Genomic DNA, 144,179 nt, shown 5'->3' on the forward strand with positions numbered 1-144,179 from the left:
ACCACACTGACCCCTTTGCTTCCCTGACAGCACACTTCTGCCTTGAAGCCTTTGTACTGCTCTTCCAGAGGCAAGATATTCCAAGCAGAGCATACTGCTTCAGGTCTGTGCTAAAAGTCACTTAACAAATACACAGAATGGCTAAAATGAAAAAGACTGACACAATTAAGTGTTGACAGGGATGTGAAGGAGCTTGAACTCCCATACATTGCTGACAGGAGTGTAAACTGGTTCGATCACTGTTCATCATTAATTACTAAAGCTAAATACATGCCTACTCCATGACCCAGCAATTCCACTCCTAGGCAGATACCCAAGAGAAATGAGTACATACACCTACCAGAAGACATTCACAGCAACTTTATTCATAGTAGCCCCAAACTGGAAGTAATCCAACTGTCATCAAGGGGAGAATGGATAGGAGCACCTGGGTGGCTCAGTCATATAAGTGGCTGACTCTTGATCTTGGCTCAGGTCATGATCTTGGGGTCCTGGGATCGAGCCCTGTGTTGGGCTCTGCACCCAGTGGGGAGTCTGCTTCTCTCCCTCTCCCTCTGCCCCTCCTCTGCTCATGTGCTCTCTCTCTCTATAAAATAAATAAATCTTTAAAAAGAGGAGAATGGATAAATTGTGAATATAATCATGAAATGTAATACTATATAACAATAAAGGGGACAGCTTCCTTTATATGCAACAATAAGGATTCATCTCACAGACATTATGTTGAGTGGAAGAAGCCAGACAGAAATGCATACAAACTTTAGGATTCCATTTTTTTGAAGCTCAAGAACCCGTAAAACTCATTAGTGGTGAAGAAGTCAGAACAGTAGTTTGCTCTTGGTGGGCACTGACTGGGAAGGGGCACAAGGGAACCTTCTGGGATGCTGTAAATGTTCTGTTTCTTGCCCTGGGCTGTGGTTTTATGAGTGTGTGTAAAAATTCATCAAGTTGTGCACAGCTGTATAGTTTACATACTTTAGAGCATGTATGTTTACCTTGATAATTAAAAAAAGAAAAATACCTCACACCAGTCAGAATGGCTAAAATCAACAAGTCAGGAAATGACAGATGTTGGCAAGGATGCAGAGAAACGGGAACCCTCTTACACTGTTGGTGGGAACACAAGCTGGTGCAGCCACTCTGAAAAACAGTATGGAGGGTCCTCAAAAAGTTGAAACTAGAGCTACCCTATGACCCAGCAATTGCACTACTGGGTATTTACCCCAAAGATACAAATGTAGTAATCCGAAGGGGCACCTGCACCCCAATGTTTATATCAGCCATGTCCACAATAGCCAAACTATGGAAAGAGCCCAGATGTCCACTGACAGATGAATGGATAAAGATGTGGTATATATATATACAATGAAATATTAGGCAGCCATAAAGAAATGAAATCTTGCCATTTGCAATGACATGGATGGAACTAGAGCGTATCATGCTAAGCATAATAAGTCAATCAGAGAAAGAAAATTATCATATACTCTCACTGATATGTAGAATTTAAGAAACAAGGCAGAGGATCATAGGGGAAGAGAGGAAAAAATGAAACAAGATGAAACCAGAGAGGGAGACAAACTATAAGAGAGTCAATCTCAGGAAACCACCTGAAGGTTGCTAGTGGGGAGGATGGTGGGGGGATGGGGTCACTGGGTGATGGACATTGGGGAGGGTATGTGTTGGGGGGAGTCCTAGGTGTTGTATAAGACGGATGAATCACAGGGGCGCCTGGATGGCTCAGTCGTTAAGAGTTGTTAAGTTCGGCTCAGGGCGTGATCCCAGCATCCTGGGATCGAGCCCCATATCAGGCTCCTCCACTGGGACCCTGCTTCTTCCTCTCCCACTCCCCCTGCTTGTGTTCCCTCTCTCGCTGGCTGTCTCTATCTCTGTCAAGTAAATAAATAAATAAATCTTAAAAAAAAAAAAAAAGACTGATGAATCACAGACCTGTACCCCTGAAACAAATAATACAGTATATGTTAGTAGTAAAATTTAAAAAAAAGAAAAAGAAAGCAAATTAACTTAACTAAAACAGCCTTTTCTACCTTCTCATCACTTCTCCCTCTTTTTCTATTTTTATCCATAGCACATATCACCAGCTGACATATTTTATATAATTAATGTATTGCCTTATTTATTATCCCTCTCTCCCACCAGGATGTAAGCTCCATGAGAGGGAGGACTAGGTTTCATTTACTGCTGTATCTTCAAGCTTAGAACAATGCTTGGCACATAGAAGATCTCAATAAAGACTTGTTAAATAAATGAATTGCTATATTGTAGTTTCAGCTCTGGATGTCCTTACAAATCAATTTTTGTCTGGAACATGAGATACTCTTCTTTCCCTATAATCAGCACTATGACTAATTAACAAACTGCTTACAGATTGTGAAATGGGCTTGGGGACAATGATGTCAATCTTTGGGTGGAGTTGCAAGGTTTTATTGACAAAGACGTTAGCTGAGTGACTTCTGTGCCCAAAACTAAGAAGGCAGAAGAGCAGGGGATATCGGTTCATATTTCTCACTCTCCCAAGATTGTTGAGTTGTTCAGTATTATTTTCTCAGAACCTGGAAAAGGAAGATAAATAAGCTATTGTCTCCCTAAGCAAAATTGCTTGTGCTATAGTTGAGATTTTTGACCCTGGAATCAGGTAGGAAGAATGTAGACAAGAGAAATGAAATGGGTAGAGGATTTGAGAAGTACAGGGGCATGAAAACAATGATAAGTCAAAGTGCCACCTTTTCATCTATAAGCTTAATCATAAAGGTAGGACCTGGCATGGTTGGATATAACATTTATCAAGTACTTGTTATTAAGTGTTTAGTATTTAATAGGTTTTTCTCACTTAGTCCCTGAAACAGGCATTAAGGTAGGCATTGTTAGCTTTATTATTTTATTAGAGGTCAGGAAACTGAGGTTCAAAGAGTGACAAAATTTGTTCACAGATGATGAGTGGAAGAGCTGGCATTCCTACCCAGCTCTGATTTCAGAGACAAGATCATCTTCCCACGAGGCAGTAACTCCCTCCTCTGCATGCCCATGGTTATTACTATTTGTGCCATTCATGTTTAATCACAGCATATTTCACCACTTTATTACTTATTGGATCTCATCACTCTACTGCCTGTAGGTTGAGCTCCCTATGGCACGCAACACCCTTCACAATCTGACTCCCCACGTCTTTCCCGTCTTCTCTCTTCCCATTCCAAGCCATCCTTGGTGACAGAATAATATTTGTTGAAAGCTAGTTCTTTTATTTATTTATTTATCTATCTATCTATCTATCTATCTATTTATTTATTTATTTTTTAATTATTTACTTATTTTTTTAAAAGATCTTACTTATTCGTCAGAGAGCGAGCGAGCACACGTGCACACGTGAGATTGAGAGAGAGAAGGGGAGACAAGCAGGGGGAGCAGCAGAGGCAGAGGGAGAAGCAGGCTCCTCGCTGTGCAAGGACCCTGACGTGGGACTCGATCCTCAGACGCGGGATCATCACCTGAGCCGAAGGCAGACGCTCAACTGACTGAGCCACCCAGGCGTCTCAAGAGAGGAGTGCACCATGTGAAGACAGAAATGCAGAGAAAAGACAGCTGTGTGGCTGTGGAGGCAGAGACTGGAGTTATTTATCTACAGTAGTGCCCCGTTTATCTGTGGGGGGTATGTTCCAAGACCCCCTCTGCATGCCTGAAACCACGGATAGCATTGAACCCCATAAAAACTATGTTTTTTTCCTGTATAATACATACCTATGATGAAGTTTAATTTATAAATTAGGCACAGTAGGAGATTAGCAACAAAGGCTAATAATCATATAGAACAATTATAACAATGTGATGTAATAAAAGTTACGTGAATGTGAATCTCTCTCTCAAAATACCTTATTGTACTGTACTCACGCTTCTGGTGGTGACGTGAGACGCTACCATGCTGACGTGAGGAGGCAAAGTGAGGGGAATGGCGCAGGCATGTGACGTCACGCTGGTATCTATGGACCTTCCCGGGATCCGTCAGGAGGATCACCTGCTTCCCGAAGGCGGTTGACTGCCAGTGACTGAAACCACAGAAAGTGAAACCATGGATAAGGCGGCTTATACTACTGTATAAGCAAGGAATGCCAAGGATTGCCAGCAAACAACACAGGATCAAATAAAAAAGGCAAGGAAGAATTTTCGCCTACAGTTTTCAGAGGGATCGGGGCCCTGCTAACACCTTGGTTTTGAACTCTTGGTCTTCAGACTGTGAGACAGCACATTTCTTATATTTTAAGCAGCCCACTTTGTGGTATTTTGTTATGGCAGCCCTAGGAAAGTAATACACTATTATTGGGGAATAATTAATATGAATAAGAATATATGTTCAAGGATACTTTTTGAATTATTTATTTATTTATTTAAAGTCAGTTAATTAACAAATAGTGTATTATTAGTTTCAGAGGTAGAGTTCAGTGATTTATCTGTTGCATATAAAACACAGTACCCATTGTATCACCTGCCCTCCTTAATGCCCATCACCCAGTTACCCAATCTCCCACCCACCTCCCCTTGAATTATTTATAATTATGAAAATTTAGAAGTCACCAGAATGTATAAACAATAGTGGAATCATTAAATGAAATATTTTTGTAAGGTGTCAGTAAAAATCACATTTTTTAAAATCTAGGTATATGTTTCACAATATAATAGTAAGTGAGAAAAGGCAGGAAATAACACTGTATATTCCATATGATTCAAATTTCATTTTAAAAATCATAAATAATTACATATTTATAGAAAAAACTGGTGGTAAATAGTCTTTTATTTATTTAAAGATTTTATTTATTTATTTGCCAGAGAGAGAGAGCACACGAGCATGAGCACAAGCAGGGGGAGCTGCAGGCAGAGGGAGAAGCAGGCTCCCCCCTGAGCAAGGAGCCCAACGTGGAGCTCGATGTGGAGCTTGATCCCAGGACCCCGGGATCATGACCTGAAGGCAGATGCTTAACTGACTGAGCCACCCAGGTGCCCCTGGTGGTAAATACTTTAAAGGGCTAATAGTGGTTAGATTTTTTTTCCTATAATTTTCTACGGTTATAGCAAAGTATGATGTTAGAAATGTCAGAAAGAGTAGACAGTTTGTATAAATCTGATGGTCTCCAGGATAAATATACAAAGACAAAAAAAAAAAAAAAGAAAGAAATTATATGTATGTAGTTTTACTATTTTATTATTACATGTATCCAGTTTATACTATTCATTTCTCCACACAGGTGGGAGTTGTTTTACTCTGGAAATACAGACTACTAGCCCAGAAGGTGGCAAAGACTTTCAGGCCCAAGCCTTTGTTTCTTAATGCAAAACCCAAAGTAGAGGCTATCAATTTGTCTCTTATATTTTGTTTTCTTTATATTATAGCCTATGCAGCCCAAGAGAAAGCACTTAGAAGATTCTAATGAGAACCAGAGGATCTATGTTCTCAATTGAAATGCTCAGTTATATTTAGGGATTACAAAAGTGCCTGGCAATGAGTGGAACCTCACAGGCCTGCAGGAGAGAAAAGAAGGGCCAAATGGAGACATTTACGGAAGGGGGGTTGGGGTGCCATAGCTGCAAGTGTGGTGGGCACTAGCAGGGAAGAAAGGCTGAAGCCCAAGCCGTCATCATGCAGCTGAAGGCTCTGAATAATTGCCACTAATAGAAGGTACACTCCTTCACTTCACTGCAACTTCTCTGAGGAGTGATGAAATCCAAGGCCTTTCTCTCTCTCTCCCCCCATACACACTTTTTCCTGGTGAAAGTGATCTGAAAACATTCTTTACCTACAGATTTGCATTTTTAGGAAGATAATTTACGCATGAAAGCAACATAACCTAATAAAAACTTATTCCTGGAGCACCTGGGTGGCTCAGGTTAAGCATCTGACTCTTGATTGCAGTTCAGGTTGTGATCATGCCGAGCACAGCGGGGAGTCTCTCCCTCTGTCCCTCCTCCCAGTAATTCCTAATAATCAAGCTAACCCTAAAATGACTTGTGGGGTCGTAGTAAAAATGGTCACTTTTTAAATATGGTCCCGTTTTGCATTGCCTGTGGCATTGGAAACTGGTACAGTGTTTTAGAAACATGACATGACAATAAGTATCAAGAGACCTAAGGAAAACAGAAAAAAACAAAACAAAAAAAAGAATAACAACAGTAATTTGTCTATTTGCCATGATCTATACCATGTACTTGGTATACATAATTTTGTTTAATCAATACCACAATCCCCAAAGGATCAGGAGCTTAAGCAAATCATTCAAGTCACATAGGTGGTAATGGACAGAACTGAGTTTTGCACCCAGGTTGCCTAATTCAAAATTCTGTGTTCTTACCCATTCTGTGTTGCCATATACTGTTTACATCTTTGACCCTAAGAATTGGACTCCTAGAAAGGTACCCTTAAGAAATACTTTAAAGAAAAACACTATATTGCAATGTTAGAAAAGAGAACAATTTGAAACAATATAATTGTCTAACAATAGAAGAACGGCTATAGTATGGTTTACCTTCAAAATGGATTATCACAGACTTTGAAAAGATAATGGAGACTCTAAGGATATGAAAAAAATCAGTTTTTAAAAAATTATCTGAAACAAAGTGTTTTATCACATAATCACCTTCTCAACATACTGGCCCCCGTCCAGTTTCTTTCTCTACCTGCCCCTCTTCTGCCCAGAACAGCTTTCCATTTATCCTTTGCTTCTGTTCAGCTCCACAGCATGAGCTCTTGCCACTCATACTCATGTGAACAAGGTTGACCCAAATAGAAATTGCACATTCCCAGAAGTCACTTGACCATTTCTTCTGTGCTGTGACAGTGTTGAGCTGCACATTTTATTGAAGAATTTGTCCTCTTTTTTTTTTTTTTTTACCAAACAGGGTCTTCTCCCACCCCATTATAACAGTATTCCTTTGAGCATAGCTGTAGCTTTATACACCTGTATATTGCCGTTGACCACAAGGCTTCTCAACCTCAGCATCCTTGGCCTCTTATTACTGGATGTCAGCATCATCTCCTCCCGAAAGTGTGACAACTAAACACATCTTCAGATATTGCCAAATGCTCCCAAGGGCTGGGGGGCAAAATCCTGGTTGAGAAACACTGGACTGAAGGAATGTCAGTGGCCTAAGGTGAGAGCCTGTAGTTGGCCAGTTATGCCCTAATATAACCACAAGAGGTCTCCCTAGACCTCATTATGGTTCTACTCTGGAAACTATGGGGCTATGGCCACCATCAAATAGGTTAATTGTCATGACCAGGTGGGTGGTGACCGCAAAAGGTTTACAAACAAAAGCATTGGCTCAGTCTCCCGTGCAGAAAAATTCCAAATAAATATGTAGATATTCCATCCTAGAGGACAGGAGAATAAATCCCGAAAGTGTGCTGTATGCAGTGACTTCCTGCCAAAGAATACAGTATTGAAAGGGGAGTGCGGAGTAACAACAGTGGAGAAAGCTGACAAACAGGATCTCAGCCAGGTGTTGGAAGTCAACATCAACACTGATAAATCATATTGATAGTATATCCCCTTGAAATGATGTGATAAAAATGGCATTTTACCTTCACGATCTTCCTCCCCAAGCCCCATAATCTCAGTCTGATCATGAGAAAAATATCAGACAAATTCCAGTTGAGGGGCATCCTACAAATGCTGGGCCAGAACTCCTCAAAGCTGTCAAAGTCATTAAAAACAAGAAAAGTCTGTCCTGCGGGGGCCTCCCTGCTCAGCGGGGAGTCTGCTTCTCCCTCTCCCTCTGCCACTAGCCTCCCCCCCCCTTGTGCTCTCTATCTCTCTCAAATAAATACATAAAATCTTAAAAAAAAAAAAAAAAAAAGCAAGGAAAGTCTGAGAAACTGTCACAGCCAAGAGGAGCTTGGAAACATGACAACTGAACTTCAGGTGGTGGCCTGGATGCGATTCTGGGCAGAAAAAGGACATTAGGTAAAAATTAAGGAAATCTGAATAACTGTGAACTTAAGTTAATAAAAAAGTATTGGTAGTGGCTCATTAAATTGTAACGATGTACCACACTAATATGAAATGCTAATAAAGGGGAACTGTGTGCAGTGGCAGGGTTATATGGGAACTTGGTACTCAGTTTATTTTTTCTGTAAATCTAAAACTGCTCAAAATTAAGTCTCTTAATTTTTTGAAAAGCATCTGATCAAGAGCTGTCTTGGTAAAATAAATGAGAAAGTTTTTTAATGGTGGATTTTCTACGATTCTGATTTTTAATCTAAAAGGAATCATTTGGGGACACCTGGGTGGCTCAGTTGGTTAAGTGTCTGCCTTTGGCGCAGGTCATGATCCTGGAGTGCCAGGGTGGAGGCCCGAATAGGGCTCCCTGCTCAGCGGGAAGTCTGCTCTCCCACTGCGCCTCACTCTGCTCTTATGTTCTCTGTCTCTCTCAAATAAATAAATAAATAAATAAAATCTTTAAAAAAATAAAAGGAATCACTTGGGGACTATAATTAGAAATGCCACCAACATGAACCAATCAAGCCCCTCACTTTATGCTGCAGTATCAGGTAAGAAAAGCAAAGATTGATACTGAAGACAACTTAATAGAATAAAGGAGCCCAAATACTTAAAAAAAAAATTCTTGGAGATTATTTCCATACTAACAAGTAGGTAAATGTGGCACAATTGTATAATGAGAATATCAACCATTATATCTCATCGATACCTCTTTGAGGTTGGTGCTATAGTCCAGCATTATATTCAGCTGAGGAAGATTGAGTCTCAAAGAGATTATGTATTTGCTCAAGATCATGGAGCTAGTAAGCAGCAAAACTAAAATTCAAATTTTTACATCTGACTTTAAAGTCTTTGCTTTTGACTCCTGTGCATGATTTTCTGCCTATATTTGGCAGCCGAGGCCATTAACCTTCACCGTAGAGTAAGTATTGCATAATTAAAAGAGTGCTGAGCAAAAAACAGAAGTCTGGGGCCTCAGTCAGCTCAGGATATCAATTTCTTTACCAGAAAATCGTGGATAATAATACCTGTCCTGCTTACCTCACAGGGTTATTTTAAGAGTCAAATGAAAGAATATATGAGAAAATGTCTTGCAACCTGTGAAGTGTGGCATTGTATTAACACATTTTTACTTCTGCAGCTTTTTGCAAACATGTCTGTGAGCTAATTGCAAAATGGAATGTGAGCAGATGATTGAAGGGAGCTTCAGAGCAGAAGGCTTACAAGAGAATTGTGTCAGCTTCACATCTTTCCTTTGAATGTAAGATCTCAGGTCTGTGGTCTCGTTGCAGACTGCACTTAACACCTGGGGAGCTTTCAAAGGCATCGGTGCCTAGGTTGTTCGGCCCCAGGCCAATTAAATTACAATTGCTAGGAATAGGGCACGCTCAGTGCTATGTTTAAAAGGCTCTCTCAATAATTCTAATATGCAAGAAAGGGGTGCCTGAGTGACTCAGTCAGTTAAGCGTCTGCCTTCAGCTCAGGTCATGATCCCAGGGGTCCTGGGATCGAGCCCCACATCAGGCTCCTTGCTCAGTGGAGAGCCTGCTTCTCCCTCTCCCTCTGCCCCTCCCCGTGCTTGTGCTCTCTCTGTCAAATAAATAAATAAATAAATAAAGTCTTTAAAAAAAATAATATGCAAGAAAGGCTGAGAACTGCCATCCTAATTGAACTGAAGTCAGCCCAATTCCATGGGCTTCCTGCCTAGGCTGCTCCTCACTCCTTGAAATTGCTGGAGTTGGAATATTACCATCAGGCAGTGAGGCTAAAGTAAAAGCCTGGTCAGCCAAGCTGCTCGGACAGCTGATGATATTGTCATTTGACTAAAGGAAATGGATCTATTTCAGTTTTATTCAAAGAAGGAAGAGTCCAGAGGGAGAATGCTACAGAGGTCGGCTCTGCAATTATTTAGCACTCTGCCACAATCACCAGCCCGGCTAGCAGAGAGGCTGCTCCGAAGTCTTTGCAAACTTGGCTCTGCACGTTAGTTTATCTTGGCTATCATGCTGTCTGAGGGCCCTTGTTGAGATCCTGGGCCTTGGTGCCCGGCAGACCAAAGCAACAATCAGCTTACAAATAAGCGAATTAACAGTGTTCAAAACCTGAGGCAATAGAAGAAAAAGCTGTTGAGCAAGAACAACATTAGGTGTGTTACAGAATTAATGTAATTCAGAGCTAGAAAACCCCTTTTAGAAACAGGCCCAGTTTCCTAAATGTACTGCTCTTCAGGGTCTTCGGTGAAAGAATTTAGCTTCCTGCCAACCACTGCCAAGAGAGAGTACTGAGAAGGAGAAGTCATCTGGGGGGACTGAGGGTCCTTGTCACCTAGGGTCTGGGCATCACCTTAAACCCAGGAACTTATTACGTCGTAACACTCAGAGGTGAGCAGTCTCTTGGGGATAAACCCACATTAACCAAGCTCACAAGAAGTCCAATACTGAATTACACAATGACCAGACATTAACACCGGATGGTACATTCTCTACTTGTAAGAAAGACAACATTTTGGAATCACATTTGAACCATAAGCTATACTTGAAAGTCAAGGATATAATTAAGAAATTAGTTGGGTGATCATTAAAGATGGTACCATCAAGCTATCGTAGCTGGATTCATTCCGTCTCTCTGTAAGGGTGACCCGTTAAGTAGAATGAAATACTCCAGACTCTGGCTGGGCACCTTCGGTCTGGATCACGTGGCAGAGCCCCTGACAAATTCTTGCTCTTCAGCGGTAACTTTTTCAAACCAGAGATCTCCAAACTTCTTTTCTGGTTGTGTGTTCGTAACAGGAAAAAAAAAATTGTAATCTATTTTTTCAAATGATTTGCAGATAATTTTGATTTTTTTTGGCATCATCTTCTTGTCAGACCTGACAAGAAGGTTATTGCTTTTACCGAATAACGTAGCTGACAGCTTATATGAAAGGTAAGAGAAATGTCAACCCTGCCATTTTATTGTTTGCTCGTGCTTTAATTATTAGTAATATCTTTAATTTGTGGTTTCTTTGCAGGAATTTTGTTAGGCCCTTGTCCATTTCATGAGAGTCAACTAAGTGAAAACTGAAAATTATATTAACATAATATAATCTGTAAATCCGTTGAACGGGGCTTAGTAAACTGCAAGGTGCCACACGCTATGTATGCTGAGAGGCAAACAGTGAGGTGTACTGTCAACCCTGCAGTTGTGGAATTCCCATTCTTCTCTGGGATACCTCAGTAATGAATGGGGCTATTCTTTAGACAATGTATAATACAGTGCATTCACTCAGAGCCTAGAATATTTTACAGCTTTAGATACAATAGCAATATACAGTAGTTCTTAGAACAATAGTTTTAAGTTCTAGAACAATAGTTCTAGAAATTACACCCTAATCCTTAATTGGATATGGGCACTCTTAAATCTCGATCTACCCATTTGCTGACGAGGTGAGTCTTTTGTGTAGATGTTCGATATCTTTCATCATATTTTGATTCTGCTTGTTGTTATGCCCTGAGGGAGACTATATCTCAAGTTTTAGGGGTCCCTAGGGACTCTCCTGCTCTGTAAGAACCACAAAATGAGTACGAGGGAGCCACCGTTATCATTTTACCATTAGGAGAATGGTTTTATTTAAACTCAGAAGCAAAACAGCTGAACAGAGAGTTAATTTGGTTGAAAGGATCAGGATGAACTAATTTTGTACCTCTGTCTTCAGAGATTTCACCTACCGGGCTTCTCAGAAATGGGAAGCCTTCCACAGAGTTTGAAAATTACAGCTCTAGAACATTAAAAAATTGGTTGAGTTGGAATATTGCTATAATTAGTGCTATGTTATAAGTAAAACCGCAGGAACTAGAGACAAAGGAGATCCCCTGTACAGTTTGTTTGCAATGAATTAAGAACAACAACAAAATTGTGATCCATGTTTTATCCTAAGGATATTATAGCATAGAGTTTTAAAATTTGGACTTCATAGTCAGACAGCATTGGGTTGTTCTTTTTATTTCCTCCACAGAGAATTTAATTTTATTTTTTAATAGGTAACACATACACATGATACTAAATGGTAAGGCTTCCTTCCTTCCCTGAGCTCCCCTCCCCTAATTCTCCCCAGCAGCAACCAGTTACAAACTTCCTGTGCATTTTCCTAGAGGTAGTAAAGGCGTATCAAAACATACTTGTATATATATTACATGTACATATATATTTTAAAACAAATGGTGGCGTGCTTTGTACAATTGTTCTGCACTATGCTTTTTTTTAAACTTAATTTTTGGAATTCGTTCACTCTTTATTCAATATATATTTATCGAGCACTGTGATAGATTGCAATATTGTTATCTACTTCTCATGATAGGGTTATACATCCTACTCTCTTTGACTTCGGAGGCTCTTCTAGTTAAAGAAGGTATAATATACTTCTCTCTTGACTTTGGATTTGGCCATATTTTCTTTGGCCAACGGATTGTGGGTAGAGGTGGCAGTGTGTCATTCAAAGTGGAGGCTTTAAGGGGCATCATATGTTTTCATGTACTTCTTGTACAGCAGTGGTCCCGGTTCCTAAATGAGAAGATACTAGAAGCCTGTCTAAACCTAATATGTGACCCTCAGCCTAGAGCCGTGCCCTACATATCAATGAGGGGAAAAAAAATGTTTTGGGGTCACAGCCAGAAGCAAATTAATGCTGCTATGTGCTGTGCTCAGACATTTTTCTAGGTGTTTAAGTTCATCAGGGAATCAAACAAAGATCCTCACCCTCATGGAGGATCTACATATAGACCTGCCTTTTATTTTTTTTAAGATTTAATTAATTTATTTACTTGAGAGAGAGGGAAAGCGCACCCAGGGGTGGAAAACAGAGGAAGAGAAGCAGACTCCCCACTGAGCAGGGAGCCTGACATGGGGCTGGAGCCCAGGACCCCGAGATCATGACCAGAGCCAAAGGCAGGGGCTTAACTAACTGAGCCACCCAGGTGCCCCTAGACCTGCCTCTTTTTAATGGCTGCATAGTATTCCTTTGTATAGAGGTATTGTGATTTATTTAACCAGTCCTATATTGATGGATTTAGGTCATCTCAAAGCATCAGTCTCAAAGATGAAAAGCATATTTATAATTCAAATGCATAGAAAGCATATATTCAAGTTTTATTTAACTTATAATGAAGAACCCACCTGGATGACAGAGTTGGTTTGAAAGAGAATATGAGGGATGCCTGGGTGGCTCAGTCGGTTGAGCATCTGACTCTTGATTTCAGCTCAGGTCATGATCTCAGGGTCATGAGATTGAACCCTGAGTTGGGCTCTGTGCTGGGCATGGAGCCTGCTTAAGATTCTCTCCCACTGCCCCTGCCCCCTCTCCCCGCATGCACACACACACTGTCTCTCTCTCTCTCTCTTAAAAAAAAGAAAGAAAGAAAAAAGAAAGAAAAGAAAAAGAATCTGAAAGTTGAAAATTGTAGTCAGTGGATAAAAAGAAATTCTTTTTTTAAAAAAAGATTTTTTTATTTTATTTGAGAGAGAGAGAGCAAGCAAGAGGGGCAGAGGAAAAGAATCCTCAAACAGACTTCCTGCTCAGCAGGGATCCCAAAGTGGGGCTTGATCCCAGGACCCTGAGATCATGACCTGAGCTGAAACCAAAGGTCAGATGTTTAACTGAGCCACAGGCACCCCCAAAATTGTTAATTTTTATACAAAACTGGCTAATGGCCTACAGGATAAAAATAGTTTTTGAGGTTTTCTTCTGTGGGACAAAAGAAATAATCATCCCTCATTATCAGTTTTAGAGAGTTGTAAAATGTCTGGCCTTTCATCAACTGCAAAGTTACATATTCCAGAGAGAGTTTTTGCTAATACTAACCATGCTACATATCCTTTTATATTCATTTTTGTGCACACATGTGAGTGTATCTTAAGGGTAAGTCCCTCGAAGTGAAATTTCTGAGTATATTAATTTCTACCTTTGAGAGAAGTTACCTAATTGTCCTTCATAGAAATCAGACCAATTTACCTCACTATGAACAACATATGAATGGCTGTCTCTTCATATCTTCTCCAACACAATGTGATCGAACATTTTACCACCTGCCAATCTGATAGGATAAAAATAGCACCTCATTACAATTTCAGTTTAAATTTTTTCTTGTTATGACTATGATTGAATATTTTCTTCATATCTTTACAAGTTATTTCTTTTTCCTCTACCATGAATTGTCACTTCATATATTTGCCTTCAGAAATATGAGCCCTTATCCATCACATGTGTTCCAAATTTTGTTTTCACAGTTTTATTTATTGATTTTTTGCTTTTTATTTATTTATTTTTATTTTTTAAATTAACATATAATGTAGTATTTGTTTCAGGGGTACAGGTCTGTGATTCATCAGTCTTACACAATTCATAGTACTCACCATAGCCCATACTCTCCCCAATGTCCATCACCCAGCCATGCCATCACCCAACCACTCCATCCCTCCCACCCATCTCCACCCCAGCAACCATTAGTTTGTTTCCTGAGATTAAGAGTCTCCTCTCTGGTTTTGTCTTGTTTCATTTTTTCCTCTCTTCCCCTCTGATCCTCTGCCTTGTTTCGTTTTCACAGTTTTAGACAGATTTTTAAAAAATCCTAGCTCTACTGTTTACTAGCTGTGTGACCTTGGACAAATTCATTAACATCTCTGAGCTTAAGTTTACTCATCTGTTAAATAGAGATAATAACATAGTCCTCAATCCCATATTTGGAACCCTGAGAGAGATTTTTAAATTCTACGAGCTTTCAGTATGTATACTGTATATCACATAAAACCCTAGGGAGCGTGAGCTCTTCAAGCATTAATAGTCCTACAAGAAACATATGAATATACTAGATGGGATTAATGAAGCCTATGAATGACCTCATATCAGTTGAAGTTTGCCATCAAATGAGCTGCATCAATTTCTTTTTCTTGAAAAGTGGAGCATGAGAAAATTTAGAAAACTTAAATATTAGTTTGCCGAAAGTTAAAAATTGTGCAGAAGAGAGACATCCTCAATGGTATTGTAACCAACTGGGAGATACAACCTATTGATTAGACATAGTGAGACTAGCCCACATGGGAAGGACAGGGAATGAAAAGCAGCTCAATGAGAGTGCTATTAGTACCTTGTGAAAATAAAGGAAGAAAAATATAATTGCTTGTATCCTGTCAAGTGTTTTTTTTACCCTGCAGATTTTACTTATTGAATACTACTGCTCTGTTATTGTTTCATATGAGTTCTGCCAAACTCACTTTTGATTTTCAGAGCTTTTTGGAATTTGAACTGTGCTGCAGGTATATAGAAAGGTGGGATCTTCCTTCATCAGGTTGTTGTGAAGATTGGATTAAATGAAACAATGCCCGTAACCTGTCAATACCAGCTCCTAGAACATAAATAAGAGCAAGATAAATATTATTGTTACTCTTGTGTTTAAGACAGAAGTGTTAAGCCCTTACAACTCTTGTTTCCAGGCCCATTACCTTGGCATAGGGTTTTGCTTCATGCGGTGGTTTGATGTTCAGATGAGTTTCCTTGTAAAGGTGACTGAGATATTTGAGGAGAAGAGGAGAGAAGCATTTTTATTCTTTGGAGGTGTAGAAGAAAGAAGGTGAATGGACTTTGAAGCCAGATAGATCAGGGTTCAAATTCCATAAGATCAGCTTTAAAAAAAGCGAGAGAGGGCGAGAATTGCCTATCTTCCAGGTTGTTTTGAGGATTAAATATAACTAGACAGGATAGGAACTGCTCTGTACACATTACGTACTGAAAAATGATGGTGGCTGTTTTGTTAGAGTCCGTTCAGGAGGGCTTAGGTACACCACTTACTCACTTACAGTCCAAAAAGCATTTAATCAGCCACTTTCATGACTGAAAATGAGGGACTTGGACAAGGATCAGAGAAAGCATTTATTGTACATAAAGAAACAAAGCACTGTTACCATGATCTATCCACAGGAAGATGGCAGCAGTCCCTCCTCTGTGACGTAATGTCATGGGATTTAACTTGTTGGGGGAGGAGGGGGTACAATAAAGCCTGGGAGGAGCCTCTTCCCCTCCCCACACAGGCAGAGGGGAATGTTTTCCCAGGTGATATGGTAGTGTGAGAGCCTGTAGTTTAGCCTCCAAGAACTTTCTATTGTACTGTGATTTTAAAATGCAGGTTGCCCCTCTTATTATAGAATATCCTTGAAGTTGCAGGATTAATGTTGTCATACTACAAAGTAAGAGTACTATCTGTTGATCAGTATTCTCTGAGGACAGACCCTATCCATTCCTGCTTGGATCCCTACTGGATTCAATTCAGATACAAACCTTGAGAGAGGGCCTACCTTGTGTCAGGTGCTGAAAACACAATGACATCTGATAAGGTTCCAGCCCAGGAGGGACTGGCAGAAGGATGGTAACTGATAACTCCTAATAGGGAGTGCAGAGTGTTGAGTGACATAATAGCACCATGAATAAAGTGCTGTGAGGGTATAAGGAGAAAAAATAAATTTTTCTAGGGAGGTTAAGGGAAACTCCTCCAAAGAAGTGACATTTGATCTGATCTTTGGCCTGAGTCATTCAGGAAAAGGCTGTGAGATGGAATGATGAGAGAAAAAAGCAGAGGGGGAGGGGGGGTTAAGGAGAGAATAACATTCCAAGTGAAGCAAACTGTGGGGTCAAGGGATTGAGGCAGGAGGCATATTCATTCATTTGTTCAGTTATTTATTGAACAAACAAATATCGGTTGAACGTAGGATACTCTTCTTGGCATGGGGAAAACAACAGGAAGCAAGACAGACAAGGTCCCTGATGCTGTCATGGAGTTGCACTTTAGAGCTGGATGGGACAGAGACAGAAAACAAATAAGTGAACCCGGTATCTTCAGAGAGTGATATGCGTTATGATGAAAATAAGATGGGAAAAGATATGATAGAGAGTACCCTTGGGGGGAGGTATGAAGATTGGGTAGTCAGGGGGCCTCTCTGGAGGAGGCATTTGACCTGGGAACCCAGTGGCAAGGAGGCAGCCTTCTGAGGCAAAGTGTTTCAGGTGGAGGGAACAGCAAATAAAAATACTATAACAGGCCTAGGCTTGGTGTATTTGAGGAAAAGAAAGGCAGCCACCTTGACTGGAGCAGCCTGAGCAAAAGAGCGATAGGGGAAGACCAGGGAGGTTGGCAGACCTGGTTAGTAGGGCCTTATGGGTCATCGTAAGGAGTTTGTTTTGAAAAAGTACCATTTGGTGTTGTGTAGAGAATGCATTGGAAGCAGGGAGATCAGTTGGGAGGCCGTTGCTTACTCTATGCAAGAGATGCTGGTGGCTCCAAGCAGGTGATAGCAGCAGAGACAGACGTGTTCAGAGCAAATACACATTTTTGAAGTAGAGCTGACAAGACCTGCTGACGGATTGGTGTGGCGGTGAGGGAAAGGAGGATGTAAACATACCAAATGCTACGACGTGGATGTGCAACAGTGGGAACATGGGATTAGAGAGAAGCAGCTGGAAAAGAATGGCTATTAAGGAGGCGCCTGGGTGGCACAGCAGTTAAGCGTCTGCCTTCGGCTCAGGGTGTGATCCCGGCGTTATGGGATCGAGCCCCACATCAGGCTCCTCTGCTATGAGCCTGCTTCTTCCTCTCCCACTCCCCCTGCTTGTGTTCCCTCTCTCACTGGCTGTCTCTATCTCTGTCGAATAAATAAAAAAATAATAATAATAAAATCTTTAAAAAAAAATTTAAGAATGGCTGTTAAGGCTTTGGGAATGAATGAATTTGGCCTCACACAGAGGAGACAAGTGTACAGGGCCACTAACAAAGCCAGGCCAATAAACTGTGAGGCCAGGAACCTCTCAAACTTTTACTGCAAGGGTTTTTGTTGTTGTTGTTTTGTTTTGTTTTGTTTTTCAAGAACTCTCTGGCTAAATCTGAACAAATTTATGTTTTTCCCTACATTCTCTCCATCTCGTTTTTTGCCTTACAGGAGAAATATCTGTCTGTTCTCACACACTCTCCATTGGCCCCAGCTTCTCTCCTCGGTAGATTCTTCAGAATACTCTCACCCAAGTCAAGCAGGAAGTTCTGCACATAATACTGAGTGTGTATGTACTGAGGGGCACGGAGAGGGGCTTGCTTTCAGAGAGAGACAGAAGTTGCTTCTACCACTTTGTTCCACTTTTACCTTCATGCTTAGCAAACTCACCGTCCTTGGCCCTTTTGACTGGGAGGAGGCATGATCAGGCTTATTAAATATTTTTTTGTTGTCCTTGGCGGGCTGGCTGGTTCTATTGTCGCCTGGTCCTACTGTCCTGTTCCCTTCTTCTGTCCACGGCATACACACCACAGGCCTGCAGGGGTCCTCAGATCTCCCTCTGAACCACTGCACCAGGCTTGTCCTCCTTAGCTAACGTTATCTTTTATTTAAACAGAAACAGTAGCCACCAATCTTGTTACATAACATCCTGGTATCCTAGGGTGTTAAACCAATGCAGCATCTACTGTTGGGGGGTGTTGATCTGGCAACACAAATATTCACTAGGAGAATATTGCTGAAATGTTGTAACAAGTTTGACTTCCTGGCCTGCCTTAGAATTTTGGAAGGGAAGGGACTTTAGAGATCATGCTATCTCAATCTTCTTTGTTTTCAACTGTGAAAACGAAGGCCTAGCGAGACAAAGAAATTTGCCCAGAAGGCACGTCAGGGCTAGAAATCAACTTCTTGATAATCTAAAGAGTCCACCACATTTTACTTAAAGGATTGTTAAACCTTTCTTGTTCATGATTCTTTCTTATCTGAAAAGCTTTTTTTTCCCCCTCCAGCTTTAGACTTTCCAAGTTTGTCAAATGTGAACATGTGACAGTGATCTGGTGCTCCTGCTTACACCCAAACTGCAAATTTGAGACTGATACATATGTAATGAATGAATTTGAGGTATTTTTGTTTTTACGAACATCTTACTGACATTAGGACTGGATTCACATCCAACCATGCAAAGTAACTGAACACGATACGAATGCAATGTGTAGTAACCAAATCAGATGTATCTTAAAGACAGCTGGGTATAGTTGCAGGTGAAGTTAGAGCCACCTGGGGATCTACCCCAGTTAACATTCTCAGTTTATGTGCGAACCAGTATATGGAAGGGGGTGGAATTGGCTGTACCTCCAGGCACACTCTCAGATCCTGAGAGCTGCTCAATAAAACATGGGGCTTCCTACTGCTCTCTGAGGAACTGCAGAACTTCAGTGGTGAAGTGAAAAGGCTGGGCGGCTCTGCTCTCTTCCCCTCACCCCTGCCAGCATTCTTTCTCAAACTGACCTGTTTTCCTGCGGGGAGACTGCCCCACTCCACCCACCTGGTGCCTTCCTGGATTTCCTGACTGCCTGGGCTTATTTTTTAACCTTCTTTTCCTTGAAAAACACTGATCCAGAACGTGGGCTCCTCCCCTCTGGTCACTGACCATCTTACTTTTCTAGGCTAACCATCTGCATTTCCCTTCATAAGCTCTGGAAAATCAGCAGCAATAGGGGGCTGGGCGCCTTCCAATTCCCCTACCACATCTTTCCCACTTTTAATTCGCTGAAATTACTGGCAGAACAGAGAAAAGTGGAGAAACGCCTTGTTTCTGACTAGGGCCTGGGCTGGTTTGGCATTATCTTATTCAATTCAGCTGGCCGGGGTCCTGACAACCTCTTCAGGTAACTTAGACTCTGAGTTAGAAATGGCTAAGGTGTAAGGAGGGAGTTACTGTCTTGGCCCTATCAGTCTAAGTACTATACAGCCTCCCCACTCCTAACCCTAGGTTCTAGGAATCCCAGCCTTGACCTGGGGACAAACCCCAAACGCAAATAAACGGTCTCCTCCCAGGCTCTGAAAGCCAACCATCCTCATCACTCTCTCTGTTCCTTGGGCCAGTTGCCCTGTTTACCCAGGATCCGCCGGCTCAGCCGCGGCGGGCCAGACCCAGCACTCGCTGCACTCCCCGCACCCCAGCCCGGCCAGGGCAGAGGGGTGGGGGGTGGGTGGTTGGGGAAGCGGGGGGCGGAGTTCCGTCCTTCGCTGATTGGCTTGGGGCGGATGGGCTGCGGCCGTGCCGAGCCAACCCGCGGCGTGTTGCTATGTGCTGAGGCGAGGGGATAGGCGCGGGGGCGCGTCCGTCACAGGGCAGCCCCCGGCCCCGACCCGGAGGGATGCGGAGTGGCGGCGGCGGCAGTGGCGGAGACTGTGGCTTTAAGAGCGCGCCCGGAGCCCGGGAGCCAGCCGGGCGGTCCTTCGCTGCTGCGCACCCCGGCGGAGCCGAGCCCTGCGCTGGCCGGACGGGGCAGCCTGCTGCCGGGTAAGCAAAGCTGGAGCGCGGCGCGGGCCGGGCGCGCGTGGGCGTGGGGCGCGCTGTCAGCGCGGACGCCTGGCACCCAGCGCCGGGCACCGGTCCCGTCGCCCCTCCGGCCCGGCCCCGGCGGAGCGCGCGGCGCCCTCTGCGCTGCGCCGCCGAGGCGGGGTCCGGCGTGGGGTCCCCGTGGCGGCCGCGGGCGCAGGGGGCGGGAAGCGGGCCGCCGGGGCCACGTGACCGGTTTGTTTACAAACACTGCCGGGCCCCGGCGGCTGCCTGCGGAGGGACCCGTGGTGGCGCGGGTGCCCGGGTCGGGGTCGGGGAGTTGTGCGAGGAGCCGGGCAAGTCTAGAGTGCGTGGTTTGGCGGATGGGACTTGGACACCGGGTCGCTGCTGCTTCTCAGCATAGTTTCTGCGGGCTCGGGCTCCGTGGGGGTCGGTGGGGTGTTTCGAATGCTTCCAGTCTCCGGCCGGTGACGCTGGGTCTCAGCTGGAGAGACTGGGTTCGGGGGCGCAGCCCTCGGGGCCCCCGCCTGTGGGGGACTGGCAGCCCTCGAAACTCCCAGGAGCGCTTGGCCGGCCCTGGGACGAGTAACCGCAGCCGAGTTCCTGCCTGGCAGCTTCCCGGAGCCTCCCCACAGTCCTTGCCAAGGGGGTGGGCGCCGAGTTCTCTTCTGCCCGACGGAATGTAGGGGCCTCTCCACCGAGTACCTCCCAGGAACTGGCGCAGAGGGGCAGCCCCGACCTCTCACTCCTTCGAGTTCACCCTCTTTGGCCGCTGACCTCCTCTGGGTGTCTTGACTCAAGTGGTGGCTTTTCTGCCGTTGGGGGTTGGGGTAACCACCTGTTCTTTTGGACGAAGCCCAGGAGACTGCCACCTCTGACTTCACTCTCAGCTTACAAGCACTTAAAAAGCCAAGTGAGTGAGAGTCCTCCGTTTTTCTCTGTCCCAAGCAGCAGACCCTCCCACAGTCCCACCGCCATGAACCATACACGAAACTGCTCCTGGCTTTGCTGGGGTTTTGGCTGTTTCGGCCTTCTTGTCAATTTGCTGTCTTGGAGTCTTGAGGCTCTTTTAAGTGTCCTTGCTGATGGTGCATCTAAATGCTAACAAGACATCTAGCTATTTATCTTTTCTTTGCTCTTCCTCTCTTGTTCCTTCTCTTCTGGTCCAGCAAGATGGGGTTGCTTGTCCTAGAGCGTTGGGAAGCAGGAAGTTGTCTCTTCTCTGTACCCCATTTGGTGATAGAACATGGGCAGAGCAAGGAACGTAGGGGTTTTAGAAGTGACTTGCCAGAGGTAACTCCTGTCACTGGCTCTGGGGAGGGTCTTGACCTCACATGGTTGATGCTCTTCGATACTCTCCTGGTTGTGGGAACTCCAGGCCTTGTAATCGGTGGGCTTGGATGACCACTCCCTACCTTTCCTTTGACTTCAGCATTGCCACAGGATACAAAGGTGGGCTGAATCTGCGTCTATTCCTCTTCTCGTTTCCTTAGCACTTAAACTAGGCTGTCTTGGCCCTGAAGGGGAACATTTGTAATTCCTCTGAACTGTGATATGAGTGGCTATGTAAGTCCTTTACCAAGGAGCAGGTCTAGCCTGAGGAGAGTTGTGCAAACTTCCCCTTTGGCACCATCCCTTATCCCCAGCTCATGGTGAAGGTCTCAGGCAAGAGTGGGGGCCTTGGGCTTATACCTCTCCTTAATTTATTTGCCTTATTGGTTTAGGGTTTGATAATAGAATTTCTGGGATCTGTCTTGGTATCTTACGCTTGAACCAAATAAAAAAGCTTGAAGTTAGGGGTGGAAAATGGAAAGTAAAACATCATGCACAAGAGTACTGTTTTCCTTCTTTCCTCTAGGAAACTGGTTTCAAACTTTGACATCCAAAGTAAGGAATACCTTTTACATCACTGCATTGAGGTCCACAGCTGTGATAAGTTCCAGGCAACAATTGCCCTCCTACCTGCAGTGTGCTCTCTATATAGTTTTTTCTTCTTAAGTAAACAAACAAACAAACAAACACCCCAACTACTGGTCATGGCCTTTTAATTTGATTTCTTGACCAAATGGGTCAATGGTTGATGGCCCACAGTTTAAGAAACATTGCTCTAGGGCAGAGGTCCTCAAACTTGGATGTGTGCAAAGATGACCTGAATAGTGTTCAAAAATGCAGTCTGTCAGTCCACTCTGGAGATGGTTATTCTCAGTGGGGTGCATTTTTATTAAGTGGACCATGAGCTTGTGATGCAGGTGGTCAATAAGAAACCCTGGTCTAATGGAAATTGGGGGCAATGAACAATGAAAGGCATTAACTCGATATGAAGCATGCAGAGCCTTAGTCACGTATGTGACCTACTCTGCAAACCCAAGATCACTCATCTGCTAGTCACACTAGCCTAGGCTTTGAAAAGTCCAAGTTGTTTGCTTTGAGCTGCTGTGAGGGCTTGGCCATAAGACCCCCATCCCTCCCACACCACCCTGCCCAGTCCACTTGAGGGCTGCTGTTTCAGTGTTCTGTATGGCTGGATGTTTCTAGGTGCGTGGGGTTGGGGTTGTGAGTAGTGCTGATGAGTATGCTGTACTATTCATAGATTATTACAGTCATTAAAACAGTGAAAATTCAGATAGTTTTGAGGCGGTGACATAGTTATTAGGCCTGGGGTTTTAACAATTGGCTGGCAGAAAATGTTGATATTTCAGAGCTGGGTATTCCAGGCCATGTGGCCTGGGGGAGGGCAGTCAGGCTGGTGATTTTGTTTGGGAGTATGCGGAAGTCAGGGGTTTGTCTGTCACAGTTGTTAATAAGAAGAGGCACAGGTTCCCCTAACCACCTTGCCTACCTCAGCCTTCGTTCTTTCCTGTGATGACATCTTGGCTTCTATGTGCAGGTCAGTCTTGTCAGTTACCTCTGGCTCTACCTTCAGGCACAAACATACACACACCTGATGAATCCACGTGTTAGATGTTTCCCTCTTACTGAGTCCAAACATGTTGGTAAAAGAAATTTCCTTGCATTAATCAAAGCTGCATTTAGCTTCAAATAGAACTCAATCCAAATTCAAATTCAACAATGGTCCTTCCTGCCAAAGGTATGCTTTATGTGGGAATACTAACTGTAGAATTGTTGAAATGAATAATGTTCATTTTGGTCAAGCCACTCACATTTAGGATGGTTAGTTTTGAGCCTGTAATAAAAAAGAAAGCAACAAATGGATGGCAAAGGATAGGATATCCTAGTATAGAAAAGGAGAGGGAAGAGAAGTCCAGGGGGGACTCAAATGGAGAATCAGGATCCGTTTCCTTTGTAAATTATCTCGGGCGTTTCCCTAGGGTCCATCCACAAACCACTAGGTGCTCTGACAGGTGCATTCCTTCAGCATGAAGGGGTCTAAAGCTGTGGAAGGGGAATCATTTTATTAAACTTGAGCCTCCAATTATGGAAAGCCAGGGCCTGCAGGCTAAAGGTATTTGTTAGAGTTGATAGTTTTCAATGATCTTTTCCTTAACAGAAGACGAGATTTGCATCTTTAAAGGACCACACCTATGGGGATTTCCCTGAGATTTGGGAATATAGCCCCCAGAGGGTTTAAAATAAATGAGATTATGCTATTCAGCCTGTTTAAAGTTTTCCAATGGCTTCCTATTGCATTCAGACATAATCCAGCTCCCTTCCCTGTGGGCATTGTACATCCTGTCCCCTTCCCCCAGCCTCTCTTCCCTCTTCCCCTACAGGTCTTTACCTGGTCCACTTGGCTTCGGTCTGCTCCAAGTGTGCCAGCTTTCCTCAGGTTTCTAAAACATGGAAGGTTTGTTTTGTCGTTGTTTTGTCATCCAGAATGCCATTCTCCAAATTTTTACATGATTGGCTCTCTCACTTGGGTTTCAAGAGAGCCCCTCTCAGGACAGTTATCTAGAACAGCTCCTCCCTTCCCTGCCCCTCAGCCTCTCTTAATCCCCTTAACTTTATTTTTTTCAAGGCACTTTAATACCATCTGGAAATACATTGTCTCCTTGATGGCTGGATTGGAAGCTTGGGAGCGTCTGTCTTGCCGCCTGCTGACAGTACCTGCTGACAGGACCTGGCATGGGTAGCTCTGGATACATAACCTACTGCAGAATGAATGAATGACTAAAGAGAGCCAAGGTTTTGAGACTCTTAAGAGTAGGAAGTAATACTTTTATTTCCAGGAGGAGAAGAGGAAAATGATTTTTTCTCTCCCTCTTCCTGGGGTGTGATAGTGTTCCCTTGGAATTTATTTCAGGATTTCCGCTTTTCACAATATTTTTTTCCCCTTTTATAGTTTTTAATGGGTCTCCAAAAGTTCCGTTGTCATTCTGTTCTTAATAAACAACTCTTGCCTCCCCCAGTACCTTTATTTTGTTTTCACTCTTCTGACAAATAAGCATTTCTCCCAGTAATCACATTTCATTAATACTAGGAAGCACTATAAGTAGGGCTAAGAACCTGGGCTTTGGAACCAGAAAGATCTAGATAATTAGCTCTGTGACCTTGGACAATTTGCGAAAATTCTCTAAATCTCTGTTCTTTGTACGATAGGGCTAATAATAGTTACTATCACACAGAATTGATGGGAAGACAAAATGAGAGGATGTATAGGAAACCAGGCACAGAGCCTGGCACATAAGCACTTGCTGTTAGCCTTAATGTATTTATTTTAGAGAGAGAGATGGAGAGAGTGAGTGAGTGCTGGAGGGGGAGAGGGGCAGAGGGGCAGAGGGCGAGACTCTCAAGCTGACTTCGGCCCACGCGCTCAGCCTGACTTGGGTTTCCATCTCATGACCCTGAGATCATGACCTGAGTTGAAACCAAGAGTCCCACACTTAACCGAATGAGCCACCCAGGCTCCCTGCTGTTAGCTTTTAATAATAACACAGTTAGGTTTCCCTCCTCTCTTTGGCAGGAATTCCCAACCCATTGATTTGGGAGTGTGCAGTAAGAGGGAGAAAACCACCAGAGCTTAAATTAGTGCCAGTAAATGAAGACCAAACATGTCCCTTAGATCTATCAAGACTAGAGGGGAAGTTAGGAATCATCTGATCACAAATTGCTGCCCAACTTTTGATAACACGCATGTGGAAGAAGTCATGGAAGTTTTTGGATGGACATGTTGTCTGCCTGTTCCTCTGGCCATTCTTAGTTTTATCCTTGGATTAAGCTGGGCAGTCTGAAAGCTGCATATTTGGGCCACATCACCTCAGCCCCTCCAGAATAATTTTCACTGAGATGAACTTTGGTGTCCTTCCCTTTGCTTTCACGGAGGGACACAGTCCAAAACAGCTTAATAATGCTACTACATTTCTCAAGGGTTGATGTTGCTGCAGCCTTAAACTACAATTTCACTTAGTAGTACAATTTCACTTAGTACTTTAAGTAGTTAATAGGAGAAATTTCTTTCAGGAACGAGGGCCAGAAAAAGCTTTGCCTCTCCTGAGGAACAGGCATGATATTTCTTTGTGGACGATTGGTAATGTATAACTGATCATGTTTCTCTTTTTGCTTTGGGTTCCAGGAAGCACAGAGCCAAATCTGTGGCCTGACTTTGGTAACTTTAGGTCCCCTCATCCTAATTTTTTCCTTGTAATTTCTAGTTTCTCTAATTTCAGGTTAATGATTTATAATTCTTTTTTAATTGGATCGATTCTGACTTGGGTATTAAAATCATTTCAGATTTTACATTTTAGAGATACAAACATTGAGGCTCAAGTAAGCTAAAAGGACTTTTGCTTAAGACAGAGCTAATTAAGGCAAAACAGAGACTATAAACGATACCTTTTGTTTTTCAGGCCCAGGGTTCTTTCTACTCCTGTACATTCTGGAAGAATGTCAACTCCTGAATAAAACCCCAAATAACCCATAATGTCTTGATCCTAGGCAAAGCCTACCGCCTCTCAGTGATGAGGCAAAGGAACATTCTGCCAGTGAGGTAACAACACTACCACTCACATTCCTGGTTGGGTCAGCAGCCCTGTGCTCTTCTGTTTCCTGAGCTACAGCCTTCCTCTATGGTCTTGAGAATGTGGTATGTCCAGATTTAGTGGTTTTGATCTGAAACTAGATTGCCAGCTTAGAATGAAATTAGTCCCTAGTGTCTGGAGTTCCCTTGTCTCTTTCTTGTTGGGGAGGGAAGGCTTGATATCCAGATGGCAGTGCCACTGAGGCTCAAATAGGGTCTTCTGGGCATGGACAGGAGCTGAGTTTGGTTCTACTGAAGAAAGTGGCATTATTTTATCTGATAAGAAATTTAATCATAGGGGCACCTGGGTGGCTCAGTTGTTAGGCGTCTGCCTTCGGCTCGGGGCGTGATCCTGGGATCGAGCCCCGCATCGGGCTCTGTGCTCTGCTGGGAGCCTACTTCTTCCTCTCCCACTCCGCCTGCTTGTGTTCCCTCTCCCACTGGCTGTCTCTCTGACAAATAAGTAAATCTAAAAAAAAAAAGAAAGAAATTTAATCATAGGAAATATTGACCTTCCCAATGATTTGTTTTGTTTTCCTATGCTGTTCTGGTTGTGAGTACCTGGGGCAGGAGAGGATAGGCTTGGAGCACATCCTGCCTGAGTCAGTAAAATTTTGATTCCTATTTTGAACTACAGAAGAGGAACCTCTGGCCTACGGCTGAAAATGAACCTTGGTTTCGCTTTATTTTCCTGGCTAATAGTAATTCAACAGATAATATAAGACCTTTGGGAGATAAAGATGGGTTAAGATATGGCCCCTTCCCCTAAGAGCATATACTCAGATATGAGTGATAAAGGCATATATGTCAATAACCAGAGTATAAGGTATAAAGAATTTAAAGTCATTTTGGAAATACAGAAAGAAGGGTAGGCGTTTTGGAGATGGGGCTGTGAAGAACAATGAGGATTTAAACATGCAAAAACACTCCAGGGGAAACAGTGTATGCAAAGGCACAGAGGTATGAACCTAAGAGGTAATGTATGGGGAATGTTCGGTAGGCACATGAAATGTTGGAAAGGGAACATTGGGATTTTGCTCAGGCTACTATTGCTACAGTTTACTTACTTTTTTCCCCCACATTTTATTTATTTATTTTCTTAGCATCTCTACACCCAACATGGGGCTTGAACCCATGACCCCGAGATCAAGAGTCCCATGTTGTTCTGAGTCAGCTAGGCACCCCACTATTGCTACAGTTTAGAGTAACTCCATGGAAATGGATTGTTGCTTCCATTCACAGAAGAAGTCTGTGAACAATGGTTAGTTGACATAGATAATAGGCTTTCTCAAAAAATGGGACTATCCCTAGAGATTCTCAAACCTGGCTGCCCTAAGAATTTCTATTTCAACCAAAGGCCTGCAAAATCAGAATTTTCAAGGTAGGGAATCAAATAAGAGCAAGCAAATAATAACCCTCCACCCCCGAAAATTTCCCAAGTTTTTTTTAAGGTAGCCCACCCATACATGTCTGAGGTCGGGAAATCACTGAGATAGTTGATCTCTTTAGCAGAAACCAACTCCTAAGCATCCTTGACCTTTGGCCTCCTTTCCCTCACTGTATTTTTGCCACTTCCTTTTCTTCTCTTGTTTGTATCGCCACTGCATGTGTCAGCCATTATATTTGCCTCCTGTTTATCTTTTACTACGTTGGTCTTTTGTCTGTTGAGGGACCCTCCCTAAATTGATCCATGGCCAGATGGACCATAAAGTAGGAATGAATTCTCTTTCAGTATTTGTTGTATTAATGGTATAAACATGTGTACTATGTATAAATGCAAATTAAATAGGGCTTTTGGTTAGTTTTGTTTACGTGATTCTTTTCCCCTCATCCTTAAGGAAACAAACTATCACTACATATGACTACCACCTTAAAGCTAAAAACACCTTAGCAGGAAGGAAGATATGACAGGAACTGAAAACTGGCTTTTTCGTATGGATCTGTTGTCCTACCTTCTGGTTGAGGTTATTCCCTTCCCTCATTTGTTTTCTCATATTTCTATAATTAAAAGTTGAAGCAGTGAGCCAACCCTGAGAGTTTGAAGATGTTTTAAGAGAGCTTGACATTTTTGTTTGCATTATAATTAGTTGACTTAGACTCTTCCTCTGGAAGATATTCTGCTTGTTGCTCTAAAGGGCTCAAGGACCGAGGATGCCCGTCTTCAGACTCTTCTCTGGCTCATCTGGGTTGAAGGATCCATGGGGGGTAGGGGAGGCTGTTGTCCCGGGATTCAAATTCTGCTTCTGGTACTTTCTAGTGGAGTGATCTTGGGCAAATTGTTTAACTTCTTGAACTTTTTCCTCATCTTTCAAACAAGCGTAATCATCATAATGCCTGCCTCTCTGGGTTGTTGTGAGGATTAATTGAGATAATGCATATCAAGTCCTTGGCCCCTCATGGGACCATGATAGGAAATTAATAAACTGTAGAGTCCTGGAGTCTTACGACAGTTGCTGGAGGGCCTCAGATGACTCCTCCTCCCCTCCTCCCCTCACTTCCCACATTCCTTCCACCAACCTTTCTGAGCTCTTACTGCAAGCCAGGCTTTGCCCTGGGTATGAAGGATGATTAACCAGATGTGGTCTTCGACCAGCAATGGCTCACAATCTAGTGGGAAAACTGACCCATAAACAACCAGCTTGGTGAATGGTTCTTAAATTATATGAAAAAGCTGCACTGGGCAATGTGCATGGAGCCCCTTGATGTGCCAGGCCTGAAAGGAAAAGAAGTTACAATTCTTCCTAAAATCTATCTTGCATTCCCGTAGCAGGACAAATCCAGAAATCTGCTCTAGAATCAGTCTTTCTCCCATCCTCCTCCTTTTCTTCTTCAATAGATGGCAATACTAGATGGCAGTTTAATAATTCTTAGGACAAAATACATCCATCTTCGAGCTGAGGATGCTTGGGACTTTAGACATACAGGCATCCTTTTGAAAGTCGTCTGCCCTTTTTTTCCCTCTCGAGTTGTTAAGTTCAATTTCCAAATTCCAATTGTGGAGAGGCGGGGAGCCCAGCCACAGATGTCAGAGTCTAGAGTTCTGGATTTATTTGAATTGGGAGATTAAAGTGAGGACGCCAAAGGCCTGCTGACAGCTGAGCAACAGAATTGTATTGGCAGATTGGGGCGGGATGGTTTGTAACTAGTTGGGGCCCCAGCTGTGCCCTGGGGGAGCAGCAGTTAAAGAGAAATCAAGGTCACACCGTGCCCAGGGTCCAAAGACGTTCATTTATTCAGTAAATAATATTTGATCTTTCAGAGTGTGAGATACGACAATCAGATAATCTCCCCAGTAAAATACAACTGCAGCTGTGAAGAGTGCTCTGTGGAAGAGGAACCTGGGTAGCGGGCATTGGTGGAGGCTAAGGGAAGGGTTCCCTGGTGAAGTCATTTCTGAAGGTCAGCTGCCATCTCTTACCTTGCTTTCTTTCTTTTTTTTAAAATATATTTTATTTATTTATTAGCATGAACAGGGAGGGAGAGGGAGAAGCAGACTCCCCACTGATGAGCAGGGAGCCTGATGTGGGGCTCGATCCCAGCACTCCGGGATCATAACCTGAGCTGAAGGCAGACACTTAACGAACTGAGCCACCCAGGTGTCCCCAAAATGTTGTTTTCTTGATACATGTAAATGACTGTTTTTACGTTGTGGTTCAAGTGGTGCCCTGTCTGGGGGCAGAGGGATGGACCCAGTCCCTCTCTGGGGTCCCAGATGATGAGAAAAATGTATTTGTTTTGTTTTAACCAGGATTGTCTTCTCTGAGCCTGGCTAGATAAAAAACAAAGGACCCATGCTGAGGGCAGCAGTCTCGGGGGGCTGGAGGAAAAGGGCAGATCTGGCCTTGTTTTGAACATGGAGTTGAGAGGCAGGGTCGAGGGACCCCTTTCCTTGCTGGCCTGAACCAAATCTGACAGTTCATTTTTCTCCTCCTCAGACTGCCCTGGGGGTTTTGTGGGGACCACCCTGGGAGAAAGAAGCTTCGTGGGTTAGAAGTCTGAGGGTTTCTCCAGGGGTCAGAAGTCCATGCCAGTCTGGGGAGGGTCCCTTGGGAAGCTGCCCAGTGGCACACAGATGGTGTGAAGGGCCAGGCGAGGTGAAATGGGAAATGTTTCTGCCATCAGACAGCACTCAAGTAAAGGCATTGGAGGGCCTTGTCGTGTGTCACATTGGAGCCATGGCTCCACAGTACTGAGTGTCATGCTCCCATCTGCCAGCCCAAGCGAGTTGACGTCACAGGAGTTTGCTGGCTTTTTAACTTTGTGGAGCGTTAATGGTGTGTGAGTCCCATGTAATGGCCAGATTTAGATATTTTAAATGTACTGGCAAGTGTTTAAGTAAGATTAAAAATATCAGCTTTGCAGGGCAGCACAGTTTCACTGATGGTCACTCGTTTTACTCAGTTAATTACCATTTTTTAAAAAGTATTTTATTTATTTGTCAGAGAGAGAGCACAAGCAGGGGGATCAGCAGGCAGAGGGAGAAGCAGGCTGTCCGCTGAGCAAGGAGCCCGATGTGGGACTTGATCCCAGGGTTCTGAAATCATGACCTGAGTTGAAGGCAGACGCTTAACCAACTGAGCCACGCAGGCATCCTATCAGTTAATTACCATTTATCAAGACTCTCCGGAGGGGAAAAAAGAGACTGATGTGCCTGAGACTAGGAGTCCTGGGGAAACCAAGGGGCGTTAAAGACTGGCTTTGAACTTCAGGATGCTCCCAGTCTGGGAGACAGATGTGAATAGTGTGATGGGACACCATTCGGAGAAAAGAGTTTTTTGCATGCTGGAAAAAGGGGGGCCACCACCTCTGCCTAGGGTCTGACTTGGGTATTAAGGGATGAGCAGGCATTTACCAGGCGGTGAAGATAGGTTAAGGCTTTGCAAGAGGCTGAACCAACTTGGGAAAAGGTAGTGAACAAGCTGGGTCTGCTGGGGAAACAGGTTTGGAGTGAGGTGGGAAGGTGATGGTGAAGATAAGGAGAATCAGCCCAGTTTCTTGGTGCCTCCTGAGGGGTTGGACCTTGTCCTATAGGCTGCTAGGAAACCACTGGAAGTTTTGAAACATGAGAGATGTGATCAGATTGTGTTGTATAAATAGAATTCTAGAATGTGCTGGAGAGGTAAGAGCTGAGTCAGGGAGACCAGCTTAGGAAGCCATCACGTGAGTTCAGAATGAGGGAGAGTAGGGCTCACATAGTGCTGCTGGCCGTAGCTGTGAAGATGGTTGTGGGAGACTGGATTACAGAGCCAGGACCATCGGTCCCCTAGACAGAGTATGACGTTGAAGGGAGAGAGACTAAAGGGTCTTGACTGCTTTGGCAACTGGGCCTTCAGAGAGAAAGGAACAGAATTAGCGTGAAGGTGGTAGGAGCCAGGGGAAGGGGAAAGATGGTGCTGGCTTTGGATGCGTTTGGTTTGAAGTGCCTTCCTTTAGAAAGGGATCCTTTAGAAAGGGATCCAGGCTTCAGGGGCGGGAGGCAGAGATTTAGAAGACTTGGTTGTGGTTGAGGATGTCCATGGGGAGCAGGCAGTCAGGCACATGGTAGAAGCACCTCCAAGGAGTCGGAGGAAGGAAGAGCAGCCAGGAGATGGAGGCCTAGAGGGAGCGAAGCGGGAGAGGCACCATGAGGTGCAGAAGGGAAGAGTTTAAGGGAAAAAGTAGGCTGAACCAACCACAAGAGAACTAACTGAATGCAACACCACGGCCAAATAGTGTTAACATTCAAAAGTATTAGTGTTTGGACTTGGCATGTTGGAGGCTGCCCATGTTTTTGTAACTCAAAAGCCTGGTTGTGATAAATGATATTCATGGAGCTTTGCCAGAAGGTTCTGTAGCTCTTCCATTCCTCTCAGAGCCTATATCACTGGATCCAGCCAGATCATCAGAAAGCCGTGTTCTTGGGCTGCCCTGATTTGACCCCCACATAGAGTCCCTTTTACTGAATTGCCCTGTGGTGTTAACTGTTACGCTGTGCATTTTCATGGAGGGACCTCTAAGAAACAGTCTTGCAAGAAGAGTTTTATGGTAGGAATGGTTGATCTGTGCTGAGGATCTTGTCTACTGGGTTCACTGCTCATCATCTCCTCTGCAACCACCCACAAGAGAAATGTCTCTTAGAAAATCTGTAGCTTGAACAACCAAGATTTATAGGAACTGTAAATCTTGTAACTACTGATTTTCTTTTCTGCCTTGCTTACTGGGGAGCTCAAAGCCAAATACACAGTCGAAATTCAGTAAATATCTGGCAACTTAATAGCATGCGTTTCTCTGTCCTGACTTCCTTGTGTTCTTCTCTTTTTCTTGCTGTAATTTCTTCATCTGTTTTAAAAGTATTGTTTATGTTTTTGTAAGTTACCTTAAATCCTTTTTGGAGTTGGGAGTTGTGTAAGAAAAAGAAGGAAGCCATTGATGAACTTTGGTCAAGTGTCCTTGGTAATGAATCTTCAGACAGGTTGGGCTTTTTACATTGTTTGTTTTTTTTATTGAAATTGTAGAAACAACCCAAAGTAATATCTGATCTCTTCATAGCCAGCTAGTAACAGCTACTTCTATCTGATATTTAGTGAATTACATGCAAGTGTCAGGATGTTCACCTCTTCTCTATGTGGACACGGATGCAGGCCTCATGTGGGGACCTCCCCAGGCAGAGTACTGCACTAAGGGCCATGTGGTAATATATTGCTCTGCTAACAGATGTTGCAAAGGCACCGTCCAGCAGCCATTTCTGAGTGGACTCCGCACGATTAACATGTTCTGTGACCTCGATGAAATCAAGGTCTTAACCACAGTGAAGGGTGGTGGGTGGATAGTGTGCTCTGGGGCAGGATGTGGCTGGCAGAGACGACATTACAATGTGGAATCAGGACTTTAAGAGCCGAAGGATCCTAGAGCTCATGTAGGATTATCATCTGACAGATAATCCCTGTGAAGTCAAGACTAGGCCCTGTGTCCTGGGTACAGATGAATGGCTGGCTTTGTTTATGAAAGAGAGTGGTTCCCTGACTATCCACGCTGTCTTTTATCATCATCTGGATGAATTTGAAGTGAAGTACCCCCTGGGTCCGGTGCTCTACAGTGGGTAACTATGAAATGATGACAGTGATTTTCCTGTGTGCCTTGCTCATCAGCCCTATGGTAGTTATAATAGGGGCATTTCAGTAGAGTTTTCAGTAGTGGCCCCATCCTGGGAGTAGTTGAGTCAGTGTGGGCCGCAGAGGTGACTTTTCCACTGTGCTAAGTGATGGAGTGGCCTGTTGTTTGGAATGATACAGCAGTCAGATCCCCCACTAAGCCACAAAAACCTGCTGACACCACAGTGTACCTTTAAGTGCATTAATTTAGGCCCCAACCCTCTGCCCACCAGGAGTCAGCATGGGAGACAGAACGCTGCTCATTTGGGCCTAGGAGCCATTCCCGCACTTTCTCTCCCTTGCTGGTGAGGACGATTACAGCTAATGAGGGTTATTGAATGCTAACTCAGGCGCCAGGTGCTCTGCTGAATGCTGCTCCACTTGCAGTATCTCATTTGATTCCTTTTGTCTCCTCCATGAGGTAGGCAGTGGTGTTACTCCTCTTCAGGCAACTTGCCCAGTGGTGATACAGCTAGTGAGAAAAACCGAGCCTGGACCCCAAGTTCGTCGGCCTCTAGATCCTGTAATCCCTTAGAGTGGATGACACCTCCAGCCACTCACCTGATCGTCCAGGAAAACTGGGTCTCTTGGCTCCCTGGTCTGGGTTCAGGATTCTGGTGAGATTAGGAATGGGGAAGGAGGACCTTCCTCCTGGGATAGAGGCCTTCCACAGACGTTGTGTCTTTTCTGCCTCCCAGTCCTAGAAATGGCTCATCTGGTCCTTTACCACTGCCCGCCTTTTATTGCCTCTAATCAGGACTTCTCCCTTTCCCAATACATGTATATATGTAACCTAGCCCCTACAAAGGCAAAGAATGGGCCTGGATGTCAGTGATTTGATTAACACCCAGGACTTAGAACATCTTCTGTAGCCCAGAAGAACCATAGTTCTGGGCATCTCGGCACAAGATCTGAGTGGGGGCAGTCGCGGAGAATAGTATTTCATGGGCCTTGGGGACCCAGAGTAGCTTCGCCTCCTACCTCATTATTTGGATGGGGAAGGGAGGGGCCTCAATCATGTCTGCTACCCACACGGGTGTAGGACAGGTCTAGTCAGCAGCCCCATGGGACGCAGAGGGAGTTCAGTTCAGTAATGGCTGCTACTGTATGCTGTGTGCTGTTGAGTTCAGGGAGTACAAGAATGTGGTCCCTACCCTTGGAGCTTACCTCTAGTAGAGGATACAGAGGCAGAAAAGGATAATTTTAGTTTCCATAGGATGAGAGTTAAGATAGAGGTGAGCCCAGAGGAAGGACCAATAAGCCCCATGTGGAGGTGGCATTTGAGCTGAGTCTTAATGGACAAGTTAAAGGGCCTGGTGAGGAGAGGTGGGAAGGATGCCTCAGGCTGAGGGAATGGCATCAAGGAAACTGTGCAAAGGTATATAAAGTGTGGTCTATTAGGGGGAACTAAAAGAGTTTGGTTGCCAAATTGGGGCACTTAGGAGAGTCCCTGACACATGGTAGACCCTTAAATGTCAGTTTAAAAGATGGGAGTGTAGAGGATGAGGTGGTAGAGAAGAGTCTGAAGCAGTTCGTGGGTGTCGATGGTAGATGGTTGTCAGTGGTGACACACACTCGGAACTTTATTGTGCACTTACTGTATGCCAGGTGCACATGCTGGGTATTAGCTTAGTTAATCCTCACAGAGCCTTATGAGGTTGATATTATTATTCCTATTTTCCTGTGAGGAAAGCATGGTCCAGAGAGGTTAAATAAACTTTCCCAAGGTCACACAGCTTGTATAGGATAAAACTGAGATTTGAAACCCCTGAGTAAGTTTCTAGAACCCATCTTCTAAACCACTGCCCAGTATTGCCTTTCTGAAGGCCATGAGAGTGGTCATGGTCAAATCTGCTTTTTAAGTAGGACTGGCTAAAAGGCAGAAGGTGGATTTCAGGGGGAAAAGAGGCCTGCTAGGGCTGTGTAAGTCAGAGATGGGATGTTCTTGGTACTCCCCTAGGGCCTGTGAGAGCATGGCCACTGAGGAAGCCACCTCTTAGAAGGACCTAAGTAGCAATTAGGGAAACTCTCCTATGGCTCCTCCAGTGTCGTCACCTCCTGTCTCACCTTGAGAAGTCAGATCTAGGTGTGGAGAAACGTCACCCCAATAGTACCATCTCCTGTGATGCCTGAGGACAAGCCAGAGTAGTTACACTACAAGTAGCAGTGTAACTGTCAGGCCTCCTTTTTCTTTTTCTTCCTTTTATAAGCAGCAGCATGTTTTTTTTTTTTTTTTAATTGACCACTAAGGGTAATAATAGTTGTAACGGTGGTGTGTATTGCGTGTCTGCACTGTGTATGCTCGGACAGCCTCTTGTTTGCTGCTCATAACCCTGCGTATGTTGGTATTGGTTGGGGGCACTGAGGGTCCAGTGGTTGAATAACTTGCCGAAGGTCACTGAGCTAGAAAGGGGTAGATGCGGTTTGTGATTCCACAGCCCACTTCTTTTCCAGGCAGTCTTTGTTCACACTCCACCACACACTCAACAAAAACAGCAGTGGGATGGTCCCCTCCTGTGGCTAGAGGTGTTACTTCCCCTAGTGAGTTCCACCTTCTCAGTTCCTTTTCTTTTTTTAAGATTTTATTTATTTATTTGACAGAGAGAGAGGGTACCCAAGCAAGGGGAGCGGCAGGGAGAGGGAGAAGCAGACTCCCTGCTGAGCAGGGAGCCCAGTGCAGGGCTCGATCCCAGGACCCTGGGATCATGACCTGAGCCCAACGCAGATGCATAACTGACTGAGCCACCCGGGCGCCCTCCCCTCCTCCCCCCCCCCCCCCCCCCCCCGCAGTTTCTGTGGCCCCTTGTCTCCCACCTCATTCATCCAGTTCCTTTATGGCTTACCTAGAGCATCCGTACTTCCTATCCCTCCATCCTGGGGACACGAAGTTTCTCCTTTGAGTTCCAGCTGCCATTGTGGCTCCTTGTGGAAAAGGCCTGTCAGGTGAGACAGCCAGGTTCGCTGTGTGCTCCCTGTGCTTCTGGCTCTCAAAGTGCAGTATCTGAGGCGTTTGTTTTGAATCATAATAGTTCACATCTTTGCTCTCCATGCTGATCAGCAGGAGCAGCTGGGGGTGGTAGCAGATCCCCCTTTAATTCCCACTGTGATGGATTATTGCTTCACTTAACATGGTGTTTAATTTGTACATGTGCCCTGAGGCTTTTAAATATTGAGCTCATTTGATTATTGTTGGAAATCAATTTGGACTCCACAGTACGTTGGACTCCACGAGTTGGACTCATGAAGCCCCATGGAGCCCATGGCCCCATTACAAGTACCAGAGTCCAAAGGTCAAAATGTGGTGAGTTCTGCAGCCCCATACCCTTCATTTCTTCCCTTGAAGAAAAAAACTCAGGGGCACCTGGGTGGCTCAGTTGGTTAAACATCTGACAACTTCAACTCAGGTTATGATCTCAGGGTCCACTCAGCAGGGAGCCTGCTTGTCCCTCTCCCTCTGTCTGCCCCTCCCCCTGCTCATGCTCCCACTCTCTCTCTCTCTCTCAAATAACATCTTTTTAAAAAACTTAAAAAATAAAAAATCCGTCTATTTTACCTTCCTTCCTAAGGATTGACTCAAAGAAGCAGCTTTTAAAATTTTCCCTTAGGAGGGAAGAAGACAGAGGTGATTATTTTTCAGACCAAGCTGTCATCTCTTTTCTGTGACAGCCTACTCTCTCTCTTCTCATGCACGAGGACCCTCTCTTGATAATGCTTCAGCTTGCTTTCTACTCACTCCTCTCATTGCTTCCAGCTTGCCCTGTCGTGGTTGGACAAGATGCATATTTCAACAAGCCACTTTTTCTTTCCTTTCTTCTCGGGGAATGCGTTCCATTTTGGATGCCTGTGAATTCTTGTGAAAGAGGGAGAGGAGCAGAGTGACCCTGGAACAGCAGAATCTCATGCCGGCTGGCTAGGCTCTCCTGGTTTCTCCAGCACCAAGCAGATTGGGACGTTGCTTATGGGGTCAATTCTTCTCTTGTCTTTTTAAGTTTAGAGCTTTGGGGTGTGATGAATGTATGCATGGGTGTGTGTTTGTATGTGACATGTTCACATTTAGGACAGACCATAAATGCTTCTTCCTCAGAAGGTAGCTTTGAACAAGTTTCGGAATTCAGATTTGAAGCTGAGCATAACCAGAAACCCCTGCCTGCAAACTTTTTTTTTTTTTTTGTTTCCTACAGAAGAGAAGTGAGAGAAGAAATAATTCTACTCTGGGGAAATGCATAATTTAGAAGCTGTCTGCATGTATAAGAAAACAGACTCTGTGGCTGCTCTGTAAACCCAGACTGGCAGCCAGGGCTCGTTGTTTCCTTTTCTTCCTTTAGTGTTTGTATAACACTGATGGGACCCATTCTCCGAGTGCTCCCCACTGGGCAGCGAAGGCTGTAGACTTCAGAAGCTGGCCTGGGGCAAGCTTCCAGCTCGTTTCCCTGCCTGTCTTTCCTATTCCTTACCCTGACCTACCACCCCTTCGTTTCCTGGAGATACTGTCCTTCCTGAGAGCGAGACAGGGAAAGTTCAAGGGTATTTCAGGAAACCTCAGGGAGGGTAGTTGGCCCTTTCTACCACCTGTAACAGCTCAGTGCCCTCAACACCCGATACCATTGCTCTACCATGGGCTTTGGTTTGACCACACTCACTCACTATCAGAGGATGTCCAGGGTGAGAAGGAAGGGCTCTGGACCCAAGGGGTCATGTGTCTTCCTTCCTCATCTCCTGTTATGGCCAGGCCTAACTCTGAGGCAAAGCTGGGGAAACTAATTCTCCCTTCCATATTCTTCCAAGTATTTCTGTAATGTTCAGTGTCACCTGATTTCACATCTTTAAAAAAAGCGGTGGGTGGACCAAGCAGGGAAGACACTATGCCTGGCCACATGTAGGTCTGAATCCCTTAACAGTTGGACGTCTCACGTGTAATTGGTCACCCTGCGTGGCTCAGGACCGCACATGGGACATGCAGGGTAAGAGTAGTGACCACTGTTATCCTTCAGCCTAGTGCTGGGCAGTGTTGTTGGCCACTCAGGAAGATGTACAGAGTCCCAGGGGTACAGTGACTTTCAGTGACCGCTGTGGTGGGAAGAATGTCAGAGAGGAGGACAGCATCCAGCGTCCCTTTGGAAAGATTTGGTTAGTAAGGTTTAGAGGAAAAAGAGAACTATGATTTGCAGCTTTCTCTAAACATCCAGATGGATCCCAGACATAATCCAGCAAAGAAGATCTGATTTTGTTTGTCTTCCTCCCCCGTCTCTCTAAATAATTTCATCTTCAAAGCATGATACAGGCATTAATTAACGCTGTGACTCTCCTGGGAGGTAGGCAAGTGGGAACACCACCCCTGTTACTGAAGCCCAAGGAATAGGCAGGTCCAGAAGCTTTAGGCAGGGAAGCCAGAGAAGCAGAGTGTGTATTGGACCTTGGGGCTTTGCCCTCAGACCTTTCCTTGGACATAGCCCGGAAACCACCCACTTTCTCAGTGTCCTTGATTCCCAGTAGAATAAAATTGCTGAGGCAATGGCAGGAGAGATGTTTGGTGCTGTGGGATGACTAATGGAAACTTTGAGGGTTGAGGACAAATTCTGGTAAAATTCACTGTCATTGTGAATTTTAGATGCAGGAATCTGATTATGCCATTTGTTTCATTCATTTGCTTGCTTGCTCGCTTTTCAAACAAAAAAGTACTGAGCATCTATTTCTGGGCAAGGTATGGCAAAGGAAATCATTTCTCCCAAAAGAGCTGGCTAGCTTTGAGGGCCCCTGTTGGTTGGGAACTTGATCCTTGTATCATGCTTAGTCCCAAGCAAAGAGTGGTGTGGGGTTTGTTACCTCTGTAGGTGGTGGGTTTTTTTTGTTTTGTTTTGTTTTTTGCTTTTTGTTTTTTTTAAGATTTGATTTGTGAGAGCATGAGAGAGAGCAGGAGCAGGGGTAGAGGGAGAAGCAGACTCTGATGAGAGGCTGAGCAGAGAGCCTGATGCGGAGCTTGATCCCAGGACCCAGGGTCCTGGGATCATGACCTGCCCCCAAGGCAGCTGCTTAACCGACTGAGCCACTCAGACACCCCTGTAGGTGGTGGTTTTAAGTGTTGGAAGACTCCTGGCATCCGGAGATGGATGAGAAATACATACATGACTGTTGATACAGTGACTTTGTAAAGGCTAAACTTTTTCATTTAGTCCTTCATCTTGGTTGGCTCAGAAGAAGAGGCCTGTTAGGAGTCTTCTCCCTGGGGCTATAGGTGGCCCATCCTTAATCCTGGCCTCTTCTTGGGTTCCCTAAGAATGGTGATCTTGCCAGTTTCTGAATGTTGGTGGAGGGTACCTAGGGTAACTGCTGAGAACCCTGGGTTGAGAGCCTCCAACCCTGGAAAAGAAGCAACAGTGGGATCTCCAGTAGTTTCTTTCTCATAATTGGGCATCTTGGCAATGATGGTAAGAAACAGACAAGGGGTATTTCTTCCTGTAAATGTCCTCTCTTGGGTGGCAGTTGGATTCTACTTGATTGCGGAAGCCCTGTTCCATCAGCTAATGATATTCCCCTTATCTTGGCACTGCAGGCTGCTGAGAACCAGCCCTCGACCTCTGCGTGAGGGTCCTTCCTCTGAAGACATCACCAGTGTGTGGAGCCTGCCCCACACCCACCCCCTGCCAAACCACGGCCTTTACCTGTGTCTTCCGGTGTTTCCCGTGCGACCCATCCTGTGGGAGTGCCTCGTGGGCCACTCCAGAGTTCACCCCACGCTCAGCAGCACCAATGGTGAAGATGACAAGATCCAAGACTTTCCAGGCATATCTGCCCTCCTGCCACCGGACCTACAGCTGCATTCACTGCAGAGCTCACTTGGCCAATCATGATGAACTCATTTCCAAGGTACATGTTCCCTGTAGGCCGTACTTTCCCTCCTCTGTGTGGGGGTACACTCCTGGCTCATAAGGTTGCACAGGCTACAAGCTCTCCCAAAGAGACCGGGATATTTATACTTTATTTTTTTGTCCAGGGAGGGCTAAGCTGCATGGCTGTCTCACTCAACTGAGAGATAACTTTGAGTTGGAGGGAGGGTGTACTAGTTTAATTTGTAATGTTGGAAATTAGATGTCATTCCTGTTGGAGGCTGAGGGGCTGGTGGCTTGTAGGCCCAGAGGGGGGCGGGGCTGAGGAGCGATTGGAACCTTTTACTTGGCTGGCTTAGCTCAAGTTGGAGGGTGAAAGCCATGCAGAGTGCTGCCTGCCTGGAAAAAGGACTCTAGGAAAGGCTGTAGGGGCAGGATATCTTGCAGGGGGGCTTCTTAGCTGAGATGAGAGGATATTGCCTTCCAAGCTCCCTGGGAAGGTTATAAGACTGTTGAGTTACTAAAATGGGTGGCCTTTGGGGAAGACCAAAAGTGGCTTGGTAAAGAGCTGACCCACTGGCTTCGGGGATCTTTAGGGCTTCTACATGGCGTAAAATATGGTGTGACACTTGATCATAATCAGAAGAAAGAATGGAACCCTATTTTCCCTGAAAAGCTTTAGCAACTGCTTCCTAAAGTTGGGTTGGGGGGATTGTTAATCAACAAACCCAATATTCCAGTTGTGCAGTCCAGGAACTGGCTCCTTTAGGCAGCATTTTCAGGGGAACTCCCTCCCTCCTGGTCCTAAATTCCCATGGGAGGGGAAACAGGTTTTACTAGGCTGCATGAAAAGGAGAAAGAGATCATGGGGACCTTTTACCTTTAAAAAGCATCCTTCCTCAGAACCTGGATTTCATGCCATTAAAATAAAAAAACAAACCAACCTTTATACATACCCGGACTAAATTAAAGAACTGTTAAAAAAGGTGGCATCACTTTTCCCTGCCTCTGGCTCGGTAGTCCCAGCCAGAGAGGGGTGAAAATCAGTAGTTGTGGAACAGTCCTGTCCAGCTGGCTGATCTGTCAGGAAGTGAAGGAGGCTGCTTGGACAACATGTCTGTGGTTGTGGGGCTTCTCACATCAGGACTGAGGACAGAAGTCCTCCTCCTAGGCCTATTCCAAGCTCTAGGGCTACCACAGAGCTTGAACCCTGGAGCCCTCAGGGTCTTGGCCTCTGGCCTACTTTCACTTCTTTAGGCTTCTGCTAATTACTCTCCTTTATACCATTTGTGTTCCGACCAGCCTTATATTATAGCTTCCTTCTCTGTCAACGGACTCATCTTGTCTCAGATTCTTCTTGAATCTTGTGGGAACCCCTCAAGTCTGGAATTTTGGATGTGGGGAGGCTGTGTCAGTGAGGGAAGAGAGGAGTCAGTCCCCTCTGCTTTGGAAGGGGGCCTGCAAACTTGGAGGCAAAATGTGAGCTGTCCTATTTCTGGAAATCTCCAGAGAAAATGGAAGCCAGGACATCTTTTTAATACCAGGAGGAAGTGCTGTGTATCATAAGAAATTGAGGTAACAATAAAATGTATCCTAGCACCTTCTATGTACTAAAAACTGCTACTTGACACTTTATAAATGTTATCTCACTTAACCCTCGTAAGAAGACTTCAAGGTAGGTGATGTTAATCATATTTTCTGGATGGAGAAGTTGAGACTCAGACAGGCTGTCCAAGAATGCAAATTGTAGGCTCGAAGAAGAGAGAGCAGTTTCTTTGAGCATGTTCAAGATGGGTTTCTGGAAGAGGTAGTATTGAGCTGGGCCTTGTAAGATGGACAGAGGGACCATGAGGAGCTGGTAGTGGCCTTCAGTGTTGATGTTTGAAGCCTGGTATTCAGGGCCGTGGACAATCTGGCCTTTCTGAGTGAGGTTTCTTGCCAGTTCCAAGCACTTGGAACTAAGCAGCATCCCTGAATATGCAGATGGGGGTATTTCAGGCGTCTGTGCCTCAGCCAACAGCAGCCCTTTTCCTTCACCTCTTTCCTCTCTCCCAGGAGCTTTTCTACATCCTCTTTCACCTGGGACGACGTCTCCTAGTTTTGTATCTCCCCGGTCAGAACCCGACCCATGGCCAAGAGCTCACTAAATGATCGGATAGGTGGGTGGAGCATGAGCCTTGGGAGAAGACAAGTGATGAGCAAAAAAAGTCTTTCTTGGCCTCATGTCCTCCTTCCTGCCCCTTCTGGGGCAGAAAGGCTCATTCACAAGGCCAGGCCAAAGTCAGCACAGGCTTCAGTTTCATTGGCTACAACCGGTGCACAGATGGGGTGCATTAGAGCTTGATGATTTAAAGAGTTGGGTTAAATGCCTGGCTGTGGGGAGGGAACGAGGGAGCTGTGGCTGGCACTGCACAAAGATTCCTTTATTTCACTCCACAGCCACCCCCGGCGTTAAATAATCTATAGATTCTTAGGCAGGTCTTTTTAACGGAAAGATCATTGCCCCAGCCCCCTCCTTGGAAAATGGGCCTTTCTTTTCATTTTGTTTCTCTCTTCCATTTAAGAAAGTTCAGGGAGAGAATGTTTCTCCTGTTCTCGCCTCTTGACATAATCTCCTATGCGGTTTCAAAATCTGCCCAGTGGGAGTTGGGAGCTGGGAAGCAGATAACTGGAGCAGCAGTGTAATTAAATGATACTTTGTGCTTGTAATAGAGCCTTTCATCTGGAAGCCTGACATTCCGTTGTTTGGTTTAAAAAAAAAAAAAAAAAAAGTGAGTCTGACTTCATGATGGAGAAGGCAACACAAAGGTCCAGAGAACTAAAGCTCTGAGTATATGGCTGGTAGAGAACTGGGACAGAAGCAGGACTTTGGGCTGTCATGGAAATGTGTAGCTGTAATGTTTTGAACAATTAGGGTCTCTACTGATGTGGCGGAAAGAATCTGGCACTAGCCTTTCTGCCTTCCCAGCTTGCTGTACACATCCAGAGGCCTCATTGCCTGGAATCGACTGTGCAACCTCTGAGTCTCAGTTTCTCACTCATAAAATGAGTGAAGTAATATCTGCTGCTGCGTGTCCTGCCTAGTTGCTCGCCCTTACTGTGCGCTTACTATGTGCCATCCCCATTACAGTCTGGTGAGGTAGGCATACCTTATTTGAAGGTAGGGTGAGGCGGTTTACCTCATTGGGTTTTTATGAGACCGGATGAGATCATGGGTGTGGGGGAGTGGTTGGCAAATCACAAAAGCTCCTATGCAAATATAAAGTAGTCCCTTTGCTCCTTTTGGTTTTGCTGTCCAAAGGGGGTCTGGAGATCGTGGAGGGGATTGTTCTTGCCTGATCCCAAGCAAATTTGGTCTAGCCAAGATAGTTTCACTTAAGAACCTGGAGCCCAGGAGTTGGATTTCTCAAAAGGCCGTAGAAGCAAAGTTGTGTGTGCACAAAGGTAACAGAGCATTTTCTCTGTAGGATGGGGGTAGGGGGCCTCTTGGAATTGATGACAGAGCTATCTAGGGAATGTGCTGAGACACCCTGCGTTTTCTTTCTTAGGGGTTGTTGTGGTCTAGATGCTGGAGTGTTCGCATGCGGAGGTATTTTTAAGTTGGCACGAGGAATTGCTCACATTGTTGTTTCTTGCTTAATGGTGCAAGCCCCATTATAAAAATATACTTTGGTTATAAAATAATAATAGTTTCAATTGGAACAGCTAGTTGCCCCAAGCGAGAACAATCTCATGCTTATTTCAGTGGAAACTAGCTGTTATGGAAAACTGGATCTTCACAAAGCTTTTCCACGACAATTTTCTGTCTCTGTGATCCTTCCTTTGCCTTTCTCCTGCTGACCCATCACCCTTTGAGGGCATTGTGGAATAGGCTGTTTGGGAATGGTGAATTGGATTAATCTCTCACAAACTCACTGTGGGGATGGTGGCTTCATTCCAAGACACAGTTTGCTCCAGTCTTCTGGGGCCTTGGAGGGAAGGTGGTGTGGGGGGCTGTAGAGTGGGTGCAGGGGGAAGGCAGAACTCTTTCTACCATCCAAAGCTGTATAAATTATTGCTCTGTCAAATCCTCGGGTCAGATTATCTCCTGGTGACAAATAGGCCACGGGCAACTCAGTGACTGGCCTGAGCTTCCACAGCCTCTGAGCCAGACTTCTCTATCTCATACCTCCTCACCTGTGCTCTGTGTGAGGAGCTCTGGCTGTTTCCAGGCACCGGGTGGCCTTCTGAGCCTGGGAGCTTATAGGAGGACAGTTCCTTTTGTTCCCTATCAGGCTCCATTGGGCTTACAGTAGTAGCATTTTGGTTTTCCCTGTTTGCCTAGATGTAAGATGCAGCACTGTTCTGAGAGAAGTGGCAGGGAGGAAGATGTTCTGAAGCCGTGTGTTGGTCTCACGGCTACCGAGAGGCTCACTCTGCCCGCCATTTCCCACCTCTGCGTCTGAGCACTAGTGTTCCGCACCAGTGATTCTCAAAAAGACTTGCACCCCTAACACAGTGGCTTGGAGGTAGTAGACATGGAGGGGTGCTGGTATGGAGGTCCAGAGATCTGTTCCGTCCTTTCCATTCTACTTATCTTGGATGTGTTTGTCTTAATTTACACCACCCACCAGCTTGTCATTAGTGTATAATAAATATCCTGGAAAATTGATGTAAAAAATAAATACAAGAATAAACTTTCTAAAAAGCCACTTATTCCTTTCTCTCTGAGTGTCTTGAAAATGTCATAGTGAAGTTTGGATTGTATGTCACATCAAGCGGCATAATTCACGAAGAATGTGTACAAGAAGAGGGTGTGGATCTTGAAGAGCGTTCTGAGTTTTTCTGACTTGCAAAATATATGTTGAATTCTAATTTTATGAACTGAGAGATTTTTGGTATCCAATGGATATATGACAATGATTTTTACAAAAACTATAATTCAGTGAAGTAGTCTTTCTATTCCAGTAGGAGGGGAAAAAACCTAGATTGTATGTAAACCTATAAATGTGTATATCATAAAAAGTGAAAATTTTGTTTCTAAAATAGTAGGACCTACGACTTGTACCAAGAGTGACTGAGGGGTTTTAAGAAAAACCAGCTTGAGAACAATCATGCTGGTAGGACCCACACCATTGTGGGTACCTTTGCTTTTTTTTTGCAATGTTTGTAAAACATTGTTGAGTGTTTGCTGGTTTCCTAAAGAGCATTTCTGAGGTACGACAAAGACAGAAGTGATAAATTATGGAAGAGTTCCAGAGTAAGCCAATAAGCCCCGTTTACAAACATATTCAGTCTGTGTGTGTTTGTTTTTGGTTGTTTTAGTAGCCTCCACACCCAGCATGGAGCCCAAAATGGGGCTTGAACTCAGGACCCTAAGATCAAAACCTGAGCTGAGATCAAGAGTCCGGACACTTACCCGATTAAACCACCCAGGTGCCCCCACATTCCATCAGCTTAGCTTTTGGGGAAAAAATGACATATCTAACCTAAAATTACTGACTTCTTTTCCCCAACTATCTGACCTTTGAAAGCCCTAATCTTCTAATGAAGTGTTATTTCTGAAGGAGGGCAAAGGGGTTATCTGTTGGTCCCTCAGGAAGGGGTGACAGGTGAACCAAGTCTATACAGAAAACCTGTAAACAAAGGGATATGATTAGATGACAGTGTTCCTTGATGAAAAACTATTTGGAGTGGTAAGGTGTTATACCTTCTGCTGTCTTCTCTCCGTGGGGACAGAGATTGAATTACTTCAGGGTGAGATAAGCCATAAATTAGGCTGGGATAATTTGTTTGTATGGCATGATTGTTCGAACATGGGACCACCATAACTGGATCTCAGAGGCCTCTGGCTTATGTGGATAATGGCAGTGGGCACTGTGCCTATACTTGCTGTTCTGTCTCATTGGCTCTGTTCTGTCATTGCCCATATACTAAATATGCACTCTGTGTGTGTGTGTGTGTGTGTGTGTGTGGTGTGCGCATAGCACCCTAGTAGGTATTAGACTATTACCCTCAAGGACTTTATCCTCAGGGAACTTGGACTCTAGCTGGGAGATAATAGGTTCATAAGTCATCCCTTCTTGAAGTTTGTATTTCACCTTATGTTTATCTTCAAGCAGTTATCACAGTGGAACAGTGCATGTCTCCATTAGCTTGTGAACTGCTTAAGGAGATATCATTGGTGATACCATCTTTGTTTCTCTTGCACTCCACACAGCTCCTGAAGACTGCTGTAGGTTTTCAGTGAATATACGAGTGAATGACTATTAGTACTCTAAACTGGAGAGACAGACATAGAGTGTCTTAACTTGGGGGTCCGTGGACTGGCTTCAAGGGATCCTGGAAATCGTATGTTTAATTCTGTGTGTATGTCGGTTTTTCAAGGGAGGGTTCCATAGCTTTCTTCAGGTTCCTCAAAAGGTGGTTGAATAAAACCTTAAGGTCCATCTGGGAAGACCTGGTAGAAGAAGTGACTTTGAGATGTCCCTTGAAGCAGGAACTGAGACCTGTGGAAATACAGGTAGAAATGGATCGGGCAGGGCCAGTAAAAAGAGCAGCGTGAACAACGAAGTGGAGGCAGGAAGCATGCGGGGAGCAGCCCATTCTATTGGGTTAGGTATTGAGGAGCTGTGTGAAAACAGGAGGAGTAGGTTGAAGCCAGATTTCTGGAAGAATCGAAGTCCTGAAGTTACATTGCTGGCAGTTGGGTGCCACTGAAACTTCTGAGCAATTAATGACACGACCAGAGCTTTGCTTTGAGATGGCAGATGTTGTCGCGGTGTGGCTGGGGAACTGCTGAAGAGAGACTGGAGATGGGGGAACCGGTGCATATGCATTGCTGTGGCCTGTGGGTGTTTGGGGCACATGATGGTTGTTCAGTGAAGATTTGTTGAGCATTGCTTGAGGAAGAAATACAAGCATTCTAGGGTTTAAAAAATTCTGTCATTTATAGGCACGGGAGAGGAATTGAGTTCGGGAGGTCACACTCTTTGGATGGGAGGCAGACCCATCCCATAGTCATGCCTGCTACCTGTGAAAATTAATGTAGGCAGAAGTAAAATTGCTCACCCATTTATTATCAGAGGAGCTGCTAGGGACCAAGTCTGGTGAATCATCTGTGTTTTTTGCTGCAGACTGCAGGCAGCTGGAACATGAATCTGCTCAAATGTGATCCTTTCTATGTGGTTGCTTTAAATACCAAAAGGAAATGTTGACTTGAGCTATGAGGCGTACCCTGAAAATTAACTCTGTGGTTTGCAAATGCCAGTAAGGTTCCAATCATAAGATTGGTTTGTACATTAGTGTCTTGGCATTCAGTAAGGATGCTGATGATTGCAAGCTTGTGTACTTACTCAAAATCCAAAGGAACTCTTTTCAGCAGGGTGTCTTCTCCAGGGAACAAGCAGTAGGTGCAGGACCCTCCCCCTATATTTTTATTTGAGCCCCAGCACTCGGTCTGTCTCTGGAATGGTAAAGCTGCTCCATTGCTGGTTCAGCTGTTTTGTTTTTTGGGGGCCTGAACAGAATCCACCGTCATATTCTGGTTGTTCAGTTCAATAATATTTTTTTTTATTTCAAACAGCATGCCAGGCTTTATACGGGGTGCTAGGGATAGGGAGATGAAGTCGCCGTGATTCCTGTACTTACCCTGTTATCTTTGGGGTGCGTGGGAATGTAAGGCTCACTGTGGAGGGCAGAAGACACGTTTACAGATGTGGTTGTGTTGGTGTCCTAAAAAACACAGGATGAAGAATGTACATCACTGCTTAACTACTATTTATCGAACATCTGTCATGTGCTAGGGATTCCTTATTACTCCATCACTTAACTTACAACATCCCTTCAAGGTGGGAATTAAAGTGGCTTGCCTAAGGTTATAGGTTACCAAGTAGCTGTGTGGAGTACAGATGTAAATAGGTCTATGTGCTCTTTACCATAGCTGGACAGTCATACCTAGGTAGCTCCTTTTGGCATCAACTATTTTCTTTTTTAGATTTATTTTTTTTTTATAGAGAGAGATAGTGAGCATGTGCCCGATGGGAGGGGAGGGGCAGAGAGAGAGAGGGAGAGAGAATCCAAGTAGACCCCGTGCTGAGCATGGAGCCTGGTGCAAGACTGGATCTCAGAGCATGAGATCATAACCCGAGCAGAAACCAAGAGTCAGACGCTTAACCCTCTGTGCCATCCAGGCTCCCCAGCTTCAGCTGTTTTCTGGTCTCTCAGTAATGTTGGTGATAAATCTACCCTGTCTTTCCTCCTATCATTTCCCTTGCCTGAAGAGTCCTTCTCTCTTTCTTTGTATTCACTTTCTACCCATTCCTGAAGAGTAGTTTAAGTATTTTCTAGGATGTTTTGCTGGACTATAGGATTCCCTCCCTCTCCTGAACTCCTGTGGAAGTTCACTGCCTGGTTGTTCACTTGGCAATTAATAATGACTGGCTTATAATAATAATGGTCTGTGTTATTGTGGTTACATGCACTTTTTACACGTAATTGTCTTGCTCCCTAATAAGATTCTAAATGACCTGGAGTCAAAGACTCTTCAGAATGTTCGAGCTAGAGGGGCCTTTGAACTTGGGTTTTCTACTTCAGCTCCTCATTTTACAGATTAGGAAAACGAAGCCCAGAGAAACTGAGTGCCTCTTGACTTTGTACTTTGCCACCTCCTCTCTGCCACACCACCTACTGCCGTGCACATAACTGGTGCTTGTATATGCTGGAGGCAGGCCTGGAAGAGAGGGCTGATGGGGGTAGCACGAAAGTATCAAGCTGTATGATCTTGGGCAAGACCATTCTTTTTGGCTTTCCTGTTTCTTCAACCACCCAAATGAGGCATTAGATCAGACTGTCATTAGAGTAGGTGACCTTCCACCTCTCCCATCTTCTGCTTCTCATATAGCAGCAGCAGATGATACAAGGCGGTATAACTTAGCGGTTAACAATCTAGTCTCAGAGCCAGACTACCTGGGCTCAAACCCTGACTTCCTCACTTAGTAGTTAGGCAAGGTGAGCCACCTCTCTATGTCTTTCTTAATGCCCTCATTGGGAAAATGGGAATAATATTAATACTAGATACCTATAAGATTTTTGAGGAACTTAACGGAGGTCGTCCATATATAATACTTCTCACAATTCCTGACATAATAGGGAATGCTCCGGAAAGGTTGCTGGTGGTTACCTATGCGTATTCTTTAAGCAAAACCAAAGTGGCAAACATAACCAGATGCTGGCTCCCCTCACTGTCCTGGTGCATCGGCTCCTTCCTTCTTTCCGAGTCTCAGCTATTACCTCTTAGCTATACCGTTGCCAGTGGTCTTCTGAGACCTCTAGAATCATCGAATGTCTTGTTCCTTGTAATTCCGAAGGGACCAGGAGGTCCCTGGAGATAATGAAATAATCACAGTAGCCTCAGCTCTCAGACAGTGGTGGGGTTGGGCTTCCCTGCAAGCAGCTCTGAGGCCACTCTAGAGTTTAAATGGAAAAGTCTGCCCCTGCCCCCTTCCCTTCTAGTCTGTCAGGTGGTGATTTTTCCTCCACCCCACACAGCAACCAGTCACAGAGACCTCAGACTGCTGTGAGCACAGCCCAGGCAGCCTTGGGTGTTGGTGACAAAGCCAGAGAATTGCTTGTCAGTTTGGTTCACCCTGTGATGCTTCCTGGTGGGGATGGAGTGAGGTTCTTGTGAAAGAAGCCATTTTCATTATTTTTAAAAAACAAAGTCCGAAAAGAATCTCTGATACCTTTGTTTCCAAAGCACTCAGCTAGCTCCTGAGGGGAGGGTTTGACCTGGTGACACAGAGTATTGTCTCTGAGGTCAGGGCTGTCAAGCCAAGGAGAGCTTTAGCTCTGGGCTTCCCTCCCCTCCCTTGCCTATTGCTAGTGGCTGGACTGTGACTCAGGGGCAGAGGAGGGAGGAGGGGAAGGGAGGAGGAGATGGCTCCACCAGCTGCCGCTAAAAACAACATCATCATCTAATCAGTCTGTGAACAACCTCCCCTCCAGACCACAGTGATGTCAAGAGGCAAAGCAGGTGGCACTGGCTCTCCCCTCCCCTGTGCCCCCCAACACCTTTGGGCCTTTGAAGGGACCACTTATATTGTCAAAAAGGAAAATGATGTAACTTTGGGGAAAACTCCTTTTCCTCCCTGTTAGGGCTGCTCCCACCAATAGCATGTGCTGTAACTCGAACTCTCTGACAGATACATGAGGGGACAGAAAAGTTTCTCCTTGCCGAAACAAAAGATCCCAGAGTGAAACCTCCCGCATTAGACCCTGCGGTTTGTTCCGCGATTCGTGAACTCCTCTTACCTGCTGGAGATCGGGAACACAGTGGCACACAGGTTTATGCTCTGCCCTCACCCAGCTTGTGCCCAGTACCCCTTGGTCAGTGGAAGGTCCATTTTCTGAAGAAGCAGCTGGTGGCAGTACAAGTGGGGATCCCCATCCTAAACCTGGTCCCCAAGGCTGTCCAGGGCAGCTGAGAAGCCAACTTTTCCATACTGCTTTCCGTCCAGTTTGCCTGATTTTCATGAGCTTCCTAGCTGTGCACAGCTTTTTCCCTGACTGTCACGGTCCTCCACTGCAGTGTCAGCCTGGGCTATCCCAGGCAAGTAAAAGTGCCAGCTAGGCTCTTGAAGTTCAAGGTGGCCAGTGAATTAGACCCGCTGTTCTCTGATGTGGCTTTGGAGGAATGTCTGTTCTCAGGAACAGGCCTCTAACCCTTGGGTGGTGGTTGCTTTGTTTACTTCTGAAAACTGCAGTTTTACCCTCAGCCCCTCCCCTCTAGATGCAGAATGTTCCAAATGACAGGTAGGGCTCTGGAGAGCCCTTTCAGGTTGCCCCCAGACAGATTCACCCAGGCAGCCGAAGGAGAGAGGAAACAGGAGAAACCAGACTTACTGGAGCTCCTTAAGCTCCAAGTCCCCATATTTCTTGATCCCCACTTCAGCAGGAGAAAGAAAAAGCAAAGTGTGTATCTGTGGGGGAGGAAAGCTCCTCCCTGTCTGTCTCCTCCTCTGTAAAAACAACAGGCCAGTCTGCCCTAGGCACTGTGGGGGCAGGTGCTGGGTAAATACACAAGGAAGGAAAGCCGATAAGATAAGGTCTGACAAATCTAGGTCACCAGGCTGCTGCCAGGCACCTGTGTGACTGGTCACCTTGAAACTGACAGGAGGGAGGATGGACTTCTGTTCCAGGGTGCAGACAGGCTCACTTCCCAGGCCTTCGTTTGTTCCTTACTAAACACTTGTGAGCACCACTATATCCCAGGCTACGTGCTAGGTGTTTCAGGCCCCTGTGTGTGTCTGTCAGGCAAAAATCTCCTCCTGGATCCCAGGCCTGTAACCGGTGCTAAAAAAAAGAAATGACATCATGCAAAAGCCAGTTGGTCCACTAACTTCCAGGGTGGGGGCAATCAGTCCCTTGGTAGAAGGGAGGGGCTCTTTGGAGTCTTCGTTCCCTCTGCCTTCAGCTAAATCAGGGGTCTGCAGACTTCTGTGAAGGCCGGGTAGTAAATATTTTAGGCTTTGCTGGCCATATGGTCTCAACCACCCAACTCGGCAGCCGTAGAGAATACATAAACAAACGGACATGGCTGTGTTCCAGTTAAATACTTACGAAACAGGTGAGAGTCTCAATTTGGCCCTTATGCATGATTTGCTGATTCCTAGGCTGCAAAACAGGAATGAGTGTTGTGAAGTGAATGTTGAAAAAGTGGGTTTATGTGATTTCAGGAGGATTCTAAAACGAACACGGAGGTTACAGTTGGTCTGGATGGTGTAGGAGCCGATGTGCCGTGCCTGCTCATGGACTAGCCCCGTGTGACGCTCTGGTGTCAGTTAGCTGCTCAGGCCAAACTTGGGCCTTGGCCATTGAGCACCCCCAGTTTCCCACCAGAGGTTCCAAGGTGACGAAGCCAGACGATGTGCATAGTTTCACACAGTGTCATCACTCTCATGGGAAAACCACGTGGGGCCCTGCAGACAGAGCGTCCACAGCATCATTTTAAAGCCCTGAGTGAAGGGTTAAGCCACCTCTGCTCGAGGCCTGGCTCTGCCGCTGGTGATTCAGTGTGTCATCCAGTAAGTCATGTCCCCTCTCTTGACCGTTCAGCACGTACTGAACACTACTGCGCGAAGCACTGGGGAAACAGCAGCAGACACATGAAAATGTTTGCCCGTAAGTAGCTTATGATCTAGTGGGGAAGACAGATAAATTATTATAAGATGTAGTGAAACACAGGCTTTGAGGACGTGATTGCTCAGGATGCTGTAGAGGCAAAGAGCATGATGAGTTTTTTCCTAAGTAAACAGGAAAGGGGGGGTTCATTCTGAGCAGAGGCAGAGAAATAGCCCAGAGGAGATCAAGCCTAAGGAACCACAGGAAGAGATGGAGAGGGTTGAGAGGAGGATGCAGGAGGTGAGCAGGGGTGCATTGCACAAGGCCCAGAAGGCCCGGCTAAGGAATTTAAATTTTAAATTTTTTTTAAAAAGATTATTTGTTTGTTCGTTTGTTTCTTTGTTTGTTTATTTGACGGAGAGAGAGACAGCCAGCGAGAGAGGGAACACAAGCAGGGGGAGTGGGAGAGGAAGAAGCAGGCTCCCAGCAGAGCAGGGAGCCCGATGTGGGGCTGGATCCCAGGACCCTGGGATCACGCCATGAGCCGAAGGCAGACGCTTAAAATGACGGAGCTACCCAGGTGCCCTTAAGGAATTTAGATTGATTTGTATGCTGTGGGGAGCCATGAAAAGCACTTTCAGGCAAGGGAGTGATAGCATTTGGTTGAGATTAGACTAGACTATTATAACATGGCCTGTTTCATAAAATCAACTTCTCCATCTTCTAGAAACTGTATATCCATGAGCTTTGTATGGACAGGAATGTTGATACTGTATAAAGTTAATAAACACCGATAATTAAACCAGTGCTGTCATTCATAGGCAGGCTTGATTCCTCCCTGGTGATGCCTTCAGTTAAACAGCAGCCAGATAAATCATTGGCAAACACCGAGCACCCGTAACTGAGAAGAGGGCCTTTCAGAGTTCTCTGGTCTGCTGGGCCAGGTATTCCCTTTCGCGTGACCCTCTTGGCTGGCTTCCTGAAGCTCACTGAGTCATCATTACGTGGCAGTTGCAAGCCCACATTTATGAGTTTTTCTGTTACGTTCAAGTGAGAACTGAGTTCCAGAACTCACGCGGCTTGTGGTGTAGGCATGGGGTTTGGGAACAGGGCAGAGTGAAGGGGAGATAGATGGCTTCTGCACTCTTCCTGTGTGTGAGCATACACCTGAATGTGGTGGAAACTGGCATGAGAAAATGGGGATTCTTGGGCACAGATTCCCAAATCTGACAGCACATCAGAATAACCTGGGATAAAACATGCCTCTCTTCAGGACCTACCTCCAGAAATTCCTATTCTGTAGGTCTGAGTGTGACAGGGAATGAAGGCCCTGTCTAGGGGAAGGAAACAAGCCACTTCGGGATGCAAGATTTAAGGAGGCACCCACTCTCAGGGCTGTCCAGGTGCAGGGGCAGCACCTCCGAGCAAGGCCCTTCTTAAAAATGCTGTGCTTGCTTCCTGGCTTGCCTCCCCCCTAGTCCCAGCCTCCTCAGCTACTTTGAAAGTAGCCAGGGCTTGCTGTCTACCTTCCAGCCCTTTCCACTCCCTGAAGGCACGAAGGGTGTGTGTATGTGGTTTTTGTTTTTTTTGTTTTTTTCAGGATTTATTTATTTGAGAGAAAGCCCAAGGCAAGCAGATAGCCTCCCAAGCACTGAACCAGACCCCGTAAGTGAGCCACCCAGGCACCCCACAAGGGGTGGTTTTGACTAACATTTGTTTGAAGAAGGAAAGAATTCTTTGGAGACCTTCTAATAATGATGATAATAGTCATCATTTTCCTGAGTGCTAACCAAATATTAGCACAGTGCTGGGCACTGTTTATGTGACTCGCATCTTTTGTCTCATACCTACTTGGGGAGAGATGTACCACCATTGTGACCATGCTGGGAGGAAGAAAGTGAGGCTTAGCCAAATTGAATTGATCAAGGGGACCCAGTTAGGAAATGGTAGAACCAGAATTGGAATTCAGGCATGACCCGCAGTTCATACCCCCAAGTGCTCTGCCACACTAGTTCTTGCTCTAAATTAGCAGAGAAACCCAGCCCTCCTGCTCTCTTGGTGCTTCTCAGGCTGTATGCCTGGCTCTGAAATCTCCAGGTAACCCTCTATTCCTGGGGTTTCGAACTTGCACCAAATATGGCACCCTGTGGTCTCTGGTTTTTTGTTGTTGTTTTTGTTTTTAAGAATTTATTTATTTATTTGAGAGAGAGTGCATGCACAAGCCGGGGAGGGGGGGGGAGTGGCATGCAGAGGGAGAAGCAGACTCCCCGCTGAGCAAGGAGCCCAATGCAGGGATGGGACTCCATACCAAGAGAAAGAAAGAAATGTTGAACGCCTGGGTGGCTTAAGCATCCGAGGGATGGGACTCGATCCCAGAACCCTGGGATCATGACCTGAGCTGAAGGCAGATGCTTAATCTACTGAGCTACCCAGGCACCCCTGTTTTTTTGTTTTTTTGAACAGGGTTTTTTGAGCCATAGAGCCATGGCAAATGGGAGGGGATGGAGAAAGAGCATAGGTGATTCTCAGCAGCGGCAGAAGAAGAGTTATTCTTTCTTAAGCTGTTTACTGATTAGCTCCTTTTGCTCCTGAAACCAGAAAGAAGAGGCACTCAAGAGTCAGCAGGGCTCAGAAGCCCTAATTAATTTGTGGTCCAACTGGGTCAGGGAGAGTGACCCTATGCAGTGGCTTTTTTTTTTTTTTCTTTCTTTCAGGGACATGTGTGCTCCAGCTCAGTAGAGCAGAGTTCCACAGCGCTGGGGGGAGGGATTCCACCCTGGGAGTTAGATCTCCTGTGAAACACATGTCTGCCTATTCAGTCCCTTCCTCCCTGACCCTCTGGCTGGGCTCCTGCTGGTGTTCAGTTGCCCCAAATACTCAGTCTCTTATTTCACATCGTCAGGCAAAGATCCCACAGCCAAGGTGCCCTTTCAGCTTAGCTTTCCCATTGGCTGCTCTCTGACAGATAAGCTCCTAAGAGGAGGGAAGAGGGAGGGTAGAGAGGTGGGTAAAACCTGGAGCAGACCCCTTTGTCCCTTTGTCATGCGGCATAATGGGTCCTGCAGCTCCCCAGTGTCGTGTTTGATGGGGCAGGCCTGGGGTGGTGATGGCTAGCCATCCAGCCTCTGTCTGTTATTGGTAGATGGGACTTCACTTGGCAGAGGCACAATTGTACATATGCTTAGACTTTACGTTAGGGCGGAAATTGGAGGCTAAAAGTTTTTAAGTGTCAAGAGACCAGGAAACTGTGTGTTTGATGTGTGGGCTGGGAGAATGCCGGGGCTCCTGAGCCAGGCTCTGTTTCTGCATGATCCTCCATGGCCTTGCCTGACACGCTGTCTGTCCAGACCTTGCAGACGTGTTTCAGTCCTTGGGCTGGCTGGAACTGAGACGTGAGTGCTGCTACTGGTCAGGAGGGGGAAGAAGCCAGCGGACAAAATGTTCCTGGGCCTGGATGACCAGCCTCGGCACAGACCGAGTCCCTGGGAGCTGAGATGAAACCTTTCCTCTTTCTTTAGCCAGCCCCTATCTTGAGTAACAGATGAGTTACTTCCAGATGAGCTGGTTTTAATTTACCTTTTTGAAGAGATGCACTTGAAATAAAAATGAGCAGGAAGTTTGCACGGTTAGCTTTGCCTGGCTCACTGCTATAGGGAATGAACATGTACTCCTAGACTTGCACGTCTTCTCTCTTCCCGGTCGTCTGCAACAAGTCCCTGGAACCCGCGTGCAGGGATTATTACGTTATGTGGAGTTAGTTGATATTTCAGACAGTCAGGAAATTTCCTCAAGATGAGGTCCTCAGCTGTGGCCTCCAAACACAACCCTGCAGGTAGGTGCCAGCATGCTAGAACCCAAGAGTGGGGCATGGATGGATAAGTTGGTCTTGAGTATCCAGAGACTGTTTTAAAATGTGTACAGAAAGGTAGCAATTAAATGTTTGTCTTGGAATAAGCCTGGCCTCTGCATTCTCCCAGGAGCCCTCGCCTAGGGAAGATGATTAAAAATAGATCTGAGTAGCACTTCCTGCTTGGCAGATGGCTGATAGCAAATGCTAGAGCTTGCAGCTGACCTTTCCTTTCTGAAATCTGCTCCGTGTTTCCATGATGCTAATCGAGTCCCTCTCTAGACCTAATCAAAGAGCTGGCTGCAAAAAAACAAGGTTTGCTGTCCTGGCTGGGCTCAGTTCATGGAGCAACTTGAAAGTGCTGGAATTTGCATGGAAACACCCACTCTGTGGTCCAACTGGCTGGTCCTTGTTTAAAAACTAACAAGTTCTGCTTTCAAATTTGCTGCCCGGTGCTGTTAAGGATCCCACACCCTCTCCACCCCCATCAGTAGGGAAAAATTAGTGGAAAGGGGAGTGGTAAGAATGCCCTGTGTTAGATATGTGCACAATAGACAATGCTTACACTCAGCCAAAAGAGAGGCAGGGATTTCTTGAGACTTGGCTTCCAGGAGTGGTTCTGTCCCCATCAGCTGTTGTCTTTCCTCACTTATGAAACGCAGATAATACTTGAGACAATGCCCTGAGGTGGTATCAGACTATGGAGGACACAAGATAGAGTTGCAAACATCTAGGGACCACTGCTGAGTTCTCATGGAGTTTTTAGCCTCTCCTAGGAAGGAGATGGGGATGGAGATGGTCTTGCTGACACTGTGCTAAGTGCTCTTATTTTTCAGTGGGAAAGCCCCCCTCCTACCTCTATCAGCAACCCTAGAACGTTTTCATCCTCTTCAGTTCCATCTGCATTCTCAAAACTCTTTTCACATCCATAATGTGTCACAGTGGTATACATGGTTTGATAACATATTTTGTGTATTTTAGTCCTGTTTTCTAGTTAGCTAAATTATAAGCACCTTCAGGGCAGAGCTGGCTTGCTATGTTCTTGGTGCCCAGCAAAGTCTGGGACATAGCTGCTCATTAGGTAGTTTTTGACTTGTAATTATGGAGGCACAGTATTCCTCATTATGATATATCACAGGATTCTAAGCAACACCCTTAGTATTGGACATTTAGATTTACCCCCAGTTTTTGAATCGTAGACTACATTCATGTGACACAAAACTGTTTTGCTGGGGAAATGATTTTCCAATGCTTGATATTTCACAATGTGCCTGGGGCTTTTGTGTTGGCCAGGGAAGAAGGTTGAGCACCAGAATATGTGAAAAGGATTTAAGTCTCTGTCTTCAGGATGAGAGTCCTAAAATAGGAATTGTCAGATAAGATAGGCCAGCTGATGAACAGAAAAGACTTTTTATGCAGATAAACAGGAAGTTTAAAAACATGAGAGAAGAGGTCTAACTCTGAGTCAGAAATGCTGGTTTAATGTGTGAGGCGTTTACTCTCTTGAGAACGTGGACTCACAGAATGTTCACCCTTGGAAGAGACCTTACTCAACCCCCTCCTTTCACAGATGATGCAACTCCCGGTTCAGAGGATCAGGGATCTGCCCAAGGACATCATGCTGTTGGAGGCAGACGATCTAGCCTTGTCTGGCAGGGGTGGGAGTGAGTGAGCTGGTTATTCTGACCCGGTCATGTTCTGTTTCTAGAAGGAGTACCTGGAATCACCAGTGCCCAGCTTTTGCACTTTGGCAAGCACCTTATCCTCATTTATACGCTCTTGTCTCCTTCATAAGAGCCTTTTGGCTGTGACTTCTTCAAGCCCCACCATGGCCCTCTTAAATAACGTTGCCTCTTCCTTCATTACTATTTCTTATAACTCTACTCCTAAGCCCAGTCCCTTGGGTGGGGGCGGTGGTGTATGAACATAGGGGTTAAATGTAGCTGTATGCTACTGTGCTCACTGGAGGAAAGCCTGATGCTGGATAGCGTCCTCAGTGGGGAGGAACACGTTAGTTAACATACTGTAGTGTGTGCCACCTGAAATCCAGTTGTTTAAGGCCCTGTGCTATGATGAGCATTTCCAGGAGAGCAAAGTGTTGAAGGTGTTTCGAGAACACCTAATAGGAAATGAAAAATGAAGTTTAGAAGATAGTGGTAAACTTGGTAAGGGTACAGCCAGGCCACATACAGAAATTGGAAGGAAGTTGTGGGGGAGTGCCGCCATTTACGAAAGCCTGTCTGTGCCAGCCGCTTTACTTTCTGTGAGGTGGGTATTGCGATCCCATTTGGCAGGTGAGGAACTTGAGGCCAGAGGGGCGAACATACCCAAGAGCACATGGTAGAGAAAGTCTTACAACTGGGAATTGAATCTGGTTCAGATTCTTCCATAATTCTTCCATCATACCAAGCTTACTAACCTGGGAGGAGTTCCCCCAGTACAAGGAAACCTTGATGTGAGCAAGATACAGCTTTAAAGCTATCACTGGAAGTGTTATTTGGCACTGGAGGATATAAAGAATGGGACATTCAGGGAGCTCTCAGGAGACAGAGTTCAGCTCATACAAGGAATTTTTGTAGAGTCAGAGCGACTGGAAGTAGAATGGGGCTCCTGGGGAGGTAGCAAGTTCCCTATCCCTGGAAGAGGTTTGGTAGAAACGTGGATAAGAGCCATGTATCTGATGAGTGGCTGATCTGTGGAGATCCTTCAAATCCCAATAGTCTCTGAAATGAAAGCTGGACAAACTTGTATGTATGTCTTGTTTTGTCTTGAGATCCTCTGCTGTACCCAGACTGTAATCCACTCTATGAGATTCCTGCAGACTGCAGTTAGTTAAGTCTGTCTTTCTTTTTTAACTAACTCCCCAAGCATTTTTCTGGATTCTCTGCTCATTCTTTGCCATGACGACCAGGTGCTAGAGAAGGGATTTTAAGGGGCTTCTTTGCTTTTAATTACTTTTTTCCAGAGGTTGTGAAATGAGAATCATTCATTCAGGAGTGAGCTGGGAAGGCTGTTTTCAGGCTGGGTAGCAGAGAACATTCCTTTGGTGGTCTTCAGTCAGCGTTAAGCATTGCAGGTTTACAAATTTAATTTTTACCTCTTCACTCAAGAGCGGCCAAGCTCTGGTGAAGCAGTTCACCTAGCACAACTCACAGGAATTTAATTGGTAGACCAGAATTGTAATTCATTAATTTACAGTGGAACAGATATTCCTGAAAGCTTGGACTGTGTGTTGTCTTCCTTGAAGGTAAACCCACTTGAGTGAGAGAATTAAATTTAGGCAGTTGCTAAGTAAATATGGAATCAGAGCAGAGGAAGTTGAATAGCCTAAGAGATTTTCATCAATTCTGACAGCTTGATCCATCCTTCTTCATCAAAAAGACAGATTTTCCAGGTGAACACACTCTAGAAAAATCTTGGGACTTGGAGTCAAAAGCTATAGATTTATGTCCTGACCTTGACTTACAAGCTATGTGAAACTGGGAAAGTCACTTGAACAGCTCTGGGTTTCGGTTTCCTCTGCTGTTTTAGAGATTGAATGAGTTAATGTTTGTGAAAGTGCTCTGTGTCCTCTGATGTCCTATATACATGTCAGTATTAGTCTAACTGTGTTAGGCTCCTTTCTCTTAGGGAGTCCCTTGGACAGCGTCCTTGGTACCCCATCTTCATTCTCCCCTTGACTAGTCTGTAGGTTTTGCCCACTGACATCAGATATCTTTTGTGGTATAAGGACAATTCATCTGCCAGTGTCCAGTTGGCTTTGGAAACAGAAGTGTAGGTTGAAACAGAAATCCAAGAAATTGGTATTTGTCCTTCCCAGGTATGTTAACTTGCATTATCTTTTTAATTTTAGCAGCTCGTAGTGAACTATTTTCAAGAACCTGGTGGTTTTAAGAGAAATTGAGTCCCATTATTTGAAGTCCCCTTGAAGTTTTAGTTTTATATTTGCACTAAATTGCAAAGGCCCCCGGTATTAATCACTGCCTGCCGTTACATTCTGATTCCTCTACTTCTACGCTCTTAACTCAGAAGCCAGTCTCCCTGAACAGACCTAGTGAGGGTGACATGTCCAGCTTTCTTCTGTAGAGGATGGGTCTTGTCTGATTACAGGAACTCCTGCTCTTTATCTTTTGGAAGAATGTGAGTTTTCTGGGCCTTTTCTATGGAGAGCAAGGAGCGCAAGGAGCAAATGCAGGATGTTGGGCTGCCAGCATCTGTTTTCCCACTGGCTGCGTGTTTACATTGCCATCTACTGTCCTGACCCTTTGCCACAAACTGGGGAATCTTATCTGCTCTTGGTTCAATAGAGAACAGGCCCACGGCCCCAAACCACATCTGAGGCTCTTAGAACAGCTGGGAGAGGTGTGGGAGAGGAGCTGTGGGGGTCTGAGGCTGTAGGGGGTTTGGAAGAGAGTCTGGGGAAGCTCTGGTAAGACAGCCCAGCCCTTCCAGGGTAGTCCCGCATCTCATTTTAAATCCGGAAGGCTCGTGGTGGTGAAAGGAAATAAACATTTATTAAGTGCTGTTTCATGAGCCAGGCACTGTGCGTTCATTGAACACAACATCCCTTTAGAACAGGTCCTTATGGAATAGGCGTTAGGTTCTCCCTTTTTTAGATGGGGCCCCGAGGCTCAGAAGGATGCAGTGACTCGTTCAAGGTTACACAGCTTGCTCCAAAGCCTGCATCCTTTCTACTGAACAGCTGGCAGACACAACAGCAAGGGAGTAGACTTTGCAGGCTCTTTCTCTGTTCCGTTCTCAGTGTCCCTTCCATTTCTCTGGTCTAGGTCCATCCCTAAAAGCAGCCTGTTTTCATGCAGGTGCACAGGAAGGTGAAGTTGAATGGTCTGATCGTTAAGTGCCTTAGATCCCAGAATATCCCCCTTTAAGCAACAAAACCTGCCGCCCAGACTGCTCAGCACCTTTTGTTTTTGCCTTGGTTCCTGGCATCATTTGCATCATGTATGCTCCCATGCCCTTGGAATTTTATGACTCCACACAGCAGATATTTCCTTCTCGAGAGCCAGTCCCTTCTCAGCCCCTCCCTCCATCTGTTTAGGGAATGTGAGGGTGAACTGAGACCTATCAAAGCTCAAAGTCAGGGGACAAGGGCTGTAGGAGGCCATACTTCTGCCCCTAGGCAGCACACATGGCTTCCTAGTCCATCTCAAGGTTTCTAGACAGATCTGTGAAAGCTTTTTGTAATCCATAAACACACATAAATGGCTTTGTTCTTTCCTCATCTTTCCTAGTGACCCGTGTCCTCGTGTGGAAGTCCTACAAAGTCAGGAAATTCTTCCCTGATAATTAACCCAAGTCTCTCATTTCCATTTATGTCCATTTCCTCCTCCTCTTATTGCAGAGAAAATGGAAGAAATCCCCTTTACTCTTATTTTCCTCTTAGCTAAAGGTTTACTGGCTCTAAATTGCACTTGGGTTCTGATTCTGGAAGTTTTCATCATTTTCATTGTTCTTTATTATCTCCCTTCCCACCTTCTCCATATGCTTCCTCAAGGGTGAAGTCCAAACAGGATCCAGTATTACTTTGCATGGGTTTCAGTTCTTTGGAGTGGAGCCTGTGGCTTACCCTGACCCTAAATGGGAAACTCCACCAGGCCTGACCATGGATGGAGAAAAGAATGAGAAAGAAAAAAGGACTGACTGGGCCCTCCCCAGCAGAATGTCAAATCTGCTGAGGCAGGATGTTTAGCCAGCATCCTAAGGGCGGGGTTTTGCTAACCCTCCTTTGTATCTCTACCTAATACTTCTGCTGTCTTCTTGCTGAGATGGTGTATAATATAGTATATGGTGCCTTCAGCAAATACCTGGAGACAGAGAGTAGATTTGTGGGCAGGGGGGCTGGGGCAGGGTGTGGAAGATGACTGGTATAACGACATGAGATTTCTTCCGGAGAGTGGTAATGTTTTGGAATTACAGTGGTGATGATTGCACAACCTTATGACTGTATCAAGAGCCACTGAGCTGTATACTTCTAAGAGGATGACTTTTATGGTAATGCGAATTACATTTCAGTTAAAAAGAACTCAACTTTATGTTTGTACTAATAAGTTCTTTAATAGCTATATAATAAAAAGAAATTGTAACAACAACAAAATATATATAAAGCCTTGAAGTTTATGAAGCACTTTCTTTCATCACAGTATCTCCTTTATTTCTCATAGAAAGCTGGTGTGAGTACTGTTTTATTGTGCCCATTTTGCAGATTAGGAAATCAAGTCTCAGAGCAGTTCATTGGCTTTCTCAAGTTAGTAGTGTAGCTGGTACATGGCAAAGTCAGGACTCATACTCTGGCAATCTGCCTCTTTGAAGCCCGTGTAATTCACACTGCCTGTGGATGGTAGGTGGGAGAAGCAAGCACTAAGTGCTTTAAAGGATTCACAGAATATGACTGGAAAGGATCCTGGGGAGCTTCAGCCTCATCCCTCCATTTTTATGGAGATGTTGAGTTGCAAAGAGTGAAACACTTGCCCTTTGTTTTACTAGTAGGGAAAGGGGGAGATCAAAGTCACTGAAGAAAAGGATTTTGAAAACCCAGGTAGATTAGAATCAACCTTTTCATCTCTCTTTTCCAGGCTCCTAAAAGGGCCAAAGAGGAAAGAGAGGGAACTGGCCTTCCTTTTACTCTGGACTTCATTTACCTTGTTTTACTTATAATCCTCAAAACCCCTATAAATAGGCATGGTTTCCATCTACAGACACAAAAGATGACAAAGCTAAGAGAGGCTGAATATTTCTCCCAACGTCAGGTAGCTAATAAGTTGTAGTTGTAAAACCAGGATTTGCTCCTGATCTTCTGATGCCAAGGCTAGATCCTTTCATCATACACAGATAGGCACCTAGCTCCCAGATAGCACAGCTGGGTGGGCAGGTGGACATTGCTTCCCTCATCTCTCTGCACCTCCTGAGGCACATGCTCCATTAAAAATGGTTGACCTTTGGGCGCCTGGGAGTTGCAGTCTGTGAAGACTCATGCCTGAGTCTGCTCAAGGGCGTCAGACTCTCGGTTTTGGCTCAGGTTATGATCTCAGGGTTGTGAGATGGACCCCTGCTTCGGGTTCCATGCTGGGTGTGGAGCCTGCTTGGGATTCTGTCCTGCACCCTCTGCCTATCTCTCCCCCCTCTCCGCCCCCCCCCCCCCCGCTCCATCTCTCCCACCCCCTTTAAAAAAAAGAAAAAGGAAACGGTTGACCTTCCCAGTGAGAGTAGAGGGCCTAAGTTGGAGAGGCTCTGCTTCATGCTAGGAGGACCTCATGCCTGAGTCTGCTCAAGGGTGAGGACCTGTGCCTGTTCCGGGGGGGGGAGGAACCCACATGTTTGCTCTTTTGCCACCTCCCCCCTGAAAAGTATCCATTTTCAGTGGTCCTCCTACTTTTAAACGGAATTGTTGCCTTCAGACTTTCAAAGGGGCCAGAAATCAGTGGTTTTGGATACTAAACAGGAAACTCAAAGCCCTTTCCGTTCCTTTGAGCTGGCTGGAAGGGCTGGGCCTGGAACTATGACTTTCCTTTAAAGGACAGAAGAAAAGTGTTGTGTAATTTATTTAAAAAAAAAAAAAAAACAAACCAACAAAAAAACCTTTCCTGGAGTCCTGAACACCAGCCTTGGTTGATACACAACATGGAAAAGAGCGGTCTTGTTGCCTGGCAGTAATGACAGAAACAAATATGTCTGACAGTCTGTTTGGGATCTCCTGGTCTGAAATTCTGTTTGCTTCATTCTAATTGCTTCCTTAACTTCCTTTCAGTCTCCCCACCTTTGGTACCACCCTCACTCAAGGGAGTGCCAGCCTGTGCCTGGGTACGCCAGGCTGGGCCGGGCCCCACAGGATACAGTGACCCAGCCGGGGCTATTCTCGTCTGTGTCTCTTTGCAAGATGCCTGTTGTTCTCAGTGGCTGTTTTTCCCATCGTAAATGTTGCCTTGGCAGAGGCCCAGAGTGGAAGCCATGGTGGAAGAGCTTCCAGAGATCTGTCCCAGGAAATTCAGCAGGTCCTGAGAGCCAGGCTGAGCCAGCAGGTTCACCGTCACCCAGGAGCGTACCTGAGGAGACAGTGCCTCGGAGACAGCCCTTTGCAGAGTGTGGGCCTCGGCCAGCGCGCTTTCGTGGAACAGGCCTGGAGGACCCATAGTGGCCCTGGGCGGGACCTCTGGGCCTGGCTGGCATTTCTCTTCTCTGCCATGTGTCCTCCCCATCCCCTACTCTCTAGGAATTCTGGGCTATGCCAGTCTAGAGGAAATTACTTGTAGGCCCTGCCCGGAAGCAGACAGAAACACTCAGAGTGGTCTCCAAACTTTCAAAATCACATATTCCGACTAGTAAAATGTTTGAGTATATATTCCTAATATATGGTTACTTGTAAGTGGTTTACACGTACTGCTATGTAATATATACATTATAAAGATTTATTGAAAGAAATGATCAATAATTTAAAAGGGAGAAAGAACAATTATAAATTGGTTTCAAATCTTATTTATTGAAGGTATGTGATTTAATATGCTCTTTTAAAAAAATTACTGGCTTATCACTTTCTGATATAGTAATTCTGAGGTATGTCCTAATGAGAGTATGTTTCAGTACTTTAACAATTTCCCTTGCTGAAAAGTTCTTACGAAGAAAGGTAGATTCAAATGCAACATTAGCATGTTTGTGCCTATGAAAATCATGATCCCCATTTACCCAATTACACAAACGTTCTCGCGGGACTTTGCAGTTGGCTCTTTGTTCGGCATACTTTCGAGTAGATTAGGAAATTGTTTCCTAATTGTCTAAATACAGAAATACAGTGTACAGATGGGAGATTATAGAGATGGCTTATTTTAAAATTTTTATTGGATTTAAAATTAAAAAAAATTTACAAAGTAAAATTCACTCTCTGGTATACAGTCCTATGAGTTTTGATAAATACTTGGTCTTACAAGCACCCCCATAATGAAGATGACAGTTCTGTCTCCCCCGTCACTCCTTGCAGTCAAATTCTCCCCTTACCCATAACCTTTGGTAACCACTTACCTCAGCCTGATGCCTTTCAGATGCATGTTGGTATGTATCAACACGTGGTTACTACCATTATATGGGAGGTATCGTTTTATCCACTCACCAACGTTGTTTCCAGTTTGGGACAATTATGAATAAAGCTGCTGTAAAAACATTCTCCTGCAGGTTTTTACATGAACATAGGTTTTCGTTAAACTTGGGTAAATGAAACCCCCAAACTCCCGTCCAAAGTGGCTACACAGTTTTGGGGTGTATGAGGGAGTTCAAGTTGCTACACACTCTTGACAGCACTTGGCTTTGACAGCTTAAAAAATTTAACCATTCTAATAGGTGTGTGGTGATATCTCACTGTGCTGGGGTTTTCCCCCCCCACTTATGACTACCATTTTGTTATAAAGGATGCAACTCAGAAACAGCCAAATGGTAGAGATAGGTAGAGCAAAGGGTGAGGGTAGAGGGGAGGGTGGCGCCTTCCTGCCCTTTCAGGGCACAAAGCTCACTTTGATGTGTTCACCAACCTGAAAGTTCTCAGAATCTCATTGTTCCAGAGATTTTTGTTTTGTTTTGTTTTGTTTTGTTTTCACTTTTTATTTAAATTCAGTTGATTAACATATAATGTGATACTTGTTTCAGGGGTAGAGGTCAGTGATGCATCAGTCTTATGTAACACCCAGTGCCCATTACCTCACGTGCCCTCCTTAATGTCCATCACCCAGTTACCCTGTCCCCCTACCCCCTCCCCTCCAGCCACCCTCAGTTTGTTTCCTATGATTAAGAAGAGTCTCTTACGGTTTGTCCCTTTCTGGTTTTGTCTTGTTTCATTTTTCCCCTCCTTTCCCCTATGAGCCTATGTTTTGTTTCTTAAGTTCCATATATGAGTGAGATCATATGATAATTGTCTTTCTCTGACTATTTCGCTTAGCATAATACCCTCTAGTTCCATCCATGTTGTTTCACGTGGCAAGATTTCATTTTTTGATGGCCGCATAATATTCCATTGTATATGTATAGACCATATCTTCCCTATCCATTCATCTGTTGATGGACATCCGGGCTCTTTCCACAGTTTGGCTATTGTGGACATTAATACTATAAACGTTGGGGTGCAGGTGCTCTTTTGGATCACTACATTTGTATTTCTGGGGTAAATCCCTAGTAGTGCAATTGCTGGGTCATAGGGTAGCTTTATTTTCAACTTTTTGAGGAATCTCCATACTGTTTTCCAGCGTGGTTGCACCAGCTTGCATTCTCACCAACAATATAAGTATAGGAGGGTTCCTCTTTCTCTGCATCCTTGCCAACATCTGTCATTTCCTGACTTGTTAATTTTAGCCATTCTGACCCGTGTGAGGTGGTATCTCATTGTAGTTTTGATTTCATTGTGTCCTTAATTTGCTGAGCATCTTTTCATGTGATTATTTACCATCGATTTATCTTCGGTGAAGGCTGTTCAAATCTTTGGCTCATTTTATTTTTTATTTAAAAATGTTTTTGAGGTTTGTTTTGTTGGGGTTTTTTTTGGCTGGGTAGAAGTACACTTTATTGATGATACATGACAAGGTAGGGTTCCCCGAGTCCCTCCCCTTCTTCAGGGGGTCTAGGATGGAAACTGTCTAGAGGTCATGAGACTCCCAGTGTGTCAGGGGACAAGTTAGGGCAAGGACTTCCCAGCAGCCGAAGGCCTCTCTCTTCCTCTCGCTCTCCCTTGGGCTGGTGGTCCAGGGGGATTTTACTCCCCGGAGGCCATGTGGACCATAAGGTCCACCACCTGGTTGCTGTAGCCAAATTCATTGTCATACCAGGAAATTAGCTCAACACAGTGGTCATTGAGGGCAACGCCAGCCCCAGCATCAAAGGTATAAGGGGTATCACTGTTAAAGTCGCAAGGGACAACCTGGTTCTCACTGTAGCCCAGAATGCCCTTGAGGGGGCCCTCTGATGCCTGTTTCACCACCTTCTTGATGTCATCGTATTTGGCAGCTTTCTCCAGGCCACAGGTCTCAGATCCATGACTGACATGTTGCAGGTGGGGATAGGAAGTCCATGCCAATGAGCTTCCCATTCAGCTCAAGGATGACCTTGCCTACATTGATGGTGCCAGTAGAAGCAGGAATGATACTCTGGACAGCCCCTCAGCCATCACGCCACAGTTTCCCAGAAGGGCCGTCCACAGTCTTTGGTTGGCAGTGATGGCATGGACTGTGGTCATGAGTCCCTCCGCAATGCCAGAGTTGTCATGGATGATCTTGGCCAGAGGGACCAAGCAGTTGGTGGTGCAGGAGGCATTGCTGACAATCTTGAGGGGGTTGTCCTACTCCTCACGGTTCATGCCCATCAAAAACATAAGGCATCAGCAGAAAGTGGCAGAGATGATGACCCTCTTGGCCCCACCCTTCAGGTGAGCTCTGGCCTTCTCAGTGGTAGCAAAGACCCCAGTGGACTCCACAACATATTCAACACAGCATCACCCCATTTGATGTTGGAGGGATCTTGCTCTTGGAAAATGGAGATGAGTTTTCCATTCAAATTTCTTATTCTGAACCTTGAGTGTGCCGTTGAATTTGCCATGGGTGGAATCATACTGGAACATGCAGACCACGTAGTTGAGGTCAACGAAGGAGTCACTCATGGTGACAATATCCACTTTGCCAGAGTTGAAAGCAGCCCTGGTGACCAGGCACGGAATACGACTAAACCCATTTACTCTGACCTTCACCACTGTGTCTGGGGGATGTGGCTGGCACTACACCAAAAGATCTCATGTCTGTTTGAATGGGTTAGGAGCAGAGAGGCTCTTTCGCTCATTTTAAAATTGGGTTTTTGTTCCTTATTGTTGAATTTTGAGAGTTCTTTGTATATTTCAGGTACAAGTGCTTTGTCTATTATATGATTTCCAGATATTTTTTCCCAGGCTGTGGCTTAACTTTTCTCTTTGTTTTTCAGAGTAAGTTTGAAATTTTGATGAAGTTCAATTTAGTAGTCCTTTTCTTTTATAAAATGTTTCTGTGGCAGGATCTAAGAAATTTTTTCTAACACAAAGATTTCCACCTGCATTTTCTTCTAAATATCATTTGTTTTGAATCAATTTTTTGTACAGTCATATCAATTCTAAACTACAAAGATCATATAAAATGAATACATTGTCAGATACCAGGTCTCTCCATAGCATAAGTTCCTTTTGAAAAGAGGTTATATTCCCATTCCCTGTTAAAATGTCACCTATACTTTGAAGGGACAGATTTTGTGGTTTATTCTTTGGAAAATACTGCAGAATAAGAGTACCATACTACTGCCAGCTACTTCTTACAGCGAAGGCCAGAGAGTTTGGAATGCTCATCTTTTTACAAAAGAAAAATGTAGAACTTCTTTACGTTTTTAAATACTTTGAAGTAAATGAACCTCTTTGTGGTGTGCTGTCCTACACAAAAAATTGTAAGGATCCTACTGTTTAAATATCCTGTTTTTTAAGATTTTATTTATTTATTTTAGAGAGAGAGAGAGATAATGAGCAGGGGGAAGGAGCAGAAGGAGAGGTAGAGAGAGAATTCTCAAACACACTCCCCTCTGAGCACAGAGCCCACCTCGGAGCCTAATCTCAGGACCCTGAGATCATGTCTGGATCTGAACCGCCCAACCGACTGAGCCACCCAGGAGCCCCAAATATCCCCCCACCCTTTTTAAGATTAGTCTCATTATTGACATTCTGTTGCACAGAAACAGCAGTATTCACAATATGCTGAAAGTAGAGACTGAAGGGGACCACTATCACTGCTAGACGCACAGTGAGAGCCCCCCACTTCCTTCTAGATACCTGTGCACACATGACGCTAGCCCAGGGAAGATCCCTGTGGCAAATCTCTATGACTGTTTAGTGACACTTCTTTTAAAGATAAAAATAGAAAATAACAGAAAGAAAAGTAAAAATAGGTTAAAAATTCAGTGTTTTTTCCCTACCCTGATTGTCTTACATACCTTCTGGCCATTCCTCTATCCCGGAAAGTCTTACCGTGCTGCTGCTCAGCCTGCATTCCCAATTGTCTCTGGGTGTGGTAGATCTGTGTGTGTTTGGGAAGTAAATGCCTTGTCCTGTTATAAATGGTAGAGCTATGTTGCTTTGTGTTGTCACCTTCCTGTCTGCTTTCTTCTAGAATTTGTTTTCCCATAGCCACATTCTTCTAAGCTGCAAACTTGAAGTTCATAACAGGTGTTTCTTAGAAGATGATGCTCCCGGTTATCCATAATGTAGAACCAGGAATTACAAGAGAATGTAATTTTGGAGCTGTAAGGGGCTTGGGAGGTTGACTAGTCCAAATCCCTTATGAAAATCAGACCAAATATAAAGGAACTGTGGTAAATCCATAGAATGGAATACAACTCCGCAATAAAAAGGGAATGAGCTTTTTAAAAAAACAAAACCAAAACCAAAAAGATATTTATTTATTTGAGCGAAAGAGATGAGGGGGGAGAGAGGGATAAGCAGACTCCACGCTGAGCACGGAGCCCAACGCGGGGCTCGATCTCACGACCCTGAGATCATGACCCAAGTTGAAACCAAGAGTCAGAAGCTTAACCAACAGTGCTACCCAGGTGCCCCAGGGAATGAGCTTTTGATAAAATGCAACAACGTGGATGAATCTTGGAAGAATGATTGCTCTGTGAGAGAAGCCAGACAAAAAGCACTATGTACTATGTGATTTCATTTATAAAAAGCCGGAGAGTACAAGTGACAGTGACAGCAGTGGCTGCTGGTGGATGAGGAGGGAAGGGAAGGCAATAAGATGAAGAGGGACAAAAGGAAACTTTTGGGTGTCACGGTCTTGATTGTGGTGATGTTTTCACAGGTAGATACAAACAGTGCACTTTAAATAAGTACAGTTTATGACAACACTTACACATCAGTAAAGCCACCTAAAGAAATAAAGGAAATTAGGGGCAATTCCCCAGTGGAGTAACTATTTAATAAATGCCTACAGTGTGCCAGGTTCATGTGCTCTGGTCTAGGGGTTCAGAGAGCGGGAAGACTTGGCCTGTCCCTTCAGGGAGCTCACAGTCTAGTGAGGGAGTTAGAAAATAAACATAAATTAGATCCAGTATGTTCAGTGCTAAGAAAGAGGAACAGACAGGGGACAGGAGGAGTCCAGAACGTGGGTGCCAATGGGTGCCTCTTCCGGGGGAGGTCAGGGAAAGCCTTACGAAAGAGAGGAAGCTGAGCCAAGGCCTAGCATTGGTGAGGTGGACAAGCCTCCCCATCTGAGGGAACATCCTGGGCAAATGGGTGAAATGCAAGTTCCAGGAACTGTGGTGGTTTGGCCCAGCTAGAGCAAAGGACACCGTAGTGAGAGACCGCGGAGGTTGGTGAGGCCAGACGGTGAAGCCTTGGCTTCCTTGCAGTGCTAGGTGTCTTTCTGCTCCAGGGTTGAACTAACAGGTTGTCTAAGTCCACGGTCTGTGTCACAGGGACACTGTCTCTTCCAAACACTCGGCATAGACCTACAGGTTTTCAAGGCTGGGACACTCCTATTCCTGCTTATTCTAACCTGGACATTCTTACGTTCCCCCAGGAATGTTTCAAAACCCAAAGGAAAGAGCTGGTTTCAGTCTGAGCGGCTGCTGGGGAACATCTGCTTGCCCCTCGGAGCTCCACCTGGGCGCAAAGGCCTCTGGTGCATTTGTGTGTTGGAGGCAACCAACGATCCAGCTGCCCCAAAGGCAGTTTTTCCACAAGTCAGAAATTTTGCCTTTCTTTCTGGCTGGCGGCACTGATCCCTAAAGTCCTGTATTTCTGACAATGGCTGTCTGCTGTGCAGTGATCTGTGTCCTGTCTGGTTCTCTCTTACCCTCTGGTCCTCTGTTAACCAGTCACCACTGGATTTCTCCAGCCACTGAGTAACAGAGGTCATGGGAGAGTCCCTTATTTATTTGTTTGTTTTTAGAGTGGTTTTCAGAGAACACCAGGATGTTTGGTTCAGAGTACGATTCACATTAAAAATGCAGGCAGCAAAGCAGAACACGGATGGCTCATGTCAGGCAGACATTTCAGTGTAACCAGAGGAGGGAAACACGGCGAGGGCCTGTGTTAATGGAAGTCGAAGCCAAACTGCATAGCAAGCTTTGGCTCACGTTTCTCCTGTTCCCTGCCACCCTTCAGCCGGAAGAGAGCAGCTCATATTTAAGCTAGAATTTAAAATGGGATTGCTGCTTAATGAGCATTCCTGTGATCTAGAGATCAAGTTGCTTACACCTCAGGAGAGCTCCCATGCTCCCATCGAGGAGGATTGTTACTGCGGGGCACTTAGGATCTACAAGAAGTGAGAAGTGTAGGTTTGGTGGTTTATTCTTTCTTGCCTTGGGGATTCTTTGCCATCTTCTCAGGGTTGGACCAAGAGGGCAAGCAAAGTGCTCACACTGGTTTCCCTAACCAGCACGAGGAAAGCTGTGGCCCCCACAGATGCCTGAAATCAAGTGGGTCCAGCAAAGGCCGGTGTGGATTATCTTGGGTGGGTTAAAAAAACAGACGGTGTCAGGAGGGAAGAAGTTTTCAATGATACTGTGGAGTTTGGTTTTTCTATCTCCTCACCTGGGCTGGTGAAAACAGTCCAAGTGTGGGCCGGCCCAAGCTCTGTAGCTCTGTTTATTCTCTCCTCTTGTCCTCCCCCGTGCTAGCTGCCAGCTTGACTATTAAATGGCTCAGGGCCTTTTTCTTTTTTTTTTCTCTGTGTCAATCCTTGGAAGGTCATGATTATTGCGATGTGGGACTGGTTTCCCGAACGGGTGGGTGAAATGGATATCTAACTATCGATTTGTTTTCTTGCATTTCAGTCGTTTCAAGGAAGTCAAGGACGAGCATACCTCTTTAACTCAGTGTGAGTGTCTCTGGTAATCCCTGGTTTGGTGCAAATTTTATCCGGGGGGAGGGGGGTGGGAGCACCACTCAGTGGTCATTCAACAATGGCCCCTACCCCTCTTCAACAATAAAAGCCCTACGAAACTTTACTCTCCACAGTAGATAGCCAATTATCTTTGGGAATTTTGGGGGGGGGGCAGCATCTTTGGCTAAAAATAATACATTTACTACCCACAGTAGGCACATCAGAGGGCTGTAGCCTCATAGGGAAGAAGTTGAAGTTCTTCTGAGAGCCTCATCGTGGAGGCTTCATAACCAGATCTAAGATGAGTCATCCGGGAAGAGAGAGGAGGTCGAGCAAAAGACACAGAGATCGCAACAGGAGCAGCGGCTGGAGGAAAAGGCCCCGTTAGTAACGAGCCTTCCCCACTACAGTCGTGGCCTATAGGGCTCTCATTTATAGCCTATCCCCTGGGAAAGGAAGGTGATGCTCGCACAAGTGTGATGAAGTGTGAGAAGGGCAATGGTGCATGTTGAGCTGGAGATAACACAGGGCTCGTTCAGTCTTGTAATCAGGACAAGACTCTGTGGATGTCATGTTTGACATCTTCGGCTGCATTTCGTCCTCAGTAAGCTCTGAGCTGAGGACCCGTGCTGATGGCTGTGGCCATCAGTTGGTCCCCTTAGGTTACAAGATTAGAAGCATTAGTTAGAAACCTTCCAAGCAAAGTCTCAACCATAAAGACTGTTTTTCATAGACTCAGTCAGAACTTGCAGATCTCACATGCATTTCAATGGAGGTGTTTCCACATGGCTACCTTTTAGGGGCTGTTATCACTTTGGGTCATAAACAACGCCGTTCTCAGCGTTGGCTTCCCGTGAGGTGTCCGTGCTCAGTTATTTTCTCGCTGCAAGCTCAGCTTGAGCGACCGAGGATGAATGTGTGACTAACTACCCATTCTCTCTCTGTCCCTTGGCACAGAGTTAATGTGGGCTGCGGGCCCGCAGAAGAGCGAGTGTTGCTAACAGGACTCCATGCAGTCGCAGACATTTACTGTGAAAACTGCAAAACCACGCTGGGCTGGAAATATGTGAGTACTGAAGAGTCTGGTCAGTGGCGAGAGGGTGGTGAAGGGAGTAGCTGAGAGCCTTGTGCTGGAAGATTGCTTTCTTCTCCTGGCTTCCTGTGACCTTGCGGGATTATCTTAGTCCAGGAACAGGCAGCTGGACCCGAAGAGCAGTTCCTGGCACACTCCTATCTGCCACGTTCATTCTTCTCTTTTCTCTGACAGTCCCCTTCTCCTCCTCGTTCCTTTGCACCTGCCCTGAAACAGCTAAACACGCACACACACATACACACCTGCTTTACAGTTTAATAATAGTAATAATAGCACATAACATTTCCACAAACCTACTGTGTTCCAGGCCTATATTATTTTATTTGATCTTCACAGCATCCTTAGAAGGTAGGTCATATTTTATTCCCTATTTTATGGATGAGGAAACGGAGAGGCATAGGGAGGTGAATAGTACATCCGATGTTACCTAGCCATTACATGGCCAAACCAGGATATAGGCATCCAGGAGTCTCACTGCTGAGCGCATGCACTCTGCTCCAATGAATGTCTCTGAAACATCTCTCAGGTCCTAGGCCCTGTGCTAGGCACCATCAAACATGTTAATGTCCACTGTTAGATATAGTCACGGCTGGACTCTCCCTCCTGTTCATTCATTCGTTCCTTCGCTGTTTAACTCAACAGACAGAGCGAGCAATCCTTCTCCAGGGTGAAAATAAACTTTTGTTGTTATTGCTGGTAGATATATTTATTATTGGCAGATATTTTCACGTGCTTTTTTCTGCCTGGTCATGGTGGGGATATTGAAAAACGAGTCTTACTGTCTCTGGGAAGACAGTTTATTCCATGTAAAATGCCATAAATTCCCTGTCCTGTCAGTTGCCCTGGGTCAGTGTGGGGCTGGCTCATACGGCCTGTGGTTAGTTAGCTGTTAATTAGCTTCGGAAGAGCCCCGAGGAGTCGTCCCAACTGCCCGCAGAGTCAAAATGACGTGCCAGTGTAGGTTTGTTGATTGTGACAAATACACCACTCTGCAGGGCTCCGGGAATGGGGGAGGCTGTGCGTTATGTGGGAGCAGAGAGTACAGGGGAAACCTCCTTGCCTTCTGCTCCTTTTTGCTGTGAACCTAAAACTGCTCTAAAAATACGAAGAAGTCTGTTTAAATAAAAAAGACGTTGAGCAGAAGCCCGACATGAAAGTATGATTCCATTTAACCGAAGTTCAAAAACGTGCAAATCGTAACTGCCACAGGTGGGGTCTGCTACAGAGCAGCCTTGCCTTTAGATCCCATCTTTCACACCTCCCTTGAAATGTTCAGAATTAGAAGGAAACACCCTACGTGGCGTGTTTCATGATGCCAAGATGGTCACAGATCCCTATGGTTTCCCTGATTGCTTCTTGTGGGAAAAACTAGCCTTGGCCTGTTTTCCCCTGTATGGCTGGTGGCCCCCTCTGGGTGATCTGGGGGCCACAGTTCTGGTTTTGATTATTCAGAAATGTTCTGGCCTTTGTTTCCCCAACCTCTTGCTCATCTTACTCCCTTGACGATGTGCAGGATTACAGAGAGAAGGTAATTCTGAGTTCGTTGGTTTTGCTCCTTCAGGTAAAATGATTCACGCCTTTGACAAAGGTTTATTTAAAGCCTTTGTGTTGGGTACAAAGTAAACTTGATCTAATACTTGCCCTTGGGGGCGTTTACAGTCATGATATCAGGGAGGAAAGCTACAGGGAAACAGACAAAACAGCTTGACGGGCATAGTGATATGCACAGGACAGTAGAGAAACACCATCTCCCCCAAATATTTATTGATTACCTCTCAAGTCTCAGGCCAGTGCTCCAATCTTTCATTCCATTATTTCTTCTGACCTTCACAGTAATCCTGTGAAGTACTTTTAATTATCCCAGTTTTGTAAATGGAAACTTTGCAGTTGTAAACGCAAGTGGTTAAGTGATGCTTCTGGGGCCAGGGTTCAGTCTGGGGTGTTTCTGCAGATTCCAGAGATAGTGTTCTGTCCACTGGAGTCCAGTTAGGACATTTTGCAGGTGCCCTTTGGCTTGGGGCTTGGGGGCTGTTGAATTTTTTTTTCTCTTGGCTTTTTTTGTTTGTTTGTTTAATAGGGATATATTCTTACTTTCCTAGTTTTCTTTTTACCTCCCTGCTATCGTGAACACACTACCACCACGGAACAATAGGTCTTATTCTCAAACCACATTCCTCTGTTGCGTACACACACACACACACACACACACACACACACACACACGGAGCTGAGGAATAATGAAATGTCAGGGAAATGACTGCTGAGTCCACAGCTCTTGCGTGTGTGTGATATGTTTGCACATTCTCGCTCAGTGCCCCTCCCCTCACCTCTCCCCTCTCCACTTTGTGGAATGATTCCTCTCTCAGCAAGAGGCTCAAGTGTGAGCTCTTGTTCGGAGACCCAAATCCCCGGAGCTCTAGGAACAGAAGACAGAGTTCATACAAATGCTGCCCAGAACCTACAGGCAGGAGGGTTGAGTTGCTTACTGAGTTGGAAGACTCAGAAAAAGAGCTGATGTCCGTGCTTCTGCACATCGAGCCCAGACGTCTAATGACTGTGATGACCAGTGTTTTTCATATAATAAACCAAGATGTTCTTATACATCTGCGTCGGGGGATAAAATACCCTTTGAGCCTATACCTATACAGGGCTGTTTCCCCCCGTGGGGCTTATTAGCCTGCAAGCCCACCCACAGTGTTGTAAATTTAGGATGGTAATCTGCCAGGTGGTTTCTACTGCATTTTCTCTCTGGAGGCCTGGCAGCTGGGTGGGGCGTGAGGGCTGCCAGGTTCTTCAGCCTGGAGTTCGTGTAGCTCCTTTCTCCCTGGAGAAAGGCAATGAAGGAAAAACAGACTTAACACACCTGACATAGAAACAGCAAGATAAATAAGAGACCTGTTTGGCCCCACAATGCTTTGTTCTGTCCCTGAGTGTCTTTTCTCTAAGTGTAACAAAGTAAAGTTGAGGATTATGCCATAGAAACTTCATGGATACATCCATAGAGCACATTTCTGGTTAGCATTCGAAACCAAGTTCCCCTAAGATTTTTACATGCACACACAGTCACTCACTCACTCAACAGTTACTGAAGACCTGTTATCTGGCAAGCAGTCTTCTAGGCATGAGGGATACTGCAGTGAACAGAATAAATGAAAACCTCTGCCTGCCATGAAATTCGTGTTGTGGTGGTGCGAGCCAGTAGGCACAATAGATGTGCAGCTTGTACTGTGTGTTTGAAAATGGTAAGTGCCATGGAGAAGAATGAAGCAGGGAGAGGGAGTTCTGGGGTGGAAGTTGTGCTTTTAAAATAGAATAGTAGGGAAAGACCTTACGAAGGTGGTGACATTTGGGCAAAGCCTTAAATGAGCAGAGATCCTGAAGAAATTCTATTGTAAATATTGAGAAGAATGTTTAGAATATTTAAATTGCAAAATATTGAAACTCTGTTGTAAATATTGAGGAAGTCCTGGTGCTGCCTCAGAGCCGGACTCAGTGAAGGGGATGCGGCGTGTCTGAGTGGCGGGAATTCTCTCAGCCCAGGTGAAGCTGGTCCTGATCGCTCCATGGCTACAAGTCACCTACTTGCTTTGGTCATTCAGTGTCTTTTCTCTTCCTTTGTGTCTCCTAGGAACATGCCTTTGAAAGCAGCCAGAAATATAAAGAAGGCAAATACATCATTGAGCTAGCACACATGATCAAGGATAATGGCTGGGACTGATCGGAGGGTATCCGCCTAACCCAGTGTCCACGTGAATGCCATCCAACCGAACATTCTACCCAAGCGCGAGAGAGTGACTGACCGCTTGGTTCCATCCATTTAGGGGCCTTGCCATCTGGGGCATTCTCCCACCCTGACACCGTCTTTCTGGGGACCGGCCTCTAAATCGCTGTCTCTCTGTCTCTTTGCTTTGTATCTGTTTGTGAGTTGATCCTGGCTTCTCTCTCTGTTCTAGTGTTGGCGGAAAACAAAACAACAAAAGGAACAGATGCCTGACCGCATGGCGGCAGCCCACCTTGATAAGGGCCCTAGGGCCCACGTAAGAGTTGCCTGATAGCCTCTTGTCAGGAAAGCAGTGGCACAGCACGGGGGTGTGAGGAAGAGGGGAAGGGGGAGCCTTGAGGGTCCCAGGGGTGGGCAGGGGATGGGCCATTAAGAGGTAGGAACAAAATTGTGCTGCTTCTGGAGTCCTGGTAACTTAGGCTTGAAATAATCAACTTGTCTAAAAGGACAAAGAGAAAAAAAAAATACCTCATGACTGCATTCTATCTGATCAGAAGCTTCTGTTCCTGACACCGACCATGCCAGGTTAGCATGTGAGTGCAAGAACTGGCCCTAACTCTAGGGGGGTCAGGGTCCTGGTTCTGGGTTGAGTTGGGGGTGTCGTGGAAGCAGAGAGTGAAAAGCCCAGGTGGTTTTGATAACTCTGATGCCTCACTGCTCCTTCAGGTAATCTTTGCCTCTTCAGCCACCGTAGGTGAGAAGAGGGGGATTGCCATTTGCAATGGGTGCAAGATCCAAACATCCCAAAGGCTTTGGCCGCCAACCAACTAAAATCAGTAATTGAGGAGGACAGGGAACAAAGGGGGCGGTAGTTGGGGAGCTCCTGCAGAAATGGCTCAGATACTGGGCCAGAAAAAATAAAAAGTAGAAGCAGTTAGCAATTCTGACTGTCTAACCTTTTTTCTTGACCCTTAGTAAGAGAAGAGCCTTGTGGCAAGGAAGGGGGTGGGGTGGGGCAGTGCTGGGAATAGTTTAGATTTGAACCATTACAGGTTAGTGCATCTTTCCCCTTTGGTATATGCAGTGGCTTCAGTGAGAGCAGCAATTCTTTGTACATAGAGTTTTGGGTGTTTTTCTCCAGTTCTATCATTGTAGATTGTGGAAAACAAAGTCCCAAGGCTTCAAGCTTAGTGATAACCTGGCCGGTAGATTCCTCATGCCCCTACCTGTTCTCCTTGGACTTGAATGCTTTGTGTGGAGAGAAATGGTCAGAGTGATCCAGCAGCGGGGAGGGCCTAGATATGATTTCCGACATCAAGTTACAAATTCCAATATTAGCCCCTGCCTCCCATCTCGCAAACCAAACCAAAGTTCAGAGAACAAATCCTTAATAAGGCTCATGAAAGAAAGGAGTTTGTTACAGTTACCCAGCACTGTGAAGTGTATTCTCCCAGCAGTTCAGCCAGTACACGGTGCACGACCGAAACTCATTTCACTGAGTTAACTTTATTGCTTAGACCGAAAATGTAATTAATGTTAAGATATATGCCGATTATGTTAGGTAATTCTCAGCATCTCATTCTCTAAGTAGGCTGATCCTATAGGAAAATTCACCTTAAAGGTCATAGAAGAGTTCGTTTGTAGAGGTAAAAATCTGTAAAATTTGATTCATCAGGATTCAAGCAGCCAACCAGGGACATTTCCAGAATTCAGACAAATTCCCGTAGGGAGGGAGTCCATGGTGGAAATGCCTTTTCATGTGTCTGTGGGCTGATGCAGGGGGGACCTGAGCTAGGCGTGGTCCTGCCCTGGACAGTGACGGACGCAGGACTGAGGAGAAGCTGGGTGGCTCCAGGTTTAGCAGTAGACCGCTTTTGTAACACAAAAGGATTCTTAGATATTGAATCTTGTTTCCAGAGGCTTTTTACCACATTTTTTGGTACTTTAGCAACCCTGGGAGATTAAGTGCTCCCCACATTACTAAAAAGCAGACAGGTTCAGAAGAAGTATTTCATTTCCACTCCCAGAGAAAAAGCTCTTCTGGCTCCGCGGGCCAAGATCTCAATAAAAAGCATTTTCAACTTTCACATTCCTAAGCTGGCTTCCCAGCACAGAGATCCTAGATCCCCGATTCTGTCTGCCCTGAAGGTAGCGGCCTTCACTTAGAGATTTTGATTAGTCCCTTTGCTCAGGGAATGTCCTGGCTGTTGATACTCCTTTCCATAGAAAGAAAATGGGGGTTAAGCACGGGTAGGTGTTTTGTCTTTGAGACTGAAAATGGAGTGTGCTGACATAGAAACCAGACACGGGGTGCCCTAGAATTTTCAAGGGGCAGAGGAGACCAATGTGCCACTGTTCTTCCTTGGGGATGAGACCTCTGACTGTTGCATGGATCAGAGCAGGCTCCAGTTAGACCCAGGTTCTGGTTTTTTGGTTTTTTTGTTTTTGTTTTTGTTTCCAGTTCTTTACCCATTGAGCATCCAATGGGTGTGTGGCACCGTACTTGGTGCAAAAGATCTGAGTAGAATGTTGGTTTTTCCATAACTACAGGGGAAAAAAAAACAAAAACTCATTAGGCTTTCCCTTTGTGTCAATGAAACCAAAAGTGCTTCTTATAACTTAGCTCCATTCGTGGCTTGTCTACCTAACACCTAGCGGTATTGGAGAGACTGCAGCTGAGTGATGGAGACACATCAACTCATGGCCTCAGTCAGTTCCTTCTTTAATTTCCTCACCAAATTATTGACTCAGAGCATAACCAAAGACCTCATCCATTCACCCCTGGCGAGTTCAGGGAATTGGAGTTCGACGGTAAAGCCTAGGCAGGGAGCAGGGAGTAGAGCGGGATGCAGGAAGAAGTGAGAAAGGGAAGGCATGAAGTTCTATACCTCAGCCAGCAGCTGGCTTCATTTGCAACCGAAGTCCAGCTGGCAGACTCTCTAGGTCCGTCTCCCCTGTGCTGTCCTAGGTCATGTGGCCTCGGTGGCCCTGGATTACACCCAGACCCCAGGATGTTAGTCTCAGGCTGCTGATGGGTTGATTTGACCTGAATCAAATACAGCCAGACCTGATGCCCACAGACTGTCCGCTGGGCCTGACGGAGTGCTGCCCCGACTCCGAGACAGCACGATCATGGAGATCGGAGAGAGTAAATCTTGACTGGTGGGTCAGTGTGTGAAAAAGAGGTGTCCCCTTTATAAAAAGATTTTCAAGTGGATATATATATATGAAAAAAAAGTTGCTTGTGAAATATACTTTTGTAAATAATATTTAATTTTTTAAATAATATATTTGGTGCTGTTTTCTCAGATCCCCTGAGAGCACTTTTTATTTTCATTTTTAAATTCTATGGTTTCCTCTGCATTTCTTGAAGTATATTTTAAGGGAAACGGTGATCACCAATATACTCTTTTAAAAAAAAAAAGGTCTGTATCACTTTAGTCTGGATAGAGGCAATAAAGCAATGGCTCTCTGCATTTTTTTCCCCAACGGAACAGACTCTGCAGTACATTACCAGGTTGATAATTGAAATATTTTCTTGCACCAATACTAGCTAGAAAAGAAAATAAATAAAATCAGATTTAGTAACAACTTAGTGATTCCTCGTTGGAAGAATTTCCAACAAATCGGAATCTTGTTTTTAATGCGTGTGCGTGCGTGTATGCCTGCGTGTGTGTGTGTGTGTGTGTATGTGTGTGTGTGTGTGTAAAAAGCACTTTGGACCGTGCCTCCTTTTTTCTTTTTTTATTGGGGACACTATACCTACAGTTTACACCTTGGGCACATAAGGCTTTCTTCTCTTTCTCTCTGGTTGTTTTGTTTCTGAGTGGACCAACAGCACAAACCATGAGGAATTTATTTTTCTGAGCGTGGAGCTATTGCTACTTTGCTCCTTTTTCTTTGTGTGCTCAACTTTCCCAGATTGTAAAGGAAATCTGTTGTTTGTGAAGATCAAGCAGAGTCAAGTCTGTGTGTTTCTGAGATGTGCGTGTGCTCCTTACGTACCCCAGGGTCTAGTTGTGGTAGAAGCCACATCGTTCGCTGGTTTGGGTTGAAAGCACATCAGTAAAATAATACACATACCTTGTAGGTAAATAGTTTATTTTATTTTAAGGTCAGATTGCCTCAGGTTCAGGAGAGGCTGGGAAATCAACTCTTGAACACAATCAACTTAGATATTTTAACAAAGAGTCTGCCTCGAGTGAGAAAACATGCTAGTGGTTAAGGTAGAGGAAAGAGATGTTTTATTTCCTTAAGCAAAATACAGTCATGAAATCTGCCAGCAGTGAAAGGTAAAGCCAAGAAGAAACAAGCTATTCCCATCACCAACTTCGATCTGCCTGTATGTTTTTATATAACATTTGGTGAAAGTGAGAGTCGGTTCCCTTTTCCAACCTGCAGAGACGATCTTTCAATACGGAATCTGTCTATTTATGCTTGTGTTTACAAACTGTGTTTGTTGGGTTTGGGTTTTGTTATTTTCCCTATCTTTTTTTTGTGTGTGTGTGACATTTTTCAGGTCACTTTGCTTCAATAACAAAGATAATTATTTTCAAATAATTTGTCTTCACCTTTTCCTCTATTTGTACATAGCGATTCAGTATTAGAGAAAAGTGCATTGTTTCTGTCATATTTCCAATCTGTGTTGGTGCTCATTTGAGAAAATAAAGTTTTCAAATATTCGTCGGAGGGCTCATCTGTCTTAATTGACCTAGCATGTTTTATCTTGACTTTTAACATTGAAAGTAACTGAAAGCCTGTAGGAGGTCATCTGTCTAACCCCGTTCACAGAGCTCAACTGAGACCCTGCGATCCTGCGGGGTTGTTTGCTCCAAGGACAGGTGGCCAATTAATGAATAAAAATCAGGTCTCCTGCTTATCTGGAAATGCTTCTCTTATCTTTAGATATCAGAAATGCCTGAGTGACCTTTAGGATTTCTGTCTACTAAACCCCATATTCTTAAACTCTGCAAACTTTGTTTATACCAATTTCTTTTGGGGAAATCGGATTGCATCAAGTGAAGAGATAAAAGAATTGTAAAACCACAAAATTAGGTCACAGAGAGGCAGCATTATCTCGGAATAACTGGCTAACAAAGGGAAAGCAGTAGTCACAGTTCTAGTGTACGGAAAATCAAGTCTCCTCACTCACCGAACAAATATTTATTAAACATCTGTTAGGTTCCAGGCACTGGGTGAGGCAGTTCAACTGTTCTAATAAATCGGCTGTTTTTCTTTTCCTCCAGTATCTTCCATATGCATACCTTGCATAGCCAGTCAGCATACGCACTTTTGTGTTCTGGTGCCTTCGGTTAACAGACCAGGTATTTTTGCCTAGACATCAACTTTTTTCAAAAGCTTGCCTCCACAACTTACAGCGTTCTCACTTTGTATAGGTAACTTAAATAGTCAAGAAAGAGGATATTAAAACCACACAAATGTGTGTGTTTGTGTGTGTTCACATTGGTGAAAGTATTTTAAAAGCCTATTCTCTAGGGGCGCCTGGGTGGCTTAATGGTTAAGTGTCTGCCTTTGGCTCAGGGCGTGATCCCGGCTTTCTGGGATCGAGCCCCACATCAGGCTCCTCTGCTGGGAGCCTGCTTCTTCCTCTCCCACTCCCCCTGCTTGTGTTCCCTCTCTCGCTGGCTGTCCCTCACTCTCTCAAATAAATAAATAAAAAATTAAAAAAAATAAAGCCTACTCTCTATAAAATAAGAAATACCTTTTCTTCTTCCCATGAATTTTCACCTACCCATTCTGGGCCGAGCTGCAGTTGACTTTGATTTGTCCTTGAGTGTATTATCTTGTTCCTGTGACCTGTTTTGCTTCAGTGGAAGTGTCTGTTATCATTTCATTCTTGTTTGCCTTTGGCAGCCCGGGAGGAGAGAAAAGATAACATGTGCGGGAGACAACCAGTTCCAAACCAGCAATTCTTGGGTCCTCACCCTTCCAAGCTCTTAACACCCCTGCGGCTGTCCAGAGGATCAGGTCGGACCCTGGGTAGGGTGCTTTGCCTACGTGACCTCACTTAAGATCCTCACTTAAGATCATGAGGCACTTCCTCACATCATCCCAGGAGTCCTCACCACTCTATGGGAAAGCAATGACAGATGCCAATTATTCCCATTTTATAGATGATGCAGTTGAGGTCAGGAAGGTTTCATGGGAATGACAGGGTCAGGAATCATATAGCCTGGCTTCACTGCCCTATATTCTTTCCCTGCACTGTGTTCCAAATGTCAGCCTCTCTCTCCCTCCAGCCTTTTTAATTCTTGGGTGGCTTCACAGGACACTTTTCTCAGTCTGCCTATCGTGACTGCTTAATATGTAAGGAGTCAGGGAATGTGAATCAGCAAATTAACATAAGCAGAGCCACAAAGGTCACTGCTACCTGAAAGGTTTGTATATTCCTCAGCTGAATGTAAGCTGGGCTTTGTTGGTTTTTTAATACTCTGCAGTAGATCATATGTGTAATCCTTGGCCCCTTGATTAATAGTAGGTGTTTTAACAACTGCTTGGTGAATGTTGAATTAATGTGGATTCAAAATCTGTTTAATATGTTAGTATCCCTAAGAGGAGAAGAGAGGATATTAGCATTGAATGTTTCCTGCATAAGGTAAATGGTTACATCAGGAACAGTTTACTATTTGCATGCATTTATTCAACAAGCATTTCTTTGGACGTCTGTTGTGTGCCTAGTCTAGTCAGGAAACTAACCCCAGGGAGCAGAAAATCAGTGGTACTAATTGTGCCGAGTAGGAGAACAAAGGGTTATGCATTGCCCTCCCTGTTGGCCAAATCTCCAGCCACATCAGCCACCGCCCTCACCGGCAGCTGTTTCCTGCAGAAGCAATTGCTCATAAATCCTTTCATCTGAACCTAGAGCAGGGCAAGGGCCATCTCTGGCGTTAGTGCACCTGGTTTCAAATACTGGTTTCACTTAGAAAAAAGGTAATCTACTACAGAAAGGGCTTAGCCCAGTGCCCAGCACATAGTACGGAGTCAGTAATAAAGTGGTTGTTACGATTACACAGTGCTGTTTTGAATTGGGAGTGGGATGAAGTAGGCTATTATATTTAATCTTTATGTACATTATTTAATTTTGCAACATTCCTGTGAAGCAAGTACTCCCGTTTTACAGAAGACAAAACTGAGGTTCAGAGAGTAAATAACATATTCATGGAAGAGCTGGGATTTTTATTTTATTTTTATTTTATTTTATTTTTTTAATGATTTTTTATTATGTTAGTCACCATACAGTACATCCCCGGTTTCCGATGTAAGGCTCGATGATTCATTAGTTGCGTATAACACCCAGTGCACCATGCAATACGTGCCCTCCTTTCTACCCATCACCGGTCTATTCCATTCCCCCACCCCCCTCCCCTCTGAAGTCCTCAGTTTATTTCTCATAGTCCATAGTCTCTCATGTTTCATTCCCCCTTCTGATTACCCCCCCTTTCTTTATCCCTTTCTTCTCCTACCGATCATCCTAGTTCTTATGTTCCATAGATGAGAGAAATCATATGATAGTTGTCTTTCTCTGCTTGACATTTCACTTAGCATTATCTCCTCCAGTGCCGTCCATGTTGCAGCAAATGTTGAGAATTCGTTCTTTCTGATAGCTGAGTAATATTCCATTGTATATATGGACCACAACTTCTTAATCCAGTCATCTGTTGAAGGGCATCTCGGCTCCTTCCACGATTTAGCTATTGTGGACATTGCTGCTATGAACATTGGGGTGCATATGGCCCTTCTCTTCACTACGTCTGTATCTTTGGGGTAAACACCCAGTAGTGCAATGGCTGGATCATAGGATAGAGCTGGGATTTTTAAACTCTTGTTCTGATTAGAAGCCCCCCGCCACCACCACCACAGACCCCCTCCATTCTGTGGCCCCAGCCTGCCATTCAGGAAGCAGGAATAATCACCAAATAGGAAACTTGCGGGCAGATCAGACCAAGCACACACCCAAACTGTCATGGCTGTCCTGTGGACTCCCGTTTTATTCTTTTTTCATGAAATAGAAAGTCTGCCTTTTCCATTGGAAGCCAGGAGCTCAGAACTGATGAAGGGTTGAGTTGTATCATACCTTTATTTTATAGGGTTTCAGACCTGTTGAGATGGCAGGGCTATGATTTGAAGAGGAAAAAGTGTTGGCTTTCAGTTGTTCAGACTGATAGATGGAAAGGAAAACCATGCCCATGTGGAAGTGACTAAAGTATCCTAACATACACCACCATCTCTGTGGGGACGTTTGGGGGTAACTCTCCAGGCCAGCTTGGAACAAGCCAAACATTAATAAAAGTTCACGTGGCAGGAAGATAGTTCTGATCTCCCCTCTCCCCCACCGAGGTGATAATGGGATCATTTTGTTGAGAGACAAGATAGCAGGGAAAGCTGAGTTTTTCAAGGCGTTAGGAAAATAAGTTGAAAACTGTGACAGAACTAGTGAGTTATATTTATTTTGAATTAAAATCATGCTAATGGTTTATTCCAAGCTTAGAAATTACCAGGGTCAAGTAGAAAGAAGGTTGGCTTTGGAGTTGGACAGATGGGGATTTGAAGCCTGACTGCATGCTCATATATTGATCACTTGGAGGGAGTCCCTGCAATTCTCGGGACTAGTTTCTGTCATCTGTAAATTGGGGATACCAGCAACCACACTCAAGTTATTGTCAAGATCAAGTAATAGCCATAAAGTGCCTGGATCAAATAGGCCTTTCCAAGTGTCACTGCCTCCCCCCACTGCTGAGCACTGTTAGCACATAGGGTAGTTAGGATCCAGAATTCATCCCTCTAACCCACCTCTACAAAGGAAAAAAGTCGTCAACACCTGGTCATGGGCCTGGGAAGTAGTGGACTGACATTAGAACCTGGCACCCAGGTGATCAGGCCAGTGGTCCCTGCACCGCATTACTTGCTTTTAGCTCTAGGGGCTGAAGATTGATGGAAAGGAAAAAGGAAGGGCATCAGCTGGAAAAACATGCTTGAATTTTAGAATCTTGTTTGAGAATTTTTATAGTAACCATCGATGGTCTTCATCAAGCATCGTGTGCTCTTTGTTCTCGCAGTCTGGTCTTGAGACGCGGGCACCATGTGGAAGGAGAATGCTCTCCAGTCTCACTCCCCTGCCCAGCCTCTCCTGGATGGACTGCCCGCCTCTAACTAGTTCTCCAGAGCAAGGCCCCGCCCGTACAGCTAGCACGCAGGGGTGTTTTATTTATGGCTTTAATAATGGAGTCTCTTGGGAAAATTTTGGTTTCCTATTCCCAGAAGCAAAAATTCATCCACAGAATGTTCTTAAAATTTAAGAATGTTTGTTTTTTTCTTACCACGTTCTTTGAGCCACCTTAATAGACTTTAACGTGTCCCTTCACAAAAGTAGGATAATTTGAGCTGTCCTTCCTCTGCCTGGTATGTTCTGTACCAAACCGGCACCGTGTCAAAAATTCAGAATATAGGTTGATAATGCTGCTGATGACATAATCCTATGTTGAACATGCTGTGTTTATGACCAAAACTGCCACCAACCCAGCAGGAGCTTCTTTTAGCTTCGTCCGGTTCCCCGTCCCTGATTCCCACGGCCACTGGAAGAGCAGCACCCACTTCTCCTGGAGGCACTCAGGCTGGAAGTTGTTTCCATGGTGACGAGACAGACCCAAGACTCCGGTTTCATTTCATTTTAGATCTCAATGATCTTATAAAGAAATAGCACCAGTGAGAATGCCAGCCATCTGAGGGAGGAGGATTGAAGAAAGGAAGAGCCACTGACCTTCTGGGACCCTGCCTATCAGAAGAACTCCTGTGGGAGTTTCTGTTTAACAAGGGGGTGTGGGTAGTCATCTTGCAAAGGAGAAGTCAGAGTTACCACAGAGATAACTGGTTTGGACCTGTTGTGTCCAATGCATCAGATATTTCATCTTGCCTGGGGTGGACCCAGGTTTAGCCTGAGGGAGACCTGCCCAAAAAAGCTATGCCATGAGGCAGGTAGAACTCAACATTGAGAATGACTGTAAAGATGTTTTCCACCTGTGGCCAGGACACTAACGGGCAGGTGGGCAGTAAAACACAGGCTTCCGGGGTCGATTGAGCTCTGTGACCTTGGATAGGCTGCGTACCTTTTGAGGCTCCGTGGACTGACCTGTAAAAGAACTAAGTGTGACAATGTGCCTCGAGTGCTGAGATGGAGCCTGGCACCCTAGAGCTAAAGAAATGTAGGTGATTGTTGCCAGAGTCGTGGTGAAGCAAGCGGGAAAATGTATGTGAATCACGGGACAAATGAGAAGAATCCTAGTAGGATGATTTATAACTATCCTTTTTCTTTGCATGCTTTTTCTAAGCATATTTTAGTTTATATTTCTTCCTATTTGGCAAATAGTAAATATCCCCAAAGACAATAACTTACACATTCTTTCAACGAGTCTTTATGAGCCAGACTCGGTGCTAGAGATGGACAGGATCCTGCCCTCGGGGAGTCTTCTCAGTCCCTTCGGGAAGTACTTGTTTAACGAGGGGGGAGTGGGTAGTTGTCCAGTGAAGCGTAGGTCAGAGCCACTACTGCAATCACTGGTTTGGACTGGAAAGTACAGTTACAGAGAGACTTCCCAGAGGCCCCTTATTGTCTGTCTTCCAGTAGGTCCCTCCAGCTCTTGACCCAGGCCTGTCCTGCGGTCCTTGCCAGATTGTATTGTCTGACTCCTTCTGGGGCTGGAGCCCAGACTCCTCGCAGTTGATCACACTAGCAGCTCAGTGAATGTTTGATGAACAAATATTCACGTGCATGTAAGGATGGTCATTGAACAAAAGAATTACTCCTTTCCACCCCAACCCAAGAGGAAACTAGTAATATTTATTGACTGTTGTGGGGGGAAGAAAGATTGTTTTAGCTTTTACCTTCATTCCATTGGAAACAATAAGGCAAATGAGAGAGAAGTTTAGAAGATAGGAAAGGTCACTAAAGCAGGTGTGTTTCACATCTCACAGTGGGAGTGAAGGTTCTCAAATGGTTTTGTTCAGTCCAACCTGAGTACAAGGGGTGGGCAGCTTGGGATGGCTGGCAGTCATTCGTGTAATAGCAAGGAAAAGGGTCTCTCTACACGGGATGTGTTGGACAGAGAGCTGAGCAAGGTTTTGGGGGCACAGACATGAGTCATTTCATCTGGCTGGTCAGAGGGTGATGTGCAATCTGCTGTCCATGGAAAGTCCTCAGCAGTGAGGCCATATATGGACTCGCTCAGTCACAGGTTGGGCAGTCAGTGAACATGGGCTCTAACCCTTTCCATGGGTTTAACCTTTTTGTCTCCAGACCTCACTAATCTCTCTGACCATTTTCTTTCCCTCTCTCATCCCTATCTCTTTAGGGAATCCCTTCCAAGTGAGGGATAGAGGTGGGCACATCTTGCTTTCATTTATGGTATTTTTTCCCAAATGCTTTGTTCTTGCCTAGAATCTTTTTTTCTTACCTTTGATGGCCTAGGATTTTGAAACTCAAAGCCAAAGAAATACAAATAGTTTTTCAAGTCACATATAATTTACAGACTGTAAAATTCACCCTCTTGAGGTGTAGAGTTCTGAGTTTTAACAAATGAATAGTCGTGTAACTAAGCATCACAGATAAGATACAGAATAGTTAAATCATTTCCAAAAGTTCCTTCATGTCCCTTTTCTAATGAGCCCCCTCCTATCTCCGGCTTCCAACCATCACTGATCTACTTTCCATTAATGTAGTTTTGCCTCTCCCAGAATGCCATATAATATGTAACCCATTCAATCTGGGTTTTTTTAAAGATTTTATTTATTTATTTGAGAGAGAGAGAGAGAGTGTGTGCACGACCAGGGAGAAGGGGCAGAGGAAGAAGGAGAAGCAGACTCCTCACTGAGCAGAGTACCCAATGTGGGGCTTGATCCCAGGACCCTGGGATCATGACCTGAGCCAAAGGCAGCCACTTAACCAACTGAGCCACACAGACACCCCAAACTGTCCTCTTTCATAATGCTTTAACATAATACTTACAGATTCATCCACGTTATTGCATGAATCAGTAGGTCATTCCATTTTATTGCTGAATAGTATTCCTTTGTATGGTTATACCACAGTATGTTTATCAGTGATGGACATTTGTGTTTTTTCCAGTTTCTGGCTATTAGGAAAAAGCTGCTATAAACATCTATGGACAAGTTTTTGTGCATATTATGTATATATTTTTACTTCTCGGGAAAAATCAGATTGCTGAGTTATATGGCAAGTGGCTGTTTAAATTTAGAAGTAACTAACAAAACTTTTTCTAAAAAGGTTGTGTTATTTTGCATATCTACTAGCAGTCCATGAAAATTCTCTTTGTTTATTTTTCAATTTAGTCATTCTGATATATTTGTACACTCTCACTCTCTTTTTTTTTTTCCCTGATTTCTACTGCCACATTCCTTCCATGGGATAAATGTACAGAAATTCCTATCTGACCAAACAAGGAAAAGAGCAAGGAAGAAATTTAAAAGTGGCTTTATATATTAAACAGAAATATCTTTTGCTTTGTAAGAAAACATAAAGACAAGAATGAAAAAATGGAAGAAGTAAGAAAGCAAATGTTGGAAAGGGGGACCCAGGTATAGGATCTCATAAGCTCTCCAAAGTGACTCCTTTTAGTCATCCATCTAGGTAGGAAACAGTTTGGCCAAATTTTCTGATTAATTCGTTTAGAAAAATCCGCTTCTGCTCTGGGCATAACTCTTGTGTTCTAACCTAGTCTCCTTTAAACCAGAAATGGGAGCTTTTGCAGAAAGACAGCTGGGTTGACAGCATTGCTAAAATAGCCATATGTAAAATAATTATGAAGGATTGCACATTCAAAGGAAAACCTCACCCTTGATCCCAAATTATGTTAGTTCTTTGGAAAGTGATTTGCCATGAAGCCTTTGAAACCTTTTGAGGAATCATCTTGTTCTTTTCCTTGTTACTCCTCATTCACTTCATTGGCACACACATTTTCAAGATAATCTTGCAATTTATAATCATGGCCATTTAGGTCAAGGCCCCAGTGAAACTCTTATGACCTCTAAAAGAGGCTGCTAGAATCAACATCTAGAAAACTGAAATGGTGACTACACCCCCTTCCTTCTGCATACGAATCGAAAGAAGGCATTTCTTCCAGGTGTGTATGAAATACACACCAGGGTATCTATTTACCCAGAAGTTGTTCCTTACACTCCTCTGTGTGCCAATAGGAGGAACAAAACACCCTGAGTAGTCTACCCCAAGAGTCTCTACATCCTGCTGCTTTTCCTCCTTCCTTCCTTTTGCTGTTTGTATCTAGAACTGCCTATACCAGTGACCTCTCTTTTTCCAAATGCAAGAGAGAGCAAGAAGGGAGAAGGATGGGAATTTTGAAGAATTGAGGTAATCTGCTGACTGGTTGGCAATGCTTACTTTTGGTTTCTAGGCAATAAATCATAACTTACAAGCAAAAGGCCACTCCTGGTTTCAGCTACCATCTGGATCCATATTCCCCAAGGCCCTGTCTCCAGGGTGACCCAGTACTATAGTAAATGCAAAACCTGCTGAAATTGAGTGTCCATGTTTGAGAACCAGACTCCAGACATTTGGTTCAAAGAGTGATGGTGACACAATGGGGTCAGGTGAAGCTGTCAGGAAAATAGCTACTAATAATAGCTCATATGTATTGAGCATTAGCTCTGTGCCAGTCATCAAATGCTCCACGTGTTCTTTTTTTCATTAGCCCTCCAATTAACCCTATAATGTAGGTCCTATTACTAACTTAGTTTTAAAGTAAAACAAAAAACTGGGATGCCTACCTGGCTCAGTCCGTGGGTCATGTGACTCTTGATCTCAGGGTTGTGAGTTTGAGCCCCACAATGGGTATAGAGATTACTTAAAAATAAAAAAATCTAAAAAAAAAAAGAAATAAAATTAAAAACACCCTGAGGCTTAGTGAGATGGTGACTTCCTAAGGGCCCCCACCTAGCAGATGATAGATCCAAGTCTTAAACCTAAGTAATGCGATCCCGGGGTCTTCATTCTTAACCACTCTGTAGTATAACTACCATTAGAGCCCCGTTGCAGTACAAATCCCCAGGTAGGTCAGTGTGACAATGGGAAAGTGTGAGAACAAAATGTTTTCCAGATTTTAAAATCTACTTGGAAAATCAATTCATTTCAACAAGTAGTTCATTTATCCCTTTAACAATGATTTTTGAATATGTATAGATGCTGGGGATACAACAGTACAGGATAATTATGGTTCCTGCCCACACGGACCTTACCACCAGGAAGAGAGAGTTTGTAAAGAGAAAATTGCATTACAAAAATGATGGATTTCATCAGAGAGATGAAGGGGCAATGCCAAAGAAGAGGAAGAGGTGCCTGAATCTGGCTGTGAGAGTGAGAAAATGCTTCATAGAGGAGGCATCTTAGGAGCTGAGTCTCAAAGAAGAAAGAGGAATGACGAATGGAAAGGTACTTGTGCATCCAAGTGCATAAGGGAGGGCGCAGGGTTGCACCCAGGAGACAAGGAGGAAGCACTGTGAGTGGAGAGGGCAGTCCAGCCCCACTGTTCCAACCTGAGAGAACACATGTTCGCTGATGCCTGCAGAACAGAGTTCAAGGTAAACAGCAGGAGAGGAGGAAGAGGCTGCATAAGGTGGGTGAGGCCAGGTCTGGAACAGACACATGACATAACCAGGTGGGCATCAAATTCCAACTTGGTCAGTTACGGAAGGCAGGACGAGAGAAAGGCAGAGCGCCTAGATGGGAACACGGAGGTAATTTAGGAGGACGTAGTAATAGTGCCGATGAGAAAGGATGCAGTGCCTAGCCAAGGGAAGTGACTGTGGGGATAGAGAGGATGAGATGAATGAGAGTATGACTAAGGCCGAATCCACAGGACTTGAGCGTTGTTCGGGGAGGTGGCATGGGGCTTAAGTACGCAGGCTGTGGTCTCAGACAGCGTTGATTCCATACACTTCCTAGCAGTGTGGCTTGGCCAAGTTACTTAAGCCGTCTGCCTCAGCCTCCTTAGCAATAAAATGAGGATAATAATAGTATTTATAGCATAGGGTTATGGTGAAGATCAAATGAGATCCATGTGCCTAGAACAGTGTCTGGCATAGTAAGTGCTCAACAGATTTTTTCTTTTCATTATTTTAGTGATAAGAAGGGAAGGATCTAGGCTGGGCCCCAGGTTCCTGACCTGTGTCACTGTGCCAACACGAAGTAAGTGTAGGATACTGTCCTTGAGAAAGCCGTGGTCCAATAGAGCACCTACTAGAAACACTGTGGAACTGAACCTAATAGGCCACAACCAAGATTCGCTGTGCTTGTTTAGCCGTGGAAATAAAAAGTGATACTTCTGAGTAGCACCAGGTTCCGGGCTGCCTGACTCACAGCAATATTTTCTGCCTTTATTCTGATCACGTTTCCCCAAAGATATTTTTCAAACATCAAAAATATTTCTTGTGATCCTAATGCTCTGAAAGTCATCCCAGGTCATTGAAAAAGGTACTGGAAATGCTCTCTGAGAAGATAATTTCTATAAGTTGACATATATATGTGTGTGTGTGTATATATATATATATATGTATATATATGTGTATATATATAAATTTAACAAAGCTTTCTAGAACTTTCTATGTTTTTCCCCTAGACACTTTAGTATAAATATTTTCAATAAGTATGTTGCCTTCCATCCATCCCCATTCATCCATCCATCCCCACCCATTGATCCATTTATCCACCCACCCAACCTTCCATCCACTCACCCCTCCATCTACCCATCCACACCGTGTGATATACTGATGAGGAACATAGAATTTGGAGCCGGGCACACCACTATTAAGCTTTACTACCTAGTAGCAGTGAGACCTTGAGGCTATCCTGTCACCTCTCTGAACCCAGCTCCTTGTTTGTAAACTGAGGATTCAAACAAGTGTCTCCGGGGGCGCCTGGCTGGCTCAGTCGGTAGAGCTTGTGACTCTTGATCTCAGGGTCCTGAGTTCAGGCCCCTTGTTGGGCGTGGAGTCCACTTTAAAAACAAACAAACAACCCCACCAAGTATCTCCTCAGAATTCTCCTGGGAGGCCGAAATGAGACACTGTAAAGTATGGAGCGCAGCACCATGCACGTACCACCACTTGATTACTGGTCACTCCTTTGAGTATTCTGCAAGCCAAGCACCATGCCAGGCACTGAGCATACAGCAGTGAGCAAGAGGGGCCCTGGCCCCATGGAACTTTCAGTCTAGAGGAGGAGAAAGCTATGAATAAGTAATTTCTCCCAAACAATTCCATCTCATTATACAGCACTACTCTCCTCCCAGTTTATCAGGTTCATAACTGAGGCGTCATCTTTGAGTCCTCTCTTTTCTGCCAACTCTCACCCCCATATCTAACCCATAGGGAAGTCTTTTTAGCTCTGCCCCTAAAATATATCTCAAATCTGGCCCGTTTTCACCATCTCCTAGGCTACGACCTGGTGCGAGCATTCATCTATCTTTCCCTGGACTCCTACAACAACTTCCTTAGCTGTTCTCCCTACTTGCACTCATGCCCCTTAACAACGTATTTCCAAGAACAGCCACAAGGATCCTTTCAAAGCATAAATCAGCCTTTGCTGGTCTTCCACCTAAATGCTTCAATGAGAATGAAAGTCAGCCTTCAAAGTCCTACATACTCTTCACCTGCAGCGCCGTTGCCCACAACCACGTGGAAATTCTTTCTGTACCTTGAATGCATCAAGCTTGTTTCTGCTCAGGGACTTTGCACTGAGGGCTCCACTGCTTAGGATGCTCTTCTCCACATCCTCCCATGCCTGGCTGCTTCTCGCCCATCAGTCTCCGGTCAGATGTCAGTCTCTGGCTCAGCTCTGGCAACCACACCTCATCACCCCCACCCCCCCGTCACTCTATTCTCTAACCTTGTTTTATTTTCTTCATATCATTTCTCTCTCTCTCTGTCCTCCCTTCCCTCCCTCCCTTTCCTCCTCCCTCTTTCCCTCCCCCTCTCCTTCCCTCCCTCTTCTATTTTTCTTTCTGTCTTCAATCTCTACATATAGCTGGTCTCATGAGGGACAGGACTTTGTCTTCTCACCTCCATACCCATGTGCCTTGAGTAGTACTCAGCACATAGTAGGTGTTCCATAAATATTTTTTAAATTAATGATTGAATGAGTGAAGTAATTCCAGTAAAAAAATCCAGTGTGATCATAAGAACAATACTACTGGGGCAGCATGGTGACAGCTGCTCAACGATGTATTAGAAAAGATTCCCATCTGTCTGAGAGTTAAATTCAGTCCTGCCTGATAGCAAGAACTTGGACTAGAATTTTCTCAGGATTTCTTCCAATCTGAGATTCTGGGATCCATGCCCTTCACCATGTCCTGAAGTGTCCTTTCACCTGGTTCTTAGCAATACACAGATGAAAAAGCTACTGTGGCCAAGTGGTTGGTGAAAGGAAGACCTGGCCATCATTCTTAACAGAGCAATCAATTCCCTTCCTAAAAGAGGCACTGCCAAAATTCTACACAGGTTATTTTATAGCTGATAAAATAACAGACTCCTACTGGTAGTGTACCTAGTACATAACCGTTCATCTGGTGTACTTCTGGACTAATTCTTATACCGACTCTGCAGAGTAGATAGTATCCTTCTCATCTTGCATATGCAGAACCTGAGGCCCAGAGAGGAATCCTTACTTGTCTAAGGTCACAAAGCTGGTAATAAGGGGGGCTGGGATTCAAACCCTGGTCTGTCTGGCTCTGATGTCTAGGCTGGTTCCACAACAGTCCAGAGGGTCAAGCTCCTTCAAGTGGGGAGTGGATGGTGTGGATATGGACCTAGCTAATGCTAATTTAGGAGAACAATCTGACATAAAGAGTTCTAGAATGAAGTCTCTCTTGTGAGCCTGCTGGCCCCGCAGGAATGGCGAGTTTTATCTCCTGTAGGTCAGAGCAATTTGGCATCTGGGGACTCAAGGGCAGGACTATAGGGCCCACAGAGAAAACGGTTTTCAAAGACAGGAAGGGCTTCCCTGGGCTGTGTCAGGGAGGTAGTGTGCTCAGAGTGATGAGCATATGCTGGGGGACAGGAACAAGGAAGAGGTGGTAGCGAAGCAAAAAGTGTTACCAGAAAGGCCCTGGACAGAAGACAGATGGGTGTGGGGGTGGGGGAGAAAGGGAAGAGAAGTAAATGCATCCACAGCAGGAGACTTGGGAGGATGGTTTGTAGCCCCTGCCCTTCTCCCAGGATGCTCTTCACGGCATCCCTGGCTGAGATACACTTCGTTCTTATTAGAGCCTTTCACTAAGAGACAAGGGAACGCAGCTGAGCAGCGAGGGAAGACCTTCATGGGCAACTGCCACTGAAACCCCAAGTCCTTAAATGTCACCACCTCAGAGAGGCCTTCCTTCATCTAAATGAGACACCCCTCCCCCATGACTCTCTATTACTGTACCTGACACTTCTTCCAATAGCATTTCTCACAATTTGTAATCACGTATTTATTAATTCTCATAATCATTGTCAGGCTGTCCCCCTCGGGCAGAGACCCTCTTTGTTTTATTCCCCAGTGTCTAGTCAGAACCTAGAATGGTGTGAGGGAAATATTTAAGAACTATTCTTTGTTCTGCTGAAGGGGTGAATGTTGTCCAGGTGGCTGATCCTTAAATCCGGTGGTCTTTGTGGCATGTGAATAAATCATGGTGTACCCGTCCCCCTCAACAGGTGCATGTAGGTAAAATCAGATTAGAGTTAACACCAAGGATAGGTTCAAAGCAGAATTAAGGATCGCTATCCAAGAGTTGTCAGGGGAGGTCTTGCTCCTTGGCCTACTGAGGTGAAGGGAATTCTGGGCTGCTTTTATGGAAATGAGCCTAAGTCAATTTCGCCCGGCTCTCTCCGCCCCTACACCAGTCCCCAGTCAGTGCCCAGCTGGGGGCAGATTGTGGTGGGGCAGGTCACGCTAAGGCTTGCCCCACTTCGTGCTGCCGGGAGCTCTGGCTGGCTCCCATCAGATGTATGCCGGCTGTTGGCAAGAAGGAAGGAAGCAAGCTGTAGCAGGAACGAAGTCCACTCCCTCCCCCCAGACTCAAAGCCGTCGGCTGAGGGAAGCCAGCTGGTACCAGGCTGAAGAGACCATTATTTGCCACCTAATAACAAGTGTTCGGGGGGTGCCGGCAGATTATTTCTCAGCAGCTTGGAAAACAGGGTGTGCATGATATTTTGTTTCTCCTTTGGCCTTGCTGATAGCAGAGTTCACTCGTGAGGTTTGGTTGACCTGATTCTTTTCAGGGAGACCTTGAAATATAGATAAGCACACGAGAGTGGGACAGACATATGCCGCTCCCTGTCCGTAGCCTACCGGTTCTTCCTGATGCCGTCCTTCGTTTATGAACTGTGATCATTGTTCCTAGGGAAGATAAATGGAGCCAGGAGACTCCTCACTGTGGCCTCAGCAAGATGCACTACAGGCCACACTGGGCCTCAGTGTGGGACTTCTAAGTGGTATGAATCTAGAGAAGGGAAGTGGAGTTTGGCTTGTTCCTGTGAGCCTTCATATCAGAGATGTTTACGTCATGGGCCTGCACAGTTAGAGACGCTGATCATTTTTGTCCACTACTCTGAGAGGCTTGGATGGCCTTGGTTTGCCCTCATGTTTCCTGCCTTTTATTTTTCTGGAAAGAAAATTAAGAGTTTATTAATCACCTACTATATCCCGGTACTGAACTAGGCATCTTTTCCAAAGTTGCCTCATTTCACTTGTATTAAAACCATTTTGGGAGAGATTATTATCCGCTTTATATGCATGAGAAGATGGAGGTTCAGGAAAGTAGAATAAATTTACTAAGACCTCTCAGCCAAGAGGCTGAGTCATAATTTGAACCGGGGGCATCTCACCCCTAAACTTGCGTGTTCTTCCCATGCTGGGTTCACAAAGAACACAAATGCTGGAACACATAACAGGGTGACCTGACTACATTGTAAATAGTATGAATCTAACACTAAACATTGTTTCGCACATCTGCTTTTAGTGGGGAGACACAGAGGGGGGTAGCCTGAAAACAATTTCTTTCCTGGGGTTCAGCCTGCTCTCAGCACCTCGTCCCATCCAATCAGAGCCTCTCTAAGAAAGCCACCGTGTTATTATTATGTCAAAGAAAAGGTGACCTCGGTGGGTAGCTTGGACCAAACCCCAGCTTGGACCAGAACTTCCGTCCTGGGTAGCTGACTCTTTTTTATTGCATAGGAGCCACATTTTTGCAGCCCTGTCCAGGAATATCTGCAGGAATCAAGGCTCCAATAAAATGAAAGTACCCTGCATGCTTGTCTCCTACCCTAAACCGGGGCAGCTTGGCACGACAGAATCCCAAAGCAGTGACTTGTCCTGGAGGCCAATGATGTAGTCACCCCAACCTATATCCAGCTTCTCCTTCTGCAGAAAACAAGCCCCTAGCTCTGCCTTCTGGGACCGAGTGTGAGCTCTCCCAGCCCTCGGCAACCCAGCTCCAGGAAGTTTGCTGCTTCCTTATTTGAGATGTATTACTAAACTGTAATCATACTGTGAGTGGAGCCAGCCAAAGCAGTGGCTATTAATAGGGAGGTAAAGAAAGCTGACTCAGGAGGAGGCTGACTTAGGCTGGAGGGGAGAGCCTGGCCACCTTGGCCTACAATCCTCAGCGAGAGGTCAGCAAGAGAGACAGACCTGAGCTCATTTTGCTCCTGGGCCGGAGTCAGCACGATCTGGATTTCTCAACTTTGGAAATAGAAACCTGAGGCGGTCCTGATCAAAGGGATATGCAGCCGTCTTTCCCAGGTCCTTGGGGAGTCTCCGAGCCCTGAACACAAAGAGCTTAACTAGCTACGATGCTGCAGAGCTGTAACTCTTCCCTGACAGGGTGATGTGGAATGGGCCGTGGGGGGCTACCTTCTGCAGCCTCCCTCAACCGAGAAGCCGGTGCTGACCCAGCCCTGAGCCGGCCAGAGCTCCCCATTGGCAGGGATGTCAGAGGAGGGAGATTCTATTTCTGGCTTCTTGATAAGGCTTGGGGAAGTGGGTGTTACAGAAAGGTGCAGGCAAGAGGTGAAGGTCCACAGCGAATGAAGGGCATGGTGCAGACAGGCCTGATAACGTGGCAGAAAGTTTCCATCATTTCAGTTAATGTGGTGCCTTTCTCAGGGGGTTAAGGCTTCAGCCTTTCGGTAGACGCGCCATCACCTAGCAGCTGGAAGCAGGAGAGATCCCCCCATCTGGCCCGTGCTGTGCCACAGGAACTGTGGAACAGAGCTGCTCCCAGACGCTGGGTTCAGAGTACCCCTGACCCCATACCAGGCGTGGAAACACGCTCTGTATGCTGCTTCAGTTAGTCCTCACCAGCCCCAGCAGGTGCGTAGTATCACCCCTCTTCTCAGAGGGAACAAGTGAGATTCAGAAAGGTACAGTGACAGTCCCAGGGCTAGAAGGTGGCAGATAGGACTAAAACCCAGGTCTGTCTGCAGCCTGAGGAAGAGCCAGGCTGCAGTAAGCTGCCTTTGTGCCCACGGCACATCCCCATCTTTTCCTTCTACGTAGACCCAGCCATCCCTGCTTCTGGCGCTACTCCAGTGTTCACACCGAGTCCGGTGAGGGCAGTCTCTGCGTGTGTTGCTGGGAGGTGCTGTAGTCTTCTCACGGTTCTTTCAGTTGGTTAGGCATGTCTAGGTGTGTTTCCTCAAGGTGGGAGATGCATTTTGGTTTCTGGATCTCTGAGGAAATAAGGTCAGGTGGAGAACGGATGTGGAAGATTTGTTCCTGTCCCTCCTAAAAATATTTACTGAGCACCTTTTCGGCTCAGCTCTGCATGGCTTGGGCACTTTCAGACTACAGAAAAATTTAAAGACACTATTGATGTGGCCTTTTTCTCTACTATTTTTCACAAATCCTAGGGACTATCCACAGGGGTAGATCTCTTCAATTATGCCGGTGTCATAATAAATACCTCAGACACTCAGGTGTATCCATCGAATACTTTTTCATGGAAAATCCTTCCACTGATTATCATATGGGTCACTTCCTGAACCTGAGAGAGACCCCCAGGACCCCAGACCCCAGCTCCTAAGCTCTAACAAGTTCATGAGGGAAGGGAGCCCGATGTGGGGCTTGAACCCAGGACCCTGGGATCATGACCTGAGCCGAAGGTGGATGCTTAACCAACTGAGCCACCCAGGCGCCCCTGGTCAATTCTTTTTTCTTCCTTTTTGGAAAGGCAAGCAGATAGCCTAACAGTAATAACGGTCAGAAGACAGGTGGCTGCATCCAGGTGCAGACAGCTGCCTCCTCTCGCTGTAGTCAAAGTTAGTTAATTCCCACTGTACCTGGAAGTAGGTCACCTGCAGGTCTGTGCTGAGGCCTGACCTGGCTGTCAGGGGAAGGCATTTCTAGCCTGGCTCTTGGTGTGCTGTCTTGGGCAGGCGGGTGGAGAAGGGGGTATTTTGCACCTTTGCGTGGGATTGTCTCTCCTGTTCTCCTCCCGGGAGGTGACCATTTTCAGATCTGTGGGTGGGGAGGAAAAGCTTCTCTTCCAAAAATAATCTCTTTCTGCAGTGGGGTTTGAAGCTGGACCAAGCTGCTAATGCTATTTTTACCCAGCTTGCAATTCAGGGTGTAAATAGCAACTCTGGCTGTTTTTTCCCACAGCTGACAACAGAGTCAACCTCTTCAAGGCAGAGGCATCCTGGCATTTTGCACAAAGGAAACAGAACAAAGGTTGCTTTTGGGCCCAGGGAATGATCCTTGACCATTAGGTTAGTATACAAACAGGGCTGGTATCGCCATGGTTGTGCTGTCCCAGGCACCGCTGTAAACTCCAGGCCCCATGATAGCTCCTCAGCTGAGGCCAGTTTAAAGAAGCACGATGTGGAATCACGAGGGAAAGGCAGGCCCATAAATCTCGGCCTGAGCACGCTGAGGGTTCTGGGAGCTTGAGCAGCTCTAGGCTCCAGCTGGCTGTCCCCCTTGCCCTCCCTCCTGCATTAGCAAGCGTTTCTTCCAAGGTCGCCCCAAACGCACCAGGTTAGGAGCTGAGGAAAGACAGAAAAAACACCTCCTCAAGGTTGTCCAGATGACAGAATGTCTCTAAAAATAGATGCCTCCCGTTTCTCAAGTGACTGGAGACCCCACCTGCTTGAGTATTAGGAAGTGTCATTTAGATGTCATAGTGAGAGGACTGGCTCCCTCCATGTTGCATATGAGCAGAAGCTGTGAGAAGCTAACCAGAGCCTTGGGTTATGTCTCCAACTGGCTTGGGTGGGCTGGGAAGTTCAGTTTCACAGAGGACCCCTCATTGGTACTGCTGATGAGTGGGGTAAAGCAGCAAAGATGGAGGTGAGCTCATCACAGTTGGCAATTCCCTATTGTTTCTCTTCTGGGGAACAAACATACTTCACTGGCTTTTTCCTGAGGCCAATTTTCTTACCCAAATCTTTCCCTGGGGCCTTTGGACTGAAATTAGAAAGGAGCTGTGAGTCAGCAGGAATGCCCTTCATTCTGGATTACACAGCAGCTCTTCATGGAATTGCCCATTCCCTTCCTGTAGGCACACAGTAGTCAATCATCAATCAATAAGAGAATTTCTCAAATATCTACCGCATATCAGAACTGGGCGTTTAGGCACACGGTTTAAGTTTCAGGTTCTTCCAGCCGATGATGCGTGGGCTAAGAAAGGGATTGGAGGGCAGGTAAGTGGCTGAGTAGCCCCCAAATTTGCTTTTTTTGGAAGTGGTTTCTGTGCGGCTCCTCGGAATTGATTGTGGGCAGCTGTTAAATTGCAAAACTCACTGCCAGTTATCAATAGCTAAAGTGGCATTGGAGAGCTTCTGATGGTAAAAATAGGGGCAGGTAACAGATGAGAAAAGAGCTTTGCATTTGAGAAGAGAAGATGGGAACATATTGTCTCACTCTGCTGTGTTGTGGGTTTCCACTGTTAGCTTGGGTTCTCTCCCAGAACTGGCCAGCAAAACCTACTTAGTGTGACCTCTAGCAAAAAGTCCACCAGGGAGCTGGGCAGGATGAGATCAAAGCTTTGTCTTAGCAGCCAGAGGAGATCCGTGCAGGGTTCAGGGTATCCTGGTTCTCGCTGTGCTCAGAGTCACATTAAACAGCCAACACTACAGTTTTCAGTAAAACTTGTTGAATTTTAAATGTACCATTATGTTGATCTGGTAATTCATCTGTCCACCAAACTTCAAATTTACAAACAATGGGTTTTGGGGAAATCCTCTTGGAGCCTTGATCGTAAATGTTTACCTTAAAAACAAAAACAAAAACAGCCCAAAAAACGGAAACAGGAAAAAGTGCCCTCGTGAGTGAAACCAAAATCAAGTGGCAGACAGTCATTTGCTAGACTGACCGTTTGTTTTGAAAAATGCTCCCAGCCCCAGCCTTGACATTGGGGAAATTTGGAACATGGTAAGAGACTTCCTGTCTAGTATTTCCCTGGATTTCCTGGAATCCAATTTGAAGTACCGTTTCCCCTGTGTCACCAAGGAGTTAAACTTTGGCTCTGCTCTCCTGGTGACTAATAGGTACCTTGTGGCTCTGAGATCAGCGAGAAACTGACAGTCAGTGTGGGAAGTGTGTGAGGTGTCAGTGCTCTTGAAATGCCTTTGATGGGCATGGTGAGGAAGCACAAGGATGTTTGCCACCTAGTGCCCCTGATTGTGTGATTTTAACATTAATTTTTATCTCTTCCTGTGAATTTTGCATGATTTTTAAATGAAGATCTCTGACTCCTTCTGGAGCTTGATATTACCATACTGTGCAAGTTATTCTGTGGAGAATGGTACTTTAGACAGCTAATTCCTCTACTTTGAAAAATAATCTGTTTCAATTGAAAACAAGGCAGAATCAACTGACCTGACCAAATCAGACCTGACAAGGGTTAGGGAGACTTGGTCTTCCTACTCTAGCTGTTTTCATCCTTGTGAAAGGAGCCCAATTAGCATAACACTCTTGGCTTCTCTCCATCCCCTCATTTTTCTCTGGGAAGGAGGAGTGGTTTCATGTGGCTGGTGAGTTTGCAAGGAGAAACTGTGTCTTATACTTTCTTCTCTTCCTTTCTTCTTGGGGGTCAACACTGCTCCCCCAGGGTGAGAAGAGAAGGCCCTTCTGGCCCATCTGCCTATCATTGAGTGGCCACGTCTGTCCAATTCTGAGCTTGAATGTTGGAAAGCTCATTTGTCTGACAGTATCAGCCACATTCTCTAATATCAGTTTTATTAGTAATAAAGGTTATTTTTGCTCCTAATCTAGCTTATGATGGTCCTCTACTTCAGTTCAAAACTCAGAGAGAAGTGGGGGGACTGTTATGTTGGGGCCTCTAAAAAGACTGAGAGACTTCCTTTTGGCTAGAAAAAGCCTAGTGTTGAGGTAAGACCCTGGCTTCCAGGTCCATGTCACTACTTTCCTGTAGGACATTAGCTTCTTTAGGGGCGCCTGGGTGGCTCAGTAGGTTAAGTGTCTACCTTCAGCTCAGGTCACGATCCCAGGGTCCTGGGATCAAGTCCCACATTGGGCTTCTTGCTCAACGGGAAGCCTGCTTCTCCCTCTCCCTCTGCCTGCCACCCCACCACCCTGCGTGTGCTCTCTCTCAAATAAATAAATTAAAATTAAAAAACAAACAAAAAAAGAACAACGGCTTCTTCAGTAGTCAAATGAGTAAAGGGAGTTTCTAGAAGGTGTTCCTCCCAGCCAGAATGTATCCATTCAAAACTTATTTATTGAATGCCTACTATGTGTCCAGGGTTACAATGATCAAGATAGATACGGTCTTTGCTGTCACAGTTTGTCATCTAAGTAGGGTATATCAATTAGAAAGTTTAATGTTCCGGGGCACCTGGGTGGCTCAGTCGTTAAGCATTTGCTTTTGGCTCAGGTCATGATCCTGGAGTCCTGGGATCAAGCCCCACATCGGACTCCCTGCTCAATGCGGAGTCTGCTTCTCTCTCTCCCTCTGCCATTCTTCCTGCTCATTCTTTCACTCTCTCTCTCTCTCAAATAAATAAAATCTTTAAAAAAAAAAAAAGGAAAAAGAAAGTTTAATGTTCCAAGTGGTGAAGTAAAACAACCTCCAACAGGCTTAACCAATAAGAGAATTTATCGGCTCACTGGGGATTCAGACACAATTTGATCCAGGACTCGAACAACAGAGATCCATTTCTTGGTTCTGCTTCCTCTGGGTGGCTTCATTCTTTTGTCACCGCATGAGGCAACCCCTCCTCTCTCCTGCCAGCTTCAAGCTCTTCACTATGGCTGCAGCGGAAATAAGACCTACCATTTACCAGGCTGAAAAGAGTCCAAGTCCCAACCTTCCCTGCAAACTCCCAAGGTCCACTCTGATTATACCATTTTAGGTCACGGGAACCCTAAAGCCGCAACGGGGCTCAGTGTGAGAGGATACATGGATGAGCTGATAGCCAGTGGAACTCATCCCCAGATGAAAGAAAGTTGGGCCCTTCCCATGTGGCTCAGAAATTTGCAGACCTATTAGGAAGAGAGAAGGGGCAGCAACCAATAATTGTCCATGACAAAAGGAAAAGACAATAAATACAGGATAATTCTGCTGTGAGGGAAAAATTCAGCCTGCAGAAAACGTAGACATTACATTACTACCTGGTGAGTCAAGCACAGGTCTGGGAATCCAGAGATTTGGGTTCCAGATTCTGTGCAGCAACCCTATATACAACAGACCCGTAGGAAAGTTCTGGAGGTTAGTAGACTTTGCTTCTTGATCAGGTCCCTTAGGAACTGTGCTTGGGTTGGATTCTCCAGCTCTGTGATTGCTTTTCTCTTTTTGGAAAGGAGAATGACATGTGTCTGAGGGGAACGCTGCACTGATCATTGAGGCACTGTCCACAAAGTCGCTCAATAAGCCCCAGCTATCTGTTAGCATGTGCTTGCTATCCTTTAGTCTTAAGGATATTCAACCAGTGGTTTAGGGGCTAAACATTAACCACACTGGGGCAGATCAGCAGGGCCGGAGCTGTGAGCCATGAAGATACACAGGCCTTCAGTGTTCTAAGTTCAAAACCTCTATGTGAAACAAGATGCAATCCAAGCGAACTGAAAATGGACCGAAGTGCAGTCAGACAAGCCGGGTAGAGAGGGTGCTTTGGCTTAGTACCAGAGGTAGTGCTCAAGAGGTAGGAGTGTTTGCCAAGCAACTCGAAAGCACCAGTGGGGCCTGGGTGGTCCTTTAGGTCTTCATTCGGCAAACATGTGGGTACCTTCTGTACCAGAATCTACAGTAGGAGCACATAAGCAGCTATGAGGTCGCCCCTTTTACCCTCCTTAGAAAAAGAAAGGCTCTCCATTTATAAATAAGTAAATTATTATGAGTCCAGATTATTATACGCAATATCATATATATTATATGAACTAAAGGTCTATTACACCAGAGGCAGAAGGTAGAATTAGTGTCATTTAGGGGTGGAAGGTGGAGAAGGAGTGGGCCACGACAAGTGAGTCCTGCTTTAAGGCATAAACAAATGTATACGATTAAATTGAAAGATTACAGTCAATTACATAGACTTTTTTTTTTTTTTGGTCTCCCAAATAAATATGACCCAGTCTCCTGAACAGCAGTTTATGTGCACCTTTCTTTCTTTCTTTTTCTTTTTTTTTTTTTAATTTATTTGACAGAAAGACAGCCAGTGAGAGAGGGAACACAAGCAGGGGGAGTGGAGAGGAAGAAGCAGGCTCCCAGCAGAGCAGGGAGCCCAATGCGGGGCTCGATCCCAGGACTCCAGGATTACACCCTGAGCTGAAGGCAGACGCTTAACGACTGAGCCACCCAGGCGCCCCTATTTGGACCTTTCTTACTGCTCTTATTCTGACTTCTATCACGGTCAGTTATTCATTCAATTATTTGGTCAGTCGCTCATTGGACATTTAGGGCATGCTTGATACACACCAACTACTATGTCAAAGGCCAACATACAAAACAGAGTGAGACATGGTCGCTGTATTCTAGGAGCTCAGTCCTGGAGGGGAGGAGGCATATAAAAAATAATGATAATACTACGTGAGAAGCACTCACAGAAGCATACACTGAGTGCTTTGAGGTGAAGTTTTCACAAAGGAGATGATGCTTGAATTGATCTAAAGATAACAGGAATTTTCTAGGCTGAAATTTTAGAGCATCTGGAAAGTCCCTGCAGGAGGAGCCAGCATGGTGTGCTGAGGAAATGCTAAGGAGTTTGGCCTGGAAGGATCTTAAGGTACGTAGGGAGAATTTCAGAAGAGAAGTGGGGTAAATGATAAGTCACGTAGAACTTTGTAGCTCTCAATGTGGGCTTTGGACTTTATTTTATAGATAAAAGGGATTTATGGTTGAAGGACTAAGTAAAGGAAGGACAATATTAGGTTTGGGCTTTAGAAAGACATTCTAGCAGCAGTCTGCAGGAAGGGTTATCCTGGGGAAGGACTGGAGGCAAAGAAAGCAACAGGAAGGTTCTTTCAATAATGTAGATGAGTAGTGATAAAGTCTTGATGGTTGAAAAAGAGGGAACAGAATGGGTTCAAGGAAGACTGGAGACATTGAACCAGTAAGACTTGATAATTGATAGGGGATGATGTCAGAAAGGAAAAAGTTAAGACTGACTTAGGAATCAATAGCCTGGGTCGATAAGGAAATGAGGGTTCCATTAACCAGAGTAGCTAGTAGAAGAAGAACAGGTTTGGGAGGAAAGATAAGAACATATTGCCTTTAAGATGTGTGCATGACATTCACGTGGGCAAGCTCCACCGGCTATTAGAAACATCTCTCTGGGGTTGACAGGAGAAATGGAGACTAGAGGTTGACCAGGGATAGGTGGGTGCTGAGACCATGAAATTAAATAGCACAGACCAGGCCACTAAAGGGCAAAGATTTTGAGGGCAGTAGGAGTTTGACCATCCGTACAGCCCCTGGCATAGTACTTTGCATAAAGCAGGCAGAAACTATGTAACAGTCTACAGATACATAAGTATACCAATTTGGAGGTTGCTAGTAACACCTAGATACCCTGACACCTCCAATTTGGAGCCTCTGTAATTTTATAGACTTATTTTAGGGCCAAACTGGCAATAAGAAGAATGCAGTCAGCATACTAATATTCAAAGAGATTCTAGCCTTCCACTAAATTCCATTAAAAAAAAAAAACAACTACTGTTATCACCATGTGTATTTCTTTGCATTTGGTCTTCCAAAGGATACTATAAAATGAGGAAGCTGGGGTAATACAGCTTATCAGAATTAGGGGAGTTTAGTTGCCATTGCTGGAACACAGAAACTGGTGTCAGTGTGTTTGACCTTTGGGAAAGTCATTCTGAGGGCCACGTCATGGTGTTTTAGGAACTAAGCAATGTCTTCTTCAAACGTCACACAATGTTACAGTTCTTTTGCATTTGCTCATTCTTTCAACAAACATTGTTTGAGCACTTCATATATTCTAGACATTGTCCTGGGGACAAAGGACATCTTCCCACCCCTCAAAGAGTCCACAGTCCAATACAATTAAAATATACTGTGAGGTATTATGATAGGTAAGCTCTGTGTGCAGCTGAAGGCAGAGAGAGACAACCAGGCACAGAGGGGAGGAAATGAGGGTGGCAACATGGTTAGAGAAGTCTTTTCAGAAGAGACAATGCCTGAGCGAGGTGATGCAAGGAGGGGACAAGGTTCCAGATCAAGAAGAGAGCAACTGTAGGGGCGCCTGGGTGGCTCAGTCGTTAAGCGTCTGCCTTCGGCTCAGGGCGTGATCCTGGAGTTCTGGGACCGAGCCCCACATCAGGCTCCTCCGCTGGGAGCCTGCATCTTCCTCTCCCACTCCCCCTGCTTGTGTTCCCTCTCTCGCTGATTGTCTCTCTCTCTGTCAAATGAATAAATGAAATCTTTATTAAAAAAAAAAAGAGAGCAACTGTAAAGGCAAGGAAGAATAGAATTCATTGTGGCTGAATGTGGAGGGGAATGGCAAGAGACGAGCTAGGAGAGGTGGAGAGGGACCTCATCAGGCCCTGATAAGCCCCTCTATGGAGTCTGAACTTTTAGCCTGAATGCAGTGGATAGTCACTAAAGGATTCTTATGGAGAACTCCAGAACTCTTGTGCTTTTAGTTTTTGCCTTATTTCCCATTCTCCCTCCGTCCGTCTCTCTGTTTTGACAGCTTGTCTTCCTTCCTTCCTGCCTGCCTTCCTCCTTCTTTCCTGTAAGCATGATTTTGGAAATTGCAGCTGATCTGGCCTATACCTAAAGGGCAAGTGATTTATTTATGTTTTGTCCATGCTTGGGCTGAAGAAAAAGAAGGGGTTGTAGATCCCGGAGACCTGAATTTTGATGGTAGTAATAAGCAAAGTGAGAGGATCCCAGAAATAATTAATACCACCCAGAGACTCTCCTTTTACCCAAACCTGGAGATGCCTACGTTCAGTTTTGAGGAGGGGGCCATTACCTGCAAGGTGTGGACAGGAATCTTAACTGAAGAGAGATCTACACTCTTGCTACTTAAAATGGGGTCCCTGGACCAGCGCAGTCAGCAGCAGCACCTGGAGCTGGTTAGACAGGTGGAATTTCAAGCTACAGCCCAAGCCTACCAAATCAGAATCTGTATTTTTAACAAGATGCCTAGGTGATTCCCATACACATTCAAGTCCGAAAAACCCTGACCTACAACATAGGAAAACTGCTTATCTGGTAAATCTTATGTCACCATGTTGCAATCTGTGCTGTTTTGCACGGCTGATTGATACGTAATCATTTTGTCAGCCTCTATGATTATAAATTTATCTCCCAAAGTAAACTCAATCAAGGGTTAAACCACTTGTGCTCCACTGAACATTTCCAAGAAATCTCCTTGGAACCAATGATGTTGAGATTCTTTTAAATAAAGGGTTTGCTCTCTGACTATTGGGTAAAAGATTCATTTTTTCCCTTATTGTGACAAAATATACATAACGTAAATTTATCATTCTAACTATTTTTAGGTGTGCCGTTCGGTAGCAATAAGTACGTTAACATTGTTGTGCAGCCATCACAACCACCCATCTCTAGAGCTCTCTCATCTTCTTAAACTGAAACTCTGTGCCCATTAAGTAATAAATCCCATTGCCCCTTGCCCCGGGCCCTGGAAACCACCATTCTACTATCTGTCTCTGAACTGAACTCAAGGTGCTTCATATAAATGGAATCGTACAGTATTGTCCTTTTAGTATCTGGTTTATTTCACGTAGCATAATGTCTTCAAGGTTCATCCATGTTGTGCTTGTATCAGAGTTTTCCTTCCTTAAAAAAGGCTTCATGACATTCCATTGTATGTATCTACCACATTTTCTTTTTTTACCATTCATCCATCAATGGACACTTGGGTTACTTCTGTTTTCGCCATCGTGCGTAATGCCGCTGTGAATACGGGTGTGGAAGCTGCATTCCTGTAATCAGCATTCATACCAGGCACGCAGCTCCCCTCTCCCAGCATCTCCACATTATTTCCTAGAGGTGTGCCACGATAAACATAAAATTCACAGTTAATGGATGTTCTTAATGAGTTTTCTTTAACATATCAAGTCTCTAGTTGACTCCTCATTAGGAAAAGGGAATTTGCTGTTGTTGGGAATGAAATGTCTGTTTCGTTTAGTGTCTCCGTCTGGGAGCAATGGCCTCCTGAATATAAACTCGGAGCCAGAGCCAAGACATTAATCTGTGAAGCTCAAGTATTGATTTGGTGATGCCATTCTCTTCCCCTGATGCTATTCCTATCAACTCAAATTATCTCTGTGAATATAGGAACCATTTTTTTCCTCGGTGCACTGGGCAGCTGGTGACAAGCTGCTTGCTGATGGGCTGTGACAGAGATGAGCAGTCAGCTGCTGCTGGGCCATCAAGGTCCTCCCTGCCAGTGTGGCTGGTCAAAGGAATTGGCAGCCCTGAAGCCAAGGGGCGGACAGACACCCACTTGGACAGGCTCGGGGCTCCAGCCTGATTTCCGTGACCCCCAACAGCGCTCAGAGAAGAGGAAGAGCCCCTGAGCTTATGGTGGAATTATTCTAGAGCATTATATAAAGGGGCGTTATCTCCTCAGATTAATCATATCCCTTTTCTGGAGTCCCCAGTTGCCTTGAGCGGCGTCAGGGAGCTGACGGGACACCTTTCACTCAGACATCCAGTGGGGGCGCTCTTACACTATCCGTTTCAGGCCCGCTGTGTTTCACCCCTGGGTCAACTCTTTGGGTTATCAGAGATGTGTGTGAAGAAGAGAGGGTTACGATCACACCAGCTCATTTGGAAAAAAAACACTGCAACTCTGGATTTCATTTTCTGTGCAATCACTTTTGCTTTGTAACTAAATCTAGCCGTAAAGACGGGAACAACACAAGTTTCCAATTTTCATGTTAATTCCTGGCCCTCGAGGATGATTAACTTTATCTAGAAACTGAAAACACATTTGGGCTAATCTTTTATGGGATCTGATTAAGAGCTTTACGGCGAGGATTTGCACCACATTAGAGAGGCTCAAGCAATTTAGGAGAGTGCACACGTAAGCAGTTTCCTTTTACCCGATTATAAAAGAAGAGCTAGAAATCATAGCCAACTGCACACGAAAGGAAAGAGTAAGGACTGGCCTGTTGAATCCAAAGGAAAAAAGTTTGCATGTTGGTAAGCACATTTCACCGAAGACTTCCCATGAGAACCACTGCCGAAACCAAAAGACATAACATGTGATGAGGTTATATGCATGTGGGGCCACAGCAGCATGTGATGTCCTTTCCAAGGAAAGTCTGGGGACCTGCAGAAGATCATAAAATATCTGTAGGCCACTGCCTAGAATTTACACCTTGCCTCCTCCCTGCTTTTATCCTGATCGCTCCACTTGAAATGCCTTTCCCTGTCCTTTCCCTCTCCATTAATACATGCTTATCAAAATCTCTCCACCCGACACCTCACAGACTGACACCTCTTAGCCGTAATCGTTCTTTTGCACCCTTTCAAAATGTGTGTGTTTTGGACGCCTGGGTGGCTCAGTCAGTTAAGCATCTGCCTTCGGCTCAGGTCATGATCTCAGTGTCCTGGGACTGAGTCCCCCATCGGGCTCCCTGCTCAGAGGGGAGTTTGCTTCTCCTTCTACCTGCTGCTCCCCCAGCACGTGTTCTCTCTCTCTCTCTCTCTCTCTCTCTCACAAATAAATAAAAACTTTAAAAAAATAAAAATAAAAAATAAAAACACCAAAATATGTGTATTTTATATGTCCTAGGGCAGCCTACCTGGCATTAATGACACATTTCTTAGTGGTCACTTTCAAGACATTTTTCACATGTGGGGTTTCCGCTCCTAAACTAGACTGTAAGTTCTTTGAGGTACAGGCTGCTTGAAGGTGTATATCTCTAAGGTGTCCTAAAGCAGGGCTCCTCAAACTTCAGTATGCGTGGGCATCATAGGGGATCTGGCTAAAATGAACACGCTGATTCAGCAGGAATGGGCTGGGCCTGAGATTCTGCATTTCTGACCAGCTGCCTGGCGTTGCTGTTGGTTGGAAGACCACCATTAGAGAAGCAAGACCCTAAAACACCCAGGACGGTGCCTCAACGGAAACAAGTACAACTCTGTGTTGGTAGTAGTTCCCAACCAAATTCCCCTTGTGAGGCCCTGACCGCTCCAAGGAAATGCTACCTCACGGTCGAAGGTAAGTCCTCTTCCCTTCGGTCATGACACTGCTCTCTAACTGAGGCCTGAGGACGTGATTTTGTTATAATGCAATTGTTTGAATTTGTGTCTAAATTCGAGGAGTATGAGTGGTTTTACTAATGCCATTTGAGAGGACTGGTGAATTATTTGGGTGTGCATGGCCCAGCCCTGAAACGCTAGGCCACTCTTGATAAGGGCTACAATTAGCTGATCGCATAACCGAGAGCACACGCTAGCCTGCATAGAGTGTGGAGAGCCATAACTCCCCTTCTGCAAAAGGGGCCCTCACTTTTCTCCCAGATGGGCTAAGTAGGTGGAGGCAGAAACCAAGCTTACTTTTGTTGACCTGTGTCCAGTAAGGTCTCTGTTTCCTATAAGTCCTGCTCAGTCAGAAGCAAAGAGCTCCACCTTAGTTTTACCTTCAGAACTAGGAAAATCAGTCTTTATACTAAGCAGACCTCAATAAATGCTTTTGACCCAGGAGGTTCACACTGGGAGGATTGGAGGGCACAAGAGGAGCTGCAGACATGCCTGACTGGTCTCACGGCCTGGCACGGATAGGAGACCAGTCCAACCTCTGAGGACCTCGGTGTGGGTATCGGTAAAATCAAGGTGTTGGACTGGAAGCTTCTTATCAGTGCTAAGAGTCTGTGCTTCTGGTCACCATATCAGGGAAAGGCCCAGGAGACAAGAATTCCGCACTTGGCTACATGACAGCACAGTGTGACTGGGAACCTCTTGGCTCACTCGTATCCTCTTGCCGGTCTCAGCCCCGGTGCTTGTCCTGACCAGGCGCTAAGTTATCCTTTCCTAGACAATTCGGTGCCTCGCACCCGCCAGCCTGGTATAGAAACACTTGAAAAGATATGCCCTGTGCTGCCACCTAATGGCTCCAGTTCTCTCAAGGCGATTCTTCAGCACCATTTGGCTATTACAGAATCTCTAGGCCTTTCATAAAACAGAATCCACCAGCAATGAGAACCTAAGAGGAGAGAATAAACATAGGATACTTGCAGGTGCCACTTCATCCCGGGAATCAGGGGCTATGACTGTAAGAACCATAACTTTTTTTTTAAAAACTTGGTGATTTCCTCCTTGTTATTTCCTGTCTGTTTCCCTGTAATGATTAACAGTAAAACTCTAAAAACAAAAAGGGCCAAGGTGTTTGTTTTCAAGGGCAGCAAGGAAGCAAGGAACTGGGGGAGACAGCACTCCAGGGGTTGGGGTCAACAACTCCAGGGGATGGAGTGGGTGGAAAGAGCTGAATAGCTGGAAGGAAAGCAGGTTGAGTCCTCAGGCTCATTTGAAAAAGGAAAGAGGGGGTGGAATAAAGTTGTGTTCTAGTAGGAATGAAGGTAACGTTCTTAATAGCCTTGTCATTCTTTCCTGGTTTGTCTTCAGATGTACCAGTCTATTTTTAATCCAAGAAGATGAAGCAAATGGATAGCTGTTGACTAGTGTTCTAGTTCAGGGGCCTTTGTAGGAAATGACACTCCCAGAGTGAAGGTCCTAAATACAGTGTCTACAGAAGGGCCAGGTGGATAAGGTGCCCGGCTGGGGTCGGCCACGGGTAAGACGATCGTGAGTGGAGGACCGTAGGGACCTGGGGAGCACTTACCCCGTCTGGGGAGGCAACAGCTGCTCAGCCCTAGGTGATTATGGCCCCCACCAAACTGTGTGCTCACATTGCCTGATCTTTCAAATCTTTAAGAGAAGCTGGAAATTTAGATTATTATGTGAAGCGTCCTTATTTTTAAATGTTGGCAACTAATGCTACTTTTAAAACAAACAACAGCAACATTGTGTGGGCCAAATCAAACATGTCAATGAGACATATTTAGCCCAAAGGCCAACTCTTTTGAAAACTTGGACCTGGAGCAGTTTGTATTCTGGAATCTCAAGGCATTAATAAGCTCCTTGTGAGGCATATGGTCTGTCAACAATAGCAAACTACAATCAAACAAGCAAATATCGGATAAATTGGGGGAGTATAAAATGCTTTGCGTTTGGATTTGTTGGTTGGTTGATGTATCATATCCAGCTGAAAGCCTTGGATATATTCATTCAATAAATCAAGAAGCATTGATTGAGCACCTAATAGATGCTAAGTAATGATAAGTTACACCTTTTCTGTAAAGGGCCAGATTGCAAATATTTTAGGTTTTGAGGGCCAAATCGTCTCTATCACAACTACTTGACTCTGCCAGTTGTAGTTACAAAGCAGCCTAGGACAATACATCAACAGATGTGCGTAGCTGTGTCCCAATAAAACTTTATTTACAACAGGCAGCAGTCCAGATTTGGCCTATTGGCTATGGTGTGCCTCTCTCTGATCTAGAAAATCTTAGTGAATTTGAAGCCTAATGCAACAGTTTTCTTTAAGGAAATCTACATGTTTATGCTTTGCCTGTCAGACAAGGAATTTGGGGGGATATCGCTATGGTTTTTAAGTTATATTTGTAAGTAGTTTACCCCAAATATTTCTCTGTTATCATTTAGTGTAATATAAGCTATCATAATTATTCTATAAACATAAACAAGTGACCCTAAATGTTGGAAATAATGCTGGTCCAACCAAGCTACTGAAGTTAGTTTGGCAAAACTGTCTGAATATGAATTTAATTTAGGATAATTTTTCAGAAAGGGAACCATTTACATGAGAGAATATTGAATAGTTGACTGAGCTAGTTATCTTAATGGATTGATTCAATTCCTGTTTTGATTGCATGTATAACTGTTGTGAAGAGATAACATAAAGCTGACCACACCTGCTTGTCCCGATTCCTATGGGACTTACTAACTACGTGGAACTTTCAAAAAGATGTTATAAAGAGAACAAATGAAGCGATATATCACTTTTATCTTTATATTCTCAGTAAGTAATAGTACATAGAAGATGCACAAAAAGTTTTGCCTAATGAATGGAAGGCAACAGACTTCGGTTGGCCATGGTAACTTCTTTAGATGTTACTTTTGTGGAATATTAACTAAAGATACCTAGCTATTCACACACCTGTAGATACTCTGTATTGGGCGCCAAAAGCTTATTGGTAGCTCCCTTCTCCTTCACCTTCTACTATGGACTGCCTTGCAGGGAAAGGGACCACGTGTTCCAATTCTGGCCAACAAGATAGAAACATAAGTATCTGCTTGGGGCTTCTGAGAACATTTCCTGATAGGGACTGATTCAGTTTGACCTCTTATCCCTTCCCTCTTCTTCCTGACCTAGAACACAGATATGATACCTTAGAAGTTCAGTAGCCATCTTGTAACATGGGGACAAAAGCAATGTCACTGAGCAGCTTCATTAGCCCTGAACTGACCACATTTGGGTTTATTACATGAGAAGAAATACAGTCCCCGTGGGGTAAAGTCATTGTCTGGCTTTCTATTACTTGCAACCCAACCCAATTCTATCTATTTGGGGGTTGCTTCGAGTTTCCTTCTATTCTTATACTCCATCAACATTGCTTGGAAAATGAAATTTCCGGCACCCAATTTAGTTTTAATTTTCTGACTCTTCCTGTTCCATTTTGAAAAGTTGGGTTAAAGACATTTAAAATCGTGTTACAAAACTCGAAATAATTTATAAAGATCAAAATTCGTTTGTATTCTTAGGAAGAAGTCTTATTACAATGCATCAAGTTCAAAGAAAATGTTCTACAACATAGCTTCTAAGAATATCAAAGGTATTGTCAACAGATTATTTCTGAACTTGTTTTAGGTAGCAAACACTTTATGCCAACACACTATCCAAAAAGTATTTAACAATATGTGAGTATGGTCTACTTTTTAGAGTTTCATGGCCCCTAAACCATCATATTTTGTGCCATATACATTGGCTGATAAAGACCTTACAAATCTTGAATTTGAGGAGGACCCAGTTGCCAAATTTTGGGCAAAATGGGCATCAAAAAAATTATTGATGATAATGGATTATAACACACTAAATGAAATGTAAAAAAAATCTATGAGTTCACAGTGATTCAAAAGCATGCCAGCTAGTAAATGCAGATGAATAATGGAGTTTGCAGCTGCCAATATGCTAATTGCTTCAGGGTACCATCATTAACAGATGTTCACACTATTGAGTGAAAGGATGTTAGGGAACGAGATAATCACATGGCTTCAAAGTAGCATCTCAGAGATCAGTTAACAATTCCAAAAGGAAAATGTATCTCCTAACCAAGCGATCCAGCTTTGGCATCACCAGTTAGGTAAGACAATGGGCAGCCTTCTGATCCTACCCACTAAGAGGTACACAACACCCCCTATGCAGAATTCTTGCCTGAATCTAAACACGGAAATAGGCAAATCCAGAATTTGGAAGAAAAAAAAACCTGTATCTAAACAAGGAAACAGGCAAATCCAGAATTTGGAAGAAAAAAAAACCTGTAAGACGACTAGCTTAAAATGTCATGGAAACCACCAAAAGGCTGGTATGAACTGATAAGAAAACTGAAGTTCAGAGAGATTAAGGAATTGCCCCTGCCCCCTTTTTCTTGACTAAGGGGGAGTGAGCAGGTAACAACCAAATGCAATGTGCAAATCTTCATTAGACAGCACGCGAGAGGAGGAAAATGTCTGCTTATAAAAGACATTTTTAAAATCTTAAAATAAAAAGGGGGGGGATGCCTGGGTGGCTCAGTCCATTAAGTGTCTGCCTTCAGCTCAGGTCATGATCCCAGGGATCAAGCCCTGGCATCCGGCTCCCTGCTCAGTGGGGAGCCTGCTTCTCCCTCTCCCTCTGCCTCCTGCTCCCTCTGCTTGTGCTCTCTCTCTGTCAAATAAATAAATAAAATCTTTTTTATAAAAAAAAGACTGTTTTTAGACCATTGGAGAAATTTGAATATAGAGAATATATTATATTCAATTGTATTATTGAATTAATGTTAATTTTCTTAGGTGTGATAGTAGTGGTATTGTGGCTATCAGAATGTTCTTTTTCTAGAAGATCCATATTTTAGGCATTTAGGGGTGAACTGTCATGATGACTGCATCCTACTTTCTTTTTTAAGATTTTATTTTTAGGGGCACCTGGGTGGCTCAGATGGTTAAGCGTCTGCCTTCAGCTCAGGTCATGCTCTCCAGGTCCTGGGATGGAGTCCCATGTCGGGCTCCCAGATCAGCAGGGAGTCTACTTGTCTGCTTCTCCCTCTCCCTCTGCTCTCTCCCTGCTTGTGCTTTCTCTGTGTGTGTCTCTCTCTTTCAGATGAATAAGTAAAATCTTAAAAAAAAAAAAAAAGATTTTATTTTTAAATAATCTCTACACCCAACATGGAGCTCGAACTTAACAACCCTGAGGTCAAGAGTCGTACACTCTGGGGTACCTAGGTGGCTCAGCCAGTTAAGCGTCAGACTCTTGGTTTTTGGCTCAGGTCATGATCTCGCAGTGGTGGAATGAGACCCCCTCAGGCTCTGTGCTAAACAGAGCCTGCTTTGGATTCTTTCTCCCTCTCCCTCCCTCTTCTGCCCCTTCTCTGGTGTGTGTGCTCTCTCTCTCTCTCTCTCTCTCTCTCAAATAAGTAAATAAAATCTTAAAAGAAAAAAAAAAGAGTTGTATGCTCTACCATCTGAGCCAGCCAGGCACCCCTGCATCCTACTTTTTTTTTTTAAGATTTTATTTATTTATTTGACAAAGATAGAGACAGCCAGCAAGAGAGGGAACACAAGCAGGGGGAGTGGGAGAGGAAGAAGCAGGCTTCCAGAGGAGGAGCCCGATGTGGGGCTCGATCCCAGAACCCTGGGACCACGCCCCGAGCTGAAGGCAGACGCCCAACGACTGAGCCACCCAGGCATCCCCCTACATCCTACTTTTTAAAAAAGTATGGGTGTGTGTGTGTGTGTGTGTAGAGGCAAGTGTGGCAAAATGTTAATAATTGGTAACTTTATGTAAAGGATTTAGGATGTTTATGAAGCTATTCTTTTAACTTCTTTGGAGGTTTAAAACTTTTCAAAAAAAGACAAAAAACGTCTTGGACTTCATATTATACCTTGGAATTTCAAGAGTGTTGTCGTGACCAATTGTCATAGTCACCTTCTGGTAGATACTAAGATATGCTAACTAGACATCCTGATGCAAGGTCTAGGTGTCATATAAGGATTATCAGTAAAAAAATTTTTTTAGCGCTGATACAAGTCAGACACTATTTTAGGCAACTGGGATACTTAAATGAACAAAACGGCAATCTCCTGTCCTGTAGAGCTTCTATTCAGGGAGGTGGGGGGGGGGGGTGCAGACAGACAGAAATAATGAACATAGTAAGTAGGTAAGTAAATTGTGCAGTACTATGGAAAAAAATAGTAGAGGAGGGGTTGGGGAGAAGTTGGGGAATATTAAAGTGGAGACTTAGATACATAAATGAAAGGAGTGCAAAGATTGATTTAAGGGATATTGAGATGATGTCCAAATTTTCTACACTATTCTAGGATATACTGGTTTGGTTTCACTTGAAGAATCCTGTTCCTCTTTATCCCACAAAACCATTTGAGTTGTATTGCAGGCAGACTAAGCTGAATCCCACCTAGGGTGATCACCTGTCCTGGTTTGACCAAGGGATTTCCCAAGAATGGGACATTCAGTGCTGAAATTGGGACAGTCCTGGGCAAACTGACATGGTTGGTTACCCTAATATTGCTAATTACCACTTGTGTGACCTCGAGCAAATCATTTAGCTTCTCAGAGTCTTGGTTTCCTCATCAATAAGAAGGAGATTATATACAGAATGGATGAACCTTGAAAATACTATGCCAAGTGAGAAAAGCCAGACACAAACTTCATATATTGTATGATGATTCCATTTATATGAAATTTCCAGAATAGGCAAATCCATAGAGAAAGCAGATTAGTGGCTGCCAGGGCCTGGAGGGAGGGGGAAGTAGGGTATGACGGCTAAGGGGTATGAGATTGCTTTTTGGGGTGATGAAAATGTTCTAGAATTAGTAGCAGTTGTACAGCTCTGTGCATGTACTAAAAAACCATTAAATTGTACATTTTAAGGGGGCAAATTTTATGGTATATGAATTATATCTCAATAAAGCTGTTATTTAAAAAATTCGGTAACACAGCATAACCGTATAACCAACAATTCCACTCTTAGGAATAGGCAGATTTATAGAGACAGAAACAAAATTAGCAATGACCTTGGGCTGGGAGGAGTGGAGGGAAATGGGAGTGACTGCTCCTGGGAATGGGGTTTCTTTTTGGAGGGATGAAAATGTTCCAGAATTGATTGTGGTAATGGTTACACATCGCTGTCAGTATACTAAAAACTATTGAATGGTACACTTTAAGATTTTATTTATTTATTTGAGAGAGAGAGCTCAAGAGCAGGGTGAGGATGGGGTGGGGGGAGAGAGAGAGAGAGAGAGAGAGCACAAGCAGAGGGAGCGGCAGAGGGAGAAGCAGGCTCCCCGCTGAGCAAAGAGCCCAATGCGGACTTGCTGTGGGACTCCATCCCAGGACCCTGGGATCATGACCAGAGCCGAAGGCAGACATTTAACCAACTGAGCCACCCAGGCACCCCTAGGAGGGCCAGTTTCCTGCAGATGGAAACTACGCAGTCACACAAGACCCCCTACTTGGAAGAGCCCCACATTTGGTTTAACACTCTGCTGTCACTGTCTTGAAATTCTTAATTTCTGAATGAGGTGCAGGTGCCCCTTATTTCCATTTTGCACCGGGCCCTGCACATTTTGTAGCTGTATCGAATCCAGCTTTGTACCCCCAGCATTTAGCATAGTACCAGTGCTCAGGGGGGTGTTCTCTTTCCCAAACCCGGTACCCTGAGACTCTGCTCAGAACAGCGCACTGACCTTCAGCACAGATTTATCCAGAGTCTCCTGTGTGCCGGGAAGCGTGTCAGCAGCTGGGGACACGGTGGGGAGCCAAAGCGGGCAGCAGGCAGCGGAAGGGAACTGCTCAGAAGGAGGCTGTTCCCACAGGTGCATGTGCCCACCTAACCGCTTGTCTCAGACAGCAATGACAACATTTGACTCATTTGTACTTTTAGTTCGAGAAAAACACATCACCTTGAGATCCTGTTTTGCGAGTTCTGCTTTATTACAGGAACTAGACTCTGATGAATGAGGATGGGACTTCAGTTCTTTTCCACGGTGTGAATAAAAAGTCAACTCTGCCTTTTTGTGGTCTATCACATTGACATCTATTGTGAAAGAGATCTGTTAGCACCTTTTAATTACGTTTCATTTCTATGTACGAAACACTAAGCAAGGCACTGCTGCTGATAGGAAGATTGTAGCTGGATCTTTTTAAGCTTGTCACACGAGCTCTTTGGATAGTCATTCTGGTGGGCTACAACGTCATGGGAAGTCAGCGGAGAGCAGCAGTCAAGACTCTGAAATTCCTCCTGATAGACCTGCCTTCCACTTGCTAGATGTTCTTTATTATGGTGAATTCCAGGGGCAATTACTTAATCTCTCTGAATTCAGTTTTCTAATCAGTTCATACCAGCCTGGTGTCAAAGGGCTCTTGTAAAGATTCAGTGAGATAGGGCACAAATGAGAGAGTGCACGCCTAACTTTTGGCACAGTGTCTGGCACTTAGTAAGAAAGCCACAATAAAAAACAAAGCCTAAAACATCCTGTAAAACTGTGTTGTTCTCCATCTTAATGGCTCAGGAGGACTGTTCCTGGCACACAGCCACACGTCATAAAATAGCTCTTCCTGCAGATGCTGCTCCATCAGCTTGAGATGAAGACAAACGATTCTAACCGGTATCCACCTAACTCTTTAAGTCAGCGAGGTCCTCTTCCTCCCTCTCAGCCTTGCTGGGGACCCCACATCTGGCTCCCACGCTCCCGGGCAGAGTGTCTCTTCGGAGGAAGGCTCAGCAAGGGGGCTGGAATGCCTGGAATTGCTGGTGGGGCCACCGGGGGGACGGAGTTTGACCTGTCCTCACACCTTTAGCTTCTCTGGAACCTGGAGCCCACATGTCCCAGGCTCAGTCTGCACATCGAGCACCCAAACACTTGGGTTCTCTCCCACCGCCACCCATCATTGGCCAGTCATCGGAAGTGGTTGCCACCAAGAAGAGGGGCATGACCCCAGGGCAAGGCTGCTTTCTTCAGCTGAGGAAGGGCAATTCTTGGAGAGATGATCATCTGAGAGCTATCAGTTGACTCTCCTCAGTCCTGAAGCAGGGAATCGAGGCAGGCAGCAAGCCACACCATCCACGACAGTAATTAAATGGTAGGCATTTCTGTTCTATATCCCAGTCACTTCTGGGACTTCTGGAATGAGGATGGATTGGGGGGAGGATAGAGAATCACGAGATACGCCATCAAATTTCAGAGTCGGTTATCTGGGAAATTCACTGAAAACTGCACATGTTACAGTTACATGTACTCAACCAATCTTAGAGTTGATCCAAGCAAAGAGTTTCTAAACAGATACATGAAAAGTACAGAGATGTCTTTTTTTTTTTTTTAAGATTTTATTTATTTATCTGACAGAGACACAGCCAGCGAGAGAGGGAACACAAGCAGGGGGAGTGGGAGAGGAAGAAGCAGGCTCATAGCAGAGGAGCCTGATGTGGGGCTCGATCCCATAACGCCGGGATCACGCCCTGAGCTGAAGGCAGACACTTAACCGCTGTGCCACCCAGGCGCCCCCAGAGATGTCTTTACCATAAAATACCCACCATTTACAAGATTGTGTTTGCTTTCTTTTAAAATTTGTATTGTTGTATAGGCATAATGTTCATATAATCAAGAAACAGAAACAGAAAGGACTTGGTTTCTGGAAATTGACAGGACTGGGTTTGATCCCAGCTCTGTAACTTATTCTCTGAGTGACTTCTATATAGTGACCTGTGTAGTGAAAGTAATATTACCTGCCACACCGGATTAATGAGAAAATGTACCTAGAATACCCAGCACATTCAAATTTCTTAAGTGTTTCTTCTTCTTTTCCTCCTTTTTCTCATTATTATTATTTATTCTGCATTTCCCTGTCTGAGCCCAGGAAAAAATACTGGGTTCTTACTCTCTAATTACTGTTCCAATAATCCACACATATAGTCTATTTTGTAGCACATTGATGTGTTTTTTTTTTGTTTTTTTTTTTTTAAGTATTTAATGAAATTCTCATCCTATATCCATTTTATGATGTTCCCACCTCTGGCCCTAATTTGACAATGAAGTGAGGTCTCTTTGTTAACAATTTTTTAAAAACATTTTTAAGATTTTATTTATTTGTCAGAGAGAGAGAGCACAAGCAGGGGGAGTGGCAGGCAGAGAGAGAAGCGGGCTCCCCGCTGAGCAAGGAGCCCAACGTGGGATTCAGTCTCAGGACCCCAGGATCATGAACTGAGCCAAAGACAGATGCTTAACCAACTGAGCCACCCAGGCACCGCTCTTTGTTAACAAATTTTAGTGTCATGTGAAAAACATGTTCACTAGGAAATCTTCTAACTGACCTCAATTCTATGGGCTGTTGCATCTCTTAACACTGAGTAAACAATGGGGAGATTTAAATCACTTGGCCCACTCACCAGTGAAACTGTTTTCAAAGATCATCTCCATTTCATTTCCCCAGTAAGTAAAAACTCTGTCGGCTGAGGAGATCATAGCCCTATTTGGGAATGTCCTTGAGATCTTATATGATTAGGATTAACCCTAAAGGCAACACTCACTGTTTGAGAGGCACTGTGTGATATAAATAAATCAAACACAGATCTGATCTTCAAGGAGTTGGAAATTTTATAGAGATATGATGTGTATATAAAGAAATTAATACAGAACGCCTGGGTGGCTCAGTTGGTTAAGTATCTGCCTTTGGCTCAGGTCATGACCCCAGGGTCTTGGGATCGAGTCCAGCATTGGGCTCCCTGCTCAGTGGAGAGCCTGCTTCTCCCTTAAAAAAAAAAAAGAAAAAAAAATTAATACAACATAGAAAGCAGTAAATGTCTATTATGGACTGAGTGTTTGTGTTGCCCCAAAATTCATATGTTGAAATCCTAACCCCCAGTGTGATGATACCAGGAGGTGGGTCTTTGGGAGGTCATTCAGCCCTCACGAATGGGATTAGTTCCTATAAAATTAGTTCCTTATATGTTAGTTCCCCAAAGGGTTCTCCTACCCCTTCTGCCATTAGAGGACACAGCAAGAAAGTGGCTATCTATGAACCAGGAAGTGGCTTCGCCATATTATCTTTTGGCAGCTTGATCTTGAACTTCCCAGCCTCCAGAACCATGAGAAATAAAATTCTGTTGTTTAAGCCAGCCTGAATGGACTAAGACAGTATCATAAAACAAATACAGAAAAAAAACCACAGAAGTTCAGGAAAAGATTTATTTCAGACTGAGAAAGCTAGGAAAGGCCTTGTGGAAAAGGAAACCCTTATAGTGACCTTCATACTTGGGCCTGAAGAGATGGGAAAAATTGGACATGAAGAAATAAGAGTGTCATGGAAAGAAAAAATTACTACCAGTATTATAGAAAAAAGAAGTGTTGGTGGGTGGCTTAGTCAGTTAAGCCTCCGACTCTTGGTTTCAGCTCAAGTCATGATCTTGTGGTCATGGGATGAGCCCCAAATCAGGCTCTGCGCTCAGTGCTGAATCTGCTTGAGATTCTCTCCCTCTCTCCCTCTGCCCCCTCCACTCGTGTGCATGCGCGCTCTCTCTCTCAAATAAATAAATAAATAAAATCTTAAAAAACAAAAAAAGTGATGGTGACAGTTTCCACGTCACAGGAAATGCTATGATTTCCTCTTTGTTTTAGGAAAAAAAATTGATGGGCCTTTTGGTTGCAAAAACCAAGGTCTAGGGCAAAGAGGAAAAGTAGAAGTCAAGAGGCAACTGAATTGCCCTGAAGAATCCAATAAACTCGTGTCTCCCTGGAGACAGAGAGATTGTTCCAGAGTAAAATGATATTGACTTCCTTTTGAGAGGCCCCAGGGCAGGAGTTATTGGGGGGCTTAGAACTAGAAGAAGTAAAGAGGCAATGAGATTCTATGAAAAGAGCACAGTCAGCAATAGGGCTGCAGGTTGTGGGTCATGAAAAATGGCCAGTAACTAAATTCCCCATACCTGGAAGAGCCAACCAAGTTCAGCATCGGCAGTACCTATCAAACACCTCCAGTATCCCGTAGACTTCAGTGGAAGTTATTGATTATTCAACAACTGTCTATTGTAAACAAAACTGATCAGGCTTCTGCTCTCATGGGCTTGCGATCTATGGGGGGACACAGACAATAAATCGATCATTAGACAGCAACAATTGTTTCACACAGCTTTAAAGTAGGTTGATATGATAGAGAGTGTCAGTCACTACCTAACACAGTGGGCCAGAGAAGGTTTCTCCAAGGACATGATTTTATGCTGAGGTTTGAGCGACAAGCAGGAGCCAGGCAAGTGGCGATAGGAGGAAAGAGCATTCTAGGGAGACAGCTCAGCTAGTGCAAAGGCCTTGAGGCTGGAACAAGTTTGGCTTTTTAAAGGACCAAATGGCCAAGGGGCTGGAGCATCAGTGAGGAAGAGGTTAGGGAGCAGGCAGTATAATTGGAGGTCGGTTTACCATGAAACCAATGGAATGGTGCTTTGCAACATTTCGATAAACAAGTGAGAAGCTATAGATTCCTGATTTGGATATTAGGGCAGGTTCTCTTGAAATCTTTACGTTTATTTATTAAGCTGAAAAAATTCAGATTAAAAACTAGTAGAATCTGAAACAAAGTGATTAACACAGTGGTAAACACTCCGACATGGAGAAGTGAATGAAACAAAAATTCAAATCCTATGGAAAATACTAGTGTTAGTAGGAAGAGACAAAACTTAAATAAAAGTAATAAACTTCTAGATTGTTTGATGATCCAGTTAATGAAGATGAGGGAATCATGGGAACTTATCATTTTGAGTCCTTGCTGATTTGACACAAACTATTGATGTCAGGAAAGTAATGCAATACTCAGAACTTACCACTCAAAAAGGACTCCAGCAGCAAACCGGTTAAATGGTTATGGCCAAATCAAAGAATACTTAAGATTAACTTTTAGTAAGAAAACACAAAATGCCCTGAAATATTAGAGCTCATCTGTGATAGAAACTTGATAAAGGTTTGACCAAATTTGACAAGAGTCCTAAAGTTTTACCAAAGAAACTCTTCTCCCTAAAAAAGATCATAAAAAACAAATTTTAACAACGATGCTGGAGGAAAGAGGACTGATCTTTATATCCTCTCCTTGGAAAATTAAACTTAAAATGATACTAAAAATTACTGTCACATAAGGAGACAAAGTATTTGTAGCCAAAGCAAGAGTGGGAAAAAGTATTATAGTTGTATTAAGCAGTTAATTCATAGAAATATGATACTCTGCTATTTTTCTGAACGTTGTATTTGTAATGTTTAAACTTTTATAAACATGAAATTTTGTGGTTGCTTCTCAGATTCAAAATGCATACTCATTTCAATTTCTTTTTTTAGAAATAAGAAAGGACTTCTTGAATTCATTATGTGAAATGGATTAACACAGACATTGAATTCCAGATTAAAATGATACAGATCTAGCATAAGTTATTTATTTATTATCATATAAGAATGATTAAACTATGTATTTTTTTCATTAATTAATTTGTAGCTAAAACAAGTGACATGTAGCTAGAACAAGTGTTTTTCACTAGGATCATGATAAAATGCACATTATTTCTCAGCAAGGTCAGTGAGCGCACATACTGTTCAGGTGCTTTCAATTTAATTTTCAATTGTGATTTTTTTTTTGAAAAGTCTACACCCAGGACAAGTATATTATATAAGTTTTAGACCCTACAAAAAACTTAAATCTGCCCCTGGGTATAAAACCCAGCTATAGCTTTGTTAGCTAAGGGAAGGATTTAGATTTTCTTCTAGGTGTGATGGGAAGCTATTCAAGGGTTTTGATTAGACAAGTGACATGAGCTGTCCTACGTTTTTAAAAGATTGCTGTGGCTGCCGGGTTATATGGAAAGTGGGGTCATGGAGAAAAGGGGCTGTGTTCATGCTTATGGAGACGAAGTGTGGAGTATGGCTACATTATTCTTCAAAAGCCGGGACAGGGGTTCAGGGCTGGAGGCGAAAAGCCCCAACTGGGAGAAGGTAAAAAAGCTCTGGGTGAATTCAGAAATATGGAGGAAGGGATTGAATTTCCTATAGGAGGGGGGCTCAAGTTAAGGGAACTGTGACCTGTGAAGGCTGGAGGACTTAGGGACGTGGGGAATACATGATTGGCAGGAAGAATAAATACACAGAGCAAAACAGGACACACACGGGTAGAGGGACAAGTGAGAAATTGGTTGGACTGAAACAAAGGGGAATAATCACAAATAATAATCAACAACAATAATAATAGCTTACACGTCCAGAGTGCTCACCGTGGGCCAAGCACTGTTCTGTGCCTGTATTAACCCATCTATTTTAGAAAGATGGGCTGCAGTCAGACCATGGTACACTCTGTGTGCCAGGCTAAGGAATGTAGACATATTTTACTGACTGTGGGGAGGTTTTTGAGCAGGTGTTGTTATGAGGTAAAAGAGAAGAATCAGAAGTGCTTTGACAGGGGAGCCTGAAGCCCCCCCCCCCTGAAATTTTGAGAAACTATTTGTGTGAATAGCCATGTATTTCTTTTGGGGGGGGTCTTTTTAAAATTTAAATTCAATTAATGAACATATAGTGTATTATTAGTTTCAGAGGTAGAGTTCGGTGATTCATCAGTCTTACATAATAGCCCGTGCTCATCACATCACGTGCCCTTCTTAATGCCCATCACCCAGTTACCCCATCCCCCCACGCCCCTCCCCTCCAGCAACCCTCAGTTTGTTTCCTATGACTAAGAGTCTCTTATGGTTTGTCTCCCTCTCTGATTTCGTCTTGTTTTATTTTTCCTGGGTTTGTTTCTTTTAATAACCAGAACCCTGCTGTATGTGTTTTTCTCTGATGTCCTTGTTGGAGATGTTCTCGGCCTAGCACACTCCTTTTATCCATTATATGTTCCACAGAATTACAAATACAGAACGCTTCACGAATTGGCGTGTCATCCTTGCGCAGGGCCACGCTCATCTTCTCTGTATCGTTCCAGTTTTACCATACGTGCTGCCGAAACGAGCGCAGCCATTTCTTTCTTTTTCTGGGGAGAGCCGGTAACTTCCTATCTTAAAGGTGTCTGAGACTTAAAAAAAGGCTAAGAATCACTGAGTTCGCAGTTTCAAGCCTACACGAGCGGCAGCATAATAGTAGCACTGGAAGAAAAGGGGGTCCCAGGGAAAGAAGGAAAAGAGGTGGGGTTGGCTGGAAGAGCAGACACGATCACTTCCCTCTGCGAACTACTGCTCCGACCCACGACGCTGTCGGTGAATCTTCCAGTGGGCGCTAGAGATGGAGAACCCAGCCCTCCAGAGGCTGTGAGCCGCAGCTGCAGTCCTGACCTCCATCACAAGCTGGAATTTAAATGACATTGTCAAGGAAAACAGAAAAGAAGGCCAAGGACAGATCTTGGAATATATTTAATCTGTCTGCTGTGCCTTTTCCTAAGTGCTTTCTGACATTATTTTTCTCTACCCAGGAAACTCACATTTTGAACTTGAGTTCCTAAAATACATTAAATCACACTGTGGAGGGGCAGGAGGGGATGAACATAATGACTACTTATGTGGTTCACGTCTCATCTGAGGAAATTATCTTTTCAAAATGATCAGGTGCACCTGACCCTGTTAGAAAGAGTGTGGGTATTTTTGAGCTAAGTTAGGAAGTGTGTAGGATAATTGTTATCACTCAATGTTGGAATCTCAGGAACCCACAGAATTTCTCCTTTCCCTGGAGAGGAAGAAAAAGATACTTGTTACTCTTTCCCTGCTCATACCAGGAAAGCTACTTAAAATATTTTAGTCGATACAAATTGATAGCTTCTGTCTTCAATCAATGGCCCCAACCCAGCTATACTACTGTGTGGAAGTACCTCAAAGAATAGTCTGCATTTTCCCAAAAGTTTGTGGAATTTTGTGTGGGTATGTGATTTCAAGAAGAAAGGAGCAGCAGTTCCAATCTGTCACACCCAGAAACGACTTAGTTGTCAACATCATGGAACTTTGTAGAAGCAGTAAAATGTCCAACATGTAGTGAACACTTACTTTTTACCAGACACTGGGTTAAGGCCATATATTCATTATTCATTTAATCACCACAAAAATCCCATAAGATAACTTTTGTTTACGGGTCTGATTTTATGGACAAAGAAATTGAGGCCTAGTCAGCAAAATTCATGTTCCTAACCACTTTCAGACTATTCCTGCTTTCCTCTGGGGCAGGACCCATCTGCAGACCTTCACGCGGCCGCAATCCAGCCTTTGGGCCTGGGCCATCCATTCAAGTGGGCAATCGTAAACACCCTTAGATCTTCCGAGGTACACATTAACTCTGCTTACCTCGGCACCCTTCTCCCTGGCTCTGAACTTTGCCTGTCCGGATCGAAATGACCTCACTTTCGTGGGAACTTCAGACATTCCTGGCTTCCCTTAGAAGGCAGCTAGGTTTGGCCCCACTACCTACAGAAGTTGGGGGCACCACTAAAGAAACAGGGACCTGGATTAAACACACCCCCTGAAGTGAAGCCAGTCCTAAGAAAACACTCGGCTTTTGCAGGCAGACAGCAAACACACTGGCAGATTAGCGATACGGAGCTGTACGCCCAGGGGTGAGAGGGAGCTAGATCGCTGCAGGGGAGCATCTAGATAGGCAGGCCTCGGGGTTGTAGGGCGGAAGGCACAACCCAGAATATCAGAGGCTTGCTGGTGGGAAGGTAGCCCAGTGAGAAAGTCCGAAAGGGTCAATATGTAAGAACCAAGACAGGTGTCATGGGATGGGCTTTCCCCACCTGTACCCCCTGTTACAGGTTGAATAGTGTCTCTTCAAAATTCATAGAGTGAGGTCCTAAGCTCCAGGACCTTAGAACGTGATCTTATTTGGAAATAGGGTCCTTATAGATGTCATGAGTTACGATGAGGCCATTATGGGGGGCCCTACTCCAATATGACTGGTGTCCTTACAAAAAGGGATAATTTGACACAGACACACACACAGAACGTCATGTGAAAGTGAAGGCGGAGATCAGGGGGATGCTTCTACAAGCCAAGGATGCCACAGAAGGCCCGCAAACCCCAGAAACTAGGAGAGAGGCACAAAATGGAATCTTCCTTACAGTCCTCAAAAAAGCATCAGTGCTGCTGACACCTGAGTCTCAGACTTCTAGCTTCTGGAACTTCAAGACAATAAATATCTGTTGTCGAGGCCACCCAGGTTGCGAGACTTTGTAACAGCAGCCCTAAGAAACGAACACACTCCCTTTCTCTAAAATTGTAGCTCTGTTCCATTCTGCTTCTGGCCCATCTAGTCCTGGTTTCCTGAACCAAATCCTCAGAGGGTGGATGGAAGCAGAGAGCTTTTCAATTGAAATGGCTCCTGCAGAGTTTGCAAGGGACGCAGAGCTCATCGGAAGTCAGCGGGCAGAGTGCTCTGGGTACCTCCAACCCTGCCTTTGCACTGTGAGGACATTCTGTCCTCTGTGCACTGGAGCTTAAGGGAGGGGGTCCCCAGTGTGGAGCTGGGTGCTCTCTCAGAGATCAAAATATTCAACCCCAAGTCTGGAGCATGGTTTTTGCTTAACCTGGTCCTAGAAGTCTTTGTTCTCAGCCTCTCTCCCCTTCATCATTATCAGGCTGTTACCAATTTGCCTTTCGTCACCTGATGAAGGCAGCAGGTTTCCATGGTTACCTACAAGCACGCAGCCAGGTGTCATTCCTCGGAGGCCGCAGGATAAAGCAAATAACAGACTCTCTGGCACAATAAAAAGGACCTGGATCCAATGATCAAAATGGGGTCCTGGGAGCAACTGGGTCTCAGAAGCACGTCAGAAGCCCAGGAATGAGAGCTGGGTATGAGGGCAGAGGCGGAACAGCAACCCTCCAGTAAGTACTTCCGGCTGCCGGATGCAGAGCCCTTGCTACGACCCAGGGGCTACACCACCTACTGTGTGCACATTATTTCCTTTTGGTCCTTGTGACTAACGCCCCCTGTTTTATCAAAGAAGGAACTGAGTTTATGTGATGTATTAAAGATCTCGCAGCTGGTAGGTCAGAGAGGATTTGAACCCAGGTGCGGACTATCTGCCATCTAGCCCTGCAGGTCCGCTCTCTGTTCTTCTCCACCCCGCAGGCTGACGTGCAGGGCTACACCAACAGCCTCCCTTGCCCCTAGCTCCAGCTGAGTCTGTTACTGGAAAGCCCTGCAGAGAAAGGGGGGAGGAAAGGAGAGGCTGCTGCTGGCTGGCTCTGCCCCAGGACAGCTGCCTTTCCAGAATCCTCTTCCATTTTCTCTCCTTGTGTCTGAGTCTTGGGCTGCTATTCTTGGCAGTTATTGCTCTATCCCCTGTGTTGCCTGGGACCACTCTTTTATAGGAAACTCCTTTATAATCATCTTCTTTCTAATGAGACCCTGAGTGCGACAGCAGGTCTGACAGAGTGCTAGTGTTGAGTCCTGGAGTGTTAGGACAGTGCTCCTTACACCCCTGCAGTCTAAGGACAGGATTGGTCTTTGAGATTTGGGGCTGTGGGAAGACATGCTGGACCGGAGGTGGTTGTCCACTGGTTTGAGGGGTGCGGAGAGGGCCAGAGCACAGACTTAGAGAATTAAGCAGGGTCTGGTACTCACCTCTAGGGACTGTCACTTCCCGCGTGGCCTTCGTGTCCTGGCAGGTCCCTAGTGTTGAGTTACGACCATGAGTTTAGCTAACTGTACATTCTGAGGGAACAGTCCCCGCAAGACTGCTCTCACTTCAGACACCAGCTACACTCTTTGTGGGTTCCCAGGACCAGCCTCACTTCAGACCAGCTGGCTATGCGTTCAGGGGGTCCTATGACCACCCTCAATTCTCTAATTTGCTAGAACAACACACAGAACTCAGGAAGAGCTATACTTATGATTACCGTTTGTGTTTGGTTTTTTTTAGATTTTATTTATCTATTTGTCAGAGAGAGAGAGCACAAGCAGCGGGAGCTGCAGGCAGAGGGAGGAGCAGGCTCCCCACTGAGCAAAGAGCCCAATGTGGGACTTGATTCCAGGACCCTGGGATCATGACCTGAGCCAAAGGCAGTCGCTTAACCGACTGAGCCACCCAGGTGCCCCACTTACGATTACTGTTTTATTACAGCAAAAGAATACAAATTAAAATCAACCAAGGAAGAAATAGAAGGGCAGAGTCCAGGAGGGGTCCAAACATAGAGCCTCTGGTCTTCTTCTCCCCATGGGGTCATGGAGTCCTGACCACGATGTGTGACAGTATGTTCATAACGTTGCCAACAAGGGAAGTTTATCCAAGACTTTAGAGTTTTTATGGGGCTTGGTCATATAGTGCCTGTGAGATCAATGCAATTGATGGGCCATTTCCAGAAGAGGATTAACTTGAAATCAGGGTTAGAGTTAGGCATGAGATCTTAAGATAAAAGTGACTTTGCATAACATTTGAAGGACTGAAGTACAAGCTAGTGGTTATGATTAAAAATGTACTGGAAATAGAGAAAAAAATATTGACCGTGGTCTTTTGGGGCAGTAGAAGGTCAGTGCAAGTGGGTGAAAGAGATCTTTGTTAGGTCTACAGATTAAATACGAGCTGAAATAATTCTGTGTGATGTTTTTTCTGACCTGAGATAAACTTCACTCTGCAGCTCTTTTTTTTTCTTTATTTTGCATATTATATGGACAACTTATCCCTTTATTTTTAGTTTCATTTCTATTTTTAGGTTCATTTCTATTTTTATACATGTAATACACATATATAATAGTATGAAAGTCGCCTAAAGTTTTCTAACAAAAAATCAGTCTCCTGCCACATCCCTCTATGCCTCCCAGTTCTACCGCCCAGAGGCAATCACTTCAATTCTTTTAGCTGTTTTTTTTCTAATATTTATTTCTCTTTCTAAATAGAATATTTTGTTTAACTTCTTGACTGACTGATTTTAGATACAATCTACTGACTCGCCACCATCGTAGATGAGGATTTTGTTTCTCTGGACCAGCTTTCCCATTTCCCTTTTTCCTGTGTTCCCTGCATAAGCACCTCAACACTTTTCGTTGTACCAAAGGCAGTGTTTTCGTTATTATGGCCAAGCAAATGCTGTTGACAGACAAGCCAAGCTGCCTTCTCAACCACGCCTCCTTTATGCAACAGTCTTCAGTTACCCTATGTTAAAAATTGCGATGTGTTTTCCTTTGCTTCCTTGTCCATGAACCCATCCAATTTTCCCCAAACATTTCAATACGCCGCCATCATCTACATACCAACAATGTGTCCCAAATATCCGCATATGCCACTTCCACAGTTTTCCCACAGCTCTCCCAGAATCTTCCTTTGTGCTCCTGTGTAGACAGAATGTTCTCTGGAGCTGTATACAGCTGCCAATCTGGAAATTCCTAGCCTTTTATTTTCATGTGTCGTTAAAGTGTAAAAAAAAAAAAATCCCACTGCTATACACTATACATTCTAAAGTGTCTTTTTCATAATAAATCCCTATTTGAATTTTAAATATTAATCTAATAACTCACTGTTTTGAAAACTAGAATATGAAAGAAATGAATGAGGCATTTCTTCTGCCATTCTGCTTTTTCTATTCTAACTGTATCCTTGGATAACCACATGGTAGGTAAAGAAAATTTCTCTTTATGGAACTTGAGATAACAAATGATAAAAGCATCTTTGAAATAAAATATCACCATTTTGTAATTCTTTTTTTTTCTTTTTTTAATGTAGTCTCCACACCCAGTGTGGAGCCCAACGCGTGGCTTGAAGTCATGATTCTAAGTTCAAGACCTGAGCTGAGATCAAGAGTCAGACGCTTAAGTGACTGAACCACCCAGGCGCCCCACCATTTTGTAATTCTCTTTTTTTCTTTTTAAGATATTTCTTGTTTATTTGAGAGAGAGGGCACGTGTGCACGTGCAGAGGGAGGGAGAAGGGGGTAGGGAGAGGGAAAGGGAGAGAATCTCAAACAGACTCCATGCTAACCACAGAGCCCCATGCAGGGCTCAATATCACAACCCAAGATCATGACCTGAAACCAACTGACCGAGCCACCCAGACGCCTCCCCATTTTGTAATTCTTTTTTTTTTTTTTTTAAGATTTTATTTATTTGTCAGAGAGAGAGCACAAGCAGGGGGAACAGCAGGCAGAGAGAGAAGCAGGCTCCCTGCTGAGCAAGGAGCCCGATGTGGGACTCGATCCCAGAACTCTGGGATCATGACCTGAGCTGAAGGCAGACACTTATCTGATTGAGCCACCCAGGTGTCCCCCAATTTTGTAATTCTTTTTTTTTTTTTTAAGATTTTATTTATTTATTCGACAGAGATAGAGACAGCCAGCGAGAGAAGGAACTCAAGCAGGGGGCGTGGGAGAGAAAGAAGCAGGCTCATAGCGGAGGAGCCTGATGTGGGGCTTGATCCCGCAACGCCGGGATCACGCCCTGAGCCGAAGGCAGACGCTCAACCGCTGTGCCACCCAGGCGCCCCCCCAATTTTGTAATTCTTAACAAACTAACGGATGTAGTCACTGAGCATCAATGACTGCTGATGTCACAAAAAGACAACCAGATATTATGTGCCTCCCAGTGAAAGAATTCAATGCCACCTATAAAATAGTGTTGGCAAAAAAAAAACAACAAAAAAAATCAAACTTGAATCTGATTAAGCATTGATATCCAATTACCAATATCCAGAAAATACAGATAACAATTGAAAAAAAAAAAAAACAAGTAAAATTGCACCACAGGTTGCAAGCAGCAAAATCCAGATTATGAAAAATTTTAGAGCAAATAACCCAGTTTATTCAACTAATAAATTGCAAATAATAGAAAAATGGGATGGCAACGGAATTTAAAATTTAAGGAGATTTAAAAGACACGCTAGCACATTGCAGTATATGGTCCTTATTTTGATCCTGATTCAAACACATAAAATTATGACATTTATGAGACATTGGAAATTTAAATGCTAAATATTTGATTATATTAAGAGATCATTGTTAATAATTTGGGTTGACCAGATTGTTAAAAAAAATTGTTATCTTTGGGGCTCCCGGTTGGCTCAGTCGGTTAAGCATCAGATTTGGATTCAGCTTGGGTCATGGTATCCTCTGGAGTTGGGATCCACGCTCAGTGGGGAGTCTGCTTGGGATTCTTCCTCTCCCTCTCCCTTTGCCCATCCCCCTGTTCACAGGCGTTCATGAACTCTCTCTCAAATAAAAAAAAAAGTCTTATCTTTTTGAGATATATATGAAAATAATTACCTAGAGGCTCTCTGAACCCTGTATTATTGGGGATTTTTGTGGAGGCTTCATCACATACGCATGATGGATCTTCTCTGGATTGGAGAATGGGAGGGGGGAGGAGGGGCTGAAATTTCCAAGCCTCTAATCATGGCTTGGTTTTTCTGTGACCACCCTGGAACCCACCAAGAGTCACCTCATTAGAACAAAAGATATTCCTATCATCAAGGAGATGACAAAGATCTTTGGAACTCTATGTCAGGAGCCAGGGTCAAAGACTACATGTTAGAACAAAAAATTCCTCTCCTGCCTCCTATTTATGAGAGTTTTGGGAGTTCTGTGTCAGGAACCGAGGGCAGAGACATAAATATATATATTTCTGTCAATATATATTTTGAATCAGGATCAAAATACATATATATATATATATATACACACACATATATATACATATATATATATACACACACACACACATATATATATATATATGTATTTCTTTTTATTTCACAGTAGAGTATTTCCGTAAAATGGTATCTCAACTTTTAACATTGCGATACAGCCTCCAGGTTTTTGTCATGATGGTACCTTATTAAAAATAACAGCATCAGTGATCCCAATAGTTAACATTTATGGAGTCCCAGGCACTGTGTTAAAAGCTTTCTATGCATTATCTCATTCAGTGCTCACCACAGCCTTATGAGGTTGATATTATTATTGGCTCTATTTCATAAATGAGGAAACTAAGGCCTTATTTCAAGTCAGTGGAAAGTCCCGGACTCCCACCCAAGGATATTTAAGTGCAGAGCCTGTGCTTTTAACCTCTAAGCTATCTTTCCTCTAAATTAGGAAATTAAGTTTGAGCAAGATCATTTATTTGTTTATACAATTGCCTTGTTCCAGAAAGGATTTCAGGCATCTGGTTAAGTCACTTGTCCAAGATCCCCCAGACAATAAGTGGCAGAGCCAGGAATCAAATCTCTTTCTCTCATGAACTGTATAAACCAAGTGAGATAACACAGATGCAGACCGACATCATATATTTCCTCATAAACATGGGAAGGGGAAATGGGGACATTTTCTTTGGCTGGTTTTCATTTTCATTCTGGTTAGACATGTTCTCAGCATTAGAGTTCCTTGCTTTATCTTTAGAGAAAGAATGAATAGGGCAAGAGGGATTCCAGAATAACAGGACCAAGCAGTTCTGACATGGGCTGCCCATGACAAGTTGATGGAAGGAAAAAGCATGAGACTATGGTGAGAGACGTGCTTGGTACATGGCAGACAACCTGTAAACACGGTTTGGTAAATACAATCTTCAGGAGGAAGGGAGGGAGAGAGAGCAAAGAGAGGAGAGAATAAGGAGACAAAAGAGAGGAGCCATGCGTTCAGGGAAGTGGGGAGAAGGCAAAGTGGTGGGGTGGCGGGGGGCGCTTATACCTGTTTGAGTGTGAGAATAAAAATAATAATTGAATTTGGTCGTGCAGGGTTTCAGAGAAGAAAAGTATGAAAGAGAAACACCACCAAAACAGCCATTTTTTAAAAAAACACATATCCTGAAAATCACTTATCTCAACTCGAGGACAGTGCCCACAAGTCTGAGCAATTGAGTTTTGTCAATCCCTCTGGATCCTCTCTTCTTGAGTCTGTAGCATTGTCCTTCTTAAGGCTAATACTTAATCCATTTTTTTAACCCGTAAGACTCAGTGCACTGGGGGTTGTATAAAGAACAATCTTTTCTTGGCAATAACTTGAAAAATAAATAGAATGAAATACATACTCATTCCTTTTTTGTATGCCTCAAAAGTGGAACATTCATTTGCTTTCAGTTTGAATTATTATAAAAACATCGCAGAACTTGTTCTTTTTTTTTTTTTTTTTTTTTTTTTTTTTTTTTTAAAGATTTTATTTATTTATTTGACAGAGATAGAGACAGCCAGCGAGAGAGGGAACACAAGCAAGGGGAGCGGGAGAGGAAGAAGCAGGCTCATAGCGGAAGAGCCTGATGTGGGGCTCGATCCCATAACGCCGGGATCACGCCCTGAGCCGAAGGCAGGCGCTTAACCGCTGTGCCACCCAGGCGCCCCCAGAACTTGTTCTTAATCTTTTTTCCTTTTCTTTTTTTTCTTTATTTTTTCTTTTCTTTTTCTTTTTTTCTTTTTTTTCTTTTATGAAGGAGCCTGTCTCAACTTAGTATCCTTAACCAAACATGCTTTAGTCTCTGGCTATAAAGAAAATACAGTTCTTTTAATAGCAGCTCTTTTGCTCTGGCTGTTCACCGAAAGCTAACTACGAAGGCAAGAGGCATTTGAAACTTCTCATTAAGAATCATGATGTTTTTACTGAAGTTGGACTATGCCACTTGGATAATGTGAAACAGAAGTCACTTATGGAGAGGCAGGGACAGGAAGAGGAAATGGCTGACCTATAACTAGAGTTCTCCAAAGGTGGTGGGTACATTTATTAATCTCTTGGGACCTATATTCAGTCAGCAACTTGAGCTGCCTAGCACGTGTGTTGAGTAATGTTTAACTCGTTATAGAGTGCACGTACAGGAATTTAACATCGCAGAAATTTATTTTTTCCCCCTCCGTCCTCTCTAGACATTTCCTTTTTTACCTAAACTATGCAAACAACATTCAAAAAAAGCAACTCAATTCAGGCTTGTTGGATAGAATCCTGTGGAATATTGATCATTAGAACTTCTCTTTTGCCACCAGACATGGACAAAGAATCCTCTGTTCTCGTAAATTAATCTAGGGCAAAGAAATTTCCATATCTCTTGCGTTTAGTTCAGAGTTGTTCCTTCTTTTTCCAAAGGTGGCATAAATGTATATATTTATTTTTAAATATATGTAATATATTTTTTTTAATGTAAGCAATTTAATCTTGTTTTCAGGATTCAAAAAACACTTCTCTGAGGTAATTGAAGAATTGCAAATTCTGCAAAGTAAATGACAAAACAGTGATGTTCTAGAAATATATAGAATCATGCAAATAGTAGAAAATGTATCATATGATTGCCAATGGCTAAAAGCCTGACCTGCATTAAATGTAATCCCTCACTGACTATTTCATGAAGCCTCAGGTCCCATGCAAACACCAGCCCTGACACAAATGCAACAGAGTCACACACGTATTAGAGTTAAATGCCCAATAAAATGCTTTGAGACCTAGAAGATATGTGCCCTGATACTATTTTTAAACATTATGACTGATAAGACATTCTCAGCTCTGAGAAGCCTTGAAAGAAAAATGACTCATCCCATAAAGGCATTTTTATAAGGGAAGTGGATTTAGAACATAATGGTGACGTTTAGTCTTTATAAAGGAGATAATTTCATGAAGAGTAATATGATATTTATAACAGCATCATTGTCAATTAAATTTTGTAAAGAGTAAAAGTGAATCAAAGGTCCTTGGTGAGCAAAGAAAGATGAAGTGGGAGCTCTATAACGGGGTAGTTAGCGGTGAGAAGACAAGAAGAAACACAGAGGAAAGAGTGTACTAATTGTTGCAGTTTTTTGTTTTTAATTCCACTGATGTTTAGATGGTATCCCAGCATCGCACCAGAATCAAAGCCCTTAGGATGATATAAATGTATATAAATCCAGGTTTCTTACGGCCAAATCGTCTTGTGGATTTCATTGTCGCCTTTCTTTTTCTCTTTGGATTACTCATCTCATGTGCTAGTTTCTCTTCTGCAAAACTTCCTTAAGATTTTGTTTTGTTACAATGTTTGGTTGGTGACCTGTCCTTGAGAGGCAGCTGTTTACTACATTCTAAAAAAGCCACACACAAGGAGTGTCTCCATTGTTCTTTGGTTACCCATTCCCATCTATTCTAATTGTGAACCAACTTGTTTTTCTATTGTTTGCAGTCTATAGCCTCGTATACCCTTCATTACCTTCTGAGGACAATACAGGTATTGTAAATGTCAGAAACATACGTAAGGAATCAAACTCCATTGTATGATACATTGTGCCAAGAATGTATTTTTCACACACATGGTGTGTTAGTGAAGAAATAAAACCTTGAAAGTAAAGTGTTTTCTATTAGGCTACTTAATATAGAAATGGTAGGTGCCCTGGGGCAAGAATTAATTGATGTTTAGGCATAATTTAGTGATTTTTAATTGAAACCTGGCTTATTTTACAAGTGCAAATCTGGGAGCTAAATCACATTTGAGTCTACGGATTTATGACTGGAATAAGTTTATGCTGAATTAGCTTTTATGAAATGTGCTTTCTTAGAAAAATAACATTAGCTCCAAAATATATGTTCTTTGGTCGCTTTATTGCACCTAAAACAAAATTACTGAAATTTGACAATGGCATAAAACATTTACCTTAATTAATAATAGCACATATTTGAGAGTAAAGTATGTTCAATAATTGTTTCCTAAGATCCCAGCATCTGGAAATGCATTCACAACATCACCTGACCAGCAAACGACTATTTCATTTTTAGGACCGAGAAGATGAAGCTTTATCCCTTAATTATGAAGGCTATGTTTTACTGAAACTATTCAGTAGTCTCCCTTTGCCCGCAGTTTTGCTTTCTGCCATTTCAGTTTCCTGCAGTTGGCTGCGATCCGGAAGCAAATGATCCTTCTGACAGATTCTCAGAAAGTCCATAGCAGCCTAGCGCTCTGTCACAAGGCCTATGTCATCCACCTCGCTTTGTCTCATCACGTAGGCATCTTATCTCACATCATCAGAAGAAAGGTAAGTATAGTGATGTGGGAAACAAAGGCAGAAGAAAAATTATTAAATTTCCTTACTACCTACAGTCCACTGACAAGTCCTTGAAACAGGCAGAGTGACATTCCTTTAGGGACTCAGCTGCCTCAAGGTTGACACTTTGCTAAGGACAAAAGGCCATCCTAGCCTAACAGCCCCCCTCCCAACAATCCTGTAAGTCTACTTTAACATATAGAAATTCCTTTGGAAGTTTCCTTTATCTCTACCCCCCAAGATACGTGTTGGCAATCATCCCCCAAGCATATGGCCCACCGATATACATCTGAAGGGCCTCATGACTCAGGTTTTATTAGACGGCAATAAATGACATTTTCCCAGCAATAGCTAGTCCCCTCAAGGTCCTGGAAACCTTGCTTCCAAATTCCTTAGAAACTTACACTATCCCTAACCCCCTCCCCACCTGCAAGTATATAATGGGCCCCTCCTCATGACCCCAACACACCTCTTTCTGCCCATGGGTCCTGTCCCTGTGCTTTAATAAAACCACCTTTTTGTACCAAAGACGTCTCAAGAATTCTTTCTTGGCAGTTGGCTTCAAATCCTAACATCTTTCCTACACCATATAGTACAATATTTTGAGAGAGAGAGAGAGAGACCACATTCACATAACTTTTATTACAGTGTAGTGTTATAATTGTTCTTTTATAATTAGTCTGTTATCTTCATCTTACTGTAAGTCTTAATCTTACTGTGCCTCATTTGTAAATTAAACTGTATCATAAGTACGTGTGTATAGGCATACTGCCATCTTATTGCACTTCACAAATATGGTGTTTTTAACACACTGAAGGTTTGTGGCAACCCTGTGGGGAACAAGTCTGCTGGCTCCATTTTTCCAATAACATTTGTTCACTTTTTGTCTCTGTGTCACATTTTAGTGATTCTCACAATATTTTGTTCTTTCATTATTATATTTGTTACAATGATCTTTGATTGGTGATTACCTCACTGAAAGCTCAAATGATGGCTAGCATCTTTTTAGCGATATTTTAAAATTAAAGTGTATACTTTTGGGGGCGCCTGGGTGGCTCAGTGGGTTAAGAATCTGCCTTCGGCTCAGGTCAGGATCCCAGGGTCCCCCCAGGCCTCCCAGTGGGCTCCCTGCTCAGTGGGGAGTCTGCTTCTCCCACTCCCTCTGCTTCTCTCTCTGGCTTGTGCTCTCTCTTTCAAATAAATAAATAAAATCTTCAAAAAAAATTAAGTATATGCGTTGGGTTTTCTTAGACATAATGCTATTGCACAGTTAATAGACTACAGTATAGTGTAAACATAACTTTTATATGCACTGGGAAACCAAAAAATTCATTTGACTTGCTTTATTGCAATATTCCCTTTATTGTGGTGGTCTGGAACTGAATCCACAATATCTGCAAGATATAGGAAAAAACATGGTATATATAGGATTCAGTACAATCTGTGGTTTCAGACATCCACTGGGGGTCTTGGAACACAGCCCCATGGGTAAGGGGCGGTGGAGAGGAAACTACTGCAGTATATTGTTATAAGGCCTATTTTCCTTGTGAGCATCTGCTTTGTATTTTCATTCATTCCTTGGAGTTTGTAGTTTGGTAAAACACAAATGGCAAATATATTTATCTAAAAAGTTAAGAAAAAATAGATCTCATGACTCTTCTAACTCCGCAATTGGAATTTTAGAAGATCAAAAGGAAAGTAAGTGATAAATGCTAATTTTTTTTAAGGATAAAAGAACAGAATGCCTGGCTCATTTACTTCTAATTAAGACCTCCGTGAAACCATAAAAATGGAAATGTGTTTATGTAACCCATTGGAAATCTAACCAAACCAGAATAAATATCAGCCCTTGCTGGATATGTCAATATAGAGTTTTACAATATAAGAAAAGAAAGAGTGACCAAACTAACGAGATCCAATGGTAATTTCCTTTTCTTAAAATAGTTTTTCTCTACCACATACAACTCAGAAAACTTTGCTTACGTACCCAAATGAATTAAGTTAATATCCACAGATAATGGTTTGCTTCTTGGTATTAGGGGAAAACAATGGTGAACACATTGCACAAAGACATTTATTTGTTCATTCACCCACAAAATCATTCAGCAGCTAGAGTGAGCCAAACACAGTGCTCAGTTTATCCAAGTGCCAAATGCCTAATGGAATAGGGTGAATTATCGAGCTTCTCTGCAGTGAAATGATCAGTGTATCTGTAGATTGCCTTTCATTTTCAATTCATTGTTTCATTGAAATTCATATTCTTTTAGACATTTTCTCTCATACTGAAAGCTAAATATAATTTTTTAGAAAGAGGTTAATTTTAGATCTTCCACCGTATAGACTCAGTCTGAAAATGTTGTCTTTCACATTGTCCCAGGTGAATTATTCCATGTTTTAAGGTCTGTGTTCTGAGGCTGTCAGGCCTTTATCAAAGCCTTATTTAAGCCACTGTCTGTTGAAAGGGTTAGTGAGATAGCTGTGAAAGTTAAGATCATGTGGGTCAGTGTTATTACTTTGATCAGAGATTTTTGCCCAACCAAGAGGACTGAATTTGACATCTATTCAAAATAATGGATCAGTTGGTGGCAATATATACTCTTCTTTCTGGGTTATCTGCTATGTACCCGTCACTGCTAATCTCTCTTTTTGGTCTAAAAAAATTAGATTTCTTGGCATCCCTCTGGATCCTTCCCCCACTGCCTGCAATAGTCTTTGTTAGTATTCAGATAAGACATTCTAGATTTGTTATTATTATTATTATTATTATTATTATTATTTAGTTTAGAGTTGGACCCTCTTTTTTTTTTTTTTTTTTTAGATTTTCTTTATTTTACAGAGAGAGAGAGAGACAGCCAGCGAGAGAGGGAACACAGGCAGGGGGAGTGGGAGAGGGAGAAACAGGCTCCCAGCAGAGGAGCCTGATGTGGGGCTCGATCCCAGGACTCTGGGATCACGCCCTGAGCCGAAGGCAGACGCTTAACGACTGAGCCACCCAGGTGCCCCTGGACCCTCATTTTAGCTCCTTGATTTGAATTCTCTAATTCTGGTGAAATAGGATTCTCCAGTATTAAATCAAGATGTCTCCAGGGTAACAGAGCAGAGAAGTGGTAGGATATGCTAAATAAGGCTGTGAGCCATTTCAAACATTATGTGGAAAGCAAGCAACGAGGAATAATCAAAGGCACCTAGAATTTCAAAGGAGGGTACTCCTTGAGTGAACATATATTGAGGAAATAAAATGCATGTAGAACAGAGCCAGGCATATTATCTTTTGTGAAACAAAAGAAGGGGGAAATAAAAAACATATTCATATTTGATTAAGTTTGCATGAAGAAACACTGGAAGAATAAACCCAAAACAATGAAAATTGTTATCCATTAAGTAAAAGAGCTGGGGTGGGGCAAGGGAAGGAGTGGAATCTATTCGTGGTTGCCGTTTTGTTTAGTTTTGACTTTCGAATCATGAAATACAAAATTAAGTTGAAACAAAAAACCCTTGGAAGATGGGGAGCCTTAATCAGTAGATCAGGATCTATAAAGTTATCTTTAGGTCTTTTCAGTGGGATCCTCAGGCCAATTGCTTCCACCAGGCCCATGAAGCTCCAACCAACTTCCCAATCTTGCTCAAGTACTCAATTTTCTGCAGCCTCTAGTTGTTTGTATTGATGCAGATGTCAGAAAACCCAATTCAAACTCATCTAAGCAAAAAAAATAAAAATAAAAAATAAAAATTGAGTGAGCTAAGCCAAAAAGTCCAGACATAGATTTTCAGGCACAGCTTAATTCAGGCATTAAACTGCAGAATACTGGCATCCAGTCATCAGCTCTACTGCCTGAGTTAGTTCTGTTCTTGTAGCTGCCAGTGGTCTCCGGCTGCTACGAGCAATCTCTACCACCACAACAACCAATTACAGAAGAAAGACCACCTTTTCCTCTAAGAGCTCCGGTAAAATTCCCAGACTTGAGTCTCGCGGGTTTGATTGGCCTATTTTGAATCAAGTGCTCATCTCCTAATCGAAGAGTTGGCGTGCTACCATTGGCTGAGCTGAGGTCACGTGCTGCACCGTGAGCCCAGGAGGGAAGTCAGCTCCCTGTGCAGTGTGTTGGGGGAGAGGAGAGAAATAATCCCCCAACGTGAAACCGGGGTATATTGTCAGGAAGGGATGTTAGATGCTGGACGGTAAAAACACTAAATGTCTACCCCCCCCATCCTTTAGGGACTTTACTCCTAGTGCTACTCCTACCAGACATCTCAACTTTTGGGGAGACAACCAAAAGTAGCTTTTTCAAAGAGATTTGAGACTCCTGAAGTAAAATGAGTTTCTCTCTCTAAACCAGGCTGTTCAGAGAACATTTTACTTTTGAAATTGGGTCAGAAAAATTGCTATTTTAATCAAGAAAGAACAGAAGTTAAATAAAAATCACTTAAGTCCCAAAGACTGAAGTTTATGAAAAGTTAATGATGAGCAGTGTAGTAGAAATGTCTTTCTTGAGAGAGACAAGACAATAAACTATTTTTGTGTTATTCTTTTGTTATAAAAGCTGGATAATTATTTGGGCCTTTAAACCGTCTTTGTATTTCTGAATGATGAGCGTAGCCAAGCTTTAAATAAATAAATATTCCACAAGGAAAAGACTGAAAGGAGGCATTCTTTCCAGGGGAGGTTCCCTGTTATTCCATGGCTGGTCTCAATTAGCTTTCTGCCGCCGCTACGCATTAGTGAAAATGGCAACGGGCGTAAAGAACATGCCCATAGGTCTGTGGAACATTTCCATTTTCTCTTCGTTTCTGGCACCACTGTGACACGCCGGTCCAGCACACATAATCAGTTGGAGTGCATGAATAAAACTCTACTATATATAGGATGAGTGAATTCCAGGATGCAAACTATATATAGTTGAGCTAAATAACAAATTCGGTCTCATGTTACTCAGCTTGGCAATGTTTAAAACATGAAACAGTTCTTTCCAGTCACTCCTTGTTGAATGCTGGTCCTTACTGGTGCCTCCTTTGTGCACCCTTACTTTCAGCTAGGCTGTTTTTACGTCTGTTTCTGGACTTCTGTCAAGTAGTCGCTGTTTCTGTCTGACTGCCATGGACAGAAATGGTGCTAGCATTGCTCGGCAGGAAGAGCTCAGGGCAGCCATGTGGCTGAGGAATTGCCTGGGATCTTTTTGGAGGTTACTTGGAGGGTGCTGATGGAGACTACAGATGCAGGGTTAAAGGACTCACCCAAAGCTATCTTTTTGTGCTGCCATGACCTATACATATCTTTTCGTTGTTGTTGTTGTTTTTGTGTGTGTGTGTGGAAACTGCTCATTCTGGCAGGCACTTACCCAGCCAATTAAGTAAAGCCCATCTGACAGAAAATCCCTATTTTTTTTTTCTCTGAACTGCCAATTTCCATGAGCAGGGCATTGAGGGATCCTATGAACATTTGTTTGGACATTGGGGATGCCAACATGAACAAGATGGTTCTTCTCAAGTGGTTCATGGTCTAGACTGGAGTGAGGGTAAAGGGACACACAAAAACAAAAATAGGATATATGCAATGACTGATACTTTAATGGTACCTTTAAAAGTTACATTGTGGGCAAAAGGGAAGGTTCCATTTACTTCAGTTCACACTCCCTATTTGAATCTCCTCTCTCTAGTCTGGAGCAGCTCGTACTCCTTTTTTCTCCCACATTCAACTCACTTAACAAATCTTTATTGAGTATCGGCTCTGTGCTCATTGCTGGGGCTGCAGCTGTGTTGGACTCCTACTCCAGTTTGGGAATAAGATAATAAAAAAATAAACAAGATATTATATAGTGATAAAACAGGCTAAGGGATAGATAGAGACTGGGGAGGGGGCGCATAGGAGGGGAAAGGTTGCAACCATAGGCGCAGAGATCATAGAAGGCCCATGTGAGGAGGTAACAATTAAGTGAGACATGATTGGTGAGAAGTTTGTTGTTGTTGTTTTGTTTTGTTTTTTGTTGTTGTTTTGTTTTGTTTTTTTTGATTGGTGAGAAGTAATCAGCACATAGGGAGATCTGAGGAACAGACTTGCTCTCCGGTAAAACTGGAAGGCAGACTGTAAGCAAGAAAACGTTTGGAGTGTTTCAGAAATGGAAAGGAGGCCAGTGTGACTAGAGCCTACAAGGATGGGAGGCAGTGATGGGAGCTGAGGTCAGAGAAATCAGTAGCGGCCAGATCGTGAGGTCTGGGAGATCTTGGTGGGGTATTTGAATCTTATCTTCAGTGCAATTTGAAGAAGGGGATATACTTTTCCAGTTATCAGGTATATGTGTGTCTCATCCAGGGCACTCTCTTCAGCATCTAAAGGAAACAGAATTAGTAATTACAAAACTGGCTACTTGGTGAGCACAGAATTAGAGCGAAGGTAAATGAAAGGTCTTGAGAGACATTCGACATAGGCTACCGATGGGTCCATACCATTGGGAATTTTCCCTTTTGAATGTCTGGACATTTGTGAGCACCAGGTACACTACATTCCCTTGAACAGATTTTCATTCCCCAAGTTTCCCTGTTTTTTAGGGTTGACGGGAATCCCTGT

At 44.3% G+C, this 144,179-nt stretch overlaps 1 protein-coding gene, 1 non-coding gene and 1 pseudogene across 4 annotated transcripts; 1 reads left to right on the plus strand and 2 right to left on the minus strand.

Annotated features, from left to right (window-relative positions):
- Window positions 1-20,097: 20,097 nt before the first annotated feature.
- YPEL2 (yippee like 2) lies at window positions 20,098-81,564 on the plus strand. Of its 3 annotated transcripts, XM_044390801.3 has the most exons (6): window positions 20,127-20,310; window positions 29,544-29,683; window positions 39,965-40,278; window positions 72,019-72,062; window positions 73,026-73,134; window positions 76,790-81,564. In XM_044390801.3, the coding sequence occupies exons 3-6, from the start codon at window positions 40,162-40,164 to the stop codon at window positions 76,877-76,879; spliced, it is 360 nt and encodes a 119-aa protein (XP_044246736.1). In that variant the 5' UTR covers window positions 20,127-20,310; window positions 29,544-29,683; window positions 39,965-40,161; the 3' UTR covers window positions 76,880-81,564. The 3 variants fall into 3 exon arrangements, with proteins under 3 accessions (XP_026373253.1, XP_044246736.1, XP_048079717.1); XM_026517468.4 differs by lacking the exon at window positions 29,544-29,683 and having other exon boundaries at window positions 20,098-20,310; XM_048223760.2 differs by lacking the exons at window positions 20,127-20,310; window positions 29,544-29,683 and adding an exon at window positions 20,596-26,350.
- Window positions 66,929-71,099, minus strand: LOC113269169 (glyceraldehyde-3-phosphate dehydrogenase-like; annotated as a pseudogene).
- A 44,013-nt stretch (window positions 81,565-125,577) lies between the features above and the next one.
- Window positions 125,578-125,683, minus strand: LOC113269207 (U6 spliceosomal RNA). The gene has a single exon (XR_003321370.1). It is a non-coding gene; the product is annotated as a U6 spliceosomal RNA (small nuclear RNA).
- Between the last annotated feature and the right edge of the window lie 18,496 nt (window positions 125,684-144,179).

This window comes from Ursus arctos, unplaced genomic scaffold (genome assembly GCF_023065955.2).
Source record: "Ursus arctos isolate Adak ecotype North America unplaced genomic scaffold, UrsArc2.0 scaffold_24, whole genome shotgun sequence".
In the NCBI taxonomy this organism is placed as follows: Eukaryota; Metazoa; Chordata; class Mammalia; order Carnivora; family Ursidae; genus Ursus; species Ursus arctos.

Coding starts and splice junctions, on each gene's coding strand:
- YPEL2 (XM_026517468.4), top strand. CDS start 40,162: ATGGTGAAGATGACAAGATCCAAGACTTTCCAGGCATATCTGCCCTCC. Junction 72,063..73,025: donor GCATACCTCTTTAACTCAGT/GTGAGTGTCTCT, acceptor CCCTTGGCACAG/AGTTAATGTGGGCTGCGGGC. Junction 73,135..76,789: donor CCACGCTGGGCTGGAAATAT/GTGAGTACTGAA, acceptor TGTGTCTCCTAG/GAACATGCCTTTGAAAGCAG.